Source organism: Dermacentor andersoni, chromosome 5 (genome assembly GCF_023375885.2).
Source record: "Dermacentor andersoni chromosome 5, qqDerAnde1_hic_scaffold, whole genome shotgun sequence".
Classification (NCBI taxonomy): domain Eukaryota; kingdom Metazoa; phylum Arthropoda; class Arachnida; order Ixodida; family Ixodidae; genus Dermacentor; species Dermacentor andersoni.
This window is the reverse complement of record NC_092818.1, coordinates 169,093,477-169,237,655: the sequence shown is the minus strand read 5'-3', so window position 1 is coordinate 169,237,655 and position 144,179 is coordinate 169,093,477. Positions and strand designations below refer to the sequence as shown.

At 45.4% G+C, this 144,179-nt stretch overlaps 1 protein-coding gene and 1 long non-coding RNA gene across 8 annotated transcripts in view; one reads left to right on the top strand and one right to left on the bottom strand.

Annotated features, from left to right (window-relative positions):
• Positions 1-33,138, bottom strand: part of LOC129385146 (uncharacterized) — a 254,529-nt gene extending 221,391 nt beyond the window's left edge. The window contains exon 1 of the long non-coding RNA XR_008612731.2: positions 33,004-33,138. This is a non-coding gene — a long non-coding RNA (uncharacterized lncRNA). The remainder of the gene's footprint in view (positions 1-33,003) is intronic.
• A 9,890-nt stretch (positions 33,139-43,028) lies between these two features.
• LOC126531607 (uncharacterized) lies at positions 43,029-138,836 on the top strand. Of its 7 annotated transcripts, XM_072288457.1 has the most exons (16): positions 43,130-43,213; positions 60,410-60,528; positions 62,049-62,183; positions 64,248-64,382; positions 66,465-66,599; positions 68,664-68,798; positions 70,864-70,998; positions 73,080-73,214; positions 75,280-75,414; positions 82,791-82,925; positions 84,986-85,120; positions 90,070-90,204; positions 115,126-115,224; positions 126,250-126,354; positions 132,583-132,681; positions 138,155-138,836. In XM_072288457.1, the coding sequence occupies exons 3-16, from the start codon at positions 62,105-62,107 to the stop codon at positions 138,595-138,597; spliced, it is 2,040 nt and encodes a 679-aa protein (XP_072144558.1). In that variant the 5' UTR covers positions 43,130-43,213; positions 60,410-60,528; positions 62,049-62,104; the 3' UTR covers positions 138,598-138,836. The 7 variants fall into 7 exon arrangements, with proteins under 7 accessions (XP_072144559.1, XP_050035171.1, XP_072144554.1 ...); XM_050179214.2 differs by lacking the exon at positions 60,410-60,528 and having other exon boundaries at positions 43,030-43,213; XM_072288453.1 differs by lacking the exons at positions 60,410-60,528; positions 126,250-126,354 and having other exon boundaries at positions 43,030-43,213.
• Positions 138,837-144,179: the final 5,343 nt, after the last annotated feature.

Sequence of the window (144,179 nt, the reverse complement as noted above, 5' to 3'; positions counted from 1 at the left end):
CGTGACATTCCAGGTGTCAACGGCGCTCTTTATATGCTGCACAGTGACAGCACTGCAGCGCAGAGTTAATCGTGTTCCACGTATAGCGACCGACTAAAAACGTTGCTTCATAGTGCGCATACGTGTCCTGATGGCAGTGCCGTTATGGAGGACCAGCGCTGTGCAAAAGACCCTTAGGCATTTTGAGTGCGCAGCTAAAATATGCTGTCACTGTCCGGTAGGTAGCCACAAAAACGGCACGACATGGTAGACGATAACCGAGGCTTTAGCCCGATGCGTCCGGCCAAGCTCTGTCCATGGTCATGCGCATTGCGAGGCTCATACATTCTGGTGTTCAAACCGGGCAGGTGATCGAAAATGTGCCTCGCAATCAGCGGTGAATCTGCCTGACGCAAACTCGCAGCACGTGCTACTGAAAACCGCTACCTCCGCGAGTTAGACTGTGCGTGACGGTGCTACTGTTGGCACGGAAACTCACAGCACCATTTGCCCAGCGTGAAATGGATGCGTGTGTAACAGGGACTTCACAATGAAAGAAAGCTCGTACTTTTCACATGATCACTTTCTGTACAATACTTGTGAAATACAAAGTAGAACGTGCTTTCTAAATGGGTGCATTGCTATTTTTGGGCAGCTATCGAAGTGGAGCGAGCGTGTAAAAGGCAAACTTCTTTTTATTGGTGGTAAACTGCGCTTCGCATTATTTCATTGCATTTCGACAAAAATATTCTGAAGTATCCCCGGGCAGCGCGCGGTAAGGAATTATACAGGAGATGCGCCATCCTTATCTCTTTTTGAGGACATTTCTATGAAGATGTCTCACGAGTAACTTGTGTCCACAATTACAGTAAGGAAACAAACACTATCATTTATCCTTCATTAAAGTGTGGCTAAATTTTAAGTGTAAACGAGGATGAACGCTCTTGACAAGGAACAAAACACTACATAAGCCTAACGTAGTGTGGCAATAAGGCTATCTTTGGGTCAATACATTTTGTTGAGCTTTGTACCTTTAAATCTGCAACCTTGATGCATCAGATTTTTTTCACCAACAGAAACCAGCAATCAATTCGTCTTCGGACCGTTTCCGTCCGTCCTTATTGGAGAAGAACTTGTTTTCTCAGAGTAAGGGTGGGGAGTTGTAGCTTATGGCTACTAACGGTGATTGCGAACGGTTCATTACATCTTCTCAAAGTCGATAGGTATCGAGCGAGCTTTCTCGGACTTTATATATAAAGACGAATCAATACTCCCTTCCACAAGGCAGTGAAAAAGCAATCGAACCATAGCGCAAGGAATCTTGTGGCGAAACCGCAAGTTAGCTGTAGAGAGCGACATTCGGGAACCAACAAGGGGTTTCATTCCTGAGAGGCTGCTCTCTTGGCCAAGAAGACACGCCACGCAGAGTAATCATGACCTCTGGTACGCAGTTGCGCCGGCAATATAACCGTGTCTCTCCAGGGTGCAGTTTTTTTTATTATTATTTATCCTGTATAGAGCTTGCTGGCAATAACGTCAAATTGTGGCATTCTGCGAAGCGTTAAGTAAACAGGTGCTTGTGGAGTATATTCAAACCCCGCATGAGAAAGATAGAACCAGTTTTTTTGAAGGCACAGTGAACTGAAATTCAAGGACTGTTTTTCAAGTATGTTGAATCCTGGGTGAAAGTTGCTTTCCGAACCACGTTGCAGTTTCAAACTCCAATAAATCCGCGTTGTTGATACAGATGCTTGATATGAAGACAAGCCAGGCATATAATGCAACCATATTAGAGAGAGCATTCAGCACAATACCCGGCTGGAGGGATATCAACATTTTATGTCCCATTCTCATGCAAGTGCATCCAACCAGATACATCGCTCATGCAATGTTCTTCAATGTCGTCTTCAGTGTGGCGTAGGAATTGTTAAAAGCCCGGAATCAAGCAATAGCCGCCACGATACCAGCAGAAAAACAGTAAGCCATAACATTTTCGTTTTTGTTGAGCACAAATCAAGCTGACACTAACATCCTAGCATGACGTGACAAAATTGAGGGACCTTTGAAAGACTTCGCGGAGAGTGGCTACGTCGTCGTCATCATCGTCGTCGTAGTCACGATTATCATCGGAAGAAAATTTACACGTACTGCAGGAGGACGGCCCCTCCAGGCCATCCCGAATCACCCCTGATTTGCATCAATTGAAACATTCCTACATAGTGCACACGAATCATAACACGTCAAGTATATACAGATGTTTGCGATTTGTTACGCAGTTGAATTTGTTTTACCTTATACGACACACATATAGCTATATCTTCGATTAGTCATTGTCACAATCCGTGAATAACACATGCTGCATGGAAAAAGGGAAGGTTAACATTTTAGGACAAGTGCCATTCTGCTGTTCCCTTTTGTACTGTAAAACACTCACTCGCATCACAAATGGTTCATTTTCTATTTGAATGACTATTAAACTAATCTCCTTCCTGTGAGCACTCCATATCTCTTAATGAAAGAGTCCGAAGGTTATTATGCCCAATTATAGAGCGCAAGAACAACATAGACACGGAGACTGAGATAAAGTACACTGTGCTCTATTTCTAACAAATTTATTTGAGAAAGGGCCCTACACATATATGCACCGTATGTGCCATTACCGTTCCAGCCATTACACATGCGCATGGTCTGTTTAATTACAATAAAGAAACCATGATAATTTTTAATGAGAGAACCATACCCTCTACATGTGTTCTGGACGTAGACGATCTTTTTCGCAGTGAAGCGCTATGTAAGGGCTACCTGCGTCCCTCTCTCGGGTTATCTCGAGCTATTTTTTCAGCCTCAAGTATCTCGCGCGTGAGGTAACTCACGATCGTGATGCCTGTACTAAAATACGCATTCATCAAATAGAGATATACAACCGCATGCTTCGCAGTGCACTGAAAGCCACCGTTCACGTATGCGTGTTGCATTGAAGTTATGTTACCCAGCGGTGTTGCTTGTCTCTTTATCTGTGTGTTTTCACGCTATGATTTTAGCTTATATCTTTTACTGATATGTTACAAAATCGCCCTCGTCGTTGAAACAATGAGAAATAACACGAGAACAAGAAATCTCTGCTTAATATTTAGGATAAACATGAAATTAACTGAGACAGCAGGCATAGCTAATCCAGGTGTTCGATCAATTCGAACAAAAGAAATAATTTAAATGGCTGGCTATGCCAAGCTTTCATGGTCAGTTATTGATGCGAACCTCGCAGGCTCTAGAAAACAGCAGCGTGGGCGACACCTTGCGATGAAGGTGCAACGAAGGCGAGCGCGGCCGACCACGTGAACAGGTAATCACGGGCCCGAACCGCCATCTGTCGAACCGGAAGCGCCGAGCAGACGGCGCGTCTCACGAGACTTTGTGATTTTACGTCTCACCTATACAAGAAGCTTTCTTGCACTATAAGCTGGAAATATGGAAGCGTCTCGTAACCTGTTCACCACAAGTGTTTCATAATTCCTGGAATGTCATACTAACTAATAATTCAAGTCATCTAATATAGCTTGCGAAACTAAGAAGCCACCGCAAAACATATCAATATATAGAAATACGAGAAAGACAGCGACAAGCTCGCAAGATTTTATAGGTATTTCCGCCGGCATTTGAGAAGGCGCTACAATGCAATGAAGCGCGTATACGGTATCGGATAAGGTAAATCGAAAAGGAATTTGATATGATCGGCCTATCCAACTGAGCTCCACGCATATAAGCAAAATGGTGTTTTTACGCGCACTTCCGATCGTTTTATTCCATGTCATCAAAATATTAAAATTATTAGCTGCTTTATGACCCGAATGGGGTCCCTCCGCTTATACATGGAAATTGAGGTGTTTGGATGTTAAAGTGAGTCGATCTTGTATCTGAAATGTCCACGTAATTTTCCGAAAAGAAAAAAAATTAATACAAAGTCGACTGTATATTGTAGTCAGCCAAAGCAACCGCAGTCGCTAAAGTCAATTAAACTATAGGCTTAGAAAGAGGGTCAAAGTTAAATCACTTAGCAATAAATAAGGGGTACATATCAAGCGATGCGGAGCATTAACCCTGCTCAACTATCTCGCATGTCAGCTGTATGTTATAGCATTCATGCTTATGAATTTTTCTTGGCTCCCTCAGCCGAGTCTACTGCGATTACTTAAGCACTAGCGTAATGAATAGGAACGATACGAGTGCAAAAGGCATTAAAAAACGCTCGCAATGCAGGCAACTGCCGCCTCGCTATCCTTCATAGTGTCTAAAGTGCCCCGTATACTGCAAAAAAAAAAAAAAGACACCATGGGGTTACTAATATTGCTAATAGGCCACATACTTGAAAGCTAATTGCAATAAATGTCTGTGTGCTTGTTTTTTCTACTTCTTATTAAAAAGCATCATCACACAGATACTGACAGCAACTTTCTATTTGCTGCCTGTTATCGCCACTAGACTATTTAAATACTGTCATTCTATATACTTCCGTGGGAAATCAGAAAACTAGCATGCGTTGCACATTATAAGCCTCTCCAAAAGCAAAGTTGAAGTTTACCTTTGTAACTCGTTCATCAGAGAAGAAATTTGATGCGTATATCTATATCGCCCCGCCACACCTGGCACAATATATTACATAATTATTTCAATGCTTCTTGAATAGAACTAGGAAGCGCTTATGTAACGAATCCCCTCCGGATCTGATATTGCATACACGCGGAACTGTAGGGAAGTTGTTGAAGCGATATTCATGCCACCAGCTTTTGCTTAGAGAAAAAAGAGATATGGGCAGTTTTAATAGGCAGGTACTAACGACGAGAAGCAAACATGAAGTTCGTTTGAATACCTCGAAAGGATATGAAAAGCAGGACGACATTATATGACGACACTGACGACACTACAGGATGTTGCATCTTCATCTCTGTCTTTACGAAACAAAAATATGTGGTTTATCATATGAAGCACGAAGAAATGTTCCCTTTGTCTCTGCGTGTGGAGATGCTTCTCTGGCGCCTACCACTGGCAATTGAACAAACAAAAACGCTTTTACCGTTCTTAACTTACCAGGGAGCAATAAAAACATACTTGAAAAGGTAATATGTCTCTGAGTTGCCTTCGGGTACCAGGAGAATATGACGTGCACTAATTACAGGACACAACAAATAAAAGAAAGCATCGGGACAGAAGTAATGCAATAATACGAAGGACGTAGGATGCTTTAAAAATGAAAACATGCTTAAAGTTTGAATAAAAACACAAGGACAGCACAGGGGACAGAATAGGGAACAGAGCGCTAACTTGCAACGGTTTACTTTCTTTTCAGAAAACATAGCTAGCTATATAGCCACACACTAGCACCACACCAAGCATGTGTGGATGTAAGCTAAGATACAAAAAATGTATCATTGTAAAATACAGTGATCATGTCACGCATAAAATAATCGAAGTGACAAAAATTCTATGTTTAAAGTATGAGTGTGTCAGCACCCCCTCGGTCTCGTTAACTCACAAGGAGATCAGATACCTCGGGCTAGCGATGTCACGTTGAATTTTGTATGGCTTTGGCGCGGCGTTCTGCGCATGGTTGGTGGGCTAGTGGGTGGCTATATAACTCGCTATGCTTTCTGAAAAGAAAAGAAACTGGTGGAAGTTAGAGCACTCTTTTCTTTTCTGCCCCCTCTGTTGTCCTTGCTCTGTTATTCAAACTTTAAAGCAATCATATGACGGTGTCGAATTGCTAGTTAAGCGAATGTACAGCAGATGTTCCAAGACGCCTTGTCCTACTTATACCAGTCTGAAAATTCGGCGGCCGTACACAAGCATTGCTTTCGTCCTTGTTTGAAACTCTTAGTGCCCTTTGTGCATTCTCAGCAAACGTCCTTTCACTAAAAAAATCCACGTCCACACCTTCATGAACACCATGATTCTACGCTTCGTCTGAGAGGCCAGTAAAGGAGGCCAATTCTAGTCACTTAATTTGTTTAAGCAGTCCTTGCTATATTACACATAATATGAACGAATGAAAACCAGCGCGCTATCATTTTTAACACAAACAATTTCATGCTAGAAAACATGGCAGCTTTTATCGATAGGGACAAATATTCAAGTGCGCTTGTTTTCTTATGTCAGCGCCATTATGCCCATTATCTGTAAAGTATTAGCACATCGGTAAATGTACTGTGCCTAAGGATACTTGTTGGTTTGCTTTTCTGTTTGTAATTGTCTCAAGACGTCGCAGACCAACGTGGCTTGCCCGAAGACAGATCCGTAAAAGCAGACTATAACGTTCGTTTTATGTCCACACGTGCTAAGTTTCGAAAATGTTTATGCGCGCATTCAGAGTGTCTTTAGTCTGTATACGACAAGCCCGTTACCTTTAGGCCATCCACAGGTCACTGATGTTGTAAACTGCACCTATTTTATGCCGCACAATGACCAGAACTAGACAGCACTCACACGGCATTCAACCCGATTCGAAGTTTAGCACTGCACAGAAATCGGCGCTCTTCAAAAGTAAAACCTCCCATTTCTGTCAGTGACAGTTTTACCCGTCGTAAGAGCGCGGGGCATTGAGAACTGCACAACGCTTTCAGCACTATTACTACTTGTATAAGTGTGTTCTTTACGCGGCATAAACGTCGCGTGATCGAAATTAAATCCAATGTCAGAGGATTCTAGAGTATGTCGCAAAACCTCTACTTTCCGACAGTTCAGATAAATGAGCTGTTCGTTTAATACTTGTCCCTGTGTCCCTGAAATTTTACAAAGGTGATGCAATATCAGCAATTTTCGGAATCCTTTTACTCATTGTCATGGTTACGTTTATAAAAAATCACGCTGCGTTTTTTTGAGCAGTTTGACACGATGCTGCTGACTACCAGTGAAAGCAAAAATGGCTGCTTCTACCTCCCTTAGTGGCAGAAGACTGGGTAAGCACCATGAAGGTGTCACTGATTTCTAACGATTTCGTGTAGCCTATACTAGTAGCTTCTTTGTTGTTTTAAGATGGGGCAACTCTGTTTACTACCGTGCGACGAGTGATAACTGATGACATTGAGCACCTGCTGTGTCACTGTCGCCGATATACCTCTACGTAGTTAGCAGCAATGGCTCTACTTCGTGCGCAACAACAAATACGGGCTAGTGATATTTTAGGGCCTTGAGACAAAAGTGGAACCGCTGTGCGATTCTCAAAGAGACCGCTCGTATGCCTACGCCAGTCACGTCTTACAGACATTATTTCATATTTTATTGGTCGCCGTGGCTTGGTTTTCTTTATTCCTAGATTTTCTATTGCTATTTTCTATTTCTATTCCTAGATGTTTCTATTTCCCCTTTTTTCTTCTTATCGCGTATTCTATCACCTCTTCGTGTCAGGTCAAACACCTCATGAGAATAAGCAAGCTCTGCATATCGCAGAGTTGACATGCTCATTTTCCATTAGGGTATTTCTCTCTCATGTGCCCTATGCCACCTTGGACATGACGCACGTGATGAGCTGCTCAACTACTACAATGAATCTTGGCAGAACGGCGCCGTTCCTAAACAATGGAAATCGAGCCGCTTGATCCCCATTCTGAAACCTGGAAAGTCTCCGCTTGAGATCTCATCATATCGTCCGATTGCGCTTTCGAGCTGCGTCGGCAAAGTGATGGAAAGAATGATTCTTGCTCGATTGGAATGGTACCTAGAACGATTCAACATATATCCGGACTCCATGACAGGTTTTCGTCGAGGTCGCACGTCCATCGACAACGTCATTGACATCGTAACATGGGTCCAAAATCAAAAAAGCCTCAAGCACCTATCTGCGGCACTTTTTCTGGATATAAAAGGAGCATACGACAACGTCGCCCATGAGGCCATACTAAACTCATTTGAGGCTGTTGGAGTTGGTGGCCGGATGTATCAATGGATTCGGGACTATTTTACTGAGAGGCGTTTCTTCTTACAGACCGAAGACGGCCCAACTTCAGACCATTCCATCTGCCGTGGTGTGCCGCAGGGTGGAGTGTTGAGTCCTATTTTGTTCAACCTCGTCCTGGTAGGACTAGCGGATTACCTACCGCAGACAGTACATGTCTCAATATACGCCGACGACATTTGCATCTGGGCCTCTGCGGTGACTCGCCCTCAGCTAAGAGCCAGGCTTCAGCGGGCGGCAACCATGACGGCTTCTTATCTCCGAGAGCAAGGCCTCAGTGTGTCTACTGAAAAGTGCGCATTACTTGGTTTTACGCGGAAACAAATGACATCGTATCCTGTTACCATCAATGGTCAAGCTGTATTCTATGTTAAGACGCATCGCTTTCCGGGCGTCATCATTGACCGCAACCTCTCGTGGAGCCCTCACTGCGTCTATCTCAAGAAGAAGCTAGTCGCCATTGCTCAGGTCTTCCAATTTCTATGCGGGAAAAACTGGGGTACACCAGTCCATTCTATGTTGCAGCTGTACAGGGTTTTGTTTCTCGGACTCCTTCGTTACAGCCTACCAGTATTGTCAAATGCATGCAAGACGAACTTTCGCGCCTTGGAGAGCATACAAGGTCAAGCCCTACGCACGTGTTTAGGGCTGCCTCGGTGCACCTCAACAGCAGCAACAATCGCCATCGCAGGAGACCATACAATCCAGACACATGTAGCTGTCGACTCTCTCAGAGCGCACATTCGCCATCTGTCAAGGATCCCCGACCATCATTTGGCCTCCTTACCAGCCGAGAGACCACAAGCGACCTTTTCACGAGTTATTAGCGCTCATCATGAGTACATACCGGCATCATTTGCACCGGCGGCGAAGCCTTCCTCTCCCCTGTGGTGCCTGCGACAGCCTCAAGTGAATTTTGCTATTCCTGGAATTACAAAAAAGTCCAATCATCCATCGCCGGCTCTGAAGCAACTTACGCTCATATTACTGCACCAGACGTATCATGACCACATACATATATATACCGATGGTTCCACCTCACCTACCAGCTCAACTGCCGCATTCGTCGTTCCAGCCAAGAACGTTACAGTTAAATTCAAATTGTCGCACACGACTACATCTACATCGGCAGAACTTGCAGCTCTCCATGCCGCTATGATCTACATCACCGAAGAGCCTACAGAGAAATGGGTCGTATTTTGTGACTCTAAGGCAGCCCTTCACAGCATCAAGTCCGCATTACGTCACAGAACTTACGAGCAAATGACATCTGAAATCAGGGAACTGCACCACCATGCTCTGGAAAGTGGACACTAAATTATATTTCAGTGGATTCCTGCTCACTGTGGCATCGTCGGCAACAACCTAGCTGACAAGGCTGCCCGGTGTGCCCACGAAGATACCAAGACGCGTCCAACACCTTTGGCGAGGTCGGACGCTGCCAGAGAACTTCGCCAACTTGCGCGTAGAAGTCCCAAGATCTCTGGATTTCAAGTGGCTTCAATTGCGGATTACGTAAACTGGACCCCACGCTACGGCTACAACTGCCATCTAGCCTTCCCCGCGGCGAAGCAACCTTGTTGTGTCGCTTGTGGCTGGGAGTGGCGTTCACGAACGCATACTCCTACCGTATGGGAATGGCCGAGAGCCCGATGTGCGACTCCTGTGGGTGCGAGGAGACCATCGAGCACCTATTGTGTACCTGCCCTCGCTACGATGTCCAACGCCTCTCTCTGCGGGCAACTTTACGCAGACTGGACTCGAGATCTTTCACCGAGTCAAAGATACTCGGACCGTGGCCACACCCGTCACTGGCTCGAATCGTGCACTAGTGCGGTACTTGAAGTGCACGGGCTTAACAGACCGTTTATAGTGTCCTTGTGTATGGTGTCGCTCCCACACATACTCAGTGCTTCCTCTCTCCCTTTCTTCCTCTTTCTATTCCCCTTCCCCCACCCTCATTGTAGGGTAGCAAACCGGATGCTGTTCTGGTTGACCTCCCTGCCTTTCCTACCCTTGTTTTCTCTCTCTCTCTCTCTCTCTCTCTCATGTCAATGGCAATGCGTAGGCGCGGCATCACATAAGTGCATTTTACTGCTGCAATACTATAGATGGCATCTGACACACACGGAAACAGGCGTGCCAGTCGAGAGGAACAGTCAACCGTAAATGGCCACCGAGATTCAAACGGCCGCCACACGCCGACATCAATGTGCACATGTTCATTGGCAAACATCATGTAATTGCTGCTAAATCTGGACCCGCAAGCCGAACCGACGAGGCTGAAACTCAAAGCAAGATGCTGGCAGAACAACTCCTTTGAAACTCAAGCTCAACGGTTTCATAACAGGCCATGATTGCTCCACAGCCTGTCCTGCTATCACATCGAGTGGCAAGAATAAACTTTCAGCGCGACGTCCTAACTTCACTTCTCCGTGCGCAGAAAAAAAGCTCTCCAAGAACTGAATCAATCGAAAGAGGTCCAAGGCCTCTCTTCAAAGAGATCGACCGTGCGTTATGCATACACCAGAGAATTTGATGCGCCAGCGATTTATGGAGAGCCACAGTAGCAGATGCGGTTCAAGCATGACTTTTATGGCTTAGCGAACGTCGTCACTGGCTACTCAAGAAGACTCGTCTCGAGAATCCCAATTTAATTCAAGTTCACGAACGTGGAAAGCTCGAAATGTTCTTAACTCTATGACTTGTTGAAAATTGTTCACTTGTTTAATAATTTTTGAAATAAAGCTTGTTTATTAGGAAACGTAGCTCCCTTCGCATTGACAAAAGTGCTTCCCAGCCACTTCTCCCTGGCTTTAGTGAATATTTTCATGTCGGTCTCTCTAAATTGGTGATTCCTCTCTCCGTACATCCGGCGCACGGTTCATGTATTCTCAAGATTCTTGTCTCCTGATATTTTCGATTCCTGCTCATTGCTGCTTACCTTTTTGCGTCTCATTAGATGTGTGGACTCCGTGCTTATTCACTATGACTTCTTATCTTTACATCTTGACTATGAGCAATCGACATGACTCTGAGTTCTTTATTTGTATCTTTATTTGTAAAGGAAGAATTAATAATGAGCTTTATTACATGGACCAGCACAACGCTCTTTATCGCAATAAGAAATTTCTCACAATTATTTATTCGGTGCAATTCGTGCAGCCTATAATAAGGTTATTATGTATCCTGTTGGTAGATAGCCTCTTGATTCTTTGCATAATTTGCACTTATGCAAACTGAGCAACCTCCAAGGCTGCTGAAAAAAAAAAAAAAAAAGCCTAATACTTTCAAAAGCGTGTTCTTTCTCTTCAGGCGCTACGTGTATTCAGAATTCACGGAGTGCTTTTGCGTTCTAATTTATCGAGTTGTTGCAGGGTTCTGGTGGCGTAGCTTTTACTTGTGGAGGATCTGTCTTTCTCCGCATTCCGTCCACGAAGTGTGAAACATAATGACAACATCTGTTTTTCTACTGCTAGCATACCTAGCCGTCGTTAAAAAAAAACGTATATGCAGACTGTGGTTATGAATACAGGAGATATAGTTTTCGTTCAACAGCTGCCTTAGAAGCAATATCTGCGGGGTCGTCGTTCCATTCTTTTTTCGCCCAAATTGTTCCACTTTTCATTTTCCTTTCTGTATAAGAATTTACATGGCAACTTGAAGATATTAATACGCTTAACTGTACTGAAACATATCCCCAACCAAGTTAAAGAAAGGAAGAATATGTTTCAGTAAACCTTTTGCGCGGTCGTACTGAGAAATCCATCATCAGCGTTAAGATCTGCATGCGTAGACCAAGTGCAAAAGAAAATCAACATAAAAACGAAGCACGAGCAAGAATACTCCGCATTTTACGAGATTCTCCGTTTAGCAGCCGCCCTGGTTCGCTAGAATACTTATGCGTTCATCGCTATTCAGGGCACATGTGCTGGCTGTGAGTGATGCGACGCTTTGATGGCAAAACGCAGCTCGTGAGAAATGATGGCAGTTGCATTCGGAATCTCACAAGCATGTCACATAGCTGCAGTTTGAATAAAACAAACTGTGTACTGTCGTTGAAGGAAAAAAAAAATGTCCTCATCCTCCGAACATTTTCTTCACCTTTGCGTTGTATGCCAATCATGTACGTTTTGGTCGTCATCGTAAGCCTGAACATCCTTCTTGAGGCCTAGATCGCCTCTTTTGACGGCTTTTAAAAGAAAGACAGAATTTTGGCTCCCTCAATAGCGAGGCTTTGTGACGATGTGCTTTATGTTGGGGATGGAGCATTACGCACTGTTCAATAAAAAAAAACTGCCAATGTCGGTATGAAAATAACGTCAATCACAACAACAGCGACAATATCTAACCCGTTGCGGAACAGGAATCGGGTCACGAGTGGCGACAAAGTTTTGAAGCAAATTGTTGTGCTAAGACAGCATGCAAAAGGAACATGCTACAGGCGCCATAAAAAGATTGCCTTATACGTAGCATAAAAAGGTTTTTGCTTTTACACATAAGCAGTTTAACTATCCGATAACAATTAACCGACAAATCACAGGTGATCAACGAATTTGGCAACAGAAGAAAAACCCTGGCGATTTCTGAGGGTAGTTGTAACATATATAGTCGGTTCGAATAACTGAGAGGCCTTGTCTGCATTTTCCTTCTTTTTTTTTTTTAATTAGTGCGATGTTTGCTAAAGACAGCGTCCTATAAGCTATTGTTAATGCCAATGAACGTATCATCGCAGCAGTCAAAAGCAAGAGCATTCACGCAGCTCTAAATAAAGCGGGCATCACATTCGTTGAATGTTGTAGTCCGGTCAGCTTAGCAGCAATCAGAGGCCAGTGGAACCTCCTGCGTTATTTGGTGGCACCTCACGTTTCCAGCAAGCGCTTTTTTTTAATGTGTACCTGTCCCTTACGGCAGCAGAATTGACACAGGTGGCACGCTTCGCGAGCTTGCGTCAGGTCGTGCCGCTACAAAGAAGGCATGACGACATCTCCAGCGCAGGAGAGAAACAAAGGAGAAATAGGTTTTATTTAGAAAAATAATAATCGGAGCAATGGAATACCGTAGTATTTACACGGTGATAAATTGGTCGCCCGCAAATAGCGCGGATTACTGCTGTCTGCCGACTTTATTGCGCACGATACCACTCAAGTCTGGGCCGGTCATCATACACCGGAAGCGAATTCTACCTCCGGCTCCATCGCAGCTGAAAAGGAGAGAGCACGTGATAAACGAGTCAGCGATCTAGCGTTGGCGCATTTTCCTGGCTAGCCTCGACGGCAAGTAACCGGCTTTACGAAATAAAGCGGTGGAGAAAAGCTCCTCTGCAATGGCAAGCACTTTCGCTAAGGATGACTCGCGTGCAAGATTACATAACGGAGGTTTGGTGTTGAAACCCGGACGCCTTTGGCAATCCAAGTAATTGCTGCTTACGGTCCATGTCATAAGACCACCATCGTGTAGTGTTGCCGTTCCGTCCTTTACTGCCTTGACGCCGTAGTCGCCTTTCGATATTAAAACTGTCTAGCCTTGACCTTAACATTTCGGAAACCGCTAAACGCATTGCGTTCTTTCCTTGGTCACCTACTCAAAACAATTATGGTGCACTCGTTTTTGGCATATTGCGCCTAAATGGGTTTGAATGTTGCAGTTTCAGCTTGCGTCCACTGTTGAAGTAAAAACATAGTTGGTTTCAGTGATGGTGATCCTATGGCACGGGATGCGAGCTGCAATATACTCGAATTGAAAAGGCGATGGCGTTTCTATACCAAGTATCAGTTATATAAACCTGGTCACCTACTAAAACAGCTCTAGGGCTGCAGTTGATTTATGCATTTTGCCTCTAAATGACTTTTAAAAGTGCAGTGAAGGAAAACGCTTCTGCTGTCGAAGTAGAAACAAATTTGGTTTCAGTGGTAACTTTTCTAAGAAAAAGTCGAAGAGATTTAACCAGTTCGAAACTTATGACATGTGCCAGACAAGTGCTTTTTTCGTTTACTTATATGCAAGTCGAAGACAATATTCTTGCAGGAGCGGGTGTGTTCTAACGGTTTATGAAATAAACAGCAAAAGCATGCGCAATGCGAAACAATTCTAGACAGCCGCCAATCTCGTAGTTTGTGGTATACGCCTATCAACTGTTAGGGTCACACGTTAAGCGGACGAAAATGACCTGTACATATGTTATATTCTATTATACATGGGAACCTATAACGTAAAGCTATTCCATTTTAATTCTATTTCAGTCTCATGACTTCAAACTTATCAATGAAACATCCTCCTCGTTTATAAAAGGTCACTTGATCGCTTTCAAAAGCAATATAATTGCGCAAATCAAAAGGTGTTTCGCTGACAGGAGGCGAGAAGTGCGCAGAAGTGAAGAGGGTTCTACGGGACCGAGCTCGCACAATGAAAGTAGATAACCAGTTGAGTAGAGTGGTGCCTGCGTCTTCGAGTGGTGCGCCTACCCTAGCTTATGTTGCGGTGGCTGGTCAGAAATCGCTCTGGCCCGCAACGGGAAGTGTAAGAAGTCGCAGTTTCGCCCGAAAGCCGGAGCACCGATTGCGATAGCAAATTAGTAGACAGCCATGTGAAGTAAGGATAGTAAATTTATGGGCTATATAAACCCGTAAACATTCGCTTACGAAGTACATTAACAAACATTGTGTCACGCGCGCACACGCAAACATAAACGTATCTCATTCGATGATTGCGGACACTCACTGTCATAACGATAGCGTGAGGAAGAGCGGCAGCAGCAGCGAGCTAACTCATCTTCGTGCTGCCTCTAGCTTCAACACGAACTAAGTGGCGAGAACACAGCGCACACGAAGCTATGAGCCCTCGACGCACATAGGCTCTGTACTCATCGCAGATGGCTTTCAAAATAGGCACCGCGGGCAGCGCCATACGCGCAGCGGCCGGAGTAGAACGCCACCATCGGCGCACCCTCGCGCGCTTTCACTCGCATATACAATATATGATGCGCAGCGACGATGTTATCACTCTTGCCCTTTACACGGAACATCACGGCGACCCCGACGGAAGAAATGCGCCTGGAGTGTTCCGATAACTGCTTTCTCGATAAAAATCAGCTAATATAGATAATACATCCTCAGCGAAGAAGGCTTGGCAGAGTGATGAATACATATATATATATATATATATATATATATATATATACATATTCTTTGCACTGTCAGCAATTGTAAACCATTTGTTTCCACGAGTTCTGAGGGAGAATCATACGTGAAAATTTAGAAAAAGAGATAAGTCGAACCTCTTTTCTCTATATCTTTCAAGCATGTTAATGTAAAGTTCGGTATCAGAAATCTCCTGTTTTGGCTTCATTTGCTATGCTTGCTTGTTTGATTGATTTATTCATTGATTCCTTGATTCTTTGCTTTGGTCACTTCTTTTCTCTGAGAGGCCTGATAAGAAAGCTTAGGACATACATGACTTGTTTCTTTTTCTGCGAATATGCTTTTAGTGGACTTTTATTATCAGACAGCGGTTTGTTTTAATTAAAGGAATCTTCCTTCTATATTACTCCTTACTTGAATGTTGTTAGCCTTCAGAGCTACGGGCAATGCCCGCTTTTTATTCTGGAGTTAATATCATGAAACAGGGGACAAAGTGCACTCGTTCAGAGAGCAGTTGTGGTTACAGTTACCGTCATGGCGCCCGTTGTCGTTACCACACGCCTTTGTGCCTAGCGGTTAGCGCTGGGGCTGGCGCGACAAGCTCCACGCCGTGTGGGGCGTTTGCAGCAGCTCCTTGCGTAGTGTGCCTCGGCACGGACATTTTATGCCCTCGCTATTACGGCAAAGCCACGAACGCCACGACGTTCTTGGGTTACACCGTGGCAGTTGCGCTCGGTTGCCATAGGTTTCCAGGCATAAGCTCCCACCGTCCTTTTGAAACCTCGGTGCCCGGCTCGTGCACTGCCGTAATCTGTACTCTGCCGGGCGGCGCACAGCGGCCCAAGCATTAAATATTAACACCGACAAGTTCTACAGCACAGATAACCATAATTTTTCTGGTGACAATGAAACTACAAGGAACGTTTCTATAGCGATTCACCTCTTAAATAAGTATGTTTGACATTTATAGTTTTCAGCTTCTTAACGCTGACAAATTTCGACCAACGCGCTTTGTCCACTTTAGAGATGCATGCTTCTGTGTCGTAACTGCCTGTATGCGTGCATGCTAATGGGGTGCAACTCCGGGTACTGTTTCACGTCGTTTTCATTCATTGCCCACCATGGTTGCACTTTTCGCCTAAGCAGATGTGGCAGATGTGGGATATAGATGTATAATTTTGAAAGAATGGTATTTGACAAAACGTGTAGTTAAGGAAGGACTCATCGAATATATAAGGAAAATAAGGTTACTCTTGAGGCTTCTTGCTAAAAGGGTGGACGCACGGTTGTTCATGGAGTTTGGCGCACACTGTACATTAAGCTTTTACCTGTCTAATATTTTTTCGCACCTCTGCCACCCTCCTAACATTCGACGTGAGCTGTAAAAATAATGCTTGAGTGTCCTTATCTATAGGGTCTAGTAAGCACAAATATGTCACTTCAAGACGCGCGTATACACTACATTTCATGCTGCGTGTAAAAGGTTTACGTAGATTACAGAAAGAACTCCATGGGTTTTAAACACGATAGTAATAATCCTTTCTGTTACTCTGTCTTTCGCAGCAATGACAGACAATTTTTCGCTCAATATGTTTCGAACACTCCCAACTTTACACTCACTTTTGAATGATCTAAAATAGCACCTGGGACGCTTGGATTACAATAAGCTGTCTCGTTTACAAATCATCATCATCATCAGCCTGGTTATGCCCATCGCAGGGCAAAGGCCTCTCCCATACTTCTCTAACTACCCCGGTCATGTGCTAATTGTGGCCATGTTGTCCCTGCAAACTTCTTAATCTCATCCGCCCACCTAACTTTCTGCCGCCCTCTGCTACGCTTTCCTTCCCTTGGAATCCATTCCGTAACTCTTAATGACCATCGGTTATCTTCCCTCCTCATTACGTGTCCTGCCCATGTCCGTTTACAAATACTTGGCACATTTACGTAACCTCCTTGTAGAATATCGAGTGCCACAAGTCGACGACATTGCATGATTGTGTCGAATAGATGAATGTGACAACTGACAATTTGGTACGCAAACAGTCCTGCAGTTCTTCGATTAATTATACTTCGCTCACGAAGGTTATTCGCCCCGCGCACTAGCGAATACATAGCAATGAAACATGGCGATATCGAAGAACTGCATAAAATTGGCTTCTGCACTTCATCATAAGTACGTTGAAGACTTAACGATCAATGTATCATCAAGCGCTTGGTCATCCGGGAAGAAGTACGCTTCAAGAATGTTTGTTTGGTTTGAAAAGTTGCTTTTGTTTTCCAGGCGTGCTACGTGATGAGTAGCAGCTTCTTTCTGTGCAGTCCTCATTAATTCTTGCAAAGTGGATATGTAAACGTCATTTCACAAAAGCATGAAAAATAGGGCAGACTTCACTAAGTGTAGAAAAGAACTCGTTCTCGTTGCTGCGTAATGCATTTACTCTTGGGAAATAATTAAAACAGAACCGTGTGCGGGGTGTTTTGTAACATATTGTTCCCAATGGCTTTATAAAAGTTATTTCACTGAGCTTTGCGATTCTTGTGTGTTCATGTTTTTTTTTAATAATTTTTAGTTATATAGGTGACAACTTATCTTTTTTTCTGCACATGTATTCAGGCCCAGACGAACCGATTTTGTAACTACCATTTTAATTTATGTTTGCCGCATTTTTTGTCTTTCGGCACTGGCCCGCATGCCATCGTCACGCCGCTATAACTGGAATTAGACGTTCGAACCAAGAGATGATCAGCAAGAGTACGAGGGTAGCATAAACTGCGGTAGCGAAATAAGGCTTTGCATATATATACACTGAACCTTTCCTAGGCATGCTCTTTGCTTACTATCTGAAATACCTTCATTTACCGGCATACCATTCCTTCGCGAACTTCGCGTTTTACCCTACTGTTCAGTCATGAAACGCGATCAACTCACCGAATTATTATGCTTATTTTTTTATGCAGGTGCATTTTCTTATTGACCCGCGTTCTTATTGACACACTTGAATGGAAGCAAGCCGTACATCTTGGCTTTTACACGCTGTGATTTTCTCCGACAAGATATAGACGGCTAGCGTTCATAACCAAAACGCTTTGATTTGTTCACAACCATACTAATGCAGGAATTAACTATCTTGAAACATCTCTGTGGCTATGAGCGTAAATTAATGTATCGGATATACGTAATATGCTTAAATTAAGTTCCAAGGCTGAATCACTTTTCTTAGTCCACACTCGTAGCGTTGAATGACAGCACGTTATACTTAGAGATGAGATGGCACGAATGCACAATAATCAAAGGAACGCTACTTTTCACAACTTCAAAGATGCATTTTTTTAGTAGTACGGCTTGCCTTACGGCATATAATGGTTAAATAAATTCATGCCATTGTGCTTTGTAAAGAAGGTGCGTAAGTGGCGTGTAGAACTTACATTCCACAATTAATTGTTCTGTTTCTGTTAACTGTTCACATTTACTTAGTAATGTGAGCTCTTCATAGCCTGCTTGGCGAAAGACATTTTATAACCAAACATGTAACATCAGCTCAAAGTTCTGCCTATAATGCGCCAGTGTACATTGGGGTGCACGCCAACAACACTGGACCAATGCGCTTCAACGAGATACCACAATAATAGCAAGTACTATTCGCTCTTCCTACCAACGAACTTCAATTTCACGTTGGCATTCATGCGGAGTGATTTCTCTCAGTAACCAGTGTCAAGCACTTACTGTAAAATGGGAAGAGCTAAAAAATACAGACAAACGGAAAAGCTTGTCATGATTGCACTTATGTTCTTGAACTCATTCATTGACGTGTTCGAACGTTCCTTGCGTAATTAATAGCCTAATGTACAGTTCTGTCACAGACGTTTTCACTGATGGTGACTATCTAATATCTTTTGGTGGAAATTTAGAATTGTATTTTTCAATAGCTCGCTGATGTGCATGTAAGCTTCCCACCCTTTGCCAGGCCGTGCGAGCTTACACTATTACAAACATATATAACAACCGCACGCAGCTACGGCACTCTTTATCTTGCGCTGGAATTACGTTGCCACCTTGCGCATAGGAGAGGAACCTTGCTCTCGAAGTTGCCGGAAAAGTACAAAAGATGGCACTAGCAGCACTGGTTTGGAAGCGAGGTCAGCCGCGCGCTTTTCCTCAAACGTTGCGTTTCTAACGAATCCCACCTCATCGGTCTCAAATTCGTTGCCTCAATAGATCGCTCGCCGCCTTCGTCGTCGTCTTGTTCCGCAGCTGGCTTCGATGCCGCTCATCACGCTAGCGATCCCATACTGCCCCTCCCTCTGCGAAGGCACTGCCAGTCGGTGCGGTGATTTCGGTCTCAAATTCGTCGCCTCAGTATATCGTGAAGTGAAGAGAGAGAGAGATGCAAATGAGAGGAAGGCAGGGAGGTTAACCAGACTTAAAACGTCCGGTTTGCTACCCTGCACTAGGGGAAGGGAAAGGGGAAGTAAAGACGAAAAGAAGAGCGTGACAAAAATGAAAGCGTGAGAAAAAAAATTTGAAAAGGGACGAAATGGGGTCATTATAGTCTTTCTAATAGGCCACTGTCACGTAGAAAAGTCAACAGAGCCTTGACCGACTTTTGCTGCGACGATAGTTCATGTCGGCATTCCAAAACTGACTGTTCCGAAAGTGGCCTGTCGTCAAGGCGTGCCAACGCGGTCGATAGTGACAGCCGGTGCGCGCTGTATCGAGGACAGTTGCAAAGCACGTGTTCGATAGTCTCTTCGCCGCCGCAGTGTCTGCAAGCCGCGCTGTCGTCCATACCGACTCGGAAGGCGAAGGATCTTGTGTAGGCGACACCAAGCCACAGTCGGCAAAGTACTGCTGTTTCGAGTCGAGAGAGTCCAGGTGGGGGTCGAAGTTGAAGGGATGGGTCCAGTCGGTGTAGACGTGTATGCTTTAAGCTGGGTGTGTTCCATAAAGTTTTGTTGGCTTCATTTGCAAGCACACGAATTTTCGTTGCAGCGTCTGTTCTTGAGAATGGAATGGAGTCTTGCAAGCCCTCCTCGTGTGCAGATCGTGTGAAGTGAAAACACAAATGTACGTAATGTACACGAGTGAACGAGGACGGGTAAAAATAAATTAGTGTGCGTGCCTTTACGTCACGATCACCACCGATCAAGACAGTAAAGGTCTTCGTACTTTCCCTTAAAATTATCTGTCCCCTCTTTATAGTGTGCTACACCGTTTCGCTGGTCATCCACCTTCACATAGTGGAATGACTCATGATCTTTTTTTTTCCTTCATCGCTTCCCATATTCGGTACCCAGTGCCAAGTACCTAGGGGATTGGCGGTGCCTAAAATATACTTGTCTATGAGCTTTGTTACATTCTTTTCTCGCTTCAGATCAGTAAAAAATTATCGGGGAAGTTCTTCCGACGGCCCATGACCCAGAGCGCTGTACTTAATCATATTGATACATGCATATTGCGTGTTTCTTGTGGACGATCCACGCGGGCGCCTCGACGAAGACGACGAACGATTTCTGCTTCTCGAGCTGTCGGCTAAACTGGCGAGTGCTGCAGTTATCCTTTGTAAATCTACTTTGTAAATAGTGTCCAGTTTTTAATCCTTCGTTCGCGCAAAATTTTGGTGGAGGGTGCCGTTTTCCGTCGTCGCCACGGAACACCGCAGCGGCCGCACCGTCCTGCTTTCCGCCATGACTCCCGGTGACACCTAGTCTGCTTCTACTCCTGCGACCCCGGCAACAATGTACGTTACGGTTGCCAATGCCCACGATCCTGGCATATTCTCCGGCCAAGATAATGTCGACGTTGAGGACTGGCTCACACCGTATGAGTGTGTCAGCCGAAACAACCTCTGGGAACGTATACCACTATGCTAGCGAATGTCCTATTCTACTTGGGCGGAACTTTTCGTGTCTAGTTGCGGGCACACGAGGAGGATATCGCTAGCTGGGATGCTTTCAAGGAGAAGCCCAACGACCGCTTTGGAAATCCCACTGGTGGACAGCTGGCTGCTAGAAAGAACTTGCTACACGAGTTCAGTCTTCTACTGAATCGTATGTCTCGGTACCCAGGCCCACGTTGAGTGCTGCGTGCCGTGAATCCAGTTACGTACAAAGTCGCCCCAGTTGGTACCAGTGCCTCATCTGTCCCAAATTCCACTGACGTTGTGCATGTCGCACGCCTCAAACCATATTACTTTCCTGTTATCACCGATATTTAGACGCACCGGGACGGTGCTTCTGCCACCGGGGATATTGATACATGCACGTTGCGTGTTTCTTGTGGGCGATACATGCGGGCGACTCGACGAAGACGACGAATGCTTTCTGGCTCTCGAGCTGTCGGCTGAAGTGGGGAGAGCTGCAGTTATCCTTTGTAAATATACTTTGTAAATAGTGTCCAGTTCTTAATCCTTCGTTCGCGTAACAATATCAACGAAATCATTCTTGTATTTTTTTTTCTTTTGACACGTTTAAGCTTTTCCACTCATACGCCGCTCAGTCATTTGCAATAAAGTATAAGCACCTGTTAATAGCTCTGAATACAGCAACCGTATTTTGTTCGCCACAAGGTAGGCATAGAAAATGGAAACATCACCACGCACGGTGATACGTTCATGTGTTTATGTTGACTGGACCGAGTGGAATAGCGATGCGGCTGTTGCACGTAATTCCGCTTATTCATGTAGATACAGTCGAAGCATAAAATAACCTTTATAACAGTGCAGGACGCCGATTGACAAGTGTAGGCACGCTAGCTGCTTGCTTTCTAAGAGCGCTTGCACTGTGTAACACTAGGAACGCCTTCGCATGATTGCGTGACAGTGCCCACAGAAGCAGTTCTGTAGAGAGAGAAAGAGAGAGAGAGAGAGTGTGTGTGTGTTTCCTTTCCTTTGCCTTTCTCTTTCTTTCTCTGTCTTATGGCCTCGTGTCGAGACTAAGCCGCAATGCTTTATTTTGAACATTTCTCTCTTTTTTTAATGAGGTATCCCTGCTAAGGCTTTCGCACTATATTAACATACTCAAGAATGGGCTTTATTATTTCTACTAGTTTCACGCAAGGTGGCGCTGTAGCTAGTTATCTTCTGAAACAAACTAGCGCTCTGAAAGCTTTCTTACATGTGTTATCAATACGAGTATCCCATTCCAATGACGTGCAAAGGTTACGCTTAAATATGTTGTTTTTTTTGCAGCTTGTGTTATATCGTTACCAATTTATGTATTGGTTAACTCGAAGATCGCCTGCTTGTAAGTTATGGTCAAACGTTTGTTCTCTTATATTTTTCCATTTACCCTTGTCAAACCAGCTGACAGTTTTGTTATTGTGCAATACACAAACCTTCGCAATAAAGAATTTAAAAAACTTGCTTACTCAACAAGGCTAGTCTGCAACATCTAAACAAGTGAACTTGATATATTTTGATCCTTCCTGCTTCCTCTGCCTTCCTCCACTTTCTCAATTACCTACTCCACTATCAAATAATACTAAACTACAATTTTACATGATTACGTGCACATGATTCTTGTTGTGTCAGTATGCTATGCGAGGATTAAAGCGCATACGCTGATGAAAAGCGCTGAAATGCATACTTAGGATATTCAGAAAGACTGAAGTGAAGTCAGCTGTATCTGAATAATACACGCGTTAGGTGATGGACCATAAGATTGCAGAGACGTTGCTGTAGTTCTTGCAGGACCCAGAGTTACAAGCCTTAATTTGATCATTTTTAATCACCGTAGGCCTTGTGGCTAATTCTCCCGAAATAAAAAAAGAAAACAAAAGATACTGCCCAGTAATTTCACGTTTCCTATACAGTTACCTGTCATTTTTACAAAACATTGTGTACACCACATAAATTCAATAACTGGAACTTATTGAGGAATTGAAATTCACGCGGAGAGTTTCATAGGGTTACATAGTTATATAGTTAAGACTACTAAATTCTTGTATGTGCATATTGCGGCATTACTTTCCTATGAGAACAAAGTTCTATGCAGCCATGGCCTTGATTAGTGTCAACGAGATTTTGCGCAGCAGAAACGCATTATAGTCTCTCAACCCCTACGGCGTATCTCTCTAACTTGACGTTGGGAATTCTACATAAGTTCTGATGTTGCATGACGCCTAGTAATGAATCAAGCACCTCGCTTGTACTTTACTTCAACAATGGTCAATATGGGGAACAGGGTTACAGTATGTGATTAAATTAAGCTATGCCTCTTTCTTATCTCATACACATTGCACAGCACAATCTTATTCCAGGAAGAACATGAGGTATTATTGCACACACAACAGAATTCTGAAGTTGACAGAGAACGATTTCGAAGCGAGCATAACGGAACCTCTGAGGGGCGGCACGAGATATGTGCTCTCGTCATGTGACAGAATTGATAGCATCCATGAACGTTGCCAAATTTGATGGCATTGAGCCTAGCTATCTCATTTCATGATTATCGCCCCTCTGAGCAAGAACAAAAGGCATTCAAGCACAAGATATATACACTGGCAGATCCTCGTTATTTCATAAAGCAAAAAAAAAAAAAAAAAGAATTGGCTGCACGAACGGTTTTCTTATTTTGCACTCTACAGTGGAGTATGTGTATGTTATCTAGGTTCGGGGAATTACACTATCTTTCTTTCGAGGAACGCTCTCGTAATACCTAGTCATTGGAATTTCCCCTAATGTCGCTTACATCGCTGGTCGCGCGATAGTATGTGATTAATCACTTTTGAGAATGATGTGTTCTTAAATTGCGAATAATTAGAAATTGCCCGAATAGTAAGCCAAGATCCGACGAAAAATAATGACTTCTATGGTCAATATATAAAACAATAGCTAGTAAGTGCTACGCTGGCAACATTTACAAACATCTCAAGGTTAATTAGGGCAACGATTGGCAGAACCATTGCTCTAAGGAAAGTGGTATATTACTGAAAGACCGGTGACTCGGCAAGTATTGTCTGACGTAGCTTTAGCCTTCAGGCTACTCGTATGGCGCAGTTCCAAACTCTATAAAAAGGGACAACTAACTGAGCAGCCACGCGGTGAAATTTTTTAACCACTATGCCGGATTTCCTAGTCAAGCCGCATCAAGAAGACGTTGAAAGCGGAATTATTGAATGCAATTAACTGATATGCATGGCAAGAGCGCAGAAATATTTGAACGTAATCTCTATCATAAGAACCCACTCAAAGGCCACCATTATGGCACGATTGCTTAATTCGAAGAGGGTACTCGACTCGTTCTGAAAAGGAGACTTTCAGGAGACATTCGCAAAGTGGCGCGAACGCCGGGAGCGCTGTATGATGGCGAAAGGGGGCTATTTCGAAGGGAGAGAGTTTAAACGCACATGAATACATCACTTTCTTCAAAGCAACGGCAGTCTAAACGTTTTTGATGCCTTCTCGCACATCAGCATGAGTAATGTGAGGAATAATAGCGTAACGTCAATTGAAATAGAAAGCATGAAATTTCAAGGCACGAACCATCTCACGGGCGTCTACAGCTTCCAACGCGCATTGAGCGAGCGTTTATTGCTCAATAGCACTATCAAAGCCAGCATGACCATAAATGGTCTACACTCGACAGGTTAGCCGTTTACGTAGTCACATAAATGTCAAAGCAGATGAATTAGCATAAATCGATTATTTGCTTAGCTTTACCTATTATGAGTTGTCCACAGTGGTTATCTTTTCCCTTGAAGCAAAGGAAGCTGTTATCTTGGAGTTACGTGCGTAACTAAACTGGAAAGTGTGCGCACTTCTTCCGTCTGGCAGAGCACGTTACGTTTGTCACACGCCCCAGCTAGCACGCAATTGAGTGAACAAATTAAACAGCGAGGACATAATGTGTTGCATTATTCCACTGTGATCAGTGCTTCTAATATTCTAGAACGGATCAGAATAGTCGTCGCTTCGTGCTATTTGAGCGTTTGGTTGTCTCGTCAAAAAAGCGAACTTTTGGACAGTTCGATTTAAATAGTTTAATTTCTATTTAGATAGAACAATTTAGATAGTTAAAAAGACATTTAAATACTGGTCAAAGCCAGGTCTGCAAGTCTAAGGACCTTGGGATATTGGAAAAAAAATCTCCGATAGCAACCAACGATGCAGCGAAATGGCTCGTAAAGCACTGAACAAATTTTCATGAGATGTATTCTAAAGCTGACGTCTCAGCATTGCGCAGCGCATCAGTATCAGTTCCGTCTCGTTCAGAAAGACGTCTCCAATGCATGAGACCGGCAGCCGAGACCGTGAACTGTTTGGTGTACCTCCCTCCAGACGCGGTAGCGAATTCGCGGTAAAAGCTGAAAGTTTTTTCCATTTTTTTATTTTATTTCTTTCACACTACTTTTAAGTGCTCTTCAATTCCACCGAGGAATATATCGTATCTCTAGCCGCTTTCATGGCCGCTTGCGTACAAGAGACTCCGAAACCACGATGTTAGAACCATTCAGAAATACTATGCCGTGCCACCTATCGAGATCATCAAAACCCGCAAACCGTGGATAATTCAAGCATGTTTTCAGGCATTTGAGATATACTAAACGGACTTAAACTGACTCTACCGACATGCCTCGCTCTGGTATTCTAGTGAGAGCTCCCCCCCCCCCACCCATAAAAAAAATTTAAGAATATTGCGGCGCTTAAGGAAGAGAAAAAGTGATGAGAAGGTCTGCAGTAGCACGCAAACAATAAGTAAAACAAATTTAACGACAACGGTTGCAAAGTTCACATACAGATTTTCATCAAGCAAAAAAAAACGTAGTTTGCGTCCAGTTTTTTTTCTACATCTGTAGTTATATTCGTTCCCGCGGGTTTCCGTTTGCATTCCTGTAGATCACGAGCAAGTATTCGAAACTGTGAAAGGTCGTCGGTACGCCTGTAGGCTTTGCCTGGCCGAGTTCACGGCCATCTGCACGTCCCAGGCAAGGGCCCTTGCAAGCAGCACAGCCCCGGCTGACTTGCGCAAAAACAAGTTCGTTCTCCAAGCGACAGAGAGTGGCTGACTCAAGACGGCACACAGTATTGGCTACGTTACCAACTTAACGACAAAGACTGGCTTTGATGCTACCGAAATAGAGGCTTGCCTGCCCGTGTCTCGAAAGAAATTTGGCGCCTAACATCTAATTCACAATCCTTGACCTCACCTCCTCATAGAAATTAAATTGTCTTGGGCTTGCCGCTCACGATCACTTTTATGAAATGAAAGTTCAAGGTGCAGTTCTTTCATAGCAAAGTCGTCACTTCAAGCTAGCACTGCAATTTGCAATTTTTGTTGGTTTCGTTTCGTTTCCCATCCGCCCTCAACAGCCAATTGGGAGTCTGCTGTTATTTAAGGCGGTGTGTTGGGTTGCTCTGAAACTTGCTTCTTTAGAGTCCAAACAGAGGTCTCCAAATAAAATTCCGACCGAAAACGTCTATGACTGCCGACGCTAATTCGGTTAGCCTTGAAACAATGTAGCCACACATAGTATTGCCACGGCCGAAACACGTTATGTATAAGGCGCGTGCTGCAACTGGGGCTCCTCTCTAGCGCTGCTCTCTCTCTCTTAACACGCTGCGCCATCTGGCGCAGCGTGTTAAGAGTGCAGTAATGCAGTAAAAGTGCAGTAATGGAGTGCGACTGAACATATGTTCAGACAAAATTGTCTGAATATATACGATGGTCTTTCGATCCATCCCAGTATAGGATACATATTGAATGATTTTTTTTGTGATTGCAGAGGGGCACATGACCCCTCGTGGCACATATCCAGTGACAACTTGGTGTCAAAGAGGATGCCTAAAGCACAGCGCAAAGATAGTGACGCATATACATATACTCAGTGAGCAAAGTTGGCGTCAAAGAAGAGCGGCAAATATCCAGTGTCGCATACCCAGTGACCGCAGTTGTCATTAGTGGGAAGAGGGAAGCACAGCAGCTTGATGTTCTACCCAGTGAACCAAGTTGACGTGAAAGAGGTTAGATGCGCACAGACAGACGAAGATTCCGAGATTTCGGTGTAATTCTCCAAGAAAACGTATCTCCTTAAAAATCGTTTTACCCCTTACTAAACTTGAACGACTAGTTTTTACGACCCCATTTTGAGGTCAGTTTTAGAACAAACGCTATATCGGCCATCTTCAATTAGACTGTTATTCTTTCTTTCTCTTAGTGCACTTGGCAGTGCAAGTGGTGTAAAGTGTGCTTTCTTCTACCCTTGTTAGAAAGCAATGATGAGTGCGCTTGCCTCTCATACCAGTTTTATAGTTTTATCTTGGTTTAATTTATTGTTACAAGCAATATGATATTTTCATCCAGAAAACTACCTTATGTCCTTTGTCATATCTTATTATCTTTCCCCGTTCATCGCCCAGCATAAAATGGCAGAAAATGAGCATGTCTATCAAGTGTAATCTCATTATTACGAATAAGATTTTGTCTGCATTTCATTCGGTGAAAATAGAAATTGGCAGAGACGTTGGCCTTTCACCATCCCGCCGCTAAGAATGCAATGTTTCTTGCTCCCTTGTTACACGACGAGTTGTAATTATTTTTCCTAATCAAGTGATTACATACGGTACAAAAGAACAAGGTTTTGTTTTTTATGTGGCAATTTGTGCTGCAGTTGCTGAAAATCCGTGCAGAAAAGCTCGTCACATTATTTTCCTTGCCAAAAGCCTGCTGCCAAACAGGATTATGAACCTGCGTGCCAGTGATAAGATTGCAAGCATTCTGCTGATTGAATACATCGAGACGTCTAGGTTGATCAAGTCCACAGCCCAGCTCAGGACCTTGATTGCTAAAAATAATCGCCTGTCGGCCAGGTTACGTGGTCAAGAGAGCTCTTACGTCTCTGGACGAGAGGACGGCGCTAGCGCAACTCAGCACGAGTCAGAGGAAGGCCCCGCCGTACCGATGAAGGAAAAGGAAGATATGATATTTATCTTAGCGTTGAAAATGAGAACGAGGAAAAAAGTGGCAACCATGATGACCAAGAAACGAGGAAATGGTCTAGCACGAAAGAGGGCAAGGAGGTAATGGTGGTGGTTAGCGGTCTTTAGCAGTGAGAAAGAGGTCGGTAATGGCGACGAACAATATTCGCACACAAGGTATTTTCATTTTGCATTTCGTTTTCATATTGTCTACAATGTAACCATGCAGAATAGCTGCAAATATATACAAAAACATACTGCTGCAATGCCTGCCATTGTGGGAGGCGTCTTTTGGAAGCACGAACGGTCATGTTATCTATGATTTCATAGCTCTGGGCCGGACACACCGCCATGGAATCCGAAAGGCATGCGTGCTACTCGAACCGCACGCAGCCGAGGTAAAGGCGAACTTGTGACAGATAACCATAATCCTTCTGGCACATTGTAGTGGGTTATTGAAACATTGAGAGCCGTTCGAGCTACTGACGATAAGACTAAAGTTACGCCCATGCGAAACGTTGCGGGCGACAACTGATAATGGAAAGCGAGAACAGAGGAACAAAGTAGAGTGGCTTGCTGGGCGAGTGAGTGCCGCTTTTACTGGTGCTCACGTTTTTTCACCCGATGGAACCATCGCAGCCCTAAGGGAAACGATGCCTGCTAACTTGTAGCTACTAATTTTTATATAGAAACAACTCATATCTTTATTATTTCAAGCAACTTCCACGACGTTTTCAAAGAATGTTTTCATCCACTGCTTCCAGGACACACCCTTCTTTATTCTTTACTATTCTTTACAATCAGTTGGTTCTTAGCCACACGCGTATTTCTGTAACAGAATAAGTCTTGATATGTTCAGTATGTTGTTGATATGTCATTGATATAGGTTCGGGCCATTATTTGAAAAGTTGTAGGCATTCAAGTTCTGTAGAGTAAACTTGTCTTTTGCTTTCCTTCGGAAAAGCTCTAGCAGGCATCTGTCTCTATGTTGTTTGCAATAAACAAATGAGACGTATCTCTACTTATTGTTGCACAAAACTTACAATAGCTGCTATATGGGAAATGTTCAATAGGGTCTGCACACGGTTTAAAGCTTTCACATGGCCTTTTTCATTATAAACAGAGTAATATCCAAGGCGCCATATTTTTTTTTTTATTATACAGTACACCAACCAGAACTATATTAAAAAGCATTCAGTACTGAAAGGAACTCCTTTACTTCAGGTTTCAATTACAAATCAGTTGTCAGGCAAGTAGGCGTACATCGCATATACTCGTGAGCAAAACTGGAGCTGACATATATAGTTGGAAACTTCGTGTACGGACATTCTTTGGAGTATTCGTGCCTATTCGTTCGTGCTCTTGTAGATAAAGAAAATCTGCAGTAGTGTATAAGTTTATTATTTTCATTTATTATTTTTATATCTTGGACTAGCGAGCTCATCGGTCATTGACAGGGTTCGTCTGAAGTTTGATGCTTCTTATCTATCAACTTATATCAACAGCCTACAGCAACAACACAGGTAACACGATTGAGCAGAAGCAATAAGGAACTGTGTTTTCGAAAAGTGTGGGAGATGTGAGACAATGAACTGGCTGCCTGTTTACTAGTCTCTCACCGCACCACACTTATCGTACAAACAAATACTGTGTATTAGCATCACCGCGCTTTTTTTACCTATACAGGTCGTGGTCATTTTTTTAATTAAGAAAAGAGTTTGGCACTTATTGACCTTACGATGTTCTCGCAGTAATTTGTACCGCTTTTTTTCTTCTCGTAGCTATCCTTTCTTTGCACTTATTGCAGGAGCTTTTTTTTTTGAAGTTCATAGCAAACATAGTTTGTTTAGGTGTATTATTTTACTTTGATCCCTGTCTACCAGCACACCTTCCATTGAGCCACCGTGGTTGCTTAATGGCTATGGTTCGCGGCGTCCATACTTTTGCGCGTAACCCGCTTTCACAAAGTAAAACGTCACTAATTTTTTTAGAGCGCAGCTCTTTGGCGCCCGTTCCTGCGTTTCGCGGCGCCGTGGTCCCTCGCCGTAAGCAAGGCCATCATCCGCGCGCTGCTCTAGCTGCGCGCGCTCCTGGTGCCAGCTCCCGTGCGCGGTGAGAGTCTTGGTGTCCCCTTGTCCTCCAAAGCCGGATCGCTTGTTCTCGCCTATCCTCTCGCCCCATTCCTCCGCGCAGCGCCGTTGCGGTGACTCTCGCCGCTACCGTCAACTCCGCCCTCACCGTGCCTGCTCCCACTGTCGCGGCAGGGCTGTGGTGCCGGCCGCGGGCGCTCCTTGCCGCCTCACGCGTGATCTACGGCTCTCCGCTCCTCCTCCGCGTCGCGTGGATTTACGGCTCTCAGTAGAGTCTCGCTTCCCCGTTAGCGGGGCGCGTTCTTCAGTGGCGTTTGTCGCCTGTGGCAGGGCTTGCGCCTGGCTGTCCTTCTCGCTCTTGCCCTATACCTCCCTTTACCTGGCGCAGTGCGGTTGCGGTGACTCGAAAGACAATTATAGCCTTTCGTCCCCTTACTTCTACTTCCACCCCAGCGTTGTGTGGCAGCATTGATGTACCCTTTGCCTGTCTGTGAGTGAATGAGTGTGTGACCTCTACTCAATACCCCTGTTCTCCACCCGTTTCCTAATCCCACTGCAGAAAAAACATTAAATAATCATTGCTAATCTACCACCACCCCCCTCTCCGCGGCGTTTACCCGCTGTAAGATGGAGCGATGGCGCGTCACCGGAGCGCCGGCTCGATAGCGGCGGATCGCGGTGTGTGCCGCTCAATCCGAAACGCAGAACCGCCTCCTTTCGACACTGCATGTTCTGTATGAGGCTGCCTCTTGTTGAAATAAGGCAGCAGCTGCGCTCAAAGATAGCATTACGAAAAAGCGTAATCGTCTGCCAATTTTTTCAACGTCCTGGAGTTCTTAATCATGCACCAAATTATTGGCACATGATTGTTCTTGCACTTCACCTCGGTCTATATGCAACCAAGTGGCTGGAAATTAAACCCAAGGCTTTGTGCTCAGCAACAAAGCTTCACTGTCTGTAAGCAGCCACGGCGGGCATTTCAGAATATATGTACACAATAGGCATTCAATGCTGCTAATTATTTTATTTAATTTTCAGACTCGTAGAATCTGCTTCGCCCAGCTACGAAGTATACATAGAACGCATTACCATACAGTGCACTAGCGCGCGCTCTTAAATGTCGAACTCGTCTTCGACTACCGTCACTCATTACGACAGCAGTTGAAAACTCGAAACTGAGTTTCGCGCCATATGCATATTGGCATTTAACCTTTATTTAGGGTGTGCATCTCGCCCTATTGGCCCTTTGCGTTGAAGTACATTCTTCATTGATAAGTGAGCGAAAACTTTATTCAAAATGTCCGGCGATTTGGGCGGGACGCGCTCCGCATGCTTTACACTCGTCGTATGAATACAGGTCGGGGTAGCAGTATATATATTTTTTTCTGCGATGTGTGTTATCGCTACTGTTTCGACGCGCTTAGTAAGTATCAATTGTGTGGCGCACAGGTAGCCGTTATGTGGAATATTGGCATCACAAATGCACTTTTACGTGTCTATAAGCACGATGTGGCATAGAAAGATAACCTTTTTTTCTTTACTGTAGAGAATTACAGAATTTAATGTAGAGAATGTACAGAATTCAGCCGCCGTATATGTAAGCACCGGCATGCTACCGTGCATAAGGAAGGGGATCGGAAACAGGAAGGCCCTAGGAGTAGAAGAGCGGGGAAGGAAAAGGTGCAAATTGATCATGGTGTATGTACCGATGAGAAAAGGGTGATCTTAGTGTTGTAAATAGGTAAGGGTTTGTCAATTTAGCCAATGCCTTCAAAGGAATGAAAGAAAATCGAAGTTTCCCTTTGCTTTGAAAACCAAGGCCTTAGTATGCTTCCCGGGTCTAGTGGCACTTGGATAGGAGAATTAGTTGTACTAAAGTAACATGCGCTCTCGTCTTTGTAACCTCTACATTCCTGTAAAGTATTTTCGAGAACTTCTAATACACCAAATTAGTCCCAATAATGGTCGGTGGATACTCCTGGCTGGCACATTCCTAGGCACTGGTGAATTCGGAGTTCTGGCGGGCATGATGAGACACTAGCTCAAGGGGAGAGGGAAGCTCACATGAAATTCATCATTTTAAAACATGGTCAAATAGCACGGAGCAAGCAATGTTGATGGAGCAATAGACTCCACAGGCGATTTCTTTCCGTGTGGGCATAAGCGTCTTATTTTGTAAATTGCATTTACCTAAAATAATCGAAATGTAGGTATTTGCTGCAGATAGAACGGCTTTTTTATTTCATAATATGCCGCGATGTCTAGGATTACACTGGAATAATGGTATAATGAAATTTATTTACCAGACAGCGTCATATAAACGGTAGAAGTGCAGCACAAGTTGCGTTTTAGAAGAGCTTATTTACCTTCTTTGCTTAAGCAAGGGAGCATTGTCAAGCTTCGCTGGCACTTGATATCATTGTTTATAAAAATGTTTTTCATAGAACCCTAATACAACGAAAACAGAAGTTATTGTCACTGTGCTTTATGCAACATTCGGAGCACATATATTCCTTTACGAAAGGTGTATCTCTTATAAAATTAACAGCGGGTAACAAAAGCCCCCATGATAACTAGCCTGAAACAGTCACCACAGATAAATTACTCGACTATATTGTACAAATGAGCCAGCCTCTGCGCTTGTCTTATCTAACAACAGGGCTGTTTGCGTATCGACCATTTTCTTTCTGTGCGCTCGGTTGTGCTGCTGTGTTGGCGAGGCTTGTTACGATTTCTTAAACAATGAAAGCAGGCATTATTTGCGTGAATAAATAAGCATTGCCCGAGCCATAAGCGCGCAGAAATTCCTCGCAGGTGCTCACTATATGTTAAATTGGCCAGTGACATTGCTGCTGAAAGAATATTAACAGCACACCACAGTATGCAAGAGGCGAAACTGAAGGTTCAAACGATCAAAAAATGTATTATCTTACCCGGAGATGTTCTCGGCATTCAGTCTCGTGTGAAGCGGCGGCTACATCTGTTTCAGGTGCGTTAGCGTCAAGCAATGAAAGCACGAGTCGACCCCCGCCACTCTTCTGATTCAAACGACGACGAAAAAAAGTGGGCGTGAAACTACACATATGACGAGAGCACAGCCAAAACTGGCTTGACTAGGGACTCGTCCTGGTTCCATTCGTGACCGCCGCTTTTTGTGGCTCGGTATTCTCAAGGATATAAAAATGTAATTCTTGGACGTCATTATTCTATATTCGATGAAAGATTGTGCCGCAGACATTTATAGGGCTCAAGGCATACGCAGCAGTGCATTCTTCTAAACGAAAGCTTCGAGTTTCTGGCGTAGAATGTGAAACACACTTTACGATTGTCGCGCCATCACCGGCAGGGACGCGAAAGTGGCCCCAGTATTGGGGGCCTGGTGCTACCACGAGCTAATGGGATAGTTTTGCGTGCCACGGATACACTGGGAGTGGTGGCGGCTGTGCGTGTATTAGGGAGGCCACAGCAGGAAAATCTTGCGCGAAGGAAGACAACGTCGTGAGCATCCCAAGTTTGTTTTTTCTCGACAAGGTAGCGTTCCAGCTGTGAGAACATACTGCTGCTGCTGTAAAAAAATATCGAACGCCGAATCAATCACGGAAGTCCGCTGGCGTTTCTTTTTAAAGTAGTCACGTTTGACTTACACGGTTAGATGGATATAGATATTTTTTTTCGTCAATCAAGAGAGCCAGACACACTGATCACCAAGCCTCGCTTTTGTAAGAGACGACAGATGCGGTGATACTTTATTTGGCAAAAAAGAGCATAAGCAGCTTCAGGTATAGTGAACGAAATCTTGGGGACGTTGGATTCTGGCGACTGCTGTAATTAGCTAATCCAACAAAAATTAATTTTGCAAGCGCTTCTATGGCTCCCAATCGCGTGTTTTTCCGACCAGCAGAAGAAGATTGAAAAAATCTACAGGAGGCAGCTCGTGTGCGACGTTTTCCAGTAGTCTTGTAGTAGAAATAAAAGGCAGATTAGCCAGGTTCTACGCAATATGCAAACACTGCACAAAGATGACAACTGCAGACACTATGTACCCGCTCCGTCGAGAATGTTAGAAACCTATAATTAGACCAGAGACAGCGTAAGGAAAAATATATGTCTTGCCTAACTGAAATGTCTAAACAACTCGGTAAAGAGAATCGAGAGTGGACGAGGCAATAGGCTAGCTGGCCGGATCCTACTCCCATTTGTCAGTTTCCTGCTCCAACGCTCACCTGCTACGTGACGCCTGCAGTTTAAAGGGCGCTGCCGCCGCAGTGTTTTAGCGGCTATAGTGTTGTTCTTCTCACTATAGCCGCTAAGCACGAGGTCACGGTATAATATCCCGGCCGTGGTGGCCGCATTTCGATAGGGGGAAAATGGAAAAAACTCCCGTGTTCCGTGCATTGGCGGCAGGTTAAATATCCCCTGGTGGTCAGAATTAATTCGGAGTCCCCCACTACGGCGTGCCTAAAATCAAATAGTAGTTTTGATACGTAAAAACCCAGAATTCAGTTTAAGAGGAAGCTTTTGCTCGGGTGCTCTTATTTCAATACATGCAAAACGAGAATTCGCTTTTCTTGGCAACCACTGCACGAAATTTAACCAAGTTTCTAGCATTTAAAAGAAAAATTTAAGATCTAGTGACTGTTGGTTTCGAGTGTTTGAATTAGGTCGTCAATATTTTATTAAAAATTCAGAAACATCACAAATTTTTTGAGAACGAAACTATCAAGTTTAAAACTCCGTAACTCAGCAATCAAAAATGATATCACAATTCTGGGAATTGCACCGGATAGTACATCTAAAGCGGACAAAATTGATAAGTCACACATGATTCTTAAAGAACTTTGGAATATGAATAAACAGCTTCTGCAGAACCCTTGTACACAACGTAATTACTACATGTAATACAAAAATTGACATGTCTATTTTCTCCACTTTGAATGATCTAATGGGTGCCGTTTACCGAACCGCGACATCTATTCTTCATGCAGAGCTATTAATTTGTGAACTTCGTGCTTCTATATTTTTCTAACTTTCGAATTTTTGAATATTCTTTCAACAAAATTCAGGACATCAATCGAAATTCTGCTCTGAACAGTCACTATAATTTTACTTTCCCTCCCAAATGCAACGAAGTTCATTAAAATCGGTCCAGGAATTATCTCAGAAAAGCGTTTTTGCGTTTTACATGTATTTCAATAGGCCACGTCGGAGTTGGGCCCTAGCTAAAGCTTCCTCTGGCTATATGCACTTCCCCCCTAATCCCTTCCACCCCCCCCCATGATAGTGAGTGGTGCTGGCAAACACTAACGGTAATACCATTGTACATAAAGAAATATTTGCTAATCTAATGGCACGTATTGTTTCTCCTTTCGAATTATTTTAGCCCGTACAGCGCTTCAAGAGACCGGTTCTACGGCGCTGGCCTGTGTCCGACGTTCTCAATAACTAGACTGCCAAGCCCATTCAGAGGTGAAAGTGAGTAGTCGGAAACAATTTCGCATAATCCTCCAGTCAACCCTACCTCTACCCACAGTAACTTGACAAGAACTGCCGCGGCGACTGTCATGCGGTAGCATTCGCGGTGGTTTTATGACTGTAGCTTTATCGCATACAGATAAATAATAAACTCACATGGCGAGTAAGCGGCCATTTTCAAGCGGATTTGCTTCACCAAACTCGAAGCCAAACTCGCGCCTTACACAGAGCATTGCCCACATTGTTCTTGAAAACAGAGTCTACGCAGTGCAAACGGCGAAGACGTATAGGAACACAAACGATGTAGATAGGCGCTGTTATTTAGGTGCTAATTTTGCAATCGTTAAACCAGCAAGCATACATGCAAATGTGCCCCTCAATTACAAGTTCACATCCTCAGATGGGCATCCAGGAAGTTCAATTCTATATCACGCATACTTCTTCAGTGGGTGCTGATGTCGAGATAACCAGCTTTCTTATAATATGTGCTGCGTCAGCTACCTCACTTTACAAAGTTGTCTTATTTAGGTACAATGTGCACCCGAATCTGTTGCCGTGATCTGCCAGATGTCACCCAGGGTGGACTCTCACTTTCAGTTCACGTTCACTCGTTGTCACACTGAAACGGCTTCCCGTTTGACACGTCAATCTGCTGACACGTCGATCTGACAGCACGGGAACATGAACACTGAGGGCCCACCATTGTAAGAAAAATGGCAATCTCTGCGTGAGCGGCACTTGGATAGATGCGTGATAAAGAGTTGCAGTTTGTGGACGACCATTTTTAGATGTGAATTTGATGTTTGATCACATGTCTGTGTTTATAAAGGTGGGTTTGACACACAATATGACGTGCATCATATTGCGTGTGTGTGACTGCGTTTTTTTTTTTTTTTTGCTTGTGTATTGCTACCACTGTACAGTGAAACTTTGCATCCACGATCAATGGTCAACTCAGTCTACACGCAACCCTTTATTGAGACAGGAAACTAAGTATTCTTAAGTGATACTGCACCTTGATGAACAATATAAGGAAAGAGCAGGCCATAGTTGGCTAAAGCCACCTGAATTGAGGGCATAAAAATGTTTCGAAATGACAATGTCCCTGTCACTGTACAAATTGAGTTGTATTTCTACTCAGTAGATGCCTTCGTGTTGGTAGAATGCTATAGGATACAAAATCGAAATTTTATGGGTTAACGTGCCAAAACGACTATCTCATTGTGAGATCGTGCCTTCGGAACGTAAAACCCCAAAGTTTAACACCGTAGTGAGCAGTCCGTATAGTGGGGATACCGGATTGATTTTGACCGCCGTGCGGTTCTTTACCGTTCAGTACTTAGCTACTGAAACACGATACTCGAAGCGCGTGGCTTCATCAACTTATTTGCGTCCCCGGTGGGCGCTGGGGACAACGAGCGGATGAAGGGGATGTTAAAAAAATTACTTTATCATAAATAAAGCTCCGTTGGCGACGCGTCCAGAATCGCGGCTGTTGCCAGAGTAGGAGAAGGCTCGAGCTCCGTTCTTCCCGACGCCGCCCCGGATGCGGGAGCCGCCGGGGACCTTCTCCGTAGGCGTCGCCGCCGCTGGGAGGCGGCTATCAGAAGTTCAGAGCTGGCAGACCAGCTCTGGGCCGTCCGGCAAGCCAAAGATGCCGCTCGAGTCCAAGAACTTCGAGCCGTCACCTGAGGCCACCACATCAAGAACTGCCGGACTATTCTTTACTAAAGTTTCTTCTTCTTATCATAAATCATGTCGCATTTTTCGTATTACATGATAGAGAAAACCTTTGTGATGCATTATGACGGCAGTCCACGTGCAAGAGCGCTTTCGCATTTCGGTCCCATTGAAAGGCTACCGCCGCGGCCGGAAATCGAGCCTTCGACCCAAGTCACTACGGCGGGTAAAAACAGTTGAATGTCAGCGTCCGTGTATGTCACTTCTATTCCTATATGACTCGTCTCTTCGCGCTGCACAAACTGTGTTTAAAAGCTCATTTATTTTTTGCTAGGTAAAAACGCTCTCTACAATACTGCTCCTCGCTCGGAATTACGCTCCCCAAGAGATTCGTGCTAAGACACGTTCTTGTAGGCGCTGTTCTCTATTCGGCGCATATTCTCACAGCTTACCGGCAGAACGAACCTCGTGTGATAAAAAGCAACGGAATGTAACGGGAAACGATTGCACAAAAGTGCGATTCTTCTATCGACTCGTGCAAACAACAGCAACGAGAGAATAAATGGCTCAAAAACGAAGCTGGCGCACACCTTGATTTTAGATACATCAAAGACGAGTCCTATCAGCACGCACGTCACCGGCTATTAAGCGTACATAGCCAACGTGCATGTCACACGCACCCGAGTGGCCAACCCTTACTTAATTTCTCTCGATCTGCCTGCCGCCCTCTATGCCCACAAAACAAAGGCGATGAGACCAATGCGCATTGCACCGCGCTGACTCAATGTCTGTGGCGTTCCGCAGCTGAACACCAGCTCGCAGGTTCGATATAGGGTCGCTGCCTCATTGGAGCAGAATGGGAGAAAACCAATTCGTTTAAGGTACATTCGACTGGTTCCTACTGCGCTTTAACACAGTTTTGAAGCGATCCGCAGCCCTACTCAAAATTGGGGCCAGAGAAAGGCTAGTCCAGACAGATGTGCTATAGCTGCTTCCATGGCAACCGGAGTAGCCACGTGATCGAGTATGCATGAGATCTTGGCCGCACTGCCAGGTTGAAGGTGAGAGCGTCTCCGAAATATTTGAGCTGGAGCACGGCACTCTGAAGAAACCAGGCGAATGCAATCCCGTCGTTGTATTCCGACCAGCCAATCGAAAAGGCACCGCGAGTGCGCTCAAGAGCGCTCGAAAGGGAAGGTTCGAATGTACCATTATATTTTCGTGCACGTCAAAGAGTCCAAGGTGTGCTTAAATTGGTTCACAAATATCCATTATGGCACCTCTCATAGCTGATGTCTCTCTTTGAGACGTAAAACACAGGTTAGGAATTAAATAAATTTCATAGTGCAATGCGCGTTGGTAGAACGCACGTTTCCGGAACAAAAAACTTCAGCCTGATCCAGATCTAGGCTATATGTTCTTTGATCATACGGAGAAAGCAGCATTGTAAAAGCTGCAACGATGTTCAGCGCCGTGTACTTTTGCGACAAAATGGCGCATCACATACCTAAATAAAGAACATCACATTATTGGAGCGAGCTGAATTTAGGCAACGGACCAGCGCAAGTTCTACGACACACGGACGGCATTGCGTAGCTTCTCTTTCTTGAAGCATACATAACCACCAAAGCAAGCCAACAATGTGCCCCTCACGTCGGCACGTCGGCACAAAAAACGGAAGACACTTTGTCGAGACTAAAGTGTGAAACGGCGGAAGCCTGACACCATTGCCAATGGCGATTTGCTGCGTCAGAAACACCACGGAGGCACACAACTCGTACACTGTTATGTGAATGTTTGTTTGTTTATTAAATACCTGCAACGTCGTTTACGCTTATGTCTATCGTTTCTTTGTCTTCTGAATCCATCATTTCAAAGCTGTCATCTGGGAGTATGTCGGCTTGAAACTCATGGCCGGTGAACTCCTTGTGCTTTAGTGAGTCCACATCCAGGATGGCTGCTTTGCAGCGCCGAACTGTTGCAGCGCCGTTTGTGGATCAGGAGGAGACGCGTCTTCCATGCCGGTGTCGGTGTCGGGGTGTAGTTGGCGATCCTCATCATCCACTTCACTCGATTGACTTGTACTTGCTCGGCTTCCCACGGCAAGATGGCGGTCACGGTACTTCCGAACTTCATTTGCCTTGATACCTGGAGATGCAGCGAGTCGCTTCAAACGCATTGTCTCTCTTGCGCTGGGCCGTCGCGTCCCTGGACTCTGTGGTGTCGGACGCGCCTCGCCGCTTTGATGCATGCGACGTATACGCTGAGCCTCTCTTGAGCGCCGCTGGCGTTCAGCGGCTGCCGCACGTCGCGTGTTGGGAGACAGTGGTTTTGCGAGACGAGGCATGCTTCCCACACGATACCCCAAAGTAAACTGCCGCCACCGCCACACCACACCCAAGCAGACGGTCGCCACGCGCGCCTCGGGACAGTGACGTCAGGCCACGCAGCGCCCGATAGGGAGGCCACCTCAAGCGCCTGACGACAGTGACGTCAGGGCACACCATCGAACACACGGCCGCCACGCGTGCCGATGTGATGAATCATACCGCGCGGCGCCGAACCACCCCGAAACCCGCGCTTGACGACAGTGACGTCACGCACGCGAACCAATCAGGAGGCGCACACGCGCGATTAGCGACAGTGACGTCACGACACAGAGGAGGCCAATCTGGAGGCCCGAAAGCTGTGACAGTTTCTGCTAACGGCAGATGACCTTGACAATGAGCCCTGAAAGGCTTCCGCCTTAATATCACAGTTCTTGAAGAAAACCTACTGAAAACCGGAGTCGCTGTCTGTGCGCTCCCTGACTGTGACAAAAAAATAGCAATTAGCCCGTAATTAGAAACTAAGCATATATCCCTTTTTCTAAATACCAGAATGGCATTGCTTCTATTTTACTCGTGGAGAAAGAACACCTGTTTCAAAAATTAACGTGCTTATATAGGCATGAACTTTCGTGATATCAGCAATCAATTTTATGTGATATGTCTTATTGTTGTTGAGACCTGCGTTCTGAAGACTTGGCGTAGATGATTATGTTACGTACTTGGGGTGTTGTGGGGAAAGAAAACATGATTTTGTGCGACAAGGATGTCTACCTGCATGAAGACGGACGGACGGACGGACGGACGGACGGACGGACGGACGGACGGACGGACGGACGGACGGGCGGACGGACGGACGGACCGACCGACCGACCGACCGACCGACCGACCGACCGACCGACCGACCGACCGACCGACCGACCGACCGACCGACCGACCGACCGACCGACCGACCGACCGACCGACCGACCGACCGACCGACCGACCGACCGACCGACCGACCGACCGACCGACCGACCGACCGACCGACCGACCGACCGACCGACCGACCGACCGACCGACCGACCGACCGACCGACCGACCGACCGACCGACCGACCGACCGACCGACCGACCGACCGACCGACCGACCGACCGACCGACCGACCGACCGACCGACCGACCGACCGACCGACCGACCGACCGACCGACCGACCGACCGACCGACCGACCGACCGACCGACCGACCGACCGACCGACCGACCGACCGACCGACCGACCGACCGACCGACCGACCGACCGACCGACCGACCGACCGACCGACCGACCGACCGACCGACCGACCGACCGACCGACCGACCGACCGACCGACCGACCGACCGACCGACCGACCGACCGACCGACCGACCGACCGACCGACCGACCGACCGACCGACCGACCGACCGACCGACCGACCGACCGACCGACCGACCGACCGACCGACCGACCGACCGACCGACCGACCGACCGACCGACCGACCGACCGACCGACCGACCGACCGACCGACCGACCGACCGACCGACCGACCGACCGACCGACCGACCGACCGACCGACCGACCGACCGACCGACCGACCGACCGACCGACCGACCGACCGACCGACCGACCGACCGACCGACCGACCGACCGACCGACCGACCGACCGACCGACCGACCGACCGACCGACCGACCGACCGACCGACCGACCGACCGACCGACCGACCGACCGACCGACCGACCGACCGACCGACCGACCGACCGACCGACCGACCGACCGACCGACCGACCGACCGACCGACCGACCGACCGACCGACCGACCGACCGACCGACCGACCGACCGACCGACCGACCGACCGACCGACCGACCGACCGACCGACCGACCGACCGACCGACCGACCGACCGACCGACCGACCGACCGACCGACCGACCGACCGACCGACCGACCGACCGACCGACCGACCGACCGACCGACCGACCGACCGACCGACCGACCGACCGACCGACCGACCGACCGACCGACCGACCGACCGACCGACCGACCGACCGCAAACCTGCTGCTGTTCCCAAATGATGCAAAACGCATTGAAAGCGGAATTTTGTAAGAATAAATACAAGAGAAAGCCATCGTAGCTACGTCGCAAGCAGAACCTAATGGTTATACAGTGCGTCGGCCTCTTGTGGCTGCACAGACGTGTCGCACGCGTAAATAGTAGGCGGCGCGCATTTGCTGCATTACGTAGCGAACTTTTAGGCAGGCTAGAAATTAGATGTGCAAAGAAATACTGACCATTTGCATTGGTGCAAGCTAAAGCGTAAGAAGACTATTGCAAACTACAATGAAGGAGGACATAAAAGCGCAATGGCGAGAAGCTTGAAGAGAAGTAATAAATCCGGTTATATGCAGCGCTGTGCATGCTATTATGAGTTCACTCTAAAACAGCGCGCGCTGTAGAAAGCGTGTGGACCGCCACTGCTCCTATGCTTGCCAGCCCTGCCACCGTTTACTAGGAGCGTTTCCACCGCATAGCCTCACAGAGTTCAGCCTATTTTCTCCTAAAGTTTCATTATTTATTTTCACAGTTGGCCTCTATATTATTGCTTTAATGTTCAGTTTAATGAGCAAACTGTACATGTCGGTTACCAAATGTTTTACACAGCAGCATGACATGAAGCATAGCTATCGCAGCTGCCATCGCTTCAAGAAGAAAAAAAGTTATGTAAGGTCTCTCGTCTTCACAAGCACCTGCGTCGTTTGCTTCCCAGAGGCAGAAGTGTGGCACAGCTTGCTCTTTTTGTTTACCTTTCTGTTTAAAGGTCCACGTAAAAGAAAAGGAGACACTAAAGTCTGTAGTTTATGCTTAAGATCGTCTTATTCTATCAGTCCGTAATTAGGAGGCCAATCCACTGCGAATCTAAAACTACGTTAAACCTTAGTTGCTTCCATTTTGACTTCAGATCTGCTGAACAGAAAAAGGCAGCACGAGCAGCTTTATGCCGAAAAGATTGCGAATGGTCACTATATCCAGGTAACGCATTCTACGCCTGCACTACCTATTTCCGCTCAGGTGCCTAGCCACAGTGTCGGTAATAAACAGTGTGATGCTGTTTGTTACCGCGATAATTATTGATATACTGAATAACGGAATACCCGTGCACGAGCTAGCTGCACATCGAAACATAGTGCTGCATACATGGGACACTATTCCAGTCAATTGTCTATATCCATTTATTATTGAACCATTTTCAAAGAGGACAGCGGACAATACAGTGACTTGGGCAGTTTTGGGAAAGGATCGATAGAGGGAAAGAAAACGCAATTTTAAGCTACATTAAGCTCGCAGGTTTGACGCAGGTGCGAAGGTTGAACCTAATCAGCGATACGAAGCAACGTTCTTTTCATGCTGGCAGCCATAGGCACGTAAAACACCGGCCTGATAAGGGACCCTCACTGATATCCCGCGAGCATCGACTGTGGGTCGCACCAGCAGCCGGCAGTCGCTCTTTCAGACTTACAGCAATGGAGCCACGTTTCAGGCGTGCGCTTCTCTGTGTGTTGGTGCTGCTAGCTGTATTGGATTTCAGCGGTGCAAATGCTGAAGGTCATCTACCTGAGCAATATTCTCAGTACAGTCCTGGTAGTTACTCCGCGGAAGGCAGAATTGGTATGTTCCTTTGTACACTCAAGAACTTCAAGTCAGTATAAGTTGGTATGCATGAGTTAATAATAGTTTCCGTCTGCGCTATGCATAAACAATGTATTTGGCGTTAAATATTTCACAGGACGGTTGGATGGTGGGCAAAGCGGTAAACGCTGCTCCTGATATGGGTAGCCTTCATTAATCACCCATCGCAAGAACACAGACAACGTTGAGTAGATGTCGAGCTGCTAACTGTGATATATGGGGTATTTTGTTTACTTTGTACCGCGAGTACTAATTCAACTTACAACGCGGAGCAGTCTGATCTCTTCAGGCATACCTCTCCACGTATCTTACATTAAAAATATTTCTCGCGCAGGGCTTGCTAAACAGCTTACATTAATATTTCTCCCACCAGTAAAGGAAATTATGTTTACATTGTAGTATGGAGACACCTGCTGTTAGATCGAAAATACTTCGTTTACCCATCCCTGTAGCTAAGTGACCACACCACAATTAGTTCCACTTTTCTAGATTTGTTGAATGACAGATGCCATTCACCGACTACCGTAATAGTGCCATAAACAAAACAAACTGCGAAATTATTTCCGACGCAATTTCCACAGACCTTCTCCGCTCCTATTTCCGTTTGTTTAGCTTTTTGTATTTGTGTCTGTGTAGCCGTATAAAAATTGCAGCAATCGCTGCGATTGGTGCGATGAGTTTGATTTAGACTTTCGCTGCATGCGATCAAAATCGCACTTTCTAAGCGACCAAAATTGCGCCATGTGAAACAGGCTGATTCCGTTGCGTGGCTGAGAACAAGGTCGCAGGCTCGATCCCGATCGCGGTGGTAGCATTCTTTTGGGGGCAAAATTCAAGAGAGCTTGTTTGTTAAAAAAAAAACCAGGTGGTAAAATTAAATACGGAGCCCTCCATTACGGCGCGCATCATAATCAGGTTGTTGCTTTGGCAAAAAACAAAGTTGAAAACAGCTCCTTCATAGGTTCCCCTTTTTTTCAAAATTGCCGTGATGCGATAACTGGCAGGCACAACTACGAACAGATTTTGCTTGATACTACCATGACGAACTGGCAAATGGAGGGCTACATAATATAGCGGACGAAAAAATATGTTGGAAAATATCAGTCCATGCATGACTGGAATATGCCTACAGGCTGGTTGAGTGAAACGTGTGACCATTAGTTTTTATCGTCTACATTATATGGCGACGCGAAGAAAATAAATTAAGAAAGCACCCTCTGCGGATTCGAACAGTCTTGAAGAACCGAGCGCCTGTTAGAGGGAAGCTGTATCTTTTGAACAGATGCACTAAGAAATTCAGTTGCCTGGAATCAAACTACACACTTCAAGGGCCCGGAAACGGCTGGGACAAATTTTGCAGACGCGTAGGGTACAAGATTACAGCTGCAATTTCTGTGGAGCGTCTCATATTAAGAGAGCTACGGAAGATTACAAGTTACCCTTCTCCCTAGCGATGCTGTTTGTACTCAACTAGTTCACCGAGTGATTGGCGCTAAGCTCCGCCTTCGCTGGACATTCGTCATGATGCATCGTCGTGTCATCTACTACCGGTGGTTTTGAAGCCAACGCGTGCTCTCCAACTTCTCCGCTAGCCGCCTGGCCTTCGATGCCTCGCGGGAGTTATTCAAGTAGTGTGCGTCGCGACGTTCTCTCACAGCGCCGAGCGTGTCGGGTATTAAGGTAACCACAGGGAAGCTGGGCGTTTTGACGGGTGGACAGAGGCATAAATTAATGTGCCTCCATACTACTACCGCTGTCAAAAGGGGATTTAGCGCAAACGTGAGCTACCTGCACGGTGTAGCCAGTTAATGCAGCAGAGCTTAAGCAGCCAAACACACAGCTAACATTGCTGTAACCAAATATAAAGCATTTGAAACATTTAAAAGCACAACATGTTCACGATTAGGTTCCTCCCGAAAATTTACACCAGCAGCAAAGTAAGATACACTTGGTTACTGCTATATTAGCTCTGTGTGTTTGTCTGGTTAAGCTCTGTGCCACTAGGTGGTTGCACCGTGCAAGCCGTTCTGGGGTGCCTTGATGTTCTCCCGGACATTGAGGCGCCCGTTCATGTTTCTTCCTCCGCTCATCCGATAAAACGCCGAGTCTTCTTGCGCTTTTGTTTACCCGAATACCGGTCAGGTTAAAACTATTGTGGTAGTAATCCTCCAGCGTGAAGTGACGGCTGCAAATGCATAGATCCTGGCGCCTATAGGATACCGAAAGTCCAATGCGCTGCAGCCACTCCGCTCGTCTGCTGCCTTGCAGAGGGACACGATGTCGCAGCTTGACACATCGCTGATCGCTGCGTTTGCAGCTCACAATGCAACAAAGGTGAGCCATGGTACGCGCGAAAAGACAGCTCGAGACAAACACTGACCGCGTGCTCACGTGAACGCGGGGCAAGTTGTAAAACAAGCAGACGACATTTGCTGTGTGGCCCAAGTGCTTGAGTGTTGTTAAAAATTGTCGTTTTGTATTTTCTTTCTGTTGCTTTTTACAGAAACAAATTAACCAACATTCCAACTATTACGAACAACATTTGTTCAACATAAACTTGGAAGAATGATCGATGACGCGACCTGAGTATCCAATCGGATAGCGCGACCAAGTGACGTCAGATGGGCAGACGCGTCGATTGGTGTGGGGTGGCTGAAAACGCAGGGGAGCGGCGCAGCTACGGTCTGTAGCGATGTACATATTTATAACGCTATAATAAATTACACCCTTTACACGGAGTTTCTAAATCTTTCACCTAATGATCAGAAGGAGTTACCCTAATGACTCGGTAGGTTCGTACAAAAACGTTTCGGGGTCTCTTTAAAAAGCTTTGCCTCTAATACTCCACCCGCTGGCCCCGTTCAACACGATGCCTACGTATAACGTTTTGGAGCGCTTGCTTAATTATGAATTTCTTAAGCAAAGACCGTATACTTCACCCGAACATACTTACCTTCGCGTGAACATCAACCTTAACATTCTCACCAAACTTGACCTTGGTAGTTGTTAAAATTTTTCTAGGTACTGCCTAAATACTACGGCATTTGTAAAACACACCTATAACGTACTTAGAAGCTTGAAGAGACATTCCTTTTTCGACTACTGCTCATCATTATAACGCCTGGGAGCACATGAAGGGGTGATTTATTGCAAAGGTTGTAATAATCCAACAAACTTCGAACTTTGCCTACACGTACATTACACATAAGCTGCCCTTTATTTCCACGAAATATTATTAAATGACTCGCTCATTTCAACGATGACACCGATGAAGCATCGTATGAGGCAGGAAAATAAGGAGATATTGAGGGTTAAGTATGTATTTGCGAAATTCATAATTATTACAGAAATGTCGCGTATCCCTACACGTTTCACATGAAATTCCCCTCCAGTTTCAACGAATACGAATCCGTTGTCACTTAAAGTAATTTTTTACAAAAGCTGTACTTCATGCAGAAACACTTAACATCGCAGCTGCATTGGTGTTGATGTACCCCACTTCTCCCTTTTTAGCAACAGTGTTATCGGTGGCACTTAGAGGTATCTCAGGACAGCGGGCTAAATCCTACACCAATCGTGCAACATTCCCTTAATGCTTCCCTGTGCTTGCATACGTAATTTAGTGCAACAGCCACTATTGACCCACGCACATTTATCTCTGCCTACAAATTACCGATAACTTGCCCCCAATTTTCCCTAAATACAAACCACATGCTTCGCTTGTTTCATCAAGCTAGACAGCCAGACAAAACCAAACGAAATACAGGGAGGTTAACCAGAGGATATCTCCAGTTGGCTACCCTGTACAGGGGAAGGGGGCATAAAAGATGAAGGAAAAAGAAGGAAAGAAAAAAAGGTCACAGGCCTGCGTGGCACACGCTGCACAGTCAGAGCGTAAGCTGGAGGAGCGGCTCCATAGCAGCTCCATTTTCGGCAGCTCGCACTAGAGGTTCTTCGCGGCGAAGTGTCTCCGTGTCGTTTTCACGAGAACTATCTGAACTGTCCACCCGGTGTCGTCAGCGAGCTGTGGCTTGTGCTGCTCTCTGCACAGCGGTCTGTGGCCCGACGTCGCCTGGTTACAGGCGCGCGCGTAGCTCTACGATTCGCTTCTTCAGCAGCGGTTCTTACCTGACGTGGAGGCACTATAACGTGCACCGAAAGTATCATGACTACGCGGAATACATGTTCCATCCCTTTACCCTTGGCACGATAGATGCTGTTGATCATGAAGATGATCAATATTTTTTGGCATCCCCATTGAAGCGGGGTGGTGACAAATGGTCACCTAGCCTGCTCGAGTTAACCAGGTCTAGCTGCATGCAACATGCAACTGCTACATGCAAGTGCTTCATGTCGGAACACTCGGTGGAATGCGACGCTACTTCAACGCAAAGTTTAATGTATCGACGCTGCGCAGCGCGCATGTCACATAGCGTGACAAATGGCATGATACGATGATATTGATGATGATGATGATGATGATGATGATGATGATGATGATGATGATGATGATTTATTGGCACCCTCTTTGAAGCTGGACGGTGACGAACAGTCATCTAGACTGCTTTATTCAATCAGGTGGGCTAGACATGTTTTAACGCGATAACTTTATGGGCCCCGTGTCGCAGAAAATCCGGTGTCGTTGTCGGCGGCGTTGTCCGTATGAGAAAAATCAGGCCGAACCACGCATAAAAAAATGCTAACCTCCGCGTGGAGCGTAGGTGTTATTGAGATAATTGAAAGTCTCAAAGTAAAGTGCGTCAGATAATTCGTAAAGTACAACTTACGCACAACCTACAGACAGGATAGTGTCGTATTGTAATTTGAACATATGAGAAAAGATAACGCGAAAACTCAAACGCAAACCCCTTTTCCAGCTGCCGTTGAAGTCTGTGTTAGTTTCTGGCGTGACTGCGCACTACTTCCGGGATCGGCTCACGCAGGAGGCCGCGTTTCTACCAAAAAGCTCGCCTTCGTGCATAGCGTTCACCGCCAGCGTTTCATCTTAAACATTACGGTCATATATGCTGCAGTTGCAGGGGAGCGTGTCGAGCAGTCAGGGATCGTTGAACGCTATCGCGTTCCACTCTCAAAGGCGAAGCTTAAGCATCTATTGGTTCTTTTTCATTCTAGCATTTTTAACGCGACAGCGTTCAGGGCTCCGTGTAGCAGAAAATCCTGTTTTTGGGCGTCATTGTAGACCGGGGCCTCTCTTGGAGCCCTCAGGTTGCCGACTTGAAGAAGCTCACATCTCTTGTTCACGTCTTCAAGTTCATCGCCGGCAAAACATGGGGATCGTCGGTGGGCTCCATAGTAGCTATATCGAGCACTTTTCATCGGATTCATACGCTATAGCCCTCCCATGCTTGCTAAAACAATGCAAGTCAAATCTTCGAGAACCTCAGAGCGTGCAGGCGCAGGCACTACGTGTTTGCCTAGGCCTTCCGCGGAGCGCCTCAACAGCACGAACCATTATAATGGCTCAAGACCATCCGATCACGACTAACATTAGCACCGAAATGCTTAGGGCCCATGTTCGTCATGTTTCACGGATGCAGTCAAGCTGTCTTGCCTGCCTGCCAGAACGACGACCACAGGCGTCCTTCTCCAACAAGGTCAGCATCTATCGTGCTTCCTTACCATCAGTCTTCACACCCTCAGCACGTTCAACCTCAGCTTTGTGGTGTTTAAAACAACACCAAGTGCGTCTTACGGTTCCAGGTATAAGAAAGAAGACTGACCGGCCCACATTGGCCTTGAAGCAATCAGCTCTGGACTGTTTGCACATTTTCTACTTTGACCAAGTCCACATATATACGGATGGCTCTTCCACTCAGACCAGCTCCATCAGAGCAGTGGTTATACCATTACGATCACTAAGCATCCGATACAAGATTTCTCATTTGACAACATCGACCGGTTCGGAGCTTGTTGCCCTCCGAGGTGCTGTTGATTATATTAATAACCAACCGGCTAATCCATGGGCAATATTCTGCGATTTGAAGGCGGCCTTACTATGTCTTCTGTCATCTCTTCGTCGCGGGTCCTGTGAACAACTTGTGTCGGAGATACGAGAAATGCACCGTCACATGATCGCGAAAGGGCAGGATGTCGTGTTTCAGTGGCTGCCTGGCAATTGCGGTATCTCCGGCAATGACCTCGCTGACGAAGCTGCTAGGAAAGCACACGAAGGAGCAACCCTTGTTTCTATACCTTTGTCGCGGACTGATGCAGCCCAACACTTAGGGAAGCTAGCGCATGGTATGACATTGGAGAAGTGGCAGACACCTGAATTCACTCGACATCGATTGCATTACCTCGACACTTCTATGCAACTGCGGCTGGCACCAGGGCTTCCGCGTAATGAGGAAGTAGTGCTGTGCCACTTACGCTTGAGCATCTCATTCATCAATGCATATACATTATTGATTGGAATGGCGATAGCGCCGAGTGCAATCAATGGCTGCGGTGTCGAGGAAACCATAGAACATCTACTGTGCTACTGCCCATCTTTTGAAAATGAAAGGCACGTCCTCTACACAGCTCTCAATCAGCTAGATAGAAAGCCGTTCACCTTGAACAAGATCTTGGTACCATCGCCTCGCATATCGAAGCTACAAAGGCCACGAAAGCGCTGCTGCGATATTTGAAAGCTACCGGTTTGAGTCAGCGTCTGTGATCCGGACTGAGTGATCGAATGATATCCCCATTAGACTTTCTCTTCTTTTAATCTTTTCGTGCCTCTTTCCCTTTCCTCAGTGTAGGGTAGCCAACCAGCCTCAGTCCTGGTTGACCTCCCTACCTTTCATTTATCATTTACTCTCTCTCTCTCTCTCCCGAGGCGGTGTCGGCGTCAGTGGAATTGTCGTTGAGCGAATGTTTTCGTATAGGTATATGTATATGCCATGCCTTGCTATATGGCACGCGGTAGATGTGGCTTATATTGCCACACCATTCTATCAATAAAGTCCCTCATACCTTGTCCTACATTCCTGACGAAGTTATTTGTCTAAATTTGAAGAATGACAGCCCATAAACAACTGTCATAATAGAGAACCTCGGCAGCACATGCCTTTTATCTTAAGTCTTCTCAGATTTAAATAATAAAAGTACGAAACAATAACAGAAACCTCAAAATGATGTAATTTTTAGGCACGGCTGTGAACTACCTCCGGTATCGGCCCATGCAAAAGGCCGCATTTCTACCAGAAAGCTCGCCTGCGTGCATAGCGTTCACCGCCAGCGCTTCCCAGTAAACATTGCGGTTACATAAACTACAGTTGCCGGGAAGCGTGAGAAGCAGTCATAGATCGGTCAATGTCATTGCGTTCTACTCTTAAAGGCCAAGCTTAAGCGCCCTCCAACTTTTTGTATACATCCCCTAATATTTTATTTTCTTCCGAAAACCTTCTACATCTACCTTGTACCGCTGCCTATGACACTGCTACCTGGCGTGCCACCTGGTGTAATAATATTTTTACGTCACGAAAGAAACGGGGTTTATTGGAAAGGGTTCAAGGGCGAGCATCAGACTGGGAAAAACACCCTTCTTCTCTTCCTCGAGTTCTCTGCCCACACTTCTTCCCCACTCAGGTGGCTACATTTACCGTCCTATTTCTCCGTTCCTAGACGAAGCCCGCCGTGCGAGTCAGTTAAGTCAGTGGCTGCCTGGCAGTGTTTCAGACTGCCAGGCAGCCGTGTTTCAAACTGCAGTGTTTCAGACAAGCGAAGTTTACAGCCTCAGTCTTGGCGGAGCGTCGTGCAGCTGCGGTGAGGTACCAGTCGGTGGTTTACCTCATTGAGTTCGTAGGCAACAACGTAGGGCCTTTATAGCTAGCGAGGAGTATTTGACACAGGTCATGTTTGCGCACCGGACACCATATCAAGACTAGATCCCCTGATGAATAGGTGACATCCTGATGGTATCTGCTGTACCGGGCTTTTGACCGGTCCTGGGAAACTTCTACAGCGAAATACAGGGTCTCGCCGATGGGGAAATCGTCGTAGGCGGAGAAAGAAAATATGGTGTCCAATGTGTGGCACGGCGGACGAGCGTAAAGGAGGAAAAACAGGCTGTGGCGAGGACTTTCCTGCATTGCAGTGTTAAAGCGTGTGTACTAAAAGGCAAAATGTCATCTCAGCCTCTATGGTTCGATGCGACGTACAATGACATGTTCGCCAGTATGCGGTTGGTATGCTCAGTCAGCCTGTTTGTTTGCAAATGATAGGGCGTCGAATGGCGAAAGCTGGAATTGCACTATTGAAGAAGCTCTTCTACAACGCCTGCAGTAACCTGGCTGCCGCGGTGGCGGATGATGACTCAAGGAGGGCCGTGATGGAGAATGATCGAGTGCAGCAGAAAAAGGGAAACTTGGTTAGTGGTGGCAGATGTTAAAGCATCCGTCTCGCAGTACCGGGTCATATGGTCGGCAGCTACGATGATCCAACGGTTTCCTTTCGATGAGCGGGGAAAGGGACACATGAGATCAATTCCAACTTGCTATAAAGGAGAGCTAGGAGGTGCTAGTGATTCCATCAGTGAGCAGTGGTGCCAATGAGTAATAGTGCCAGTCCAGGTGGCGTGGTAGTTTAATGCTTATAGGCCTCACACTGAGCGTAACCGGCCACATACATTTCAGTCGACCGACACATTCGGGGCCAGTATAACCGGTCTTGGGCACTATGAAATGTACGCGCTGCTCCTAGATGTCCAGAGGCAGGATCGTCGTACATGGCCCGTAGAATGGTGGAGCGTAGCTTCTGTGGAACTGCAAGAAGAAAGCAGGCACTAGTGGTTGCGAAATTACTTTTGCATAGGATGCCATCACGAACACAAAAGCATTGGGTTGTTGTGTGAAGTCATGTGCAGCTTTGAAAAGCGGCTTTAAGCTAAAGCCTTCTCGGTGCTTCTCTCAAAGGTCGCTTTATCAGGAAATGCTGGCGCCAAGTAAGCAATCAGGTGGTCAAAGTTATCCGCATCACAAAGTGTCATGCTTAGTGGCATTCGTAAACGGCAGTTTGCATCAGCGTGTCGGCGACCACTCTTATATGAAACAGTGGAGTTTTACTGCTAAAGACGTAAAGCCCAGCGCGCGAGGCGATCAGAGGGATCACAGCGGTTAAGCCAGCACAAAGAATAATTATCTGTGATGATTATGAATAAACGCTCATACACATACGATTGGAAACGTTGCACAACAGAAATGACCGCTTGGCATTCTTATTCCGTATGGTGTAATTGCGTTCAGGCTTACTTAACGTGCGATTCGCATAAGCAATGACGTGCTGACGTGCGTTGAATGAGGACTCTACCGACGCCCACGCCACTCACATCGGTGCGGATCTCTGTCGGTGCGGCTGAGTCGAAATGCCGGAGAATGGAGCCCGTCCTCTGTAGGAATATCAGTGGATAAAAAGAAGCGTCACACTCATGAGTCCAATCAAAAGCGGTGTCCTCATGCAGAAGACAAGTCAGGGAATAGGCGATATCAGCAAAATCGGGTATAGATCGGCGAAAATAAGGGCAGAGGCCTAGAAAATTACAAAGCTTTTTAACAGGCCGAGGAGGCTTAAAAGTTTCAAAGGCGGCTGTCTTTCGTGGGCCAGGCGTTATGCCATCCTTGTCTACAAGATAGTAAAACACCAATGTCTGCCGCTAGCTGAAATGACATTTCTTAAAACTGACTACTAGACCGGCGTATTCGATACAGCCTAGGACAACTTCCACGCGCCAGTTGTGCTCTTCAAAAGTGCTTCCAAAAATTTCAACGTCGTCTAGGTAGGACATGCAGATAGTCCATTTGAGGCCTCGAAGAATGGCGTCTATATATTTTTCTACAGTCACGGGTGCGCTGCAGAGCGCAAACGGCGTGATGTAAACTCAAAAAGACCGTCCGAGGTTACAAATGCTGTTTTTTCTTTGTCCGCCGGGCGCTTTGGCATTTGTCAGTACACCGAAGGTAAATCAACAGGTTAAAAGATATGAAGCATAGTGAAGGCTCTCCAATACATCATCTACACTTGCGAGAGGGTAAACACCTTTCTTAGTAATGGAATTGAGACGGCGGTAGTCCACATAATATCGTTAAGTACCATCTTTCATTTTCCCAAATGGAGGAAACCACGGGCTCGAGGATTCCGGGATTACTTCGTTCTGTATCATCTCGCAAACTTGTTCATTGATACTACTGCGTTCTGACGGTGATACTCGATAGGGTTTTTGCCGAATAGGCTGCGCCAACCCCGTGTTATTCTGTGCTTGGTTCAAGATGCAGGAATGGATGGCGTGTTATCCTCCTGGGCAAAGTCGAAGATACCTAAGTGCTTAGTTAGAATGTTCACCAATGTACGGCGCTCGTCCGTGCTGATTGAGTTGCTGCTCAAAGGAAGAATCTTGGAGTCTTCGGAACAAGACCTACTGTTTATGTGGATCTTCTGCGAGCGCGGCAAATGACATCGACTTGTACTCTTCGAAGAAACCGAGCTTCGTGCCAGCGAGTACCGATGCGTTTTCGCCTGAAGGGTTGACGATCCATAATTTAGAGCGCCGCTGAGCCACAGACATAAGAATATGTGGTAGAAAATTTTTTTCTGCAAGCACATCAAATGCCCAGGCTCTACTGCGACATCGAAGGCCTGATGACTGGCACTAGCACAGCCCAGCGGAACACAGACAGCGGACAAAGCAGGCACGGGAGTGTCCTGACAGGCATGAAATACACTGTCCTCACTTGTAGCATCCAGCCTCAGCTCGTAAGAAATGTCTCCACTTACAAACGTTTACCTTGTTCGGCAATAAACTGTGGCACCGCACACACTGTAGGAAATCAATACCTAAGATAACGTCACGTGAGGATTGGGGGAGAATATTAAATTCAGTCGGGAAAACTTCACCACCAACTCACACTTGTACTGTGCAAACACCAACAGACCGCAACGAATTCCCGCTCACGCCACAAATTGTTGCCACTTGGTTCCATCGATATACCAATTTGCATCCTAATAATTTTAAACGCAACGCTCATCAGAGAAACAAAAGTACCAGTGTTCACTAACCCCATTGTAGACACACCATCAACAAGGACTTCCACTTTGTTCTTCTTCAACATAACCACATCCGGAGGCATAACTTACACCAGCGAATTTCCAATGACCTCATCCCCATTTGCCGCTCTCTAGTTTTTCGGGAGTAGCAACCTTGAATGACTCCGCGGTGAAGGAGACCCATGCAGTCGAGGATCAGGAGGCGGCGTCACGCTACGGTCGGAAGCGAGGGACCGATCCGCGGTCCCGCAAGTTTCCTTGCCAAAATTTGCTGCCAGACGACGATTACACCATTGAAAGCTATTGGGTGTTGGGCGCTGGAAATGAAAGTTGATCGTACCGAGATTTTTGACCATGAAGACAAAATCGGGATATGTGGCGAAGAACGCCGCAGATGTATTAGGTAGGAAGCGGACGGCTTCTGCACCAGTCGTCAGAACAGCCAGACACTTCAGTACATTTAGGTTGAGTGACAGGCTTGAAACGTGGAGCACTGCCACTCGTGGCACAGCCAGAGGAACGGGTGTAGCGAGATCAATCTTAAAATTGGGCATCCAAACAGAAGTTGCTTCTCGATGCAGAATCTGCGAGATTGAATGACGGATGCCACACATTCGGAGGTGGAGAGGTGGCCAGAGATTGCAAAAAGGTATCGTTAGAGATATCAGGAAGGTTACGTGCCCTCTCGTTGTATCTGTATAACTCTTCGCAGAAGGTATAAAGGTCGATGCCAGGTCAATTGAACAGCCCATGTGATTTGTCAGGCCGCACTTTCGACGCTAGCGGATATTATGCGCATCGTCAGTACCTGGAACGTATCATCATCATCATCATCATCATAATTATAATAATAATCATCATCATCATCATCATCATCATCATCAGCCTAGTTACGCCCACTGCAGGAAAAAGGTCTCTCCCATACTTCTCCAACTACCCCGGTCATGTACTAATTGTGGCCATGTTGTCCCTGCAAACGTCTTAATGTCATCCGCCCACCTAACTTTCTGCCGCCCCCTACTACGCTTTCCTTCCCTTGGAATCCAGTCCGTAACCCTTATTGACCATCGGTTATCTTCCCTCCTCATTACATGTCCGGCCCATGCCCATTTCTTTTTCTTGATTTCAACTAAGATGTCATTTACCCGCGTTTGTTCCCTCACCCAATCTGCTCTTTTCTTATCCCTTAACGTTACACCTATCATTCTTCTTTCCATGGCTCGTTGCGTCGTCCTCAATTTCAGCAGAACCCTTTTCGTAAGCCTCCAGGTTTCTGCCCCGTAGGTGAGTACTGGTAAGACACAGCTGTTATACACTTTCCTCTTGAGGGATAGTGGCAACCTGCTGTTCATAATTTGAGAATACCTGCCAAACGCACCCAAGCCCATTCTTATTCTTCTGGTTATTTCAGTCTCATGATCCGGATCCGTGGTCACTACCTGCCCTAAGTAGATGTATTCCCTTACCACTTACAGTGCCTCACTGCCTATCCTAAACTGCTGTTCTCTTCCGAGACTGTTAAACATTACTTTAGTTTTCGGTAGATTAATTTTCAGACCCACCCTTCTGCTTTGCCTCTCCAGGTCAGTGAGCATGCATTGCAATTGGTCTCCTGAGTTACTAAGCAAGGCAATATCATCAGCGAATCGCAAGTTGCTAAGGTATTCTCCATCAACTTTTATCCCCAATTCTTCCTACTCCAGGTCTCTGAATACCTCCTGTAAACATGCTGTGAATAGCATTCGAGATATCGTATCCCCCTCTCTGACGCCTTTCTTTATTAGGATTTTGTTGCTTTCTTTGTGGAGGATTATGGTGGCTGTGGAACCGCTATAGATATCTTCCAGTTTCTTTACATATGGCTCATCTACACCCTGATTCCGTAGTGCTTTCATGACTGCTGAGGTTTCGACTGAATCAAATGCTTTTTCGTAATCAATGAAGGCTATATATAGGGTTGGTTATATTCCGCAATTTTCTCTATCACCTAGATTGATAGTGTGAATATGGTCTATTGTTGAGTAGCCTTTACGGAATCCTGCCTGGTCCTTTCGTTGGCAGAAATCTAAGGTATTCCTGATTCTATTTGCGATTACCTTAGTAAATACTTTGTAGGCAACGGACAGTAAGCTGATCGGTCTATAATTTTTCAAGTCTTTGGCATCCCTTTCTTATGGATTAGGATTATGTTAGCGTTCTTCCAAGATTCCGGTATGCTCGAGGTCATGAGGCATTGTGTATATAAGGCGGCCAACCTTTCTAGGACAGTGTTCCCACCATCCTTCAACAAATCTGCTGTTACCTGATCCTCCCCAGCTGCCTTCCCCCTTTGCATAGCTCCCAAGGCGTTCTTTACCTCTTCCGGTGTTACTTGTGGGATTTCAAGTTCCTCTAGACTATTCTCTCTCACCTTATCGTCGTGGGTGTTACTGGTACTGTATAAATCTCTATAAAACTCTTCAGCCACTTGAACTATCTCATCCATATTAGTAACGATATTGCCGGCTTTGTCTCTTAACGCACACATCTGATTCTTGCCTATTCCTAGTTTCTTCCTTACTGCTTTTAGGCTTCCTCCGTTCCTGAGAGCCTGTTCAATTCTATCCATATTATAGTTCCTTATGTCCGCTGTCTTACGCTTGTTGATTAACTTAGAAAATTCTGCCAGTTCTACTCTAGCTCTAGGGTTAGAGGCTTTCATACATTGGCGTTTCTTGATCAGATCTTTCGTCTCCTGCGATAGCTTACTGGTTTCCTGTTTAACGGCGTTACCACCGACTTCTATTGCGCACTCCTTAATGATACCCATAAGATTGTCGTTCATTGCTTCAACACTATGGCCCTCTTCCTGGATTAAAGCCGAATACCTGTTCTGTAGCTTGATCCGGAATTCCTCTAGTTGCCCTCTTACCACTAACTCATTGATGGTTTCTTATGTACCAGTTTCTTCCGTTCCCTCCTCAAGTCAAGGCTAATTCGACTTCTTACCATCCTATGGTCACTGCAGCGCACCTTGCCGAGCACGTCTACATCTTGTATGATGCCAGGGTTCGCGCAGAGTATAAAGTCGATTTCATTTCTAGTCTCATCATTCGGGCTCCTCCACGTCCACTTTCGGCTTACCCGCTTGCGGAAAAAGGTATTCATTATCCGCATATTATTCTGTTCTGCAAACTCTACTAATAACTCTCCTCTGCTATTCCTAGAGCCTATGCCAGATTCCCCCACTGACTTGTCTCCGGCCTGCGTTTTGCCTACCCTGGCATTGAAATCGCCCATCAGTATACTGTATTTTGTTTTGACTTTACCCATCGCCGATTTCACGTCTTCATAGAAGCTTTCGACTTCCTGGTCATCATGACTAGATGTGGGGGCGTAGACCTGTACAACCTTCATTTTGTACCTCTTATTAAGTTTCACAACAAGACATGCCACCCTCTCGTTAATGCTATAGAATTCCTGTATGTTACCAGCTATGTTCTTATTAATAAGGAATCCGACTCCTAGTTCTCGTCTCTCTGCTAAGCCCCGGTAGCACAGGACGTGCCCGCTTTTTAGCACTGTATATGCTTCTTTTGGCCTCCTAACTTCACCGAGCCCTATTATATCCCATTTACTGCCCTCTAATTCCTCCAATAGCACTGCTAGACTCGCCTCACTAGATAACGTTCTAGCGTTAAATGTTGCCAGGTTCATATTCCAATGACGGCCTGTCCGGAGCCAGGGATTCTTAGCACCCTCTGCAGCGTCGCAGGTCTGACCGCCGCCGTGGTCAGTTGCTTCGCAGCTGCTGGGGATTGAGGGCCGGGGTTTGATTGTTGTGTTCATATAGGAGGTTGTGGCCAAGTACTGCACCAGGGTGGCCAATCCTGCTCTGGTGAGAGAGTGCGTTACCGGTTCTGGTCAACGGGATCAGGCCGCACTCCAGGCCTGTTTGTGCAATTTTCTCAACACACGGTTGTTGTTTTTTTTTTCTGGTATTTTCCGGTGGAGAATTGTGCGGCCCGGGATTTGAATCGCGGTCCTCTTGCACGGGAGGCGGATACTCTACCGTCCCCGCAGGAGTTAAATTTAAAAATTAAATTGTGGGATTTTACGTGACAAAACCAATTTCTGATTATGAGGCACGCCGTAGAGGAGGACTCCGGAAATTTCGACCACCTGGGGTTCTTTAACGTGCACCTAAATCTAAGTACACGGATGTTTTCGCATTTCGCCCCCATCGAAATGCGGCCGCCGTGGCCGGGATCCGATCCCGCGACCTCGTGCTCAGCAGTCTAACACCATAGCCACTGAGTAACCACGGCGGGTCCCGCAGGAGTTGTTCGCCTCATTTAATATACAGTGGTGCCCTATTTGATCAGTCAAGGTGGACCAATCTGAGCTCGGTTATACCGCACGGATGGCACTCGGCTAGAGAACCTGGTATTTATGACCTGCACATGTGAGGCCATACATAATTGAAGATATATATCTTTCTTTTTTTTATTTTAGGAGGGTTCCCGTACAGTGTTAAAATAAAGGAAAAGACATTAAAAAGAAAGAAAAGAAAGAAAGAAAAAGGGGGAAGAAAGGAACATAACAGGTCATTTGAACTCGTGACCCTTCGATGTTGCCCGGAAAGATAGCTCAGTCGGTTGGTTCGTCAGGCCCCAGGCTATTTTCAAGCGCCACAGCTCCTGTTCCGAGCCTCACACTTACGTGGAAAGGGACTCATGTTGTCATTCCGAGTGGTTGGAAGGCATACTTTCTTGGAAAAATGGCTGCCCGAGGAGAAGAGCGAACTCGAGCGCCTTTAGAGACTAGGAAAACTGCCTTAAAATATTTAGACTTGAGGGAAAGCTTCGTTAACAAACTATAACATGGCAATCAGCACTCGAAAACGGCGAGAGAAATTATTGAGACGTGGAAAATTGCCTTGAAATAAATATGGTTTGCGAGACAAATGCTTGTAAGTATTGAACCTTTTAAAAGATGAGGGGAAATTTGCACTTACCGAGAGGGCATCGTCCGTACGAGACCACCACCAGGCACCTTACTGAGACGTGGAGGGCTTTGCGGCCGGAACAAAGCCTCCCGTCCCCGCCGGCCAAGAGGGGAAAACGCGCTTTCCTGTCGCTCAAGGTTGCGCGGACATAGTGTAACTCTAGCGTCTAGGAGAAGCTTAACCAAGTGCGATGGCGGCAGGCATAGCGTGGGAAGCTAGCCGCCAGAATAACTATCTCAAGGACTGCTGCTGACAAGGGCGAAATACCTTCGTGTAACTATAATAACCCTAAAAGGACTACTTTCGAAAAAAAAAAAAAAGGGAATGGCCCAGAGGGCTATACTACGAGAGCTATGACTGATAGTTTTCTATATGTATATATATATATACATCTCATCTATGGGATCGCATGCGCGCGCTGTTGCTTTGTCTCTGCGTGTAGTAGTTAAGTGAGCCAGTTTAAGGGCGGAGAAGAAGGAAGGAAAGGAAAGCAAAAACTGCAGCGCCGTGGCTTTAAAGCGCACCCGTGGTAGAGAAACGGAAGGCGATATAAGCGTGCGTGGCCATGATACGCACACGACAAATTGCCTTAAAATATTTAGACTTGAGGGAAAGCTCCGGTAACAAACGATAGCACAGCAATCAGCACTCGAATATAATTATAATCCTAATATAATTGTAAATATTCATCTCATCTACGGGATCTAATGCGCGCGCTGTTGCTTTGTCTCTGCGTGTAGTAGTTAAGAGAGCCAGTTTAAGGGCGGAGAAAAAGGAAGGAAAGGAAAGTCTCTGAAGCAAAATTGCAGCGCCGTGGTTTTAAAGCGCAACCGTGGTAGAGAAACGGAAGGCGATATAAGAGTGCGTGGCCATGATGCGCACACGACAAACCGCCTTAAAATATTTAGACTTGAGGGAAAGCTTCGTTAACAAACGATAGCACGGCAATCAGCACTCGAATATAATTATAACCCTAATAATAATTGTAAATATCCTGGAACGTATAGCTGTGCTTTATGACGTCAGGCACTGAACCGAGTCTGTCTTTGCACAAAACAAATTGCACACATTTTCTTCTTTGCATTTCTTACGTGCCCTAATTGCCACTGCTCTATTTGTTGGCGTTCATGTTGTCACTGCTGAAGTTTCAGATTCTTGCAACAACGAAGACGGTAATAATGCAGTGCCAGTGCGAAGGGTTGTGTTGTTGAAAATCTAAAGGCTTTTTCTACAGAAAGCCTCACTCACTCCAGCAACGAAGAAGGTACATCCGTATTTCATACTCTAATTTACCTCCTTCACTGACCTACGGCATATCTTCCTGCTTTCCATTTTTCAGAGGCGATAGCATTTCTGCCCAATTATGCTGTGTGATATTTGGTGCTGAGATCATTTAACTACCTTAACTGCATTAGTTACTACCAATGGAGTACCCGTTGCCTGGCTTGTACATGTACGCTTAAGTTTAATGATATTACTGCGCTGTTTGCACACCAACCAAGTACAAGGCGTAGGAGACACCACGGAATCCACGTTTATTCCGCAGAATGGTGACCTGTTACTCAGCCAACGATGCATCATGCACTGCAGTCATACAAGCTATCATATATTACCACTTACGTCACTTCGCAATGATGAGCATGCATATTCTGCCCTTGTTGAAGTCCGTCCCCACCGTGTGTCTTCTTCCATGTATTTTTTACTTTTGTTAACTCCCAAATACGTTTCGCATCATAAAGCTTCAGATGTTTGATAAGCATCAGCCCTGTTGTTCTCCGCGCGCCGCGTCTTTCGAGCTGCTTTTCTTCGCAATGAGCCTAGATAGCGTACGGCACGCTGTGTTCGTGGTGTGCGAAATTCATCTAGGGTCGTTGACCACTTGGCTCTGCAGGGAAGGGTTTCAATATTCCGTTACGCTTACCTTTAACGCTTCTAATATGAACGACTACGAAGAGGAAAACGATGCAAAACCTATCCTCCCTTCATTCCAGCCAGTGAAAAGGTTTATATACAAGGCAAATGAATGAAAAAACTCAGTGCCCTTTCCTCCCGGAGAAGGATGACCAGCAAAGTTGTTTATGTGGGTCCCTTAATGGCAAACAGCACCTCTGCCGCTTGTCCCACCGGCATTGCAATATCTCCGGGATCGGCCCACGTATGGGGAGTTATTTGCTTACCACAACGACACGCAAATTTCCTTAGACGGTACAGATACACAGTTTCGCTGTAACATAGGAAGTGCCGATATTCGTGAAATCTTAAAACACTCCTTGAATTACAACAGAATAGGAAAATTTGTAAGCACTCCCTTTTAATCATACAGAAGGAGTGTTCGAGCTTGCTCGGTTCCACTAAAGGCGGTAAATTTTTTCTTTCGGCCTATCGTAATTCACGTGTCGGGATCTTGTCACTTCTATATTTGATTCGTATCTCAAAGCACATAGACAAGTTCACTGACTAAGCTGGCTCTGCGCAAATATTTTATCAATCTAACGCCCTACAATGCAAGTCTATGCGGCTTACTATAGCTTTCAAACCTTGAATTCACAAAACAGCTCACACGTGGTATAGTGAAAACGCAACAACCGGCTTGACCACGTAAAAAAATAACAACAGGGAAAAAAAATGTTTAGGAAAAATTTTCAACCTTTGAGAAGATTGTGTTTTATGGCAATGTCTAGCCAAGAAAGTTCTCAAAGACAAAGGTAGACACTTAGGCTGCTCCTTCGATGTCAAGATTCAACAATAATTGGTTGGTGATTGCGATTCAATGTACTTATCCAGACCGTACAACATGCAACGCCACAGAGACTGAAGTATGCAAGAACAAGAACCCGCATATGGAATGCGTCTACAAAAACAAAAAAGCAGAGTGCACCTGCCCTGAAGGCATGGTTGAAGACAAAGGCAGCTGTACTGGTGAGTTGGAAATTAAGACGCCACGTACACCCAATAACCGACTGATTTTCTCATAAAGAGAGGTTGGTGCACCAACGCCACCTGTTCCCTCTGAGAAATTAGTTCAGTGCTCGTGCTATTATGGTGTGTGCTCGTAGCGCCATTCTGTAATTCTAATTGCACAATAATGGTTTGTCATACTTCGGAGTCCTCCTATCTAATGAAGACAATGTGGCATTCAAATATGGAGGCCTTCTTTATAAATACACAATCGACGATAACGCGAATACAAGCTCATCTGCGAGTCTTAAGTACAGTTTGACTTTCATAACGGTGGATTTTGACATTATACACCACATCAATTACCATAGCTTTGAGTAGGGCGGATAGTGTGCAATGACCTTTACAAGTAACGGTTAATTGCCTCTCCACAATATATTTGTGTTGATTTTGATACTGTTGAAGCTTCAGAATCTTGCAACGAAGAAAAAAGTGATAAGCGCAGTAAAAGTTCTAGGGTGTGTGTTATCAAAAATCAAAAGGCTTTTTAATGAAAGCCTCAATTTCACCAGCAACGCGGAAATTAGATCCGGATTTCGTAATCTAATTTACCTTCTTCACCGACATACGGCATATCTTCCTGCTTTCCATTCTTCAGAGGCGATAGCATTTCTGCCCGAATATGCTGTGTGACATTTGGTGCTGAGATCACTTGAATACCTAAAGTGCATTAGTTGCTACCAAAGGAGTACACGTTGCCTGGCTTGTACATGTACGCTTAAGTTTAACGATAATACTGTGCTGTTTGCACACCAACCAAGAACAAGGCGTAGGATACAGCACGGAATCCACGTTTTTCTCTCAGAATGGTGACCTGTTACTCAGCCAACGATGCATCATGCACTGTAGTCATAGAAGCTACTATATATTACCATTTATGTCACTTCGCAATGATGAGCTTGTATATGTTGCCCTTGTTGAAGTTCGTCCACCGGGTGTTTTCTTTTCCATGTATTTCTTACTTTTGTTAACTCCCAAACACCTTTCGCAACACAAAGCTTAAGATGTGTGATAAACACCAGCCCTGTTCTTCCCCGCGCGCCGCGTCTTTCGAGCTGCTTTTCTTCGCAATGAGCGCATATACCGTACGGCAAGTTGTGTTCATGGTGTGCGAAATTCATCTAGTTTCGTTGTCCACATGGCACTGCAACGAAGGGTTTCAATATTCCCTTACGCTTACCTTTAACGCTTTTAATAAGAACGACTACAAAGAGGAAAACAAAGCAAAACCTAGCCTCCCTTCATTCCAGCCAGTGAACATGTTTATATACAAGGCAAATGAATGAAAAAACTCAGGCCCTTTTCTCCTGGGATGAAGGATGACCAGCGAAGCTGTATATGTGGGTCCCTTAATGGCAAACAGCACCTCTGCCACTGGTCCCCCCGGCATTGCAATATCTCCGGGATCGGCCCACGTATGGGGAGTTTTTGCTTACCAAAACGACACGCAAATTTCCTTAGACGGTACAGATACACAGTTTCGCTGTAACATAGGAAGTGCGGATAGTCGTGAAATCTTAAAACACTCCTTGAATACAAGATAATAGGAAAATTTCGTAAGCACTCCCTTTGCAAGTCATACTGAAGGTGTGTTCGAGTTTGCTCGGTTCCACTGAAGGCGGTAAATTTGTTCTTTCGGCCTCTCGTATTTCGCGTCTCGTGATCTTGAAATTTCCAATATTTGATTCTTATCTCGAAGCACATAGACAATTTCACTGACTAAGCTGGCTCTGCGCAAATATTTTATCAATCTAACGCCCTACAGTGCATGTCTATGCGGCCCACTATAGCTTTCAAGCCTTGAATTGAAAAACACAGCTCACACGTGGTATATCTTGAAAACGCAACAACCGGCTTGACCACGTAAAAAATAACAATAGTGATAAGTGATGTCATATAGTGATAATTGATAGTGATAGTGAATGATAGTGATAATGAATGAATGATAGTGATAACAATAGTGATAAGTGATGTCAAGATCCAACAATAATTGGTTGGTGATTGCGATTCAATGTCCTTATCCAGACCGTACAACATGCAACGCCGCCGAGATAGAACAATGCAAGGACAAGGACCCGCATATGGAATGCGTCTACAAAAACAAAAAAGCAGAGTGCAACTGCCCTGAAGGCATGGTTGAAGACAAAGGCAGCTGTATTGGTGAGTTGGAAATTAAGACGCCACGTACACCCAATAACCGACTGATTTTCTCATAAAGAGAGGTTGGTGCACCAACGGCACCTGTTCCCTCTGAGAAATTAGTTCAGTGCTCGTGCTATTATGGTGTGTGCTCGTAGCGCCATTCTGTAATTCTAATTGCACAATAATGGTTTGTCATACTTCGGAGTCCTCCTATCTAATGAAGACAATGTGGCATTCAAATATGGAGGCCTTCTTTATAAATACACAATCGACGATAACGCGAATACAAGCTCATCTGCGAGTCTTAAGTACAGTTTGACTTTCATAACGGTGGATTTTGACATTATACACCACATCAATTACCATAGCTTTGAGTAGGGCGGATAGTGTGCAATGACCTTTACAAGTAACGGTTAATTGCCTCTCCACAATATATTTGTGTTGATTTTGATACTGTTGAAGCTTCAGAATCTTGCAACGAAGAAGAAAGTGATAAGCGCAGTAAAAGTTCTAGGCTGTGTGTTATCAAAAATCAAAACGCTTTTTAATGAAACCCTCAATTTCACCAGCAACGCGGAAATTACATCCGGATTTCGTACTCTAATTTACCTTCTTCACCGACATACGGCATATCTTCCTGCTTTCCATTCTTCAGAGGCGATAGCATTTCTGCCCGAATATGCTGTGTGATATTTGGTGCTGAGATCATTTAACTACCTTAACTGCATTAGTTACTACCAATGGAGTACCCGTTGCCTGGCTTGTACATGTACGCTTAAGTTTAATGATATTACTGCGCTGTTTGCACACCAACCAAGTACAAGGCGTAGGAGACACCACGGAATCCACGTTTATTCCGCAGAATGGTGACCTGTTACTCAGCCAACGATGCATCATGCACTGCAGTCATACAAGCTATCATATATTACCACTTACGTCACTTCGCAATGATGAGCATGCATATTCTGCCCTTGTTGAAGTCCGTCCCCACCGTGTGTCTTCTTCCATGTATTTTTTACTTTTGTTAACTCCCAAATACGTTTCGCATCATAAAGCTTCAGATGTTTGATAAGCATCAGCCCTGTTGTTCTCCGCGCGCCGCGTCTTTCGAGCTGCTTTTCTTCGCAATGAGCCTAGATAGCGTACGGCACGCTGTGTTCGTGGTGTGCGAAATTCATCTAGGGTCGTTGACCACTTGGCTCTGCAGGGAAGGGTTTCAATATTCCGTTACGCTTACCTTTAACGCTTCTAATATGAACGACTACGAAGAGGAAAACGATGCAAAACCTATCCTCCCTTCATTCCAGCCAGTGAAAAGGTTTATATACAAGGCAAATGAATGAAAAAACTCAGTGCCCTTTCCTCCCGGAGAAGGATGACCAGCAAAGTTGTTTATGTGGGTCCCTTAATGGCAAACAGCACCTCTGCCGCTTGTCCCACCGGCATTGCAATATCTCCGGGATCGGCCCACGTATGGGGAGTTATTTGCTTACCACAACGACACGCAAATTTCCTTAGACGGTACAGATACACAGTTTCGCTGTAACATAGGAAGTGCCGATATTCGTGAAATCTTAAAACACTCCTTGAATTACAACAGAATAGGAAAATTTGTAAGCACTCCCTTTTAATCATACAGAAGGAGTGTTCGAGCTTGCTCGGTTCCACTAAAGGCGGTAAATTTTTTCTTTCGGCCTATCGTAATTCACGTGTCGGGATCTTGTCACTTCTATATTTGATTCGTATCTCAAAGCACATAGACAAGTTCACTGACTAAGCTGGCTCTGCGCAAATATTTTATCAATCTAACGCCCTACAATGCAAGTCTATGCGGCTTACTATAGCTTTCAAACCTTGAAATCACAAAACAGCTCACACGTGGTATAGTGAAAACGCAACAACCGGCTTGACCACGTAAAAAAATAACAACAGGGAAAAAAAATTTTTAGGAAAAATTTTCAACCTTTGAGAAGATTGTGTTTTATGGCAATGTCTAGCCAATAAAGTTCTCAAAGACAAAGGTAGACACTTAGGCTGCTCCTTCGATGTCAAGATTCAACAATAATTGGTTGGTGATTGCGATTCAATGTACTTATCCAGACCGTACAACATGCAACGCCACAGAGACTGAAGTATGCAAGAACAAGAACCCGCATATGGAATGCGTCTACAAAAACAAAAAAGCAGAGTGCACCTGCCCTGAAGGCATGGTTGAAGACAAAGGCAGCTGTACTGGTGAGTTGGAAATTAAGACGCCACGTACACCCAATAACCGACTGATTTTCTCATAAAGAGAGGTTGGTGCACCAACGCCACCTGTTCCCTCTGAGAAATTAGTTCAGTGCTCGTGCTATTATGGTGTGTGCTCGTAGCGCCATTCTGTAATTCTAATTGCACAATAATGGTTTGTCATACTTCGGAGTCCTCCTATCTAATGAAGACGATGTGGCATTCAGATATCCAGGCCTTGTTTATCAATACACAATCGACGATAACGCGAATACGAGCTCATCTGCGAGTCTTTAGTACATTCTGACCTTTATAACGGTCGATTTTGACACTATAAACCACATCAATTACCATAGCTTTGAGTAGGGGGGATAGTGTGCAATGTCCTATAAAAGTAACGGTTAATTGCCTCTCCACAATATATTTGTGTTGATTTTGATACTGTTGAAGCTTCAGAATCTTGCAACGAAGAAGAAAGTGATAAGCGCAGTAAAAGTTCTAGGCTGTGTGTTATCAAAAATCAAAAGGCTTTTTAATGAAAGCCTCAATTTCACCAGCAACGCGGAAATTAGATCCGGATTTCGTACTCTAATTTACCTTCTTCACCGACATACGGCATATCTTCCTGCTTTCCATTCTTCAGAGGCGATAGCATTTCTGCCCGAATATGCTGTGTGACATTTGGTGCTGAGATCACTTAAATACCTAAAGTGCATTAGTTACTACCAAAGGAGTACACGTTGCCTGGCTTGTATATGTACGCCTAAGTTTATTGATATTACTGTGCTGTTTGCACACCAACCAAGAACAAGGCGTAGGATACAGCACGGAATCCACGTTTATCTCTCAGAATGGTGACCTGTTACTCAGCCAACGATGCATCATGCACTGTAGTCATAGAAGCTACTATATATTACCATTTATGTCACTTCGCAATGATGAGCTTGTATATGTTGCCCTTGTTGAAGTTCATGCACCGGGTGTTTTCTTTTGCATGTATTTCTTACTTTTGTTAACTCCCAAACACCTTTCTCAACATAAAGCTTAAAATGTGTGATAAACACCAGCCCTGTTCTTCCCCGCGCGCCGTGTCTTTCGAGCTGCTTTTCTTCGCAATGAGCGCATATACCGTACGGCACGCTGTGTTCATGGTGTGCGAAATTCATCTAGTTTCGTTGACCACATGGCACTGCAAGGAAGGGTTTCAATATTCCCTTACGCTTACCTTTAACGCTTTTAATAAGAACGACTACAAAGAGGAAAACAAAGCAAAACCTAGCCTCCCTTCATTCCAGCCAGTGAACATGTTTATATACAAGGCAAATGAATGAAAAAACTCAGGCCCTTTTCTCCTGGGATGAAGGATGACCAGCGAAGCTGTATATGTGGGTCCCTTAATGGCAAACAGCACCTCTGCCACTGGTCCCCCCGGCATTGCAATATCTCCGGGATCGGCCCACGTATGGGGAGTTTTTGCTTAACAAAACGACACGCAAATTTCCTTAGACGGTACAGTTACACAGTTTCGCTGTAACATAGGAAGTGCGGATAGTCGTGAAATCTTAAAACACTCCTTGAATTACAAGATAATAGGAAAATTTCGTAAGCACTCCCTTTGCAAGTCATACTGAAGGTGTGTTCGAGTTTGCTCGGTTCCACTGAAGGCGGTAAATTTGTTCTTTCGGCCTCTCGTATTTCGCGTCTCGTGATCTTGAAATTTCCAATATTTGATTCTTATCTCGAAGCACATAGACAATTTCAATGACTAAGCTGGCTCTGCGCAAATATTTTATCAATCTGACGCCCTACAGTGCATGTCTATGCGGCTTACTATAGCTTTCAACCCTTGAATTGAAAAAACAACTCACACGTGGTATATCGTGAAAACGCAACAACCGGCTTGACCACGTAAAAAATAACAATAGTGATAAGTGATGTCATATAGTGATAATTGATAGTGATAGTGAATGATAGTGATAATGAATGAATGATAGTGATAACAATAGTGATAAGTGATGTCAAGATCCAACAATAATTGGTTGGTGATTGCGATTCAATGTCCTTATCCAGACCGTACAACATGCAACGCCGCCGAGATAGAACAATGCAAGGACAAGGACCCGCATATGGAATGCGTCTACAAAAACAAAAAAGCAGAGTGCAACTGCCCTGAAGGCATGGTTGAAGACAAAGGCAGCTGTATTGGTGAGTTGGAAATTAAGACGCCACGTACACCCAATAACCGACTGATTTTCTCATAAAGAGAGGTTGGTGCACCAACGGCACCTGTTCCCTCTGAGAAATTAGTTCAGTGCTCGTGCTATTATGGTGTGTGCTCGTAGCGCCATTCTGTAATTCTAATTGCACAATAATGGTTTGTCATACTTCGGAGTCCTCCTATCTAATGAAGACAATGTGGCATTCAAATATGGAGGCCTTCTTTATAAATACACAATCGACGATAACGCGAATACAAGCTCATCTGCGAGTCTTAAGTACAGTTTGACTTTCATAACGGTGGATTTTGACATTATACACCACATCAATTACCATAGCTTTGAGTAGGGCGGATAGTGTGCAATGACCTTTACAAGTAACGGTTAATTGCCTCTCCACAATATATTTGTGTTGATTTTGATACTGTTGAAGCTTCAGAATCTTGCAACGAAGAAAAAAGTGATAAGCGCAGTAAAAGTTCTAGGGTGTGTGTTATCAAAAATCAAAAGGCTTTTTAATGAAAGCCTCAATTTCACCAGCAACGCGGAAATTAGATCCGGATTTCGTAATCTAATTTACCTTCTTCACCGACATACGGCATATCTTCCTGCTTTCCATTCTTCAGAGGCGATAGCATTTCTGCCCGAATATGCTGTGTGACATTTGGTGCTGAGATCACTTGAATACCTAAAGTGCATTAGTTGCTACCAAAGGAGTACACGTTGCCTGGCTTGTACATGTACGCTTAAGTTTAACGATAATACTGTGCTGTTTGCACACCAACCAAGAACAAGGCGTAGGATACAGCACGGAATCCACGTTTTTCTCTCAGAATGGTGACCTGTTACTCAGCCAACGATGCATCATGCACTGTAGTCATAGAAGCTACTATATATTACCATTTATGTCACTTCGCAATGATGAGCTTGTATATGTTGCCCTTGTTGAAGTTCGTCCACCGCGTGTTTTCTTTTCCATGTATTTCTTACTTTTGTTAACTCCCAAACACCTTTCGCAACACAAAGCTTAAGATGTGTGATAAACACCAGCCCTGTTCTTCCCCGCGCGCCGCGTCTTTCGAGCTGCTTTTCTTCGCAATGAGCGCATATACCGTACGGCAAGTTGTGTTCATGGTGTGCGAAATTCATCTAGTTTCGTTGTCCACATGGCACTGCAACGAAGGGTTTCAATATTCCCTTACGCTTACCTTTAACGCTTTTAATAAGAACGACTACAAAGAGGAAAACAAAGCAAAACCTAGCCTCCCTTCATTCCAGCCAGTGAACATGTTTATATACAAGGCAAATGAATGAAAAAACTCAGGCCCTTTTCTCCTGGGATGAAGGATGACCAGCGAAGCTGTATATGTGGGTCCCTTAATGGCAAACAGCACCTCTGCCACTGGTCCCCCCGGCATTGCAATATCTCCGGGATCGGCCCACGTATGGGGAGTTTTTGCTTACCAAAACGACACGCAAATTTCCTTAGACGGTACAGATACACAGTTTCGCTGTAACATAGGAAGTGCGGATAGTCGTGAAATCTTAAAACACTCCTTGAATTACAAGATAATAGGAAAATTTCGTAAGCACTCCCTTTGCAAGTCATACTGAAGGTGTGTTCGAGTTTGCTCGGTTCCACTGAAGGCGGTAAATTTGTTCTTTCGGCCTCTCGTATTTCGCGTCTCGTGATCTTGAAATTTCCAATATTTGATTCTTATCTCGAAGCACATAGACAATTTCAATGACTAAGCTGGCTCTGCGCAAATATTTTATCAATCTAACGCCCTACAGTGCATGTCTATGCGGCCCACTATAGCTTTCAAGCCTTGAATTGAAAAACACAGCTCACACGTGGTATATCTTGAAAACGCAACAACCGGCTTGACCACGTAAAAAATAACAATAGTGATAAGTGATGTCATATAGTGATAATTGATAGTGATAGTGAATGATAGTGATAATGAATGAATGATAGTGATAACAATAGTGATAAGTGATGTCAAGATCCAACAATAATTGGTTGGTGATTGCGATTCAATGTCCTTATCCAGACCGTACAACATGCAACGCCGCCGAGATAGAACAATGCAAGGACAAGGACCCGCATATGGAATGCGTCTACAAAAACAAAAAAGCAGAGTGCAACTGCCCTGAAGGCATGGTTGAAGACAAAGGCAGCTGTATTGGTGAGTTGGAAATTAAGACGCCACGTACACCCAATAACCGACTGATTTTCTCATAAAGAGAGGTTGGTGCACCAACGGCACCTGTTCCCTCTGAGAAATTAGTTCAGTGCTCGTGCTATTATGGTGTGTGCTCGTAGCGCCATTCTGTAATTCTAATTGCACAATAATGGTTTGTCATACTTCGGAGTCCTCCTATCTAATGAAGACAATGTGGCATTCAAATATGGAGGCCTTCTTTATAAATACACAATCGACGATAACGCGAATACAAGCTCATCTGCGAGTCTTAAGTACAGTTTGACTTTCATAACGGTGGATTTTGACATTATACACCACATCAATTACCATAGCTTTGAGTAGGGCGGATAGTGTGCAATGACCTTTACAAGTAACGGTTAATTGCCTCTCCACAATATATTTGTGTTGATTTTGATACTGTTGAAGCTTCAGAATCTTGCAACGAAGAAGAAAGTGATAAGCGCAGTAAAAGTTCTAGGCTGTGTGTTATCAAAAATCAAAAGGCTTTTTAATGAAAGCCTCAATTTCACCAGCAACGCGGAAATTACATCCGGATTTCGTACTCTAATTTACCTTCTTCACCGACATACGGCATATCTTCCTGCTTTCCATTCTTCAGAGGCGATAGCATTTCTGCCCGAATATGCTGTGTGATATTTGGTGCTGAGATCATTTAACTACCTTAACTGCATTAGTTACTACCAATGGAGTACCCGTTGCCTGGCTTGTACATGTACGCTTAAGTTTAATGATATTACTGCGCTGTTTGCACACCAACAAAGTACAAGGCGTAGGAGACACCACGGAATCCACGTTTATTCCGCAGAATGGTGACCTGTTACTCAGCCAACGATGCATCATGCACTGCAGTCATACAAGCTATCATATATTACCACTTACGTCACTTCGCAATGATGAGCATGCATATTCTGCCCTTGTTGAAGTCCGTCCCCACCGTGTGTCTTCTTCCATGTATTTTTTACTTTTGTTAACTCCCAAATACGTTTCGCATCATAAAGCTTCAGATGTTTGATAAGCATCAGCCCTGTTGTTCTCCGCGCGCCGCGTCTTTCGAGCTGCTTTTCTTCGCAATGAGCCTAGATAGCGTACGGCACGCTGTGTTCGTGGTGTGCGAAATTCATCTAGGGTCGTTGACCACTTGGCTCTGCAGGGAAGGGTTTCAATATTCCGTTACGCTTACCTTTAACGCTTCTAATATGAACGACTACGAAGAGGAAAACGATGCAAAACCTATCCTCCCTTCATTCCAGCCAGTGAAAAGGTTTATATACAAGGCAAATGAATGAAAAAACTCAGTGCCCTTTCCTCCCGGAGAAGGATGACCAGCAAAGTTGTTTATGTGGGTCCCTTAATGGCAAACAGCACCTCTGCCGCTTGTCCCACCGGCATTGCAATATCTCCGGGATCGGCCCACGTCTGGGGAGTTATTTGCTTACCACAACGACACGCAAATTTCCTTAGACGGTACAGATACACAGTTTCGCTGTAACATAGGAAGTGCCGATATTCGTGAAATCTTAAAACACTCCTTGAATTACAACAGAATAGGAAAATTTGTAAGCACTCCCTTTTAATCATACAGAAGGAGTGTTCGAGCTTGCTCGGTTCCACTAAAGGCGGTAAATTTTTTCTTTCGGCCTATCGTAATTCACGTGTCGGGATCTTGTCACTTCTATATTTGATTCGTATCTCAAAGCACATAGACAAGTTCACTGACTAAGCTGGCTCTGCGCAAATATTTTATCAATCTAACGCCCTACAATGCAAGTCTATGCGGCTTACTATAGCTTTCAAACCTTGAATTCACAAAACAGCTCACACGTGGTATAGTGAAAACGCAACAACCGGCTTGACCACGTAAAAAAATAACAACAGGGAAAAAAATTTTTAGGAAAAATTTTCAACCTTTGAGAAGATTGTGTTTTATGGCAATGTCTAGCCAATAAAGTTCTCAAAGACAAAGGTAGACACTTAGGCTGCTCCTTCGATGTCAAGATTCAACAATAATTGGTTGGTGATTGCGATTCAATGTACTTATCCAGACCGTACAACATGCAACGCCACAGAGACTGAAGTATGCAAGAACAAGAACCCGCATATGGAATGCGTCTACAAAAACAAAAAAGCAGAGTGCACCTGCCCTGAAGGCATGGTTGAAGACAAAGGCAGCTGTACTGGTGAGTTGGAAATTAAGACGCCACGTACACCCAATAACCGACTGATTTTCTCATAAAGAGAGGTTGGTGCACCAACGCCACCTGTTCCCTCTGAGAAATTAGTTCAGTGCTCGTGCTATTATGGTGTGTGCTCGTAGCGCCATTCTGTAATTCTAATTGCACAATAATGGTTTGTCATACTTCGGAGTCCTCCTATCTAATGAAGACAATGTGGCATTCAAATATGGAGGCCTTCTTTATAAATACACAATCGACGATAACGCGAATACAAGCTCATCTGCGAGTCTTAAGTACAGTTTGACTTTCATAACGGTGGATTTTGACATTATACACCACATCAATTACCATAGCTTTGAGTAGGGCGGATAGTGTGCAATGACCTTTACAAGTAACGGTTAATTGCCTCTCCACAATATATTTGTGTTGATTTTGATACTGTTGAAGCTTCAGAATCTTGCAACGAAGAAAAAAGTGATAAGCGCAGTAAAAGTTCTAGGGTGTGTGTTATCAAAAATCAAAAGGCTTTTTAATGAAAGCCTCAATTTCACCAGCAACGCGGAAATTAGATCCGGATTTCGTAATCTAATTTACCTTCTTCACCGACATACGGCATATCTTCCTGCTTTCCATTCTTCAGAGGCGATAGCATTTCTGCCCGAATATGCTGTGTGACATTTGGTGCTGAGATCACTTGAATACCTAAAGTGCATTAGTTGCTACCAAAGGAGTACACGTTGCCTGGCTTGTACATGTACGCTTAAGTTTAACGATAATACTGTGCTGTTTGCACACCAACCAAGAACAAGGCGTAGGATACAGCACGGAATCCACGTTTTTCTCTCAGAATGGTGACCTGTTACTCAGCCAACGATGCATCATGCACTGTAGTCATAGAAGCTACTATATATTACCATTTATGTCACTTCGCAATGATGAGCTTGTATATGTTGCCCTTGTTGAAGTTCGTCCACCGGGTGTTTTCTTTTCCATGTATTTCTTACTTTTGTTAACTCCCAAACACCTTTCGCAACACAAAGCTTAAGATGTGTGATAAACACCAGCCCTGTTCTTCCCCGCGCGCCGCGTCTTTCGAGCTGCTTTTCTTCGCAATGAGCGCATATACCGTACGGCAAGTTGTGTTCATGGTGTGCGAAATTCATCTAGTTTCGTTGTCCACATGGCACTGCAACGAAGGGTTTCAATATTCCCTTACGCTTACCTTTAACGCTTTTAATAAGAACGACTACAAAGAGGAAAACAAAGCAAAACCTAGCCTCCCTTCATTCCAGCCAGTGAACATGTTTATATACAAGGCAAATGAATGAAAAAACTCAGGCCCTTTTCTCCTGGGATGAAGGATGACCAGCGAAGCTGTATATGTGGGTCCCTTAATGGCAAACAGCACCTCTGCCACTGGTCCCCCCGGCATTGCAATATCTCCGGGATCGGCCCACGTATGGGGAGTTTTTGCTTACCAAAACGACACGCAAATTTCCTTAGACGGTACAGATACACAGTTTCGCTGTAACATAGGAAGTGCGGATAGTCGTGAAATCTTAAAACACTCCTTGAATTACAAGATAATAGGAAAATTTCGTAAGCACTCCCTTTGCAAGTCATACTGAAGGTGTGTTCGAGTTTGCTCGGTTCCACTGAAGGCGGTAAATTTGTTCTTTCGGCCTCTCGTATTTCGCGTCTCGTGATCTTGAAATTTCCAATATTTGATTCTTATCTCGAAGCACATAGACAATTTCACTGACTAAGCTGGCTCTGCGCAAATATTTTATCAATCTAACGCCCTACAGTGCATGTCTATGCGGCCCACTATAGCTTTCAAGCCTTGAATTGAAAAACACAGCTCACACGTGGTATATCTTGAAAACGCAACAACCGGCTTGACCACGTAAAAAATAACAATAGTGATAAGTGATGTCATATAGTGATAATTGATAGTGATAGTGAATGATAGTGATAATGAATGAATGATAGTGATAACAATAGTGATAAGTGATGTCAAGATCCAACAATAATTGGTTGGTGATTGCGATTCAATGTCCTTATCCAGACCGTACAACATGCAACGCCGCCGAGATAGAACAATGCAAGGACAAGGACCCGCATATGGAATGCGTCTACAAAAACAAAAAAGCAGAGTGCAACTGCCCTGAAGGCATGGTTGAAGACAAAGGCAGCTGTATTGGTGAGTTGGAAATTAAGACGCCACGTACACCCAATAACCGACTGATTTTCTCATAAAGAGAGGTTGGTGCACCAACGGCACCTGTTCCCTCTGAGAAATTAGTTCAGTGCTCGTGCTATTATGGTGTGTGCTCGTAGCGCCATTCTGTAATTCTAATTGCACAATAATGGTTTGTCATACTTCGGAGTCCTCCTATCTAATGAAGACAATGTGGCATTCAAATATGGAGGCCTTCTTTATAAATACACAATCGACGATAACGCAAATACAAGCTCATCTGCGAGTCTTAAGTACAGTTTGACTTTCATAACGGTGGATTTTGACATTATACACCACATCAATTACCATAGCTTTGAGTAGGGCGGATAGTGTGCAATGACCTTTACAAGTAACGGTTAATTGCCTCTCCACAATATATTTGTGTTGATTTTGATACTGTTGAAGCTTCAGAATCTTGCAACGAAGAAGAAAGTGATAAGCGCAGTAAAAGTTCCAGGCTATGTGTTATCAAAAACCAAAAGGCTTTTTAATGAAAGCCTCAATTTCACCAGCAACGCGGAAATTAGATCCGGATTTCGAACTCTACTTTACCTTCTTCATGGACCAACGGCATATCTTCCTGCTTTCCATTTTTCAGAGGCGATAGCATTTCTGCCCGAATATGCTGTGTGACATTTGGTGCTGAGATCACTTAAATACCTAAAGTGCATTAGTTACTACGAAAGGAGTGCACGTTGCCTGGCTTGTACATGTACGCTTAAGTTTAATGATATTACTGTGCTGTTTGCACACTAACCAAGAACAAGGCGTAGGAGACAGCACGGAATCCACGTTTATCTCTCAGAATGGTGACCTGTTACTCAGCCAACGATGCATCATGCACTGTAGTCATAGAAGCTACTATATATTACCATTTATGTCACTTCGCAATGATGAGCTTGTATATGTTACCCTTGTTGAAGTCCGTCCACCGGGTGTTTCCTTTTCCATGTGTTTCCTACTTTTGTTAACTCCCAAATACGTTTTGCAACATAAAGCTTAACATGTGTGATAAACACCAGCCCTGTTCTTCCACGCGCGCCGCGTCTTTCGAGCTGCTTTTTTTCGCAATGAGCGCATATAGCGTACGGCACGCTGTGTTCATGGTGTGCGAAATTCATCTAGGTTTGTTGACCACATGGCACTGCAAGGAAGGGTTGCAATATTCCCTTACGCTTACCTTTAACGCTTTTAATATTGTTACACACGAGGTGTTTAACGCAGAACCAGATGAATCTGGTTGATAGGCGCGGTTGTTGAAGATCGGTCTCGCGGCAGCTTGGCCAACGTCGTTCTCTTCTTTCTTCTCGTTGTCTCCGCGGCAGGCGTGGTTCATGACAGCTTGTGACATTTCCCCGCTGGCAGACGATGCCCGCCGGGCTAGTCAGTCATCTCGTGGTTTGTAACGCCTCAGACGCGCGACGTGCGTCACTTCAGCCTTGGCCGAGCGTCGTCCACTGCTCGTGAGACGCGCAATGCGGTAGTTTACTTCGCTGACGCGCTCCAGAATAACGTAAGGGCCGACGTAGTGGGCGAGAAACTTCTGGCACAAGCCACGCTTCCGCAACGGCGTCCAGAGCCACACAAGGTCCCCAGGATCGAAGGAAACGTGGCGGTGACGCCCGTCATAGCGGATCTTGGACCGGTCCTGCGATGCTAGGGTGCGTAGCCTAGCGAGGCGTCGCGCTTCTTCTGCTCGACATAGGATCTCATCAATTGATTCGTTATCATGAGCGAAGTAGGGAAATATGGTGTCGAGGGTGTAGCGTGGCGGACGAGCATACAGAAGGAAAAATGGTGAGTAACCAGTGGTCTCGTGTCTCGCGGTATTGAAGGCATAGGTAATGAAAAGCAAGATACTGTCCCAATTCTTGTGTGCTGAATCGACGTACATGGATAGCATGTTGGCAAGCGTTCTGTTTGTGCGCTCGACCAGACCATTAGTTTGTGGATGGTAGGGCGTAGAATGGCGGAAGCTACATGAACACAGACGAAGGGTTTCTTCAACCACGTCCGCGGTAAACTGTCGCCCACGATCGCTGATTACTATGCGAGGAGGTCCATGTCGGAGTATAACGTTAGCCAGCAAGAAGATAGAAACTTCTGTAGCTGTGGCCGATGGCAATGCGGCGGTCTCACAATAGCGGGTAAGGGGATCTACGCAAACGATAACCCAACGATTACCCTTGGAGGATCGCGGGAAAGGGCCCAGAAGATCTATACCAACTTGCTCAAAGGGGACGCTAGAAGGGGGAACTGGTTGAAGCAGGCCATGTGGCGCTTGTGGCGGACGCTTGTAGCGCTGGCATTGAGAACAGCTGGCGACGTACCGTTCGATATCTTTCCGCATCTTAGGCCAGTAAAAACGTTCTTGAGCCCGGTAGAGTGTATGTGTGGAACCAAGATGTCCGGAAGTTGGGTCATCGTGCATGGCGTGTAATACTTGGTGGCGAAGGTTCTTGGGGACAACTAAAAGGTAGCGTGCACCGGTGGTCGAGTAGCTCTTCTTATACAGCGCGCCACCATCACGTAGGCGAAAGCGACTGCCTGCAGGTGACTCCTGTGCTGCCGCGAAGAGCGGTTGTAAGCTCTCGTCCTTGTGCTGCTCGGATATGAAGTACCCATATCCGGAAATTCCGGGGACACAAAAGCGATGTATTCATCAAAATTGTCCGCATCACATTCAGTTGTTTGAAGTGGCATCCGAGAGAGACAATCAGCGTCAGCATGTCGCCGGCCACTTTTGTAGCAAATAACGAAATCGTATTCCTGTAGACGGAGGGCCCAGCGCGCTAGTCGTCCTGAGGGATCCCGCAGATTCACAAGCCAGCATAGCGAATGATGATCTGTTATCACAGTGAAGGGGTGCCCATAGAGATACGAACAAAACCGTTGCACGGCGAAGATGACCGCCAGACACTCTTGTTCGGTGACTGTGTAGTTGCGCTCGGAGCGGCTCAAGGACCGGCTAGCGTAAGAGATCACGTGCTCACTGTCGTCAACACGCTGAACTAGCACAGCACCGATGCCTACGCCGCTGGCATCGGTGTGAATTTCAGTTGGTGATGAAGGATCAAAGTGCCGAAGAATTGGTTGGGATGTCAACAAGAACTTGAGCTGGCGAAACGATGAGTCGCAATCTGCAGTCCACTCAAAGGGAACGCCTTTTTGGAGAAGGCGTGTAAGGGGATGAGCCATGTCAGCAAACCGGGGAATGAATCGGCGAAAATAGGAGCACAAGCCCAAGAAACTTCTTAACTGCTTGACAGAGTTGGGTACTCTAAATGCTTCTACGGCCGCAGTCTTTTGTGGATCTGGTCGGATGCCTTCTTTAGCGACGAGACGGCCTAGCACAAGAGTTTGTCGTTCCCCAAACCGGCATTTTTTTTAATTGAGCACAAGGCCCGCTTTCTCCAAGCAGTTCAAGACCAAATCCAAACGTTTGTTGTGATCACTAAACGTTCGCCCGAAGATCAGAACGTCGTCTAAGTAGCACATGCAAACTTCCCATTTTAAGCCGCGTAATATCGTGTCCATGAACCTTTCGAACGTTGCAGGTCCGTTACACAACCCGAAAGGCATCACGTTAAACTCGAATAGTCCGTCGGGTGTTACAAATGCTGTCTTTTCTCTGTCGTCCTTGTGTATAGGAATTTGCCAGTAACCTGACCGTAAATCGATTGAGGAAAAGTAAGATGCCGCAAAGAGACAGTCGATGGCGTCGTCAATTCGTGGGAGCGGATATACATCTTTCTTAGTGACGGCGTTTAGGCGACGGTAATCAACACAGAACCGCCACGTACCGTCTTTCTTCTTCACCAATATCACGGGTGCTGCCCAAGGACTAGATGATTCTCGAATGACGCCTTTGCATAGCATTTCTTGGACCTGATCACTGATTATCTTGCGTTCTGACGGAGATACACGATAGGGTTTTTGTCGGATTGGCTGGGCGGCTCCTGTGTTGATGCGGTGACGAGTTCTGGACGCAGGAATTGATGGCGGGCCATCGTGCTGCGCGAAGTCGAATACCGAGGTATGTTTCGTAAGCAGGGCCATCAAAACTCGACGCTCGTGATCGCTGAGTGACTTGTCAATCATGGAAAGTATCTTCGAGCTCCCGGGGCTCGAGACACTGGTTGCTCCTCCATCGGGGAGCTCTGTAAGTACTGCCACCGATACGGGCGAGTCTTCCTGAAACGTGGCAATCTTTAGGCCTTGAAGTAGCACTGCCGCTTCAGTGGAACAGTTTAGCGCCCACAGCCCCGCGCATCCATTGGTCACTGAGACTACGCAGTGCGGAACTAACACGTTTTTCTTGAGGCAGTTCCGATGTACAGGTTCCACTGCAGCGTCGAACGAGATAGGAGCCGGAGATGAACAGGCGACGGCAACACGCATCGCGGATAAGGCGGGCACAACTGTATCCTCAGACACGCACAGCACACTCTCCGAGCAAGCTTCACCTTCAAAGAGCACAGGTGAAACACTGGTGTCGACACTGAGTTCTCCCGTCCGGCAGTCAACATTCGCACCACACAATTGCAAAAAGTCAATCCCCAGAATCACGTCATGCGAGGAGCGAGGAAGAACAGTAAACTCTGCATTAAAAACTTTCCCACCCAATGACACATCCACGTTACACACACCAACCGGGTATAATGATTCACCACTGACTCCACGGAAACTTGTGCACTGGTCCCAGCGAAACATAACCTTGCGTCCCAGAAGGCCTTTAAACCCCACACTCATGACCGAGACAGTTGCTCCCGTGTCGACTAAAGCCATTGTAGAGACCCCATCAATCAGTACATGAACCTTATTCTTTAGCATGAAAATAGTTGGAGGCAGTTGAGTCGGCAGCACACATTTTCCAGCGACCTCACCTCCATCGGCCGCGCTGGCTAGTTTCCCGGCGGGGGCGACACGAAACGGCGCCGAGGCGATGGTGACGTGAATCGCGGCCGGGGGTATGGTGATCGGGAGGCTCGGAAGGCTGGTGGTGGCGTCAGAGTACGGTCGGAGGCAGGGGAGCGGTAGCGGTTCCGGGTTCTTTCTTCTCCAAGGTAGGTCTCCTGGGCGCTGCATCAGTGCTCTCGAAAGTGGCTTCCTGAAGTGGAGTCTCCTGGCCACTGAGTGCGCAGTGTACGACCGCTAGACCGCATAGTCGGCGCTGACGATCCGTAGTTCGATGCTCGGCGTCGGCTACAGTACCTAGCTATATGGCCAGGCATGCCGCAGCAGTAACACACTGGCGAAGGGCGAACTTCAGAATGCGGGTTGAAGTATTCTGCCGAAGACATCGGTTGAGGGTAACGAGGCTCTTCCCCTTGAAAGTCGTAGGTAGCGGCGAGTCTTCGTGGACGAAAGTTGCGTGGGCGTGGATCAAAACGTTGAGGGGGCGAATCATTGCGTGGTGGTTCGGTCGTAATGTAATGCGGTTCGTCTCTGGAGCCGTTCAGATCCGCGACGTTCACCGAGTGGTTCCAAGTAGCCGAAGGGTGTTCCCAAAGAGTGTCTCGGAAAACGGAGGAGCTGTAACGTGGCGCCGCATAACGTGCCTGTTCGTCATGTCGCTGTAGCTCCTCGCGGACTATCTGGCGGATGGCGGACGATAGGTCTGGGAGCGGAGGACTCGTGTCAACACTTGCTACAGTTTTTACATTGGCCAGCCGTCCAAACTTTGGTGTAATTCGGCGAGTCTTCAGCGCCTCGAACGTACGGCAGTGCCGTATCAGTTCTGATACAGTGTGTAAGTTCTCTTTACCAATGAGGAAGTTGTACACGTCTTCCGCTATTCCTTTTACCACGTGTCCCACTTTATCTTCCTCTGTCATGTGAGGGTTCACGGTTCGGCACAGCTTCAAAATTTCTTCGATATAGGTAGTGCAAGTCTCGCCGGGTACCTGAGCTCTCTGGGCTAATGTGAGTTCCGCACGTTTCCGCTTTGCGTCCGAGTCACCGAAACACTTTTTGATCTCCTCAACGAAGCGTGTCCATGTAGTTAGCATGTCCGCGTGGTTGTCATACCATACCAGCGCCGTGCCAGCCAAGAAGAAAACAGCGTTCCTAAGCTGACTGGTAGCATTCCAGTTATTGTATTGGCTTACCCTTTCGTAATGGGTTAGCCACTCATCCACATCTTCCTCTGCCTTCGCCGAGAACATGCGTGGCTCTCGGTAGTGCTGGATAGGGACTCGGCTTGCCGAGGCACTGCTGGTGAGGGTATTTTGCTCTCTAGCCATGATTGAGCGCGACGGCGAAAGTCCGGCGAGGCGACGGCTTCGGCGTAGCTCTAGTGCCGGTGGTTCCGTTGTAAGTCGTGGGAGTTACCCCGCACAGCTCCACCAAATGTTACACACGAGGTGTTTAACGCAGAACCAGATGAATCTGGTTGATAGGCGCGGTTGTTGAAGAGCGGTCTCGCAGCAGCTTGGCCAACATCGTTCTCTTCTTTCTTCTCGTTGTCTCCGCGGCAGGCGTGGTTCATGACAGCTTGTGACAATATGAACGACTACAAAGAGGAAAACGAAGCAAAACCTAGCCTCCCTTCATTCCAGCCAGTGAACATGTTTATATACAGTGCAAATGAATGAAAAAAATTAGTCCCCTTTTCTCCTGGGATGAAGGATGACCAGCGAAGCTGTATATGTGGGTCCCTTAATGGCAAACAGCACCTCTGCCGCTGGTCCCCCCGGCATTGCAATATCTCCGGGATCGGCCCACGTATGGGGAGTTTTTTGCTTACCAAAGCGACTCGCAAATTTCCTTAGACGGTACAGATACACAGTTTCGCTGTAACATAGGAAGTGCGGATAGTCGTGAAATCTTAAAACACTCCTTGAATTACAAGATAATAGGAAAATTTCGTAGGCACTCCCTTTGCAAGTCATACTGAAGCAGTGTTCGAGCTTGCTCGGTTCCACTAAAGGCGGTAAATTTGTTCTTTCGGCCTCTCGTATTTCGCGTCTCGTGATCTTGTAATTTCCAATATTTGATTCTTATCTCGAAGCACATAGACAATTTCACTGACTAAGCTGGCTCTGCGCAAATATTTTATCAATCTAACGCCCTACAGTGCATGTCTATGCGGCTTACTATAGCTTTCAAGCCTTGAATTGATAAAACAGCTCACACGTGGTATATCGTGAAAACGCAACAACCGGCTTGACCACGTAAAAAATAATAATAGTGATAAGTGATGTCATATAGTGATAAGTGATAGTGATAGTGAATGATAGTGATAATGAATGAATGATAGTGATAACAATAGTGATAAGTGATGTCAAGATTCAACAATAATTGGTTGGTGATTGTGATTCAATGTCCTTATCCAGACCGTACAACATGCAACGCCACAGAGACAGAACAATGCAAGGACAAGGACCCGCATATGGAATGCGTCTACAAAAACAAAAAAGCAGAGTGCAACTGCCCTGAAGGCATGGTTGAAGACAAAGGCATCTGTATTGGTGAGTTGGAAGTTCAGACGCCACGTACACCCAATAACCGACTGATTTTCTCATAAAGAGAGGTTGGTGCACCAACGGCACCTGTTCCCTCTGAGAAATTAGTTCAGTGCTCCTGCTATTATGGTGTGCGCTCGTAGCGCCATTCTGTAATTCTAATTGCACAATAATGGTTTGTCATACTTCGGAGTCCTCCTATCTAATGAAGACAATGTGGCATTCAAATATGGAGGCCTTCTTTATGAATACATAATCGACGATAACGGGAATACAAGCTCATCTGCGAGTATTAAGTACATTCTGACTTTTATAACAGTGGAGTTTGACACTATACACCACATCAATTACCATAGCTTTGAGTAGGGCAGATAGTGTGCAATGTCCTTTACAAGTGACGGTTAATTGCCTCTCCACAATATATTTGTGTTGATTTTGTTACTGTTGAAGCTTCAGAATCTTGCAACGAAGAAGAAAGTGATAAGCGCAGTAAAAGTTCCAGGCTGTTTGTTATCAAAAATCAAAAGGCTTTTTAAAGAAAGCCTCAATTTCACCAGCAACGCGGAAATTAGTTCCGGATTTCGTACTCTAATTTACCTTCTTCACCGACCTACGGCATATCTTCCTGCTTTCCATTTTTCAGCGGCGATAGCATTTCTGCCAGAATATGCTGTGTGACATTTGGTGCTGAGATCACTTAAATACCTAAAGTGCATTAGTTACTACCAAAGGAGTACACGTTGCCTGGCTTGTACATGTACGCTTATGTTTAATGATATTACTGTGCTGTTTGCACACCAACCAAGAACAAGGCGTAGGAGACAGCACAGAATCCACGTTTATCTCTCAGAATGGTGACCTGTTACTCAGCCAACGATGCATCATGCACTGTAGTCATAGAAGCTACTATATATTACCATTTATCTCACTTCGCAATGATGAGCTTGTATATGTTGCCCTTGTTGAAGTCCGTCCACCGGGTGTTTTCTTTTCCATGTATTTCTTACTTTTGTTAACTCCCAAATACGTTTCGCAACATAAAGCTTCAGATGTGTGATACACACCAGCCCTGTTCTTCCCCGCACGCCGCGTCTTTCGAGCTGCTTTCCTTCGCAATGAGCGTATATAGCACACGGCACGCTGTGTTCATGGTGTGCGAAATTCATCTAGGTTCGTTGACCACATGGCACTGCAAGGAAGGCTTTCAATATTCCCTTACGCTTACCTTTAACGCTTTTAATATGAACGACTACAAAGAGGAAAACGAAGCAAAACCTAGCATCCCTTCATTCCAGCCAGTGAACATGTTTATATACAAGGCAAATGAATGAAAAAACTCAGGCCCTTTTCTCCTGGGATGAAGGATGACCAGCGAAGCTGTATATGTGGATCCCTTAATGGCAAACAGCACCTCTGCCGCTGGTCCCCCCGGCATTGCAATATCTCCGGGATCGGCCCACGTATGGGGAGTTTTTTGCTTACCAAAACGACACGCAAATTTCCTTACACGGTACATATACACAGTTTCACTGTAACATAGGAAGTGCGGATAGTCGTGAAATCTTAAAACACTCCTTGAATTACAAGATAATAGGAAAATTTCGTAGGCACTTCCTTTGCAAGTCATACTGAAGCAGTGTTCGAGCTTGCTCGGTTCCACTGAAGGCGGTAAATTTGTTCTTTCGGCCTGTCGTATTTCGCGTCTCGTGATCTTGTAATTTCCAATATTTGATTCTTATCTCGAAGCACATAGACAATTTCACTGACTAAGCTGGCTCTGCGCAAATATTTTATCAATCTAACGCCCTATACAGTTCATGTCTATGCGGCTTACTATAGCTTTCAAGCCTTGAATTGAAAAAACAGCTCACACGTGGTATATCTTGAAAAAGCAACAACCGGCTTGACCACGTAAAAAATAACAATAGTGATAAGTGATAGTGATAAGTGATAGTGATAGTGAATGATAGTGATAATGAATGAATTATAGTGATAACAATAGTGATAAGTGATGTCAAGATTCAACAATAATTGGTTGGTGATTGCGATTCAATGTCCTTATCCAGACCGTACAACATGCAACGCCACAGAGATAGAGCAATGCAAGGACAAGGACCCGCATATGGAATGCGTCTACAAAAGCAAAAAAGCAGAGTGCACCTGCCCTGAAGGCATGGTTGAAGACAAAGGCAGCTGTATTGGTGAGTTGGAAATTAAGACGCCACGTACACCCAATAACCGACTGATTTTCTCATAAAGAGAGGTTGGTGCACCAACGGCACCTGTTCCCTCTGAGAAATTAGTTCAGTGCTCGTGCTATTATGGTGTGTGCTCGTAGCGCCATTCTGTAATTCTAATTGCACAATAATGGTTTGTCATACTTCGGAGTCCTCCTATCTAATGAAGACGATGTGGCATTCAAATATCCAGGCCTTGTTTATCAATACACAATCGCCGATAACGCGAATACGAGCTCATCTGCGAGTCTTAAGTACATTCTGACTTTTATAAAGGTGGATTTTGACACTATCATAATCATCATCATCATCATCATCATCATCATCATCATCATCAGCCTAGTTACACCCACTGCAGGGCAAAGGCCTCTCCCATACTTCTCCAACTACCCCGGTCATGTACTAATTGTGGCCATGTTGTCCATTCAAACGTCTTAATGTCATCCGCCCACCCAACTTTCTGCCGCCCCCTGCTACGCTTCCCTTCCCTTGGAATCCAGTCCGTAACTCTTAGTGACCATCGGTTATCTTCCCTCCTCATTACATGTCCGGCCCATGCCCATTTCTTTTTCTTGATTTCAACTAAGATGTCGTTTACCCGCGTTTGTTGCCTCACCCAATCTGCTCTTTTCTTATCCCTTAACGTTACACCCATCATTCTTCTTTCCATAGCTCGTTGCGTCATCCTCAATTTCAGCAGAACCCTTTTCGTAAGCCTCCAGGTTTCTGCCCCATATGTGAGTACTGGTAACACACAGCTGTTGTACACTTTCCTTTTGAGGGATAGTGGCAACCTGCTGTTCATGATTTGAGAATGTCTGCCAAACGCACCCCAACCCATTCTTATTCTTCTGGTTATTTCCGTCTCATGAGCCGGATCCGTGGTCACTACCTGCCCTAAGTAGATGTATTCCCTTACCACTTCCAGTGCTTCGCTACCTATCGTAAACTGCTGTTCTCTTCCTAGACTGTTAAACAATACTTTAGTTTTCTGCAGATTAATTTTCAGACCCACCCTTCTGCTTTGCCTCTCCAGGTCAGTGAGCATGCATTGCAATTGGTCTCCTGAGTTACTAAGCAAGGCAATATCATATCGAATCACAAGTTGCTAAGGTATTCTCCATCAACTTTTATCCCCAATTCTTCCCACTCCAGGCCTCTGAATACCTCCTGTAAACATGCTGTGAATAGCATTGGAGATATCGTATCTCCCTGTCTGACGCCTTTCTTTATAGGGATTTTGTTGCTTTCTTTGTGGAGGACTACGGTGGCTGTGGAGCCGCTATAGATATCTTCCAGTATTTTTACATATGGCTCATCTACACCCTGATTCCATAATGCCTCCATGACTGCTGAGGTTTCGACTGAATCAAACGCTTTCTCGTAATAAATGAAAGCTATATATAAGGGTTGGTTATATTCTGCACATTTCTCTATCACTTGATTGATAGTGTGAATATGGTCTATTGTTGAGTAGCCTTTACGGAATCCTGCCTGGTCCTTTGGTTGACAGAAGTCTAAGGAGTTCCTGATTCTATTTGCGATTACCTTAGTAAATACTTTGTAGGCAACGGACAGTAAGCTGATCGGTCTATGATTTTTCAAGTCTTTGGCGTCCCCTTTCTTATGGATTAGGATTATGTTAGCGTTCTTCCAAGATTCCGGTACGCTCGAGGTTATGAGGCATTGCGTATACAGGGTGGCCAGTTTCTCTAGAACAATCTGACCACCATCCTTCAGCAAATCTGCTGTTACCTGATACTCCCCAGCTGCCTTCCCCCTTTGCATAGCTCCTAAGGCTTTCTTTACTTCTTCTGGCGTTACCTATGGGATTTCGAATTCCTCTAGGCTATTCTCTCTTCCACTATCGTCGTGGGTGCCACTGGTACTGTATAAATCTCTATAGAACTCCTCAGCCACTTGAACTATCTCATCCATATTAGTCACGATATTGCCGGCTTTGTCTCTTAACGCACACATCTGATTCTTGCCTATTCCTAGTTTCTTCTTCACTGTTTTTAGGCTTCCTCCGTTCCTGAGAGCCTGTTCAATTCTCTCCATATTATAGTTCCTGATGTCCGCTGTCTTACGCTTGTTGATTAACTTAGAAAGTTCTGCCAGTTCTATTCTAGCTGTAGGATTAGAGGCTTTCATACATTGGCGTTTCTTGATCAGATCTTTCGTCTCCTGCGATAGCTTACTGGTTTCCTGTCTAACGGCGTTACCACCGACTTCTATTGCGCACTCCTTAATGATGCCCATGAGATTGTCGTTCATTGCTTCAACACTAAGGTCCTCTTCCTGAGTTAAAGCCGAATACCTGTTCTGTAGTTTGATCCGGAATTCCTCTAGTTTCCCTCTTACCGCTAACTCATTGATTGGCTTCTTGTGTACCAGTTTCTTTCGTTCCCTCCTCAAGTCTAGGCTAGTTCGAGTTCTTACCATCCTGTGGTCACTGCAGCGTACCTTGCCGAGCACGTCTACATCTTGAATGATGCCAGGGTTCGCGCAGAGTATGCAGTCGATTTCATTTCTAGTCTCACCATTCGGGCTCCTCCACGTCCACTTTCGACTAACCCACTTGGGGAAAAAGGTATTCATTATCCGCATATTATTCTGTTCTGCAAACTCTACTAATAATTATCCTCTGCTATTCCTAGAGCCTATGCCATATTCCCCCACTGACTTGTCTCCAGCCTGCTTCTTGCCTACCCTGGCATTGAAGACGCCCATCAGTATAGTGTATTTTGTTTTGACTTTAGCCATCGCCGATTCTGCGTCTTCATAAAAGCTTTCGACTTCCTGGTCATCATGACTAGATGTAGGAGCGTAGACCTGTACAACCTTCATTTTGTACCTCTTATTAGGTTTCACAACAAGACATGCCACCCTCTCGTTAATGCTATCGAATTCCTGTATGCTACCAGCTATTTCCTTATTAATCAGGAATCCGACTCCTAGTTCTTGTCTCTCCGCTAAGCCCCGGTAACACAGTACATGCCCGCTTTTTAGCACTGTATATGCTTCTTTTGTCCTCCTAACCTCACTGAGCCCTATTATATCCCATTTACTACCCTCTAATTCCTCCAATAACACTGCTAGTCTCGCCTCACTAGAGAGCGTTCTAACGTTAAACGTTGCCAGGTTCAGATACACCACATCAACTACCATAGCTTTGAGTAGGGCGGATGGTGTGCAATGTCCTTTACAAGTGACGGTTAATTGCCTCTCCACAATATATTTGTGTTGATTTTGTTACTGTTGAAGCTTCAGAATCTTGCAACGAAGAAGAAAGTGATAAGCGCAGTAAAAGTTCCAGGCTGTTTGTTATCAAAAATCAAAAGGCTTTTTAATGAAAGCCTCAATTTCACCAGCAACGCGGAAATTAGTTCCGGATTTCGTACTCTAATTTACCTTCTTCACCGACCTACGGCATATCTTCCTGCTTTCCATTTTTCAGCGGCGATAGCATTTCTGCCCGAATATGCTGTGTGACATTTGGTGCTGAGATCACTTAAATACCTGAAGTGCATTAGTTACTACCATAGGAGTACACGTTGCCTGGCTTGTACATGTACGCTTAAGTTTAATGATATTACTGTGCTTTTTGCACACCAACCAAGAACAAGGCGTGGGAGGCAGCACGGAATCCACGTTTATCTCTCAGAATGGTGACCTGTTACTCAGCCAACGATGCATCATGCATTGTAGTCATAGAAGCTACTATATATTACCATTTATGTCACTTTGCAATGATGAGCTTGTATATGTTGCCCTTGTTGAAGTCCGTCCACCGGGTGGTTTCTTTTCCATGTATTTCTCACTTTTGTTAACTGCCAAATACGTTTCGCAACATAAAGCTTAAGATGTGTGATAAACTCTAGCCCTGTTCTTCCCCGTGCGCCGCTTCTTTCGAGCTGCTTTTCTTCGCAATGAGCGTATATAGCGTACGGCACGCTATGTTCGTTGTGTACGAAATTCATCTAAGCTCGTTGACCACATGGCACTGCAAGGAAGGGTTTCAACATTCCGCTACGCTTACCTTTAACGCTTCTAATATGAACGACTATAAAGAGGAAAACGAAGCAAAACCTCTCCTCCCTTTATTCCAGCCAGTGAAAAGGTTTATATACTAGGCAAATGAATGTAAAACCTCAGTGCCCTTTCCTCCCGGGATGAAGGATGACCAGCGAAGCTGTATATGTGGGTCCCTTAATGGCAAACAGCACCTCTGCCGCTGGTCCGCCCGGCATTGCAATATCTCCGGGATCGGCCCACGTATGGGGATTTTTTGCTTACCAAAACAACACGCAAATTTCCTTAGACGGTACAGATACACAGTTTCGCTGTAACATAGGAAGTGCGGATAGTCGTGAAATCTTAAAACACTCCTTGAATTACAAGATAATAGGAAAACTTCGTAGTCACTCCCTTTGCAAGTCATACTGAAGCAGTGTTCGAGCTTGCTCGGTTCCACTAAAGGCGGTAAATTTGTTCTTTCGGCCTATCGTATTTCACGTGTCGGGATCTTGTCAGTTCCAATATTTGATTCTTATCTCGAAGCACATAGACAAGTTCATTGACTAAGCTGGCTCTGCGCAAATATTTTATCAATGTAACGCCCTACAATTCAAGTCTATGCGGCTTACTATAGCTTTCAAGCCTTGAATTCACAAAACAGCTCACACGTGGTATATCGTGAAAACGCAACAACCGGCTTGACCACGTTAAAAAATAACAATCGTGAAAAAAAAATTTTGAGGAAAAATTGTCTACCTGTAAGAAGATTGTATTATATGCCAATGTCTAGCCAATAAAGTTCTGAAAGTCAAAGGTAGATAATTAGGCTGCTCCTTCGATGTCAAGAATCAATAATAATTGTTTTGTGATTGCGATTCAATGCCTTTATCCAGACCGTACAACATGCAACGCAATAGAGAAAAAACAGTGCAAGGACAAGGACCCGCATATGGAATGCGTTTACAAAAACAAAAAAGCCGAGTGCAACTGCCCTGAAGGCATGGTTGAAGACAAAGGCAGCTGTATTGGTGAGTTGGAAATTAAGACGCCACGTAAACCCCATAACCGACTGATTTTCTCATAAAATAAGGTTGGTGCACCAACGGCACCTGTTCCCTCTTAGAAATTAGTTCAGTGCTCGTGCTATTATGGTGTGTATTATGGTAATTCTAAGTGCACAATATTTGTTTGTCGTACTTCGGAGTCCTCCTATCTAATGAAGACGATGTGGCATTCGAATATCCGGGCATTGTTTATGAATATACAGTCCACGATCACGTGAATACGAAATCACCTGTGAGTCTTAGGTACATTTTGACTTTTATATTGGTGGATTTTGAGACTATCATCATCATCATCATCATCAGCCTGATTACGCCCACTGCAGGGCAAAGGCCTCTCCCATACTTCTCCAACTACCCCGGTCATGTACTAATTGTGGCCATGTTGACCCTCCAAACTTCCTAATCTCATCTGCCCACCTAACTTTCTGTCGCCCCCTGCTACGCTTCCCTTCCCTCGGAATCCAGTCCGTAACCCTTAATGACCATCGGTTATCTTCCCTCCTCATTACATGTCCTGCCCATGCCCATTTCTTTTTCTTGATTTCAACTAAGATGTCATTAACGCGCGTTTGTTCCCTCACCCAATCTGCTCTTTTCTTATCCCTTAACGTTACACCTATCATTCTTCTTTCCATAGCTCGTTGCGTCGTCCTCAATTTAAGTAGAACCCTTTTCGTAAGCCTCCATGTTTCTGCCCCGTACGTGAGTACTGGTAAGACACAGCTGTTATACACTTTTCTCTTGAGGGATAATGGCAACCTGCTGTTCATGATCTGCGAATGCCTGCCAAACGCACCCCAGCCCATTCTTATTCTTCTGATTATTTCACTCTCATGATCTGGATCAGCAGTCACTACCTGTCCTAAGTAGATGTATTCTCTTACCACTTCCAGTGCCTCGCTACCTATCGTAAACTGCTGTTCCCTTCCGAGACTGTTAAACATTACTTTAGTTTTCTGCAGATTCATTTTTAGTCCCACCCTTCTGCTCTGCCTCTCCAGATCAGTGAGCATGCATTGCAGTTGGTCCCCTGAGTTACTAAGCAAGGCAATATCATCAGCGAAGCGCAAGTTACTAAGGTATTCTCCATTTACTCTTATCCCCAATTCTTCCCAATCCAGGTCTCTGAATACCTCCTGTAAACACGCTGTGAATAGCATTGGAGAGATCGTATCTCCCTGCCTGACGCCTTTCTTTATTGGTATTTTGTTGCTTTCTTTATGGAGGAGTACAGTGGCTGTGGAGCCGCTATAGATATCTTTCAGTATTTTTACATACGGCTCGTCTACACCCTGATTCCGCAATGCCTCCATGACTGCTGAGGTTTCGACTGAATCAAACGCTTTCTCGTAATCAATGAAAGCTATATATAAAGGTTGGTTATATTCCGCACATTTCTCTATCACCTGATTGATAGTGTGAATATGATCTATTGTTGAGTAGCCTTTACGGAATCCTGCCTGCTCCTTTGGTTGACGGAAGTCTAAGGTGTTCCGGATTCTATTTGCAATTACCTTAGTAAATACTTTGTAGGCAACGGACAGTAAGCTGATCGGTCTATAATTTTTCAAGTCTTTGGCGTCACCTTTCTTATGGATTAGGATTATGTTAGCGTTCTTCCAAGATTCCGGTACGCTCGAGGTCTTGAGGCATTGTGTATACAGGGTGGCCAGTTTTTCTAGAACAATCTGCCCACCATCCTTCAGCAAATCTGCTGTTACCTGATCCTCCCCAGCTGCCTTCCCCCTTTGCATAGCTCCCAAGGCTTTCTTTACTTCTTCCGGCGTTACTTCTGGGATATCGAATTCCTCTAGATTATTCTCTCTTCCATTATTATCGTGGGTGCCACTCGTACTGTATAAATCTCTATAGAACTCCTCAGCCACTTGAACTATCTCATCCATATTAGTAATGATATTGCCGGCTTTGTCTCTTAACGCATACATCTGATTCTTGCCAATTCCTAGTTTCTTCTTCACTGCTTTTAGGCTTCCTCCGTTCCTGAGAGCTTGTTCAATTCTATCCATGTTATACTTCCTTATGTCAGCTGTCTTACGCTTGTTGATTAACTTCGAAAGTTCTGCCAGTTCTATTCTAGTTGTAGGGTTAGAGGCTTTCATACATTGGCGTTTCTTGATCAGATCTTTCGTCTCCTGCGATAGCTTACTGGTATCCTGTCTAACGGAGTTACCACCGACTTCTATTGCACACTCCTTAATGATGCCCATAAGATTGTCGTTCATTGCTTCAACACTAAGGTCCTCTTCGTGACTTAAAGCCGAATACCTGTTCTGTAGCTTGATCTGGAATTCCTGTATTTTCCCTCTTAGCGCTAACTCATTGATCGGCTTCTTATGTGCCAGTTTCCTCCGTTCACTCCTCAGGTCTAGGCTAATTCGAGCTCTTACCATCCTGTGGTCACTGCAGCGCACCTTACCGAGCACGTCCACATCTTGTATGATGCCAGGGTTAGCGCAGAGTATGAAATCTATTTCATTTCTAGTCTCGCCGTTCGGGCTCCTCCATGTCCACTTTCGGTTATTCCGCTTGCGGAAGAAGGTATTCATTATCCTCATATTATTCTGTTCTGCAAACTCTACTAATAGCTCTCCCCTGCTATTCCTAGTTCCTATGCCATATTCCCCTACTGCCTTGTCTCCAGCATGCTTCTTGCCTACCTTGGCATTGAAGTCGCCCATCAGTATAGTGTATTTTGTTTTCACTCCACCCATTGCCGATTCCACGTCTTCATAGAAGCTTTCGACTTCCTGGTCATCATGACTGGATGTAGGGGCGTAGACCTGTACAACCTTCATTTTGTACCTCTTATTAAGTTTCACAACAAGACATGCCACCCTCTCGTTAATGCTATAGAATTCCTGTATGTTACCAGCTATATTCTTATTAATGAGGAATCCGACTCCTAGTTCTCGTCTCTCCGCTAAGCCCCGGTAGCACAGGACGTGCCCGCTCCTTAACACTGTATATGCTTCTTTTGGCCTCCTAACTTCACTGAGCCCTATTATATCCCATTTACTGCCCTCTAATTCTTCCAATAGCACTGCTAGACTCGCCTCACTAGATAATGTTCTTGCGTTAAACGTTGCCAGGTTCATATTCCAATGGCGGCCTGTCCGGAGCCAGGGATTCTTAGCACCCTCTGCAGCGTCGCAGGTCTGACCGCCGCCGTGGTCAGTTGCTTCGCAGCTGCTGGGGACTGAGGGCCGGGGTTTGATTGTTGTGTTCATATAGGAGGTTGTGGCCAAGTACTGCACCAGGGTGGCCAATCCTGCTCTGGTGAGGGAGTGCGTTACCGGTTCTGGTCACCGGCATCAGGCCACACTCCAGGCCTGTTTACGCAATTTTATCAACACGCGGATTTTTTTTTTTTTTTTTTTTAATCCGGTGGAAAATTGCGCGGCACCGAGATTCGAACCACGGACCTCTTGCACGCGAGGCGGGTGTTCTACCTCTACGCCACCGCTGCACACTTTGAGACTATACACCACATCAATTACCATAAGGCGGAGAGTTTGCAATGTCATTTACAAGTCGCGGTTAATTGCCTCTCCACAATAGATTTCTGTTCATTTTGTTACTGCTGAAGTTTCAGAGTCTTGCAACGAAGAAGAAAGTTATAAGCGCAGTAGCAGTGCGAATTGTTGAGTTATCAAAAATCTAAAGGCTTTTGTAAAGAAGGCGTCAATTACACCAGCAACGAGGAAGGTATGTCCGGGTTTTGTAGTCTAATTACCTCCTTGACTGACCTACGGCATATCATCCTGGCTTCCATTTTTCAGAAGCGATAGGATTTCTGCCCGAATATGCTGCGTGACATTTCATGCTGAGAGCATTTAAATACCTAAACTGCATTAGTTGCTACCAAAGGAGTACCTGTTGCCTGGTTTGTATACATGTACACGTAAGTTTAAGGATAGGATTGTGCTGTTTGCACACCAACCAAGAACAAGGCGTAGGAGACACCACGGAAACCACGTTTATCTCGCAGAATGGTGACCTCTTTGTTTATCCAGCCATGCATAAGACGCTGTTGTCAAATAAGCTATTACATAATAGGAAATACGTAAGTTGGCAATGATGAGCTTGTATATTTTGCACTTGTTGAAGTCCTCCACCGTGCGTGTTTTTCCTTGTACTTCTCACTTTTGTGAACTCCCAAATACGTTTGATATCAAATAAAGCTTAAGATATTAGATCACCACCCGCCTTGTTCTCGCCTTCGTGTAACGTCTTACGGGTTGCTCTTGTTCGCAATGAGCGCACAGAGCGGCGCGCTGGGTTCGTGGTGTGCAACATACATGTAGGGTCGTTGAACACCTGGCGCAGCTAAGAATGGTTTTTATATTATGTAGTGCTTACCTCTAGCACTTGCAATGTGAACGACTACGAAGAGGAATGACGAAGCATCAACTACCCACCCATTTCTCCTCCCAGTGAACATGTTTATGTACAAGCTGAGTCGAATGAAATATAGGAAGTAGCAAAGTTCATGACATGTGAGAACACTCTTGGTATTACGAAAGAGAATGGTAGAAGGCGATTCGACCACAGTTTAAATCGATGAAGGACAGATTCTTTCTGAGAGAGTTAGAGATGAAAGAGCGGTGGAGTCATTGTGCGCCGCTCTTTATCTCCTGACTGCTCGCGTGAGGTTAGCAGGCGGAACTCATGACTGAAATTATTTTACTGCACTATATTCGGGAACGACTAACATATTGGCGCATGAGGAAGTGTTAAAATATTTTATAATATTTTCAGGGATTTAACATATCAAAGCTATGATCGGATTATATCTGGCTTCGGATATAATCCGGCTACAATATCAGGCTTCTGTACTAGATGTCATCGGTTTGAATTTGACCGTTGGACAACTTCATGGAAGGATTTATTTAAAAACTCGCGAATAATTTCACCACAAGGGCGACACAACGAATGCGACAGCATATTTTAGAAAATACGAATACTTGTAGCTTTAGTGGCAGTACGAATTGCAATAAACATAAGCTGGCTAAGCAAACGTGCGTGGCGTGACGTGCGCAGATACACATTGACAGAAACAACTCCATGGCCGCGAGCAGCATCAGCTAGGCTCTTGTCGGCGTTGTCGCTTAATCTCGGTCTGTTGTGCAGCGCCGCGTCTGGGCTCAACAGGGGTTGAGCTGCACAAACCCCGTACTGACAGGTATTGCCATCGCTATGTGCGGAAAAATGGTGGCACATGCTGGCAGGGTCTGAGCAGCAGTGTTGCAGTTTGTTCCAGCTAGCAGAGCTGTCTAACTCGAGGACTTAGAATACAGTCACTTCTTTTTATCATTCTGTGCGATTGCAACACGGACACGCGTAGACATATTTCGCCAACTGGCGTTCACATTCTTACGCAAAGGGACAGCGTACAAGTAAGGTGAGCGATTTTCTTCAGAAAATGTTTTAAGACTAAAGGAATCAGTATATTTATGTGTAATTTTTGACGACGGTGTGACATCGCGATATGTTCATATAATTGATTTTGCAAGAAGTAAATGTGGCAAGCGCCTCAACGCACTCGCACGCGGCAAATAATTAGAGCGACTGACAACCAATTTTCATGGTACCCGCTTTTTTTAGTGCAATGGGAAGCTTACCGGCCAGAGCGTCTAATCATGAAGTAGTAATGCGGAAAACGACGGGGATCATTTTTTATCGGAAGTTTTTGATCTGCAGTGAGGATGAAGTCGTTCACTAGAAGCATGCTGAAAACGGTGATAGGTGAGCGCGACAGCGATTATACAGCAGCACTTGTGGGAGGCAGACGACCAGAGCGGCCGTAGCTGTGAGAAAGTATTATTTTGTTTATCAAGTTGAGGTTCTTGCGATTCATGTTTCCCAAAGTTCTGCGATAATAGCTACATGGTTTTGCATTTTCCTGTCCAACTGCTTTGGTATTTGACTATAGTCAAAACGAAACCAAGCGCATCGAAAACGAAAAGACGCTTTTACACTTGATACGCGGCCCGTGTTGCTGTAGCCAAGCATGCGCTTCTGATTTCCGATGTCGTCGCTCGAAGACCTGAGCGAGCTGGAACAAATAATTTCATATCGCATGCGTCCTCAGAATTTAGATCCTCACGAAGTAACACCCGAACATCATATTTCTATAGAGGAAAGCGGCAGCGGAAGCGACGAATCCGACTTGTACGACAGGCCACCATCCCCACCACAAGCAGCGTGCCTGGAGAATGCCGATTGATAAAGACCCGCTCACACTAGGCCAACCGGACACCGATTTCAGTCTGCCGGCTGTGGGCGACAGCGTTTTTCCCTTCGTGTCGGCGCATCCATCACACTGTATACCGACGCCGACTATCTGCCGACGGTCGGTGGAGAGCGCGGCGTCGGTACAGTGTGAGAGGCGCCGACACGTAGGTAAAACACTCACTCATTTACGGAACAACTCCTCGATGGCATCTTGTATCACAGGGAGATAATAAAATTAGCAGTGGCTTAGCTCGGCTTTGCCAGGATATACGTAGCGTGAGCTGAGGCACCTCGCTCAGCCTCCTGGCGACGCCGCTTTGCTAGACGTTCCTCCCTTTGCTCCGGTGTCTCCGCAGCACGTTCAGCCTTCTGTTCGTTCTTCCTACGCTCAGCCGCTAAATGTCAGGCAACTACTTCGGGATCAGATCAGTTAAGCTTATCCGTTCTTCTCCCACGCTGAGCAGCAATTTCGTTCTCCTTCTCCATGGCTATACCACACTGGCAATCGCCCCGCTACATATACTGATACCTCTGCGCATGCGCACAAAATGAGAGGCGATAATCAAGCGGCTCCGGTGCAGCGTCAGACTTGGCTACTGCGCAACGGAGGCGCACAGCTGGGCACGTGCCGGCGCCAGTGCGTCTGCCGCGGCTATGACGTCACTCCTCTGGAATGCACGTCACTGCACCTCTTTTACCGTGTTTGCCTATTTTGGTCTGGTCGTGGGGTGGCCGTCTGAACGACTCCGGATGCTGCTGCGGTGTTTGTAGCGGTGTCGTGGATTTGAATAGATGCTACTCCAGTCATGGGGCCCCCTGCGGTGGTACCTGGCTGCAGTTTGGCTACCCTAAGACTTAGGTTGGCCACGTTGTTTTCGAATTTGTCAAGTCTCGATATTATGGTCGAGACCACCAGCGTGAGGTTGCCGACGCTTCCGCTTGTTCTTTGAGCACATTTTGCATTTCCGTTAATTTCTGCCCTAGGTGTGCCAGATGTGATCCGGTTGGGCTGCTAACGGCCGGAGCTAACGACCGGAGCACGTCCATGCGGTGGTCCAGTCTGCCGCATTGAAAGCACAGGTCGAGTTGTTTTCTGTACAACGTGCACCTGATGAGTGCGCCTCCCTAGCGGACGAAGGAGAAAACTTTCAGTCCGGAAAACAGCACGATAACCGTGGTGGTATTGCTGAGTCGTTTCGCAACGATTGCCGTGGGATTCCTGGAAATAACAACCTGAGCGGTGATGTCCCGGGATAAATCTTCGAAAGGTATAACCCTAATGACTCCTTTGGAAGTTAAGTCGGGTGCCGATTCGTATGCGTTGGTCTCATAGGCCTGGCCGTTGATCAAGAGGCGCTCGACTCTTTGGTATCGGTCTGCGTTGGCTTCACTGGGGGTACACACTACGCTAATGTACGTTGAGGCACACGGTGTCGTCTTCCCTGTGCTCCCCGGGTATGCCAGCAGCTTCGTAGACGCACGAGGCTACTCGGGCCGCTCCTAATTCGCCAATCTTGAGGCCTCCCTTTGGGCGAATGATGATCTTGAGACCACCCTTCGGTAGATATGGCATGCGGCTGGCCTTGATTAGTAATGTGGAAAGTTGGACTAGTTGGTGAGTAATCATCATACCTTGCTGGTGAAGCAGCGCACTGACACGGACACAGTGAAGACACACAAGAGTGTCGAGTGTCGCCTTTTCTTGTGTGTCTTCACTGTGTCCGTGTCAGTGCGCTGCTTCACCAGCAAGGTATGATGGCCTTGATTAACTGCTGTTTCAGCTTCTGCACGCGCTTCTGCTTGGTGGCGAGGTGGGCGCCCAAGCTGCTCGTATCGGATTTCTCCATGGCTTGTTTTTTCGAGCCGACGGTACTCCAGCCCGTGCCGGCCTCTAATTCTTCTTGGGAAATGTTCTCCCTTTGCACGATAACCTCATTCTTATATATTAGCGTCCCGCATACAGCCTGCATAACTTTAGGAAAAGCACCGCTTCTCGAAAGGATGTTGTAAATATGCTTGAAAACTGGGGTTGCAGTGTCAGATCCGTATTTTACGGGGCCTGCTTGTATTCCACCTGTGTTTTTGGTTCGGCTATTATTCATTTATTTAAGACAACAAAATTTTATGGACAACTAACTGCATGGGGCGAAAAAACACAAACCCAGGCAACAGTTAAATTCTTTGGGATCACGCATACAACATACAGAACAGCATACGTTTCACAAAAGGACAAGCTCAAAATAAGAATCCGAAGCAGATAATTCAATATAAGGCGCTCCTGATTAAAATTCCGAACACGTAGCACTCCTTGCAAAAGTTTCTCGGTAAAGATTACTGTTGCGCAAGCTCCCGCGGCGACCGTAGCTTGCGACGAGAGGAGCGACGTCACTAGCCTTTCGTATATAAAATAACCAGCCTAGCAACTGATTTCAGTGCTGTTGCTGGACCGCTATTGGCGGCGGCGGGCTGTCAAAATTACCACTGCTCGAATTACATTAAGCTATACCATTACTACCAATGCTCTAAAGCAATAAAACAATGCATACACCCATCAGTCGTTCTAGTGGTGGTTTTCAACAGCTTGCCAGAAGAAGCCAGAAGAAGATCGGCACGCTAAAGAAAGTACTGCTGCCATCGCGTGTCGCGCGGCCAATTCGCCGATCTATAGCTGAGCTATCGTTGCTGCCGCTGCATTTCCGGCTGTCGCTTGACGAGTCCAATAAATCTCTTCACATTTGATGAAGGTACTGGGTACGCATTGAAACCTGGCACTTCGAAGCAGGACTGTGCCATCCATTCCGGTGTCACGTTACGCCGGACTATACCCGCGCTTTAGCTTGTTCGTCCAAATGCGCTCTTCACCTCCGAGCGGAAACAGAATAATTTGATGCTCTGCTTGTGGAGCGTAAACAACCAGATGCAGAAAACCCGCTTGACTCTACGAAGTAGCCAGCAAACGTGCGAGAATTGGTAGCTGATACACGTTTAAAAGGTACAAGCAAGGGATGAAGGGAAGACGGGCGTTGGTCCTGCACAGTCTAAGTCATACGTCTCTTCCGGCAAGTTGTAATGGCGGCGTTGTTCTTTCTTTTCTTTTTTTCAGTTTTGGTCAGAAAAAACATCAATATGTGGGAGCATTTTGTGACGCGCCCACTCGCATTTCAAGCGTAAAATTTTCCAACAAGGCTAGAGATTTCAGATTATTTATACTGTATGTATAAATAATCTGAAACTGGGCTTCTTACGCGTTCGAAAATTTTGTTGCAGTTAGCTTTTAAGTGGCGCACGCAAGGTAACGTTTAGCATTAACTCATCCCTTTAGGATCCCAATAAATGCTGAAGAACCTAAACATCGGCCGTAAACGTTACCACCAGTTATTGTCAATTCATGCAACCAGTACAGTACATCGATTCACACAGTGCGCGGGATCCAGATATTTTTCATTGGGCATACAAAGATTGTGAAACGTGTCATATCAGGCGCGCTGCTTTAAAAAAACGCCCTTCTTTGGTCATGTGATAATCAAGCAGTAAACAGCTTCAACGCTCACAGCGACTCTCGACAGCCAGTTTTCCCAACGACTGCGTGAGAAGCACTGCGGGGACAGCCTTGCACTGTTTACGCCAATTATTCGCCAGATCGGGAAAAAAAATTACAGATCAAAGCTTGTAGTAAGCGCGTATTTCATGGTCTTTCCCACAAAATGAAGGAGGCTACAGGACGCGCCTTTTCGCAGCAAAGAACAAACTTGGGTCACTATGCCGGATTGTCAACAATGCAAGCTCGATGAAAACAGTCACACAAGGCAATTTTTTTCTCCCTAAACAAGTCGGGGTACGGCGCGCGACTCTTGTGTGGCCGTTCTTACATCGGGCAAACGAGACGTTATTCCATTCCAATGCCCTGAGAGCCTGATCAGAGTGCTGGTGTGAGCCGAATTATCAAATTGCGCGCGTCCTGAGGACTTTTCGCGAGCAACGAGCATGGAAAGCTTCATGTGCCATCGTTTTGTCTGCGAGGCTCAGCGATAGGAATCCCAATCGCTTGCCTGCGAGATTAGGCAGTCATTGAGCTTCAAACTTTGTCACCGTTCTGATTGTTAAATGCGTAAGCATTTCTATGCTTACCCGACGAGAACCCTGTCCTTCCGTCCACCCCCCCCCCCCCCCCCCCCCGCAATACGACCGCATTCGAGATAGCGCCCGCAGGAGCGAGCGAATTCACCTTCCTGCAGCCTCTCGCTTCAACGACAACGAAGCAGCGAGAACACAGCGCTCACGGAGCCCCCAGCAGACGCGTCACTCTGCCACTTTCGCAGATCGCTTTCAATATACGGGCCCGCGCGTCTCTCTTCCATGCTAAGTATGCGGTGAGAACACAGCGCGCGAAGCTATCAGCAGTCAACACTCTTTGTCGGCATGGCAGATCGCTTTCCAGGTGCGGCCTGCGCGGAGGTGCCATACGAAGCCGCCGCCTGAGTACATCTTGTCACGGTTTATAATGGTTCGACGAGGATGGATAAGGTACTAAAGAGCGACAATGGCTTATGTTGCTGGGGCGTTATCAGCGCACCTGGCGGCACCGCCACCTGCAGTACTTTGCTTTGCTCCTTGCGCCGCTATCCATACCAGTTCGAGCCGACACAGCACTGTCGTTTGTACCGGCCTGATTGTTTCATAACACTGATAATGACACCGGGCTGAGTGGAGATGAGCAAGTGGCACAATGCTTGCGCATGCTTAGACAACTCCCAGAGTTTCTGCGTGAATTTTTGTACATAGATTTCTTTTTCTTTTTTCTTATCCTTCTAAGGTTTATAAGCCACCTATCACTAGATAAAAAACAGCGCATTGTCTTTTCTCTTCCTGTTTCATAAAGCGATTTACTTTCTCCGCTTTTTAACGCTGTTTGCTTTCAAATAACGCCAAACAGCTTCTGAAAGTGGGTGAACTCCGAGGCATTCGCATGGTGTAAAAGCATGTGAAAATTTGAGTTTTGTTCACGTCCCCTTAAAAGAAATTGTGAGAGACCCGTGGTAATTTCAGTGGCGGTATTAAAGGATAGGGGAGAAATGAAGAAAATATAAAAAGTGAGTAGGAAGTGGGGACATTGTATCATTTTTAATAGTCAAACGCAGCGTACATTGCGAGGATGCTACAAGAATGCGGTTTAATTGTTCCTTAAGCATAGCCCTGTAGATGATTTGTTGTATCGGTGGTCTGTAGTGCAGCATACTCAAGAAAGCTTTTGAACACCCATCTGAGTAGCATAGATGCAGCCTCTGCGCTGATAAGCACTTCCTGCTGTGCGCCCCCATGTACATCGGCAGTAAAACCATAAATGAGGGCTACAATACCACGTGAAAAACTCAATGTGAATTCCCTGCTGAAAAGAGATTTTCCAGCCAGATATTCAATTATCATTAGCTCTCCAAATGAACATTTTCCAAAGCAGCTGAAAATATGTGGACATGGCCGTTTTCAGCAGGAAATAGAATCAAGCTCAGCCAACCTTCCAGCTTGAATTAGCACTTCAAGTGGAAGTTTTCCCGAGCCCGATGAAAACAACTTGTTGCAGCGTCTTCCAGCTGGAAGTGGTATCCATAGGCTGGAAAGTGGCAAGCATTCATCATCATCATCATCATCATCAGCCTGGTTACGCCCACTGCAGGGCAAAGGCCTCTCCCATACTTCTCCAATTGCCCCGGTCATGTGCTAATTGTGGCCATGTTGACCCTCCAAACTTCCTAATCTCATCTGCCCACCTAACTTTATGTCGCCCCCTGTTACGCTTCCCTTCCCTCGGAATCCAGTCCGTAACCCTTAATGACCATCGGTTATCTTCCCTCCTCATTACATGTCCTGCCCATGCCCATTTCTTTTTCTTGATTTCAACTAAGATGTCATTAACGCGCGTTTGTTCCCTCACCCAATCTGCTCTTTTCTTATCCCTTAATGTTACACCTATCATTCTTCTTTCCATAGCCCGTTGCGTCGTCCTCAATTTAAGTAGAACCCTTTTCGTAAGCCTCCAGGTTTCTGCCCCGTACGTGAGTACTGGTAAGACACAGCTGTTATAAACTTTTCTCTTGAGGGATAATGGCAACCTGCTGTTCATGATCTCAGAATGCCTGCCAAACGCACCCCAGCCCATTCTTATTCTTCTGATTATTTCACTCTCATGATCCGGATCAGCAGTCACTACCTGTCCTAAGTAGATGTATTCCCTTACCACTTCCAGTGCCTCGCTACCTATCGTAAACTGCTGTTCCCTTCCGAGACTGTTGAACATTACTTTAGTTTTCTGCAGATTAATTTTTAGTCCCACCCTTCTGCTCTGCCTCTCCAGGTCAGTGAGCATGCATTGCAGTTGGTCCCCTGAGTTACTAAGCAAGGCAATATCATCAGCGAAGCGCAAGTTACTAAGGTATTCTCCATTTACTCTTATCCCCAATTCTTCCCAATCCAGGTCTCTGAATACCTCCTGTAAACATGCTGTGAATAGCATTGGAGAGATCGTATCTCCCTGCCTGACGCCTTTCTTTATAGGGATTTTGTTGCTTTCTTTATGGAGGACTACAGTGGCTGTGGAGCCGCTATAGATATCTTTCAGTATTTTTACGTACGGCTCGTCTACACCCTGATTCCGCAATGCCTCCATGACTGCTGAGGTTTCGACTGAATCAAACGCTTTCTCATAATCAATGAAAGCTACATATAGTGGTTGGTTATATTCCGCACATTTCTCTATCACCTGATTGATAGTGTGAATATGATCTATTGTTGAGTAGCCTTTACGGAATCCTGCCTGGTCCTTTGGTTGACGGAAGTCTAAGGTGTTCCTGATTCTATTTGCAATTACTTTAGTAAATACTTTGTAGGCAACGGACAGTAAGCTGATCGGTCTATAATTTTTCAAGTCTTTGGCGTCCCCTTTCTTATGGATTAGGATTATGTTAGCGTTCTTCCAAGATTCCGGTACGCTCGAGGTCATGAGGCATTGTGTATACAGGGTGGCCAGTTTTTCTAGAACAATCTGCCCACCGTCCTTCAACAAATCTGCTGTTACCTGATCCTCCCCAGCTGCCTTCCCCCTTTGCATAGCTCCCAAGGCTTTCCTTACTTCTTCCGGCGTTACTTGTGGGATTTCGAATTCCTCTAGACTATTCTCTCTGCTATTATCATCGTGGGTTCCACTCGTACTGTATAAATCTCTATAGAACTCCTCAGCCACCTGAACTATCTCATCCATATTAGTAATGATATTGCCGGCTTTGTCTCTTAACGCATACATCTGATTCTTGCCAATTCCTAGTTTCTTCTTCTCTGCTTTTAGGCTTCCTCCGTTCCTGAGAGCTTGTTCAATTCTATCCATATTATACTTCCTTATGTCAGCTGTCTTACGCTTGTTGATTAACTTCGAAAGTTCTGCCAGTTCTATTCTGGCTGTAGGGTTAGAGGCTTTCATACATTGGCGTTTCTTGATCAGATCTTTCGTCTCCTGCGACAGCTTACTGGTATCCTGTCTAACAGAGTTACCGCCGACTTCTATTGCACATTCCTTAATGATGCCCACAAGATTGTCGTTCATTGTTTCAACACTAATTTCCTCTTCCTGAGTTAAAGCCGAATACCTGTTCTGTAGCTTGATCTGGAAGTCCTCTATTTTCCCTCTTACCGCTAACTCATTGATCGGCTTCTTATGTACCAGTTTCTTCCGTTCCCTCCTCAAGTCTAGGCTAATTCGAGTTCTTACCATCCTGTGGTCACTGCAGCGCACCTTACCAAGCACGTCCACATCTTGTATGATGCCAGGGTTAGCGCAGAGTATGAAGTCTATTTCATTTCTAGTCTCGCCGTTCGGGCTCCTCCACGTCCACTTTCGGCTATCCCGCTTGCGGAAGAAGGTATTCATTATCCGCATATTATTCTGTTCCGCAAACTCTACTAGTAACTCTCCCCTGCTATTCCTAGTGCCTATGCCGTATTCCCCCACTGCCTTGTCTCCAGCCTGCTTCTTGCCTACTTTGGCATTGAAATCGCCCATCAGTATAGTGTATTTTGTTTTCACTCTACCCATCGCCGATTCCACGTCTTCATAGAAGCTTTCGACTTCCTGGTCATCATGACTGGATGTAGGGGCGTAGACCTGTACAACCTTCATTTTGTACCTCTTATTAAGTTTCAGAACAAGACATGCCACCCTCTCGTTAATGCTATAGAATTCCTGTATGTTACCAGCTATATTCTTATTAATCAGGAATCCGACTCCTAGTTCTCGTCTCTCCGCTAAGCCCCGGTAGCACAGGCAAGCATTAGTGGGAGCTTTAGACTTGCACTATAAAATTTTGATATCCTGCTGTGCGATGTCCAAATTTAGTCCTAGGTGGCGTTTGTCTACGAACTAAAATCTTTTATTCTTTCTGCAACACAAAATTATATTTTTTGCTTCATTCCATTTATGTTTGTCACGGCTTCAGTTACACCCAGGCGCACCTTTCATCATGATCGGGATCGATCACGTTTGAAAGTGTCCCGTGTGACTATCTTTCCAAAGCAACTACCAGCAAGAACGGCCACTTTTATTAAACGTTCAATAGCCAGAACGTAATCACACAAAATGTCGAATACACCCCTTTGGATAAAACATAATGACCGAGCCAGGGAGTGTACGACCAAAGCACTTAAATTTATTCTGACCTTACAAAGCGGAGTTTCAAGTAACTTTTTTTCTTTGTACATTGAACCGGCGACAGAATAAAGGAATGGGTACGGTTGATCTTTCTTTAATAGAATTAGGTAGAACACGAAAGTTAAACGTGTCTTCACGACTGCTGTTGCATGTTTGCTTCGTGGACTTAAGGTACGCTGCAGCGAAAGGCGCATGATTTACGGCTTGGCGACCATGTTGTAGGTTTGCATCGCGCGCGGCGTCCTGTTGGCGAGCGGTGTCCTGCTGCCGAGTCGCTTCGGCGACGCTACGAGCATTTTGGACCGGCTCCGTAGTGTTTTGGGCAGCCTGTTGAGCTGCAACGCGCTCAGCTTCAGGAATGCGAGTGGCAGAGTTCGCAGCGCGCGCCGCGAACGCGCAAATGAGTCCTAGCAGCTACACGCTGCTTCGCACAAAAGACAAACCATGTGCAGAAACTGCGTCGTCACCTCAGAAGAAGGCCTACACCGCCTACATCAGGCTACACCACGTTGGAGCCTCCGCTTCGCTGAGAGTATACCGAAGCGCTCACTGTCTACGCTCGCTATTGTCATGATGCAGTACTTCGCTTCATCGCTCCTAGATGGCGGCGCTATCCCTTCCCCCCCCCCCCCCCCCCCCCAAGATAGTGTCCCTCTATAATTTTCAAAGTAGCGACATCTGCCGCACGCGCCACCTAAAAAGTTCCTGTAGCAGACGGCGCCCACACTAAACCGTGGCGCCGCTGCATTCGTGAGATGAAAAAAATATCTGCACATGCGCGGAAATAAACCTACTGGTACCTGAGAGCGGGGAAGAACAAAAGAAGGGCCCAAACTGCTAAATCTGGTCCTTTAATTTCAAATGAGCGCTGAAAGATAAAGGCTCAAGAGAGCGCAATGAATGCTTGATCGCCTCGATTCCGCATGTTTACAGTTCCTTTCCGCTCAATCACCGCGCAAGCCATGGTGATTGCTTGCGCTTAATCCCGTTTGCTCTGTGAATTCTTTTGCTTCTAAGCGTGCTCCGTACACATAGCGGTTACTTTGAACGAAGAATTCGTGTAAAAAAGATGGCTGACAGTCGCTTGAACCGAAAAACTTTCGACATAACGTCACTGAAACGTGCGGCCCTCGCGGCAACTAAACAACGTCCAGGGTGCGTATAGAAACGAGTGCGCCAACAGTCTTCTTGCCGCTGAGTGTGTCTGTCGTGTAGCGATTACACAACGTCTGTTGTGTTTTGTGGTTCAGTGCTACGAGGTAGTGCAACCGTCGAGACATTCTGAAGCGGCGGTATGGGTCGTGTCAGCGAGTCTCCTCGATCGTGTTCGGGCTGCCAGCGCGATCTGATCTCACAGCAAACCAACATCGAGCGTAGTGTGTGCGCGTGTGTGAATGCGGTTGACTGTTCTCGTGAACAGGGCGACGTCGCCACGTAAACTTCAATCATGACGCGCATTGTTGTGTTTATGCCTTTTCGCCTCCGTGCACCGCTAAAGCCACATAAGAATTAGAGGGCCCTTATGCGAAACGCACGCGGATTGTCCTAGCTATCACTGCACTGTGTTTTGATGGCAATCCGTGTGTCGCTATTGGTGTTTTTCTTATATTAATTTGCAGTTGTGTGTTTTTCATCAGTAAAATGGCATCGGTGATTACTGAAACATCTTCGAGTGTAAGGGAAACTTGGAAGGAACGAGCTCGCAGCTGTATGTAGTATACTTTGATATATTGTATTATACTTTATTATTTGATGGCCACTAGCAATGGCTATGCAGCACTTGTTTTCAAAAGCAGAGTAATGCAGGCACTTAGGTATATGTTTATTCACGTATGCAATACAGAAAATAAGATTAGGATATTGGAAATAACTTTTTGGACATATTGAGAGTTGGAAATGAGAGTTGGAAATGACTTTTTGGACATATTGTAAAGCGCCGTTGACAACGCACGCACTAACACAGGAAAGTGTGAAAGTAGAATTAGCTGCTGAAGGTTGTTATTTTTTATCGCACGTAACGCAATGTGAATATTTGTCAGTGAGTTAATGCGCTTCTGCCCCACTATTTACTTGCATGCTAGGTTATACTGCACTTGATAAGTCAACGGGCTCATAATGCACTAAAATCAACAATCTCCACAAACATCGGCCATCAACATTAATGCGCGCGAGTGAAATACTATCACAGCTCGACACACGCACGTGTATACTTTCTATCGCACCTTTGTTTCGTTGTATGTTACTTGCCTTCCATAGTCGTGCAGTTACCGACGGTTCAAAGTCCGCCCGTCCAATTCTGTGCAGCCATACTTTTTTTCTGATTAGGTTCTGGTTGCCGCGCAGGATGCAAAATAACTTCTTGCCATCCTTCGTCCGGTTTTGGCATCCAACCACACAGCAATTATCGCAGCAATGTGAATAGCACAACAGGCGAAACGCACGGACTTCGCCCGGCGCGCAGGAATTATCATGGTGGAAGAGGGGCGGAGCAAGGTTACATGCCACCGATCAGCCTATCGCTGGCGTCGTCGGCTGGATGAAAGCCTTTCGGTACTTTAATATTATTGAGGGACCTTATGTCAAGAGAAGGAGTGATGATTTTGTGGCGGATGGACGTGCTTTTCAGGGCTCCGTGGCAGCGACAAAATCATAATTTATTTGTGCATGCTTTTAGCTTGCTTCTGTGTTTGATTTGCTGCTTTTGGCCTTGAAATAATAATTTGGCAGTTTTCTTTAAATGGTCTCTCTCTATTTTCGTGGGCGCGAGTGTGTTTCGTGTACTTTTGGTTTTGCAGGATAGTCAGAGCGTCCTTTTGCAGCACGTGCTTCAACACATGCTGTGTTGAATTGGCCTAGCTATCACAAGCTAACGCCGTAGATCGCCGCAAGGAGCACCCTCTGTTCAGCGCGTGCCGACTGATCGGTGTTACAAGCATCGACCAACCAATCGGCGTGGGCCAGCTGTTGCCCTGGGTCTTTAAGTGCGGATGCACCCTCATCTGTCCTCTTAGTTGGCAGCAGTGCGCAGGCCGCGCGAGCATCTAATAAAAGTATTCTGCTTTTGCAGGTAAGCACCCGCTAGTAGCAACTTCTTGTTCTTTCTACGCACTGCGCACTGCTGCCACACTTACAGTTCCCACTTTTTATTGTTCAATTTGTCATTCTTCTTTTTTTGATATGTCTAGGATTTAGCAAACGCCTTCGACCATTTTAAGCGTGAAATGAGATTAGAACTTCGTTCTGTGAAAGAGAGCATGAAATTCTGCAGCGACACTTGCGATGAGACGAAGAAGATCACCCCTGAGGTTAAGGCACTGAGAAAAGAAGTTAGCGAACTTGTTAAGTGTAATGAAGGTATGAGGAGCGAGAACAAGCGGTTGACACGACAAGTTGAAGAGCTACAACAGTACACGAGGCTCAACAATTTGGAAGTAAAGGGTGTCAAGGGAAATTCAGAGCCTGTTGATGTCATAAAACAAATTGGTGAAGTTGTTGGCGAACCAGTCAGTGAATTAGACATCGACACATGCCACCGCATTCCCACTCGGAACTCGGTCGAGACGAACATTATAGTTCGTTTTGTTCGACGAGAAAAAAGGAACATGTTCTTTTCTAAGGCAAGGAAACAGAGACTTAATAACAGTATGCTTGGTTCCCCGGATGGAGGGGCTGTCTATGTTAATGAGCATCTATCTCAGTTTAATAAGCAGTTGTTAGGTGCTGCCATTGCACGTAAGAAATTAGTGTCATGGAAATATGTCTGGACTATAGGGGGTAAGGTGTTCGCACGTCAAAGTGAACTGACTGACGCTCTGAGGATCACCGATCATGGTGATTTGGAAAAAATGACTAGGTAAGGTCCGTTCCCTAAGATGGACTGTCACACCATCATGAACTGCGAGCCAACTTGTGCTGGCTATAATGTTGAAGATTTCAAAACGAAGCTCGGCTCTCTGGAGAAAGAGGTCAGTGCTATTCCTTTTAATGCTCAAAGTATCAAACACAAGGGTGACCATCTGAACTTGTTTTTTGCGTCCACAAAGCATAAATTTGATTTTTTGGTGTTCACAGAAACATGGCTAACATCCCATGAGGATCATCCTCGCTTTGACAATTACACTTATAATGGATTATTAAGGCTTCGCTGCAAGGGTGGTGGTCTTGCTGTGTATGTAAATAAATTGTACAAACATTCTGTAATAGATGAATTTTGCGAACTAGATTCTAATGTGGAATGCATTACTGTATCTACTAGAAATGTAGTGGTCGTTGCAATATACAGACCTCCCACCGGTAACAAACAGCACTTCTTCGACTTCGAAAATTTACTGGTGTATCTCACTTCTACCGGATGCGTATTTATTATTATGGGTGACATAAATATTAACTTATTGTCGAACGATTCATGTGCAACGCAATTCAATGATACCGTTGCATCATTTGCCTGCTGGAATTGCATATCTTTACCCACAAGGGTAACTGTTGAAACAAGTAGTCTACTAGACGTATGTATTGCAAATCTGTTGTCTAACAACATTATCTCTGGTGTCCTGTTCCTTGACATCAGCGATCATTTGCCAATCTTTTGCTTCCTGCCTGTCATTCACGACACAGATGTGAATGTCCCACGGTTATACAGAGTAATTAATGCTAACACGATGAGTGTGTTCAAAACATTAGTAGAAAGTTCACATTGGGATAATGTGTACGATACAACTGACGTAAACAAAGCATATAATGCATTTATTAAACAGTTTCTTTGGTGCTACGACACTGCCTTTCCACTAAAAGAAACTAAAACTTGCAAAAAGTTTAAACAGCCTTGGATGACTCAGGAACTGTACAAGAGAATTAAAACGAAAAGCCATTTGTATCACAAGTTTATCAAGAGCCGTGATGCCAATACCCTCATTGAATTTAAAAAATACAGAAATAAACTTAACCAGGATGTTAAAATATCTAAATCTACTTACTACTTCTAGTCTAAATCTATTTATCTCTAAATCTAAATCTACTTACTAGTCGTTGTGGTGTGAACATCTCATCTTGTCCTTTGTGTTTTTGACTGGTTTTCTCGTTCAAGTATGTACCAACTGGCCCAGATTTCAACCCTTCTACTTACTATATTGATCGGTTTACCAAAGTACATTCTGACAGTAGAAACGTTTGGCGTGAAATTGCCTTTTTAACTAATAAATGTAATCCAGACCCGCCCTTTACTATTATGACAGTCAATGGCGAACTTACAGGCTCTGATCTCGCAACCACTTTCAATGCTTTTTCATTAATGTAGCGGATTCTGTATGTACGCCATCAATACCAGACGCACTTTCTAATCTAATCACTCCCTTACAAAATTCTATTGCGATTATGCCAACTACTACTCATGAAATAGCTTCATTAATACATAAGGTAAAAAATCATGTTTCACCAGGGCATGATGGTATACTAGCGGTTCCTTTGAAGCATGTATCTTCTTTAATATGTGACATCTTGTGTTACATCGCAAATCGTATGTTAGAAAGCGGAGTCTACCCAGATCGGCTGAAGATAGCACGTGTATGTCCAGTTTACAAAAGTGGGGGGAAAGAATGACATCGAATTATAGACCCATTTTTGTTCTACCCGTCATATCAAAAGTTTTTGAAGGTGTCATTATTACTCGTCTCGAGAATTTTTTCCATAAGTTCAGTGTTATTACTTCCTCGCAGTATGGATTTCTTAAAAACAAATCAACAGAGCAGGCGCTTTTCACAGTAAAAGAAAAATTATTAAGAATATCGAAATGAAACAGTACACTCTTGGTCTTTTCTTAGATTTCCGAAAGGCATTCGATTGCGTTCATCACAATACCCTGCTACGCAAGCTCAACAGTTATGGCATACGTGGTATTGCATCTGACTTGATAAAGAACTATTTAAATAACAGATTACAGTATGTTCAAGTTAATGGCATACCCTCAGAGAAATTGGCAATTCAGCATGGTGTTCCTCAAGGATCTATATTAGGACCGTTATTGTTTTTAGTATACGTAAATGATATCAATAGCATATCCGAATCGCCTAATCTGGTCATGTACGCTGACGATACGAATATATTTTTTTCATCCCACTCCTTGTCCCAAATGGAGGCTACGGCAAATGCATATTTAAGAAAGCTACATAACTGGTTATTGACGAATAGGCTAAGCCTCGATTTATCAAAGACTAACTACATAATTTTTCATCCTATTAATACAGTAGAAAGTATCACTCTGAACATTTTCTACGAACATACTGAATTAAAGCGTGTTTCAAACCAGAAATTTCTTGGTGTTTGGTTCAATGAGAATCTTTCTTGGAATTTTCATACCACCAAATTAATGTCTGATTTAAGTAAAACAGTCGGCTGTTTGTATAAGATATCTCATTTGTTGCCCCCCTGGTTAAAGATATCCATGTATTAGGCACTTCTGTACTCAAGGTTATCTTACTGTATCCTTGTATGGGGAACTACAACATCCAGCAATTACATCAAACTAATTTCAATTCGAAACGCGCTATGCGTGCTATTGAGGGGTTTCATGGCAGACCTTCAGATTTACCTACGTCACCGCTATTTCAGAAATATGGCATCCTTAAAGTAAAAGAAGTATACAACTTCTGTCTACTTAAGTACATCCATCATCATAGATTGTTCTTTTCTTGTCCAGATAATTCCAGCAGCCGTTATGCATTTCGGACGAAACGTAAGCTTGTTCCTATCACACGCATCAATTATGGCAAGCAAACACTAAGCTACCAGATTCCCACGGTAATAAATAACTTTCCCTTTGAAACTGAATATTACCTTCCACAAAAACATTTTAAATCTACAATTAAAAGGTACCTATTGGAACAAACGGAATCATATTTATTTAGTCGACATACTTTGTATTTATTTTACTACCTTTCAAATGTATTTTTTTTCCATAACGCACATGTTGTAAGCTGTGTGATATTGTTTCTGTGTTTTAGGACTGATATATTTATGTTTGTAAAAAAAAATATATTGGTATCTTTATACCGCTCATACGATAAGTTGTGTATTCAATTTATTTTTTTCTTGAACAAATTTTGTGCATGTTAACTTACTGCTTCAAGCTTTTACAATACTTTAGAAATTCATTGTGTATTTGTTGTGAAGTGCTTGTGCACAATGCCAGCTGTTTTACGGGTGACCGGGACCTTGTCAGGCTCTTGCCTTTTATCTTGGCGCCCTCTTTTCGTTGAAAAGAAAATAAACTTTCACTTTCACTTTCACTACGTGCAACCGGGTGGGACGTTAAGTCTTTATAGCCTCTAAATCGTAGCTAGGAAGTGACAAGAATAATAACTATTAGTGGTTTTACTGTGTGTGCTTTGGTATCGGAAATATTGCTTTAGTAGGAAAGTAAGAGCGTGGCCGCGTGGTTGAACACGTGGGGATACGTTTCATATCTTAATTCTGTGCGGCATTGATTGCTTTTAAAACATTGTTGAGAATTACTTTGCGACATTTTAAGGATTTAGAGCCTGTGCGTATCGGTTTTCTGCTAGAAGGCAAGTGCTCTGCAGTATTATAGTATTATAGTATTTGCATTAGAAAAAGCCGTGCAATACATGGCAATAAAGCCGGCAAAGCGTGCAGTGTGCGGGGGGTCCCTCAAGGCAGATGAGGGGACGGATGATAATGGAGAGGGAACCGACACACTATGATTTTGGTGCTAGGCTGGAGAAAATGGGGGCTTTCCAGGAAGAGCTTGTCAAACAGGTTGAAGAGCTCAGAAATGATCTAAATAGGGAGCGTCATGCACGGAAGGTAGTGAAAGAAAAACTTCAAGCAGCCGAGGGAAAGCTGAACAGGGCCGCCATTGGGAACGAAAATGGGCGTGACAATGGAACGCAGTCCCCCGACGTGACAGGAGAAGTAGTGTCACATGGAATGCATACAACGTGGGGAGGAGCTAGCTGGAAAGAGCGGCACCTACCTTGAGGCCGCCACACACAAAAAGCAGGAACGCAGGGGTCAGTGCCCCTTGTCGAATCCGATTCATGCGGAAAAGGACAAAGGGAAGCAGGGAGAGGTAAGAGAGAGTGAAATGGTGATTATTGCCGGCGACTCAAACCTGGCTAGGTGCTCAGAAGCAATTGTGGAGAGGGTAAAAGGCGATAAAAGAGTGGCGGTAGGACATCTCCAGGAATAATGCAGAAATTCTCCTATCCGTTGACATGAGTGCCCACATACAGGATTTAGTGGCTATACCGACAAAAACGGGAATTCAATTCTAGGTATTTGTGCGCAACATAACCTCATTATCGACAATACAGGGCATAAATGTGAAGGGCAGATTCCGTGGAAAGTGGGAAACCGGCAATCGACCATTGATTACTGTCTGATGACAGAAGGAATTCATGATAAGATGAGAGAAATGGTCATTGACGAGGAAGGGTATATATATAGCAGCACAGGGAGGGACCATAAACGCATCATTTTGAATATCTAGTTGGCAAAGAGAGAAAGGTAGGCAAAATGGCCAGTCCACATTTTAACGGTGCACAAATAACTAATATAGTCGTTAGAGTCGAGGAAGAACTTGGCAAATGGCCAAGGAAAGAGTAAGAATATAGTGAGCTTCTAAGTGTAATAGCGACAGACATACGGAAAGAGAAACAACATGTTCGTTGGAAAGCAAATAACAAATAACAAAAAGCAAATAACTTGCGATAGCAAATAACAGTTTATATTCGCATTGGTTCGGGACGTTTGTTGTCTGAGTAGTCTTGCATGTGACATGGGCCTCTAAGGCAAATTATCATGCAAATATTTGCTTTCGATAGCAACTAACACCTAGTATTTGCCTACTTTACATGAAATGTTGTTTAAAAGCTCCTGTGAGTAAAATGGCTAATCAAGCAAAAAACAGCAAGAAGCCGCAAAAAGAAGGCGGGCGAAGACGCGCAAGCATGCTTCAAGGTATTGAAGGCAACAGCCGTCATTCCCGGCAGCGCGACAAATGGCGGCACGATACTGCTCTTCTGTAACTACAGATGCTTCATGAAGGTGCATAAATCTGCATCTTGCTCGCGCATGTTTGCTTACATCACCAGTAACTGGTGCAAAACAAAGTTGAATGAGCAACTGCGTGTCTTTTCAGTCTCGCTAATATGGGAGAGGCCTATAGTGTACTTTTCCATATGAAGAAAGTCGCAGTTTCGCCCGAAAAGCGAAGCATCGCTTGTGATAGCAAATTAGTAGACAGCTATACGAAGTAAAGGTATCTTTTTTATTGGCCGTATAAATTTCTAGGCATTCGCTTAGTAACTAAATTAACATGCATATTGTCACGCAAGCACAAGCAAACATGAACACATCTCACTCGATGACTGCGCCTGCGCACAGTCCCTGTCAAAACGCTGGAGTGAGAAAGCACGGCAGCCGCAGCGAGCGAATTCATCTTCGTGCTGGCTCTCGCTTCAACGCCAACTAAGCGGCGAGAACACAGTGCATACGAGTGCGAGTGCGCAGCAACACTCGACGCACTCTGTCCGCATCGCAGATCGCTTCCAATATAGGGCCGGCGCGGCAGCGCCATACGCAGCCACTGCCAGAGTAGAACGCCCCCCCCCCCCCGCCCTCTCCCGCCTTCCCTCTCCTCCCTCCGGTGCCTTGAGTGCGTCGGAAGACAGCGCGCTTCCTCCCCGCTTTGCCCCTGCGCACGCGTGAGTTGGAGCCACCATCGTGGGCTCACCCTCGCACGCTTTCCCTGGCACATACAGCTTACTGCGCGCGGCGACGATGTTGTCGCCTTGGACCCGGTACGGAACATCATGGCGACGGCGACGGTAGAAATTCGCCTAGCGTCTCCATATAATTGCTATCGCAAGAGCACAACCATTTAGTGCCTCTAATGTATTGTTATGTTTTTTTTTTTTTTTCAGCACGATCGAAGCCACAGTCATGCAGCCATAGAGGACAGAGTGTGTGCCAGAAATATGGCAAGATATGCGTCTCCTATGACGGCGGGGAAGTTTGTTTAGGTAAGCATCCCTCTTTCACGCAGGCATGGTGAAGTACATGCTCCAATATGCTCAAAAATACTTGCCTATGTATTCACTCTTTCATGAATATCTAGCGAAAAGTGTCCTTCTTATATAAGTAATGTAGCTATGAAACCCTCACCGCCAAGTTATAATCTACTGTTATAGCTCTACGCAACGGAATTTCCAGGCACCAGCTAAGTTAGTGCACGAGCAAATTGCTTAATTATTGCATGATCAAATCACCCATGAAATAGAGAACGTTGCAAAATACAAAGTTGAAAGCTCTTAGACCCTTGCCTCAGTGCCTCGAAAAATAATTTAAATTGGACGAATCTCCACCACGGCTCCAAAGCGAAGTACGGGACGGGTGAAACACACCGACGAAATGCTACGCGTTTGCAGTTGAACTCTGGAGGCCATCTACTCCGATCTACAGCTATTCTGGAATTCTAATTGCACAGTAATGATTTATCATACGTCGGAGTCCTCCGAGCTAAACAAGACGGTGTGGCATCCAAATATCCGGGCATTCTTTATGAATAATATACTTCACGGTCACGTGAATCCAAGCTTATCTTGGAGTCTTAAGTACATTTAGACTTTTATAACGGTAGATTTTGACACTATACGCCTCATGAATTATCATAGCTGTGAGTAAGGCGGATAGTGCGTAATGCCCTTTACAAGTCGTGGTTAATTGCCCCTCCACAATATATTTCTGTTCATTTTGTTACTGCTGAAGTTTCAGAATGTTGCAACGAAGAAGAAAGTTTTAAGCGCAGTAGCAGTGCAAAGCGTTGTGTTATCAAAAATCTAAAGGCTTTTGTAAAGAAAGCCTGAATCACACCAGCAACGAGGAAGGTAGATCCGGATTTCGTACTCTAATTTACCTCCATCACTGACCTACAGCATATCTTTCTGTTTTCCATTTTTCAGCTGGAAGAGCCTTTCTGCCCGAATATGCATGCTTTGTGACTTTGGCGCTGAGAGCATTTAAATACCTAAACTGCATTAGTTACTACCAAAGGAGTACCTGTTGCCTGGCTTGTACATGTTCGCCTACGTTTAGGGATAGGATTGCGCTGTTTGCACACCAACCAAGAACAAGGCGTAAGAGACATCACGGAAGCCACGTTTATCGCGCAAAATGGTGACCTGTTTGTCAGCCAACCATGCATAACGCTCTCGTTATACAAGCTGTTATATATTAGCATTTACCTCACTTCACAATGATCAGACTGTATATATTGCACTTGTTGAAGTCCGTCTGCCGGGTGTATTTTTTCATGTATTTCTTACTTTTGTGAACTTGTAAATACGTTTCGCATCATAAAGGTTAAGATGCCTGATCAACACCAGCCCTGTTCTCCCCTCCACTTCGCGTCCTTCGGGTTGCTTTTCTTCGCAATGAGCATATATAGCGTACGGTACGCTGTGTTCGTGGTGTGCACATTCATGTAGGGTCGCTGGGCACATGGCGTTGCAAGGAAGGGTTTAATATTCCGTTACGCTTACCTTTAACACTTCAAATATGAACGACTACCAAGAGAAAAAACGAAGCAAAAACTACCCACCCTTTATTCCAGCCAGTGAACAGGTCTATATACAAGGTGAAATGAATGAAAAAACTCAGTGCCCTTCCACCCTGTGAAGAAGGATGACCAGCGAAGCTGTGTATGTGAGCCCCTTAATGGCGAACAGCACCTCCGCCGCGGGTCCGCCCGGCATTGCACAATCTCCGGTGTTGGCCCACGTATCGGGAGTTTTTTGCTTACCACAACAACACGCAAATTTACTCCGACTTTACAGGTACACAGCTTCGCTGTAAAATAGGAAATACCGAGGGCCGTCAAATCTTAAAACACTCCTTAAATTACAAAATAATAGGAAAGGCTCGTGAGCACTCCCGTTGCTAGTCTTACCGAAGCAGTGATTGAGCTTGCTAGGTTCCACTAGAGGCGGTAAATTTGTTCTTTGGCCTATCGTATTCATTGGACCTTATTGGTCACCTTGTCATTTCCTGGTGATGTGTTACGGGTCAACTTGGCAACGGCACCATGGAGTTCAGGAAACGTGAAAGGGTTGTCGAGGGTGATGTTTGGTTCGCCTTTGTACGGTCGGGGATCGGTAAGCTTGGGGACATTGTCTCCGACAAGTTTAAGCTTGATTTCATCCAGAATTTGTTTCACAGTTCCTGGATGGGAGGTAATGATTTTCTTGAGGTCATGTCTTTGTTGGGCCTTGGCTTTGGTGGTAGCTAGAAGGGCTCCCAGTATATGCCAGGTCTTCTTCGTGCTGAGTGTGCCTTGAAGTTGGTCGCACAACTTATGCCAGTTTTGACTGCTGAGTTGATCTCCGTATTCTTCTGCTTGCTTTGTTATGTGAGCGAGTGAGCGATCCCTTTCTGCAGTTTGCGGTTAAGTTTCCTCTTCTTTCCCCGCCTCAGTAGTCTTCTTCTGGCATACCAAAGATGAAGGAGGTGAGAGTCTACGGCCGGCGTGTCCATTGTGAGTTGAATGACCTTAGTGCGCTTCGGTGAGCCACTCTTCCATATTTTCGATGTTTTCTTCTATGCCATGTTCTCGGAAGGCCTTCCAGTCCGTCAGCCTTGCCATTTCGGTTCTGCTCGGCTGCTTATGGTGCAGGATTTCAAGCTGAAGGATGTGGTGGTCTCTGCTGAGATTTTCTTCCAGTCGGGTCCATTCCACCTTGGATAATCCTATTGTAAAGGTGAGGTCGGGATTTGTATCCATGGACACACTGTTGCCTATTCGAGTCGTCAGTTTAGAATCATTCCAGACGTGTTTCTGGTGAGGTGATTCTGTTGCGCCGAATCGTGCACTCGCGCTCCTTTCTTGGCCTTGCGCTCGTAACCCTATGCTGTCGACCAGCCCATCGCAGAGGTTATAAGAGGCAACTCCCAATATGAGGAAGTGAACTGTGCTGCATAGTAAAAGCATCAGCATTCAATATATGTAGCAAGGCGTCGTTTGATCAAAATTCGAGTTATGGATTTATCGATCAGGTTATACAATTCAACATTCCATTCCCGTTAAATATCATGTTATAAGAACCCTTATTTATCCGCTACTGCTGCGCACAACCTACATATCACACTTTTTGCACAGAGTTGGCCACGCTGAAATTTTTCAGTGTGGTTGTGACTTTTCGGACGAAAACACATACCACGCTCTTTTGAATGCCTGCATTATGACACAGCCAGACGGCGACCTAGATCGTCATTCATAAAATTAGACCGTAGGCCACTTACTTTAAATAAACTTCTGGGGCCGCGGCCATCAAGAGCCATGCATAAAGGCGATTTAATACCATTAACAAACTTCACAGAAAACATCGAGATTATTGGCCGTTAATAATGCATGTAAAAAAGGTTCCGTTTATAAGAGCGTTCTTTATTTCAACTGTCAACTTATATATGTGATATAATTGTGGTTCGAATCGTTGCTTGAGTGTTTCCTGCTAATGTCAATGCCTTGTGTGAGATCGTTACATGGCATTAGTTCTCTGAGGCTGTCTTTGTAATGTCATGTTGTTTTACTTGTATGTGGTAACTAAATACCAGAACTCTACCCAAAATACATATATTTCCTTGCGCCATCATAATGCCTATTTAATTATGAAACTATGAAGGAAATATGTTTCTAGAAACATTTTAGAAGCACCTTTATTTGTGCTTACAAATGCCTATTTCTACATCGTTACCTTTATCAAATTTTGATATCCTAAATATGCCTTTTATCGTGGTTTTACCTAGCCTTATTTTGTTTATAATCTTATGACTCGCTGGCGAACTTAGCTGATGGCAGCCGATTATTATCACTAATGCTTTGTCAGCGCAAGTGCTGTTATTACCAGCTTTGCAGCAGACGAGAGCATAGCTTTAAAGATGGCTCCAAATGCGCTGCGGTACAATACACTTGAAGGTGACTCGGGGTACTTATGTTCTCACTTCACTGTTTAGTAGGCATCTTCGAGAAACTTGAAGGCTCGGGCGCAACTCTCAGCCAAAAATGGGGATCATTTTGCGCGCTCAGGAAAGATTCTCGACCATCCCCTATGGACGTGTTGCTGTAGAGTTAGAAACTTCAATCTATCTCGGACGAAAATCGAGGGTTTTCAGTGTTGAAATAACTGTCGAATGATCTGGCCGGCAAACATTCAGCAATTCCATAGGGCATTGGATCATCGAAGGTTCTGAAGTGCATATATGCGCCACTAACATCGGTGGGTATTGAGTGTACCTCTTCTGCATAAAAACGTACTCAGTCAAAAAATGCGCACCATGAAACCATTCAGTCACACTTCATTTCAAATAAATCTGGTAACCTACGCAACTCAACTCATTCCGTTTTATCGAGAAAATGAAATGAATTTCACAAAATAAGGCTTTAGTGGGCTGTGTTTCTTATAAAATCATACTTATAGCTCAGATGCACAACGGAAGTTCTTATAATTGAGAGTACGCACAGGATGCTTTCTTGATTATTGAGCTTATACATGCCGAAATAATATTACCTGGTGATATTATATTCCCAAAATGGTGACTTTAGCGCCTGTAATAGGTTTTTAAAACAGCATCTTATTATGTCTCTAGTGATAACGCATTTTAATATCTGGTGATAATATATCCCCAAAATGGTAGCTTTAGCGCCTCTGATAAGTTTCAAAAACAGCATTTTATTACGTCTCTAGTTATAACGCATTTTTGTTACTAGATGTATATTCTTGTATGTCCTATGTAGTGGACCACCCATTCAAAAGTGACGGAGTCTTGGTGTGCCAACATGTCCTTATGGCGTCTGAATAGAAAACATTTCGCTACGCCACGCCATTTCTTGTGGTTGATGAAACTCAAGATATGATTGAATCTCTTGACATCACGTGATTAATTTTTTTGTATATAGCCTCAAACATCTATCTAAACAAACTAAGATATGAACATTTTGACGTCGGCTTAATCTAAATGAAGCTGAAAATGTACCACACTTTTCCCTCTTGGCAGTGAGCTACAGGTAATGGCGATACCTAAGGGTGTAATGAATTAGTCCAGACAATTTACACCTGGCTAACGCTGTCGATGCAGAACTTATGCTTGCACTCGTTGGTTGTAGCAGCCAGTTCTTCCTTCAGGAAAGTATGCCGCGCTATAAGTGCATGCTTCCATTTTTCACAGAAGACAAGCGCCCTGCTCCTCGCGCATCTGGTTCTGCAATCAATGCAGCTTTGGCTCTCATAGCTACGGTTAAGTATTGTACCATCACTCGCTCGTTTTAGCAGCTCGATACCAGTGCTGAGCATCAGCGTTGCAACCTTCTTGCGCAGCCGTTAAGAGGAAGCTTTAGCTCGGGCCCAACTCGACGCGGCCTATTCAAATACATGTAAAACGCAAAGACGTTTTTCTGAGATAACCCCTGAACCGATTTTAATGAAATTTATTGCATTTGAGAGAAAAAGTTAAATTTTAGTGACTGTTGAAGCGTAATATTAATTTAAGGCCTGAATTTTTTAAAAATATTTTCAAAAATTTGAACGATTGAAAAAAATAAAGCACAAAGTTTACAAAAGAATAGCTCTGCATCAAGAACAGATATCGCGGATCTGTAAACGTTATCCATTAGATAATTCAAAGCGGACAAATTCTATATGTCAAATAAGAGCTTACATGAATTCGTTACGTTGTGCACAAGGGCTCTGCAAAAGCAGTATTTTCATTTTACTAAATTTTTTGAGATTCATGTGTAACTTATCAATTTTGTCCGCTTTGGATGTACTATTAGATGCAGCGCACAAAATCGTGATATCATCTTTCATTGCCGAGTTACAGAGTAGTAAACTTGATAGTTTCGTTTTCTAAAAATATTCGATCTTTGCCAATTTTTTATAAAAAATTGACGACTTAATTTTAATATTCGAAACCAACAGTCACTATATTTCAAAAGCTTCGTCAAATTTGGTGCAGTGGTTGCTGAGCAAAACGAATTCTCCTTTTACATGTATTTAGATAGGAGCAACCGAGCTAAAGCTGCCGCTTCCTGCGCCGTCCTCTGGCGCGTCTTCCCACACATAGCAAAAGTTGTCGTTCTCGAGCCGGCGCTTGCACCCATTGGTTGAAGCCGCGTGTTCTTCCTTCAGGCAACCACGACTCACCGGAATTGCTTCCGTCTTGCACAGTAGATGGGCGACTCGTTCCTCGTGCATCTTGTGCTGCAATCGGTGTCGCTTTGTCTCACTTAGCTAGAGTTAACTACTGCCGCGTTTCTCACTCATATATACAACTCGACACCATCATTCAACTTTTCTTTTGCGTCATTTTTGCTCACGTTAAGCTGCCACGTCTTTTGTAGCCCACTGGCACTCCTTTTGTGACATCCTGGTAGTGATGGTCACTTCTTGGTATTGAGTAGCGGTGGCCATCACAGTGCCCTCTGTAACAGCAAGACGTCAACGTCCTTTGCAGATCTTTCCCTTTAGTTGCTTATGACGCACCGGCAGCACTAAAGCACACGTTAAACTTTCTTCTTTGAATGTTTTAATGCCATTCGCATCAATGCCGGGTAATCTTAAGCCCTTGCAGGCGCACTTACCGTATGCGGTTCGAAAACATTTATATAACCATGCACAGAGAAATTTTACACTATAGTGTCCTTTTAAACTTTTGTCTTCTACGAAAATTGACGTCTGTTTTATGAAGCTCCGGCACCATCTTCTACAACCAAGGTGGCCCTTATGATGAGATTGAAAATAGTTATAGTAGAATAGAACACAATAGTAATTATTCGGACATTTACAAATATGGTTACAGGCACCAGAGCTAAAGGCATCATCTTTGCCGGACGCGCCTGACATGCGTTCGCACAGCAATCAATACAGCTTTTACACACGGCAATTCCAGGCCGCGTCCGCAAGGTTACATTTACCGTGACAAACAGTAACAGCTCAAATTGTAAATCATTATTATAATGTAGGAATATCATATATAACATGCAAGGTAAAAAGTATTACTTTATTAGACATTCATATAGCTTAATAGATCTTGTGCCGATAGACACAAGATCATGTTCATTTCAATGATCAGAAAAAAGACCATGTTCATTTCATTAAGGACCTTTATTATTTCGACTGCCCGGTATAATAAACAGCGTCGCCTTGAAATTGTTGGTACTGCATTTCACACATTTTGCTTAAATGTATTAAGGTGATTGCGAACGTGAAAGACAAAAAGCACACAAATCTTAAGCTTCATTGAGTGCGCAAAAGAAAGTATCTTCAATAAAATAAAATACGGCCTTGGAAGTTTCATGTCTACAGATGCGACCATTTATTGCTTAGACAGGTATAGGTAAAAATGGCACGTGTCGCGCGCTTTCGTCATATACGAAGGGCAGAATTATTTCGGTGTGATGCATAAAACAAAATCAAGAGACAATAGTGTAGTCGGGACATATAAGTAAGGGATACAAATGTACATGTTAATTTCTCTTATTTTAAAGATGAGAAGGTCGTCCTCTTTAGGGCTGCAGCTTCCTCAGTGTATGCCTAAGTCATACGAAGTCCTTAAATATCACAATATGCTCATCCCTGCCTAACTGAAATGTTCGGCCTCAATAATACTATTTTCACACCTTAAGCAATTAACCACGAACATTTCTTCGTACCGTAAATAAAACATGATACTTTGTTTGAAACGCGTTTTCTTTTTTTTTTAAGCTAGTCAGCATTTGTTTAGCGGAAACACTGTTGGACAATACGTTACGCTGAACTTCAAGGTTACAGCAGTCTTCACTTGCGATAACAATGTTAGCATCAATGGCATATAAAAGTAAATGTTTTGTACAAGATATATTGGCAAAACCGGTGATATATGTACACTAAAAACAAAAGCAGTCCGAGAGTGCGTCCTTGCGGCATACCACGCCTACGATTACGAAGTCAGTGTCGACATACTGACTTGTGGAGGCCTGATTAATCTGTGTAAAGGCTGGCGTGAATAAAAAAAGTTTATCCTGTTATCTGTTTATGCTGTAAGTAGTTTGAACATTTCGTTCAAGTAACCTAGGTATCTTGAACGCAATCTACGTAATGTCTATCTCATCTAGTAATTTCCTTACCCATCCCTTACGTAATACTTATCATCATAGCATTCGAAGCATAAGTAAACAAAAGTATAAAGCAAAACTTTATTTATACTCCTCCCAATAATTTCCATCACGTTGCTTTTAGAAGAAATCACAAAATATGAGAGCTGGGCTTATCGGTAACGTCTTTCATAATACATAAATTACCAATCGTAAAAGCAAACTGGACACAGCGAGGTATAGGCAGAAACAAATGCCTGCGTTTGTCTTGTTTGAATAATCCTGTTTAATTTAAGTTCTGGTGTACTAGATAACAGAATACCCATGAGCCAAGGTTGCATGCAATATTTGCAGTAACAGATTTTAAAACAGCGGGCTATAAAGATGCACCTTTACTGACACTGAGATCTGCTAGGTTATATATTTTTTAAACCTTGTCCGAAGTACGGTGCAGTATAACCACCTACAGCATGACTTCACTTGATAATGGCCTCGGTAATGGCCAATTTATCAGAAAATGTCTCATAGCCCATATTCGCCTAAACCGAAAAAAATTGATCCAGCAAGTGATGCAGCTTGCGAGTAGTGCTGCTGTTTCTAATGTAATTATTATTATTATTATTATTATTATTATTATTATTATTATTATTATTATTATTATTATTATTATTATTATTATTATTATTATTATTACTATAGAAATTCGAGGACACCTAAGCACTTCTTATGAGTTGTAAACGCGAAGGCAATAATGACCAATTTAACTGCTGAGCGGTACTTCGAGTTATGAACTCCTCGTGGGCAAGGAAGCGCGTTGAGACGCTTGGCGCGTTTTTATTTAGCCTTACCAAGTCCCCATGAGAACATAGGCGACACCTTGCGCGGACAAGGAATGCGCCGACATCACAGGCTTCCGATTGCGATGGTGACGTGGCGTCGCGGCGATGCCCTCTACCCTCACGCAATACCGCGGCCGCAGGTGTTTCCTTTCGCCTGCTCCGCTCCGCCGAGATCCCAGCCAGCAAGCGCGGGCCAGCGTCACGAGCGCACCTCGTGTGCTCGTGACGTGGCGCCGCAGCCGACATGTCTGCTGCTGTGTCAATCACTGATCTGTGTCAAACAATCAGTGCTCCTGTGTCAACCAGGAGGTTGTGATGGCCTGGCAGTGTAATCAGGGAAATTTCGGGTCGGGTCGTCATGGCCGGCTCACATCTCGGAGCTACGCTTCTTAGTTTTCAGGGGAGCGGCGGGAATAAGAAGCAGACAGTGAGCGACGAGGCAGAGGCGAATGTGAAATACATGGGCATGTAAAGGGGACGGTTTGGTCGTGCGGGCAGAAATGTTGGAGCAGGGTCTTCTTCGACGTGTGTAGGCAGGCGGGGACTACCAGGTGGGCGCCAGGCATTTAGAAAGCTCGGCCAAGACGGCAAAATTGAAGAACTGCGACAATGGGGGGAAATATGTCCAAAGCGTGCATATCAGAAGCAGATAGGCCTGTAATCAGAAGCGCGCCGTACTTTCGCGTTTTGATAACGAGGGCCAGCGTACCAAATTCGTGGTAACTCGAATACGCCGAGTGAGCAGTAGTCGGGTCCTTTTACTGGGCAAAGTTAATGGATTCCGACGTTGGCCAATTCTTCCTGTACAATGGCCTGGATGAGAGATATGGTTGCATGGTAATCGTCTGGGACGCGAATCTGGAGAGGAAGTGCAGTGGCAGCTTGAATCTCCCGCCGGACGATGCACACACTACTTCGCTAGAATAGCAGCTTGAGCTTGTTGGTTTTCCATACTGGTGTTAACAGCGCAAAACGTAGACGGCACCACAAGAGCGGACTTTCAACCAAGTCGGCACTTGTGGTGTCTTCTCGTCCCGTGTTCCGTCTACGTTTTGCGCTGTTAATACCAGGGAGCACAATACTTTCGGATGCAGGGCGCACGGAGACGTATGTCCTCGCAGGTAGATGTTGCATCCGTGTTAGGAAGGCGAGAGAAAAGTGGTGCGCCATGCGACGGCTTTTGGCTTCTTCGAAGCGACGGCATTCAGCAATAATCCCCTGCACTGTCGAAGAGTTCTTGAAGACGGGGAGAGTAAACGCGTCGTCCGCGATTCTTTTGAGGATACGGGCGACATTTTACGCTTCTGGTATCTTCTCGTCAACCTTGCGACAAAGCGCAAGCACGTCTTGGATGTATGTGACAGGATTCAGTGCAAGTCTGAACTCGGCACGTAAGGGCTTTCTACGCGGCACGCCAGCGGCCAACAGGCTTGCCAAACAAATCAGTGTGTTTATGTTTGCACCAGTCCCAGCTGGTGAGTTTTTCTTCGTGGGTCTCAAGACAGATTCGTGCCGTTCGCGCGAGGTAAAATATCAGGCTAGCGAGCACCGCGGTCTGGTCCCAGCGATTGCTCGCGCTCACCTGTTGGTATAGTTGAAGCCAATATTCGACGTCAGTATTATCCCTGCCAGAAAAGGTTTCTTAGTCACCCAGTTGTGTCACGATGACGGTGGGCGCGGGTGGCCATGCGCCCAAAGCAATCTCCCCTTGAGCTGGCATTGCCGATGCAGCCAACCAGCGCCCGCTGCGTAAATCCCTTGCGCGTCTTGGAGAGTCTGCACCTCCACCAAATCTTAACGGCAGAAGAGAGATTTAAATATATTTACAGGCATTTAGAACGTATTCTCTGGTATATAAGACGGAATACAATCCACGCTACATCAACGAGCGAGCGTTGTCGTCTTCTGGGCTGTCCTCAGCTTTGTCTCTGTCTACGCTTCTTAACAATACGAACTGCTTTTGTTCCCATTCTTTTTGTGGGAATAATGATTAGTAAACTACAAGTAGCTTAGGGATTTAAAGAACTCTGCATGAAACAAGACGTGTGAATGAATTTAAATAGCAACAATTATATCTTTTTCTGAAGCTGAGCCCCCTGCAGAGCCTACTACGTGCACGGATAAAAAGAAACAAGAATGCGCCAGTAAAGGAGAAGTGTGCCATCACACGGAAGGCGGGGTGAAGTGCATAGGTAAGACATTTCTCCCAGTAATATGAACAGCTCTTTTTCCCCATTTTTCTAGTGGCAAATACTGTTAGTAAACTGCAGTTTACGTAGAGATTTAAAAAACGCTGCCCTAAGCAAGACATGCGAATTGGTGTCAAAGGCAACGGTTTTTTTTTATTTATCCTGAAGCGGAGCTCAATGTGAAGCCAACTACGTGTACGGTTGAAGAGAAAGAAAGACGCATTTTTAATAATTAAGTGTGCGATGACACCGAAGACGAAGTGAAGTGCGTAGGTAAGACATCACTTCTGATCATATGAACTGCTTCAGTTTACATGACGTTGGCGAGTTATCATGCCAACGTCATATGATATGGTAAAATGCTTCATGCCAATGTGTAGTATTTTCAAATGAAGAAATTTAGCAACTGTGCTCGAGTGTGACTCCTCTAGCAGCAGTATCAAACGCCATTATCGTGAGTAACTAATTGTCTCAGAAGGCCATCGGAAGGAAACGCAGCAATCTTTTCGCTCGCACACAAATTCTGTTCTAAGGTTACGGTTCTCTAGGAACATAGAAAGTTTCACTGCTTTAATTTCTGCGTTGAAAGTGATCTACTTTGCAGTATTGAGACTTTAAGATGGTTCACATAGTGAAGCGCTCGATATTGATATTTGGTATATTGGGAGGTTTCGTGTTTGTTGCATTCAGGTTTACCGTTTCTGCTTTCTCTGGGATGTCTATGAGCTTTGTTTTCTTAATAGTACAACAGTGCCATGGGCCCGAAATTCATAGGGGCCCATGCCACCAGTCTTGTTACTTCAGTAGCCGATGCGCTGCAAGACGTCTAGTAACAAAATCTACATTATTTTATTTATCAGGGCAAAAGCGCAACGTGACGGATCCGAGATGTCGCAAATTTCTTGTGCCCTGTTGGAGGAGCACTACATCCTACCAGGCCGACGCATTCTGTTCAGCACCTGAGCGATCGGCCAAGCGCTGACTTTGCTGATCCCGAGGTCACAGTTATTAGTGACGAAACTGTACAGTCGATCGTACCACGAGCAGCGCAGAGAAAATTTCTAGCCGACCTACTGTCAGCGATTTCAATGTTGAGACGGAGTTCTAGGTGAAAAGCAATACAGATTGAGCACCGCTGTCAGCTCCTGCCTTTGGCGAGTAGACTACAGCACCATATTCATACTGATTTGCGACAGCGAAGACGCATAAGTCTGCACTTGAACGAAAAAAGATCTTAGTTTCGCCCGCACGGTGAAGCATTCATTGCGAGAGCAATCTAGTACAGAGCTATATGAAATAAGGGTAGCAGTTTTATCAACCGTATATACTTGTAAACATTCGCTTAGTAAATTAACAAGCATGGTGTCACGCGAGCATCAGCAAGCATGAATGCAGCCTACTCGATCACCGCGGATATTCGCTGTTAAAACGCTGTCGCGAGGAAAAGCGGCAGCAGCAGCGAGAGAATTGCCCTTCGTGCTGCCTCTTGCTTCAATGCGAACTAAGTGGCGAGAACTCGGCGCACACGAAACGGTCAGCCTTCAGCGCGCAAAGAAGCTGGACCCACCACAAATCCCTTTCAAGCTACGGACAGCGCGGCCACGCTCATCCCGCCATACGTAGCCACGGCCGGAGTAGAATTACCTCCCCCCTACTGCACTACGCAGTGGAAGACTGCGACCTTCATTCCTGCCTTCCTCCCTTGCGAGCGCGAGGTCGAGTCACTATCCTTCTCGGCTCACCCTTGAACACTTTCACTCGCACCCACAGCATACGGCACCCGGCCGCCATGTTAGCGCAGCTGGACTTTCTACGGAACATCACGGCGACGACGATTCCGATGACCATGACGGCAGAAATAATCCTGGAGCGTCCCTATGATTGTTATCGGAATAAAAAATGGTTCTGCTGTGTCGATCACTATACAGCCGCTGTGATAGCTAGGGTACCCGTTGTTGGATGATCCGGAATCGTCCAAAGCTGATGTTCCCAGCGCCCCGGGCCATCGTCTGCTCTGGCGTCCTCCGGCAGCGCGCTCGTTCTATATTTAGCGGCCCAGCCGACCACGTGGTGCAAGACTGGCTCGCCGAACATGACCGCGTAATCGCCTATAATAAGTAGGACGATTGCGCAAAGCTCACTAATGTGATACTTGATGGACGTGGCAAACCTATGGTTCCGCAATCATGAATCCGATCTTACCACCTGGTCGGCTTTCATGGCAACTTTGACAGAGTTCTTCGGCCGTCCCGCCGTTCGTCGGCTTCGTGCTGAGCAGCGCTTGCGTGGTCGAGCTCAACGCCAGGACGAGAACTTCACCGGTTACACTGAAGGCGTGCTTTCACTTTGCAAGCGCGTCAACTCATCTATGGACGTAGCAGACAAGATCAAGCAAATCATAAAAGGCATCGATGACCATGCTTTCCAGACGCTCGTCTCGAAGAATCCCCGGACGATTTCCGAGGTCATACAGCTCTGTTAGCCGTACGACGAGCTGCGCAAGCCGCGTGCCTCAACACACGCTGCTTAGCAGGACACCGCGGATCTATCTTCTTTGGATTTCGGTGCCGACACTGCCGACATTTCTGCTTTAATGCCGGATATGAAGCAGTTCATCCGTCAGGAAGTCACACGCCAACTCTTTCTGGAGGCTAGCCCACCCAAGCCGTCGACAACCTTGGCTCCTTCGCTTCGTCACATAATTCAGACGCAAGTTACCGCGGCGCTGCCACCTGCCCCTCCTCTGCAGCCTGTTATTGGGCCGCTAAGTTACGCTCACGCTGTTGCCCGGCCATACGCTCCTCCTGCTCCTGACGTCGACGGGGCCATCGGCGCATTCCGTGTGCCGCCGCCACCTTCACGTCCTATTCTTGTCCCTTACTCGGCCGCTGGATCCCCCGTTGTTTAACCCGTGGCGATCACCTGATAACCGGCCAATGCCATTTTACGGGCCACGTAGCACGATTCTGCCACCGTCACAGCCTCCGTTTACCTGACAGTCAGGGAGCCTCAAGCTACATGCCTTCTCGACTGCGTCATGACTCATCTAATCTTCCTCGGGACACGTCTTACAGTCGCCACCCCTTCGATTCACGCCGGTCGCCTTCCCCATGTCGCGGATCCATTTCCCCAATAGTTCGCCGACCCAGCCCAGCTCGATAGGGAAACTAACAGTCGCAGCTCCGGAGGCAAGAACTGTGTTCACGTCGCACATTTCAAGGTCTCATTCTTCCCCCGCCAAGGAAATTTAACTTTCGTGTATGACGCCACCGTACACGCACTTGTTGACATCGGATCCAACGTTTCTATTATTAGTGAGAAGCTTTGCCGCAATTTGAACAAAGTGATCACTCCATTATCTTCGCTTTCTCTGCGTACGGCAACCTCGCGTCGCATTCATCCTTCAGAATCGAGCTCAGCCCAGATCGTCATTCAAAGCATTATGTAGGTTGTAGAATTTGTCGCCCTATCTCGTTCCTCCCACGACGTTATCCTTGGATAGAATTTCCTACCAGTCAATCAAACTCTTGTCGACGGCGTTCGTGCCGAACTTACGTTATCGGTGCCGTGATTTGACCCTGACGGCCACTATCCTCCTAAAGTCGCTGCTGCCTCTGACATCGACATGGCCCCTTTTTCCGCCGCTCTGGTCCCTGTGTCATGCAACTCTGCTGCGAACTGATCTGTTCTGTTTACACCGTCGGCCAATTATGCACGCCGTCGGAAAATTCTGCTTCCGCTTGCTGTCGTCACTTTTTGCGGCGGTCTTGCTGTCCTTCACGTGTGCTATCCGTCCGCCTGCCCATCATCCCCACTCTGCGGCGCCTGTTTGGGGACCTCTGAGGCTTTCGATTGCGTTCTCCTGGCTACCATGTTTGGTGACACGGCGTCACTTCTGATTTGTGCCGTCACTCATCCCGCCACGACCTATGCCCCTGTAGACGTCTTCGCTCGGGCCGTTGACGCAGAACTCACACCTGCGCGGCACACAGAAATTATCAAGCTCCTCCAGCATTTCTGTGCCTCATTTGACCTTCGCCAACCATGCCTGGGCCGAGCATCCGCAGTCGTTCACCGTATCGACACCGGTCAACAATATTGCGACAGCGTCCGTATCGTGTGTCGGCCGCTGAACGCCAGATCGTCGACCAGAAGGTTGACGACGTGCTTGAGCGTGGCATCATCCATCCCTCTAACAGTCCCTGAGCATCTCCGGTTATCCTCTTTAAAAAGAAGATGGCTGCATAAGGTTCTGCGTCGACTATCGCCGCCTTAACCGAATAACGCGCAAAGATTATCCTCTGCCGCGCATAGTCGGCGCTGGTTAAAAGAATACAATGAGAAGCGCTTGCTTGCCCGTTTCGTTATAGCACCGACTTTTTTCGGCCTACCGCTGCAAACCTAGAAATAGTGCTGCTAGGTGAACACCCCCGTTGTAATATATATATATATATATATATATATATATATATATATATATATATATATATATATATATATATATATATATATATATTGTAACAAGACCATGGCAGTCATTGCACACCAGCAACGCACAAACCTGTGCGGTGAACAATGCCTCTTAGCTCGGTGCACAGGATGCTTTATTTCTTGCTTCCTTCTTTCTTGTCTTTCTCTCTTTCTCTCTCTCTTTCTTTTATTAAAGCTTCGGTAATGTACATGGGGGAAGCCAACAGTAGCACCATTATCGGTCAAGAAAAACGACCAACACACATGACGCGGAAAACAAAAAAGCTAGCCTGTACATTGCACCGCATGCAATAGCAGCATGCAAAAATTAAAACCGTCGAGCCATTGCTAATTTTGAAAATATATGTGCCATTATTCTAAGAGCAACCAGAGAATTTATTTTGGCCCTGCAATAGCTTCATGAATGAAAGAGCTGCAGTTTCGTATGTTGAGAGAAAAAGTGAAAAGCGATGGTTGTTTTGGCCCGGCTGTACGACGGTGGCTTAAACGCGCTCTCCCCTCCCTGGACACATCAAGGGGAAGTACTGAGTTTTAGTTATAGCTTACATATAAACTGTTTATAGCAAATAACAGTTTATCTTCGCATTGGTTCGGGACGTTCCTTGTCTGAGTCGTCTTGCATGTGACATGCAAGGGCAATTAGGGCAATTTATCATGCAAATATGTACTTGCGATAGCAACTAACACCTAATATTTGCCTACTTTACATGACATGTTGATTAAAAGCTAATGTGAATAAAATGGCTAATCAAGCAAACAAACAGCAAAAAGCCGCAAAAAGAAGGCTGGCAAAGATGCGCAAGCATGCTTCAAGGTAATGAAGGCAACAGCCGTCATTCCCGGAGAGCGCGACAAATGGCGGCACAATAGTGCTCTTCTGTAACTACAGATGCTTCACGAAGGTGCATATATCTGCATCTTTCTCGCGCATGTTTGCTTACGTCACCAGCAACTAGTGCGAAACAGAGTTGCATGAGCAACTGCGTGTCTTTTCAGTCTCGCTAATATGGGAGAGGCCTATAGTATACTTTCCTATATAAAGAAAGTCGCTGTTTCGCCCGAAAAGCAAAGCATCGCATGCAATAACAAATTAGTAGACAGCTATACGAAGTAAGTATACAATTTTTATTGGCCGTATAAATTTCTAACCATTCGCTTATTAACTAAATTAACAAGCATATTGTCACGCAAGCACAAGCAAACATGAACATCTCACTCGATGACCGCACCTGCGCGCAGTCGCTGTCAAAACGCTGGAGAAACCACGGCAGCCGGAGCGAGCAAATTCATCTTAGTACTGGATCTCGCTTCAAGGCGAACTAAGCGGCGAGAACACAGCGCACGCGAGGCTATCAACACTCGGCGCACTCTGTCCGCATCGCAGATCGCTTTCAATATAGGGCCGGCGTGGCAGCGCCATACGCAGCCACTGCCAGAGTAGAACGCCCCCCTTCCCTCTCCTCCCTCCGGTGCCTTGAGCGCATCGGAAGACAGCGCACTTTCTCCCCGCTTTGCTCCTGCGCACGCTTGAGTTTGAGCCACCATCGTCGGCTCACCCTCGCACGCTTTTGCTCGCACATACAGCTTACTGCGCGCGGCGACGATGTTATCGCACTTGGACTCGGTACGGAACATCACGGCGACGGCGACAGTAGAAATTCGCCTAGCGTCTCCATATAATCGATATCGCAAGAATATAACCATCTAGTGCCTCTAATGTATTGTTATGATCTTTTTCAGCACGATCGAAGCCACAGCCATGCAGCCATAGAGGACAGAGTGTGTGCCAGAAATATGGCAAGATATGCGTCTCCTATGACGGTGGGGAAGTGTGTGTAGGTAAGCACCACTCTTTCACGCAGGCCTTTGTTGGTGCAGTACATGCTCCAAAATACTCAAACGTACTTGCCTATGTATTCATTCTTTCATGAATATCTAGCGAAAGGTGTCCTCTTTATAAAAGTAATGTAGCTATGAAACCTGCACCGCCAAGTTGTAATCTAGTGTTATAGCTCTGCGCAACAAAATTTTCAGGCACCACCTAAGTTATTACACGAGCAAATCGCTTAATTATTCCATGACCAAATCACCCATGAAACAGAGAACTTTGTTGAATACAAAGTTGAAACCCTTAGACCCGTGCCTGAGTGCCTCAAGAAATAATTTAAATTGGACCAATCTCCACCATGGCTCCACAGCGAAGTACGGAACGGGTGAAACACGCCGACGAAATGCTACGTGGTTGCAGTTGAACTCTGGAGGCCATCTACTCTGATTTGTTCCCAGTGTCGCCTTTCTGGGCGTCATGCTGGAGAGCGGTTTCTCATGCCGATGAGGTTGTGTCGGTGTACTTGAATCAGAAACATCACTGCGGCGGCTTCACACACATCAGCAAATTGCAGGCATGCGCTGCGCAATCACCCAGTACAAATTCAACAGCCTTCTATAGTGACGGGCCGGATAAGTTTACCAACTGCCACGTTGACGTTCCCACCAAGGACCCAACACTGACACCCAGAGATTATATATATATATAGCCGCCGTGATGTTTCTGGTGCAAGTATGTATGTGAAATGTGTCCTCTTGTCTCAGGGCGTTCCGCCGACAGCCTCAAAAAAGGAAATCTACGCACGCGGCCTAGGCATATATTCCACTACTATGCTGCACTAAATTGCTCTTGGAGCCCTTGATCTCAAGAGTCCAAAACTAAAGCCACAAACTGGTCCACCCTGCCTGCTTGAAGGCATTAAATGCAACTTTATATTCCTGGGTTGCATTCGAAGAGGTCTTCTGAAGGGTTTCGAAGAGTTTCTTCTGAGGCCCGTTGTCTGGTGTTCGGGCACTTGTACGCAAATTATGCCAACCAGCTCCATGTCTACATAAATGGTTTTGCCAGCGTAAATTCTGATAGCAGTGCCGCTACATATTGAATCATGTCTCTCGGTACTGCATGGCCTAGCCGTTTGTACCTCACCACCTAGTCCGTCCGAGTGCAGCAGAGAGTGCCGCTATTGCAGTTGATAGTCGCAAACTCAAGAATGGATCCACACAGGAAGCTGTCATACTCTCGTACTCGAAGTCAACAATTCAGCAACTATATTTTGGTGTGCCTCGAAACAACTTCTGTCGTCACTCACTGGCCTCACCTAAAGAAATCACCAAAAATAAGATTACGACAAGGAAGAAAAAGCGCTGTCTTCATTGTTTTTCGCCCGTCCCATCGTTTGTGCTTTTTCGACATGCTGAACCAACTAACACAGCTGAGAACCCCCAATGTCCACAAACCGTAACATTTCAGGATAAGCCTAAATCGAAGTGATCTTGTGTGGACGCCCCTGGCCGCACGTTTCTGTTTTGCTTTTTGAAGCCAAACATGCGCTTTTATATGGACAAAATGTCGTGGCTACAGCTCAGGCGATTATTTCCTCATGACTATCAAAGCGATGGTCTTCATTAAGTGAAACTACCCAGGTACTCGCCGCAGTAGACAATCTAATTAAATTATGGGGTTTTACGTGCAAAAACCACGATCTGATTATGGTTATGGTAAGCTATGGAATGAAGAATGATAGGTGTAACGTTAAGGGATAAGAAAACAGCAGATTGGGTGAGGGAGCAAACGCGAGTAAATGGCATCTTAGTTGAAATCAAGAAAAAGAAATGGCCATGGGCAGGACATATAATTAGGAGGGAAGATAACCGACGGTCATTAAGAGTTACGGACTGGAGTCCAAGCGAAGGGAAGCGTAGCAGGAGGCGCCAGAAAGTTAGGTGAGCGGATGAGATTAGGAAGTTTGCAGGGACAACATGTCCACAATTAGTACATGACCGGGGTAGGTGGAAAAGTAGGGGAGAGGCCTTTGCGCGGCAGTGGGCGTAACCAGGATGATGATGATGATGATGATGATGATGATGATGATGATGATGCATGCCGTAGTGGGGGACTCCGGAAGTTTAGACCCCATGTGGTTCTTTAGTGTGCGCCTCAAAATAAGTACACAGGTGTTTTCGCATTTTTCCCCATCTAAATGCGGGCGCCGTGGCCGCAATTCGATCCCGCGACCTCGTGCTCAGTAGCCAAACACCATAGCCGCTAAGCAACTACGGGGGCATAGAAAATCTATCATAATGGTTTCACACCCATCCACACCCATCCGGTTTTAAAGAAACAAGCGAGACTAACATATAAAACTCGCTATTTCAAAACATGTAGCATGCAAGAAACCGGTATTGTGATGACAACTACGACACTAAGAGACAGAACACTATTTCTGCAGGCAGCAGACATACTTTAGAGTGAATGGCGAAGAACTGCAGTATACAACCGCTTGCACCATGTGGCCCTCTGCTAGCTTCAATGCCATTAAACAAACGGTTAAACAACATATCTCTCTATGTCCAGCTAGAGCATCTACTTAAAGCAGACGGAAACAAGAAAAAAGTATGAAAATTAAGTCGTTTTCTAAGAATGCGAACGACAGAACACACGCGCAGCGCAATCATGCCGCGCTGAGCGCTAGCGGGACGGCATCATGACGGGTTTCGCATCCCATCGTGCGGATACGTGCTGCAGCGAATGAAAGTGGCACACCGAACACAGTCCTTGCATTCAACTTATCATTTGCCCTCCGTCTACAAACAGCGTGAATGTACGGTTAGTCTTGCACAATTTCGTTTCGCACATTCGACGTGAGAACGCAATGCGAATGTAGTGACCATGTTGGCCATTATTTCGTGAAACACATGCGACTGGCTTTGATGCGCGTGCAACGAATGTGCTGAATTCTATTCCAAAACGCAGTTGTTCTAGAAGGCCGATATGGAAATTCAAGAGCGAATTTTTCAGAACATTTAGATACAATTCCGAAGCGCATGCGCCTTGCGAAAAGTGACTCACCGTAAGTTTCGGTTTCAAATCATTGTGCCTCTTAAGACTGCTGTCCGGTTGGATTGATAGAGTAACGCACATTAATCTACTAGCGTGACTTTGTTGACTCATGTTAGCACACTAAGTTCGTTGGTAGTCAATGTGGGGCGATGAAAAAGATTTTTGAAGCCTGATCAGCTGCACGGCGACGACTGTTAAGCATGTCAACAAGCAGCCTCCTCGAAACAGCGCCGTCGGAGAGATGACGGACGTGGTCGGTGTTGCGAGTGCACTATGCATTATGAATTCGCTATATTGCAGGGCGATAAACTACGCACACGCAACTTTTCTAGAATTGTGATATTTTCCTTAAATATGTCACTTTCTTTTTATTTAGCAAGCACCGAAAGCACAGAAAAAGTACCACCTACGACAATTATGCATCTAGTTCTTTCCGATGCCATTGTTTTGCTGGGCGAGACTCGTAGATACCATTCTAAGCACCGGTGGCAGCGTTTCCGTGGGGGCGAAGTGCAAAAGCGCTGGTGCAGCGTTGTTTGAATGCAGGATGACGAATCCTACAGGCGGAAGAAAGGAAACCGCAGCACAGTGATTCGGATCTCTAATAGCTTCTTAGATCCATAGGGACGATAAATACCCTCAATCATCCATCAGATAACCATGTCGTCAGTTAGCCAATCACTTATTCTTAATCTCACGTATTCTCATAGTCTACATTAAATGGTCACGAATGACTGCCGCCAATCTCTTTATTCATAAGTTATGCCCTAAGCAGCTATACTAGTCGGTGTTAAGGTCCACGTGACCAGAGTATTTTTAATCACAGCTGGCTGGTCAGGGACTTCCTCAACATTCGCAGCGAGTTTTGAAGTAATAATGAGTAATATAGGCATCACAAAAGCAGAAGCAATATATAAATTTATTAAACTTCTTGGAGACCCTATGTGATAAACTTCAAGCTGTCTCAAACATTGGGGTGGGTCTTCACAACCAATAATTGTATTGCTTTTAAGAAGAAGAGGTACACGCATGTGCCATTATATCTGTTCTGCTGCACCTGAAGAATGTAAAGGAGTTTATTTCTGGATAACGCAGGAATTTTTCTGCAAGAAATCTAGAATCAATCATAATAGACACTGCTTGCGGTATAGGTTTACTTTGCTGTCAACTGTTTAAATTGAGCACCAGCCTAAGTTTAAGTTTTATGTGACAATTATTACCTTCGCAGAAGATAGGCATCATATATTCTGGAACCAAATATTTTTAGAAATGTCCCAGTAAGTATCTTCAGGCACGATGACGTCTTCATCAAACTTAGCCGAGGCACATAGGCGCGTTTTGCAGTTTTATTGGTGTCCCTGCACACAGTCGATAACTTTAAGCTGCTAACTTTTATCAATAAGCTTTTGTACCTTCAATATATTTTCTCACAAAAGAAGGCATCCCTAAACGTTTTTGTATAATACAACCCCTTATGCCAGCCCTCTCGCACTCCTAATTCCTTCCTGCGACGATAAGCTGTGTCGTGCCCCGACTATCTGCACGTGATCGTCACTCATTGTGTTGGCACGGGCACTGGTCGCAAAATTGCGAGAATCGTGACGCTTTACAAATCCTGTAGTAGTAAAGACAGGCAGAAGTACCCACCAGTTTCTTTGTTATGTTGTAGCAACAAACCTGTTAAATATTTTTTACATATAACCGTCTTCGTTCCGACAAATAATGATCCTTTACCAAGAGTGAACGCGCGGCTTGACGCCAGGTTTGTTAACCATCGCACTAGTGACCACTGTTCATACATAATATAGAGAAGATAACAAATTTGGACAAACGGATATCATTTTCGTTGGTTTTCCCAAAGCATTTATTCGCGTGTCACGCTCAAATTTTTTGACCAAGTGAATTTTTTTAGCAAAACTTAGAAAACTGTACTTGGCCCGACTGCTAATTGCACCAAATATATAGCCATAAACTACTGCAAGTTAAATTTAGCCCGCGTATTTTCTTGAGTGCTACAAATGTGAGTCATGGAAATTTTCCTCTTCTTAATATTTATGGATTACCTTGTGGTTACAGACTTCTCAGATTCATTCCTATGTTCGCCTGACATTCGTTATTCCTAAGCCATCACTACGCTCGGGTAATCTCTCTTAACAGTCACTATGTGTGTTTTTGTGCTGACTTAACCAGCTGTTTCGCTTTCACTGCGACACCTATGTCAGCGAATTTCGTTTCTTAATATTATAGCATAGCAACAGTCACCTTGGCTAATGCGCATGAAGTTGGAAGTTTCAACATTAAGTACACAACAATAAATAGTACTATAGGTGACACCGAAGGTGCTGTAACCTTGGGTGCCACCTATAGAAGGGATTACATCGTCTCAAATGCTTCTTATTCATTTCTTTATCATCGTACAAACAGATCCGGCACCACATACTGCTGCCCCGGAGAACAAGAAGACCAAAGATGGCTGCGTCTGTGATTGCAAGTGCCAGCCGTGTGCAGTAGACGAAAGTGGCTCTAGTCAGGTGTCTGCTAGAAATGCTTCGCAAAAGAAGCGAGGCTTGGCCGTCGAAACAGCTGCCATCTACGAGAAGTTGGGTTCTTTGATGCCGTTAACAGAAAAAGTTGACTCCCTCTTAAAACTGAAAGGGATGGTCACAGCTCTGCAAGTGTCGCTTCAACATATCTCTGACAGTCATGACAGGGTTCTTAACCGCCTCTCTAGCATCGGTAATGAAGTTGCTAGCATGAAGTTACTCATCGCGCGCGTAGAAATGTCCAGAATAAACAACAAAATTTCGGATCTCCAAAAGCAATTAGGCACTTATAACGAATATCTCACCAAACAAACCTTCTTGTGACCCTAAAGGACGCACCACGACAAACGTGCGTACATGTGCTGTCATAATGAGCGAATCTGTGCAGTGTCCACTGCAATGCACAACATGACAACTACGCGTGTCGCGAGCACGAAAAATCACATACAATGGCTGTATTTGTTCCTATAACCTCTGTTCTAATAGACACGTAGATATGCACTTCTTTTATTTTGAGACTGTTGTATTAAGTGGGCATAATAAAACATGTTTTTTAACTATTCCTTCAGGTTGATTTGCAATGTTTGTATATTTTGTCACTGTCAACGACGTTGTGCCTCTATCTTGGCAGACTTCCTCTTTGGAAATTAGCGGCATTAAGTCATTAGAGATTAAAATTATTTCATTTTTGCTTCAAATAATGTTTGTCGCATTTTTTAAAAGAGGGACACGTAAATTATTTAAAAGGACAAATATTGAATTTAATGTGTACAACGAGCCGCAGTAACAAAATTATTGTGATAAACCATGGTAAAAAATAAAGAGTGGTGATTTAGCTCTAAATGCTAGAGAAATGCGTTAGCAATACAGCGCCCCTCAGAGGCACCGTAGTGCCACGTTCGACATATTTCCACGTGGTCAGGAGTTCACGCGACACGTCCCGCCTCTTTCTAAGAGCGAAGTGAAATTGACGGTGCTCAGGAGCAGACCATCGTAAGTTGCACTGTACATATATATATATATATATATATATATATATATATATATATATATATATATATATATATATATATAGTTCTCAAGTTCTCCATATATATGTATATGGAGAACTTGAGTGGTGCTACAAAGTAAACAGAACAAGTATTTAATTTCAACAGTTTCGATCGGTGGACCGACCTTCCTCAGGGTTTAAAAAAAAAAAAAATGCCAGTTCGGCCCTGGTAGTGAAGACACCAGACCGGGTGCCCGCTCGTTCTCAAATACATCAAACCGAGAGGGACAGTTGTGAAAGTGATTGACTTTCGGCGCTATGGCAGATTTACAGCTGCCTTTGGCAACTATGCAGGGCAAGAGGAAGGCAGAGTCCCATGTATGTAGAGCAAGGAGGTCAGCGAGAAGAAAAAGAAAAAGAGAGAGAGTGAAAAAAGAGAAAAAAAAAAGCACACAGGAGGAGGGAGACGTAAGTCGGAGAGTGAAGGGGGCGGGAAGTAGTGGCAGCATAGGTTCCCGTCGACCCGAGGCAAGGAGGGAGAAAGCGGTCGCTGCGCAGCACCAGTGCGCGTGCTGCCGTTATAGCGGGAGAGAAGGCAAGTTGAATCGGGTGGCGGGGAGCACAATAGAGAAGGGGCCCAGAAGGAAGACAGAAGAGCAGCAACTTGTGGAAAGAAACACAGTGTCACAGTACACATATACAAGGCACGGCCCGCTCCGGTAACTCTGTGTTCTAGCCACGGTGCGAAAAAAATATATAGTTCCAAAATCAAATCAAAATCAAAATCATGTTTATTTTTCCAAAGAACTTTGGAAGGAGGCCCGAACAAAAAGTGGAAGCTAGTCCACTTGACGGGGGTTCGGGCCCCCTTTTACAAGGCACAGCGAAGGTGACAAGTCGACAGATAAACAATAGAATCAATTATACATAACAAGATAATAACTAGTTTACAATAGCACAGGCGTACAAATGAGAAGAAAACAATCTTATCAACATATAAGTGAATTTTACATTTTCTTATAAAGTTGTTATTCGACATGTACAAAAAAGTTGCGGAGCCTTGTTCTATTACTATTTTTTATCGTTAATGTCTGTTTGTGTAGATAATTTATTAGCATAGGAAGAGAACAGCGAAGCATTTGCTCCCCATAGGATGTTCTCGAAAATGGTATTTGCCAGGGTTCCGTGCTACGAGTGTCATGTATCGGCGTTCGAATTGGCAGGTCTGCAAGGGAAGCTAATAAATTTCCAGGATTGTTGATGCTTTGTTTATATCTTATCGCCAGATGATACGAGTAAAGATTGTGAGTAGAAACTAAATTAAAACGATGAAAAAGTGGTTTAGTATGAGCGTGGTAATCTGCATTGGCTATATGTCGAAGAGCTTTCTTTTGGAGTACGAATATGCGATTTAAGTTCGTTGTTGTGGTTTTCCCCCAGACAAGGATACAGTAATTAAGATGAGAAAGGAACAGAGCATTGTAAATTTTTAGTTTAACCACTTGTGGTAAAAAGAATCGAAACTTTGCTAAAATACCAACAGACTTTGCAATACGGGTAATAACGTGATTGATGTGCAGATCCCAGGACATGTTTTTGTGAAAATGGACACCAAGTGCCTTAACAGAGTCGACAACTTCTACAATGTCATTACCGAGGAGAAGATTACCTTCTAGCACAGCACGTGATTGTTTGGGTGAAAACAGGATTGCCTTTGTTTTATTAACGTTTATCTCCAATGAATTTAGCTTGCTCCAGGAGTTCAATTTGTCAAGGCAATCGTTTATATCGAGGTGAAGTGTCGTAGTGTTAGAGTTTCGGAACAGTAGTGTCGTGTCATCCGCATAAATAACAAATGTCGGTTTCGCGCTTATCTTAATTATGTCGTTAATGTAAAAGTTAAATAGAAGGGGACCAAGGATGCTCCCTTGGGGAACACCAGCATTCACATTTTTAAATGAGGAAAGAGAATCACCTATCACTACGGCTTGCTTACGAAATTTTAGGTAAGAGGTTAGAAGTCGTAGGGGTGTGCCTCGTATACCATACAGCTCGAGTGGGATTCGCAAAGCAAGCGTGCCCCTGGGCTTAGGTTTAGGGAGCCGAGTTAAATAGCCTCCCTGTGGTCCAGTTTTTGAACGTTTAACCGACAACGGACATCAAGTCAGCTCGTGCGGATAACAAGAAGGGGCCATAGGTCACTCAGAATGACAACTTGAGTGGCAGGGTGCAGGAAACTGAATTGATTGGTTTTCCGCTCGCACCCTTGAGGCGCATGTGGAGGGACGAGCAAGCAGTGGCCAGCGTCTCAATTTTAGAGTACAGAACATGTATTCACGCTTCCCATGCGCTCTCACGGCATATCCCGGAGGCACGTCAGCCGCCCCGGACTCATTGATTCCTTTAGCCTACGTTCCAAATTTACGGATGAAAAAAGATTCTCTCTGCTCGCGTGACGGGTATGTTGGAAACCAGATTGCAAGAGCACAACGATCACGCGTTCAAAGGAGTGATCTGGCAGCCGAACGTGCCTGGAGAAGGGTAAATTCGGGAGACTTTTCACATGCGCGCGGTGATTGTTGAACCGCAGGCGGAAAGGCGTTTTTGTTTGTCCGGTACATTCCTGCTTACACCCCTCGCATCGAATTTTGTACACGACGTTACTGGAATCACAGTCATGATTTGCGTTAATGTTATATACGAAGGACGAGTTCGATGCCTCAGCCGTGTCTGTTGTTGTCAGGTGGCGGCATACCTTGCAACGAGGTTTCCCACACGGTCGACAGCCCTTGAGCGTGTTTGACTTCTGTGTCCTCGCCCTGACTAACAAATCCCTTAAATTTTTGTTCCTTCTATAATCAACCCGGGGCGGCTGCTTGAAGATAGTAGCGAGTCGGATGCTCTGTTTCATGATACTGAAATGGCGGTTGAGAATGGCATTGACCCGCGGAGCACCGGTAGTGTATGTGAGGACCAAGTTCGGATCTGATTGTGTATTGGTATTGCTTACCCTTTCTCCCATTATATGTGCTCGATCTAAGCTGCGGGCGCGTTCAATGGCATCGTCTACTACTTTTGGAGGATATTTTTGGCGTATGAGAGCAGATTTCAGTTCCTCCTCGTGTCGTTCAAATTGCGCAGATTCGGAACAGACTCTTCTGTATCTGCGGGCCTGGGAGTAGGGAAGGCTTGTTTTGCAGTGATGAGGTGGCTACTATAGAAATGCAGATATTGCTGACGATCTGTCGGCTTTATGTACAGGGACGTGGAGATGCGACCGCCACTCAGTGACAAAGTGACGTCGAGGAAGTGAACACTATCTTGGGAGAAGTTGTGCGTAAACAGATTGACAGGTGCAGAGAATTGAAATTGGAAATGGAGTCCAAGAGGCTTTGTACATTGTCGGCCCACACAAAGAAAATGTGTGTGTGTGTGTGTGTGTGAAGTGATTTTAGGAAAGGAAACGGAAGAGATGAGTGCAGCGCCGCAACTGTCTCTCACAGGAGGACACCTCAACAGCACTGCACGGGGAAGGGGGAATGGGAAGAAAAAGATGAAGGAGAGAAAGACAGGTCGAACGTGGCAAGGGGAAAAAAAATGTGAGTGCGGGGCTCAGAGCCGCGCTCTCAAGTGCATCGCATTGCAGTAGTGTAGCAGTGCCGAAAGAGCGTGCTTCACGATGGACGAGTGGGCTGCAGGGAATAGCAGCGCGGTCGCCGTATCGAAAGTCAGTCCCAGTCGCCGATAGACTGTACACAAGTCCGTGCGCTCCACATCGAAGGCAGGGCAGCGAAGTAGCAAGTGGTCGAGCGTCTCCAAATCGGCGCAGTTGCTGCACGCGGGGTCGCCAATTCCCTGCAGCCTGTGCGTTCTAGCAGCCGTCCTGTAGCAGCCGACGCGCAGGCGAAGCAGGAAAGAGCGGTCCGCCCGGGAGAAGCCCACGCGGGGGAGGAGTCGAAGTGACGCACCCGCGGCGACGCGCTGGTCCGGATGCTGCGCACGGAGCGTTCGCAGAATGGTTGCTTTGGCCACGTCGAAGCTGCTGACCGAGGTAGCGAGGGGGAAGCGCAGGGAGTGAGCCTGCTTTGCGAGAGCGTCCGCGGCTTCGTTCCCTAGCAGGCCGATGAGCCGACGCGCTGCACCAACGGAGGTCCAAGGTAATCCTTCGCCAGCATACACAGTGCCGCGCGCGAGTCCGAAAGGATCGCGGCAGAAACAACACTGCGCTGTTGAAGCAGGAGATCAGCGGCTAGGTCGATCGCCGCAAGCTCGGCCACCGTCGACGACCACACAACACGAAGGCGGCACTGCCGTGTAGCGCAAATATCCGGCGCCGTGCACGCTGCAGCACCAGAACCATCACTCGCCACGGAGCCGTCGGTGTAAACGAGCAGCCGGCCCCCTAGGCGCTCGTGTAGCAGTGCGGCCGTTTCCTGCTGCATAGCACAAACAGCTGTTCGACGCTTGGACTTGACGCCTGGCACCGTGGTGTTTACATCGAGTAGCGCGGAGGCGTGCGGCGATACCGGCAGAGGTAGGAATTGCGGCGTCGACGCGACGAGTGCGCTGAACTCGGTGGCACGCTGGCCCATGCCCGAGCCCTCGAGGGTGTGGAGGCGACAAACGAGACGTTGTCCCTGTGGCGAACGTTGAAGGCGCTCGATGTGGTTCATCGCTTGCTTCCGTGCGCGAAGTGAGGGCGGCCAGTCTCCCGCTTCGGCGAGAGTTGCTCCTACTTGCGAGTTGCGAGGAAGCCCGTAAAGTTGACGAATTACGGTGCGGTGCTCCATGTCGATGGCGTTCCAGTTGGTGGCTCTGGCATTCGTGAGGGGAAGCGCATAGAGTGCTCGCGTTTTGCGACGGAGTTGTAAACTCGAAGCGCAAGTTGCGGTGTACAACCACGACCACGGGCGAG

Bases quoted from the DNA above. Each gene is read 5' to 3' on its own strand.
- LOC126531607 (XM_050179214.2), top strand. From the start codon at position 43,069: ATGGAGCCACGTTTCAGGCGTGCGCTTCTCTGTGTGTTGGTGCTGCTA. The intron at 75,415-82,790 runs GTGAGTTGGAAA...GTCCTTATCCAG, and splicing joins AGACAAAGGCAGCTGTATTG to ACCGTACAACATGCAACGCC. The intron at 132,682-138,154 runs GTAAGCACCACT...TCGTACAAACAG, and splicing joins CGGTGGGGAAGTGTGTGTAG to ATCCGGCACCACATACTGCT.